The following is a 144179-nucleotide window of genomic DNA, read 5'->3' as shown; positions in this document are numbered from 1 at the left end:
AGTGAACAAGCGAAGGATGAAAAAGCGAACGCGGAGCGCTGCGGGGTTATGAAAGACGCGAGGAGGAAAGCGGAGAGGAAGGTGCAGCGGTACCGCGAGGCGGAAAGCGGAGGAGGGTATGGCGAAGTAGGTATGGCCGGAGTAGCGCGCGTCGTCTGGGAGGTCTGTCGGCGGTGACTGCTGTGACCGGACCGCTCAAAAATATTTCCTTGATCCTGGCCACAATAATCAAGAAAGAGAGAGACAGAAGAAAGGGGAAAGGTTGGGAGGTTAACCAAATGGAAAGATCCGGTTTGCTACCCTATGCTGGGGAGAGATGGGAGGGGGAGGTAAAGTGACAGCAAATTAGAGATAAAGAAAGTAAGGAGCACAGACACACAATCACAATCGGTCGCAGGTGGACAGCATAGTAGCACTTGCAGCACTATAAACATCTGTTCAGGCTACAGCCGCTTGTCCAAGTCTGTTGCCCTTAAAAACTGCAACAGTGCGCTCGTCGCCCTCCACTGCGATGGCTTGTGATGTCGGCATTCTAAAATAAGTTTCTCTGGTAGAGGTCTTTGGTCAAAACGCGCTATCGCGATTGTGAGCAATCGTCTCTGTAAATTGTAGCGAGGACAGTCACAGAGAAGGTGCTGGAGAGTCTCCTCGCTACCAGAGTCATCACACGAGGCGTCGTCGGCCCATCCGATTCGGAATGCAAAAGACTTAGTAAAGGCCACTCCTAGCCATATTCGAAAAAGTAGGGTAGCTTGCGACGGCAAAGTCCAGCTGGGATGCAAAGGCGTAGAGAGGAGTCTAAGTTGTGCAGCCGGTTGCTTTGAAAACTTCCTGCGTTCCACAGGGAGAACGTAATATCACGGGTGAGCATTCGAAGTTTTCCAGTGGCATCTGTCCTTGATAACGGTATCGGCTCCTCTTCGACGCCTTGAAGAGCCGACCGGGCATCATTATCGGCGTGTTCGTTCCCTTTGACGCCGCAGTGACTTCGAAGCCACTGAAATGTCACGTGGTGCCCTTTCTCAGTCAAGGTATGCATTAGTTCTCTAATCTCGAATACCGGTTGTTCGTGTGGTCCACGTCACAGGGATGATAGCAAAGACTGCAGTGCTGCCTTCGAGTCACTGAATATTGACCATCTTTGAGGTTGTTCTTGGCTGACGAGACGAAGTGCAGCGCGAAGAGGTGCAAGTTCTGAAGCTATCGATGTCGCTGGGTGACACGTCTTGAAACTGATGGTGGTGGCTTTCGCTGGGAAAGCCAAGGCTCCAGAGGAACACGGGAGAGTTGCTGATCTATCAGTATAAATATGTACGTGGTCGGCGTACCTCTCGTGCAAAAGGAGCAGAGTTGGTTGTTTAAGAGCAGGTGATGACAGCTCAGATTTTTTTCTGATTCCTGGTACGGGGAATTGCACTGCAGGTCGCTCCAAACACCATGGGGGAATCGAGGGCTTAGTTGCGGGGGTGAAGCCTGATGGAAGGCGAGTGTAATAATCTGAAATAGTATTGCAAAATGATGCCTGCGGCCTTTCTGATGGCAGTGTTGCCAGGCGCGGATCCAGGGGGGATGTCCGGATGTCCTGACACCCCCCCCTCTCATATTGCTGCATCGCACCTCGCTGACAGGGTGACGGCCCTGTCGGAAAAAAATTGTGCTTCCAGCATTGTTCAAAAGTATTTTTCGCAAGTACCAGTGGTAGCAGCCATGTAGAAGTAAAGCGCTAGCTCGCTCATAAGCTTAGCTGTTTTCTGTAGCGGTGTGGTGTCGCGAAGTTGCCGTAGTTTTTTTTTCTCATGTACACCTTGGACCTCCTGGCTCTGGCCATGCCTTACTCGTCCCGTAGGCGTCGGCGAGCAAACGAGGGGACGTCTCTTTTGTCAAGTACGCCCATGTACGCGCAAGCGCCTTCGCGCCTGAATTACTTAGTTCCCCCTCGGGGTGTCTTCGGTTGCCTCTTACCGTTACCTGAAAAAGACGGGTGCGGCGTAGCGCGTTCAGGCCGGAGAAAGAAAGCTAACAAAGCGGAGAGGCGTCGGCAGCAACAATGTGAATACAGACAACATGAACACAGACAGCGAAAGCGGGACCGTGCAAAAGCGCAGAACTTGTGCGTCGCAGGACCATGAGTCCAAGGAAGAACGTCACCGTCTGTAGTCGCTCAAGCCGGCGAAACTTCAGGTGATGAGATGATGAATATGATTTAATGGCATCCCCTCTGAAACGGGACGGTGACAAATAGTCACCTAGCCTTCTTGATTTAATCAAGTATGCTATACATATCTTACAGCGAAGCTGTATATGCCTAGGCAAAACGACCGTGATATGTTGTGCCTTGCGCATGTTCAGTACGGACTTAGGGGACGTTGTTTTCAAGAATGAAATTAAATTGTTAGTCCAGCCACCTTCCTGTCGCTTTGTCTGTGTCTGCTTCTCGACTTTTTCTATTTTCAAGTTTGTTGACATTTTCCTTTTATAACCATGTACCAACGAGCCCAACAATCCACTCTCATGAATTCATTTTCTTGTTCCTTGGGACCTTTCCTAAATCGGTTTCCTTCAACAGTCCGTACGAACGTGTGTGTGCGGACGGCATAGTTTACTACACGATCAAGGCACGGTGCCTTTCCAAGTGCATCAAGAACGGTGTTCCACCCGGTGATGTGATCGCGCTATTCGGAACACCGCCGCCTTCGGAGGGACATGGGAAGAGGAGCCGTAGTGTCGTGCGGTTTGACCGTCGCCGGTGCACACAGAGAACGATCTCATAAAAAATCACAATCATGAAAGACGGCGAAGAACAAATGAATGCAAAAGTTTTACATCACTCATGTACAATATTGCACCTCTCCCGCCCTACGTAGCTGATGCAACACACACGTTTGCCCTGAGATAAAGAAGTTTTTTTTTCCAGAGTGCAGCAGAAGGAGCACTGACGCAGTAATCTTTTTCATTAGAGATACAAAGAGCTTCAAAAATTTACCGGTGTTTCTGAGTGCTAAATCTGCGCAACACACGTGTTTGCTGGAAAGTGTGCTGTGTTGGCCCCTCACCTACCCGAGATCCGCGAATCACGAAAGCGCATACGACTCGGAGCCAGCCGTGGACGGCCTCTCTTCCGAGCAACTCGCCCATCTTACAATTAAGCCCACAACCACACCGGTAGTGTACTCATTCTCAACATGACAGTTCACGTGACACCGAGCAACAGGGGCCACGCACTGACCTGCCCAGAGTGAGTCTTACCACCTCCCAGAAGCCAGGGCGCGAGCTTTCGCCACACGACCAGTCTTGTGGTGATTGCAAGAGGTGCGATGAGAGGCTAAGTACGTGCACACTTTAATCATATTCTTGCTGTAATGTTTCGAGAAAATCGACACTGGTTTGACAGAGACCACTGCATCCTCAGGCACGACGAGAAGCAACCTTGAAGTTCATCTTGAATACCATGGCATCACATGAAAGTACGGGATGCAGCGTTGACATGACAGAGCACAACACACGATGTTGCGTCTTCGTCTTGATGTTCATGTCCCTCAGATTTCTTCAGGTCTCAGGGGGACATTCGCAGATACAGCAAAAGCGCCACTATTTCGTGTCGTTCGGAGGTGGTGCAACTGTCCCATCACCCACAAACATCGAGCGTCGAGCCATTCACGAAAGCCACCACCACGCTGCTGTTCCAGGCGCTAGTCAAGCCGCTGACAGCGTGTACAGGGTGGCATCCGCTCACGAACCAATTGCTTCGCCAGCAGCGGACAGCAGGCCTATCTTCGTAGATAGGCCTGCCGCCTTCATCGAAAACAAGGTGAGGTGAAGGCTGGGTAAATACAATTGGCCACGAGCTCACGCTATAGGCCATGACACCGTCACCGCGGTAGTGTGGATAGGTGCCAGGTGGCGCGCCTAGAAATGAACACGGCGGCACTATGGTGCGGGTGATTTGACCTGACTGTTTGGTAGCTGAATGGGCGGATTGTAGTGTACGGATGATATATTAACTTCCAATGCCATGCTTTTGCATGAAACTCACAGAACATTCCAAGAGTACGAAAAAAAAAATAAACACGCACAACGCAGTTACGTTTTCTTTCTTTTTGTATTAGAGCTCCCGTTTTTGCAGCGAGCGTTGACGTCTACGTCGGGGGGTAACCGAGCGAACGAGCACAGCGAAAGATGAAAAAGCGAACGCGGAGCGCAGCGGGGGATGAAAGAGGCGACGAGGAAAGCGGAGGAGGAGTGTCTGGCGAAAGGGTGAGAAGAAAAGCGTAGTGCGGGGACGATCGCTACGAGATGGCGCCAGAGTCGAGCGCGTCATTTGGAAGGTCTGTCGGCTGCTGCTGCTGCTGTGAATCGCGCCCACGCGTCACTCACGCGCTGGCTCTCGCGATCTCCAGGTTAGAGAGGCATTCGCGCCACACTTCCCTCCGTTTGCAATGTGCCGCACGAGACAGATCGTCCGCGCCAGCCAATATACCGCGAAATGAAAACACTTGTAAGGCTGCTCTCAAATTTCGCATTAGGTGGTATCGTAACCGTGGAACTCTAGCCGTTGAGTTCGCAAGGCGGATCCACTTGGAACAAATTTTCTCGATGACACCAGTTTCGAGATATTAATTCCAGAACTGTGCTGATAAATGGATTGACATTCCAGTTAATTTTGTGCTTCATTGCATAAACAATGTTTTGTTAAGAAAGTAATTGGAACGCCAATGAATTTTTGCGCGAACTTCGGGAAATAATATCTCGAAACTGGTGTCATTCGGAGAACTCGTTCCAAATGGATCCGCCTTGTGAACCCCGCGGCTACAGTTCGTAAATTGCAATGCGAGCCGTAAGGTAATTAGTTAAAAATTTGCTTTGTGAATTTTTGATAATTAGTCAATTGTGCATTTGAATTTTTTTTGTGCGAGTAATGTCCACCTCTTCGATTGGACCAGTTCATGAAATTGTGCTATCTGCCACGGGCAACCTTGAAAATTTTTTCAAAGTGTCCGCTGAAACACCCTGTGCAAGTGCAGTGCGTTCCCGTTGGGTTGCTGTGGGCGTGCTCTGGTCTGAGCAGTAAATGTCCAGCTAGCGTTATCGAATATTTAACGGTGCACTGATTAAACTGAGTAACGCCGACGGTTTTCCCGTCAATCTCGTCTCGTACACCTCCGATGGGTACCACGCCTACAACGAAAATGGCGGCTCTTAGCAGCGCGCCAGCCCGGCAGCGTTCCGAGACTCCTGGTAGCTCGGTGGGCGCGGTCCCTTGTACCCAGCAGGAGTTGCCTTAATCTACGTGCTGCGTTGCGCCAACATGTCGCACCTGCGCAATGCTAAAAGACTGTATCAGTAGTTGAGCGAATAAAGTTTTGCTTTTCAGGCAGAGCGCTTTACTGCCAAACTCCATGTTTAGCTGCAATAATCCAAAGAATAGAATTGTTTGAGCTTGAGTCTACTACATGACGTTAACGCTGTTCAGAACAAGTACAGCTGTTTCGATGTGCATCCCCAACGAATCAGAACCGCAGTATGCCCTCAGGGTAGCTTAGTGATGTTCTACAGTGCCTTTCGTGATACTCTGGTCAAACCCGCATTATTTGCAGTAGTCACACAGAGTTTCATACAGGGTGTGTGTCCTTTATCCCAGTGTTTTGATGAAGCAATAGCAAAATAACGTGCGGAATGGAAAGTGTCCAGAGGCACCGTAGTTAAGGGCACCGTCCAATGAATTCAAGCAGAAACGCGGCCTCGAGGTCAATTCTTCGGTGGTCGAAATTAATCTGAAGCCTCCACTTTAGCGTGCCTCATAATCATTTCGTGCTTTTGGCACACAAACCCTCAGAATCTTAGCTATCCATCTGGCGGTTCAGAGTGGGTATGTAAAACTGGTTTTCAGTCCCTTTGCAAATTGGTTTTCGGCCGACTGCAATAAATATTTACTTTGGCTAAATTTATGAGCAGTATATACCATTGAAACAATCTTGGCAAGGCTGCAGGGTTGGTAGTTTTACGGCTTCATTTTAACAGCGAAGCTGTTTAAGCCGGCCGTTATTTCGTTAGTCGTCCACAAAAATATGTGGGCCAATCCTGGCGGTTGTGCAGGAAGGCTCAAAGCGCAACGGCACATACCCCTGTGAACTAGGGAAGCTGAGGCTGGCTAAATCTAGCTAAGCATGGTTGAGACTACTTAAGCTTAGTCAGTCATCGATATAGCCAATCGATAGCCAATCAATAGCTAGTCGACAATCGATCAATAATCAATAAATACCGAAAAATGCTGTGAATGACTTGGTAGTGCTTAGCCTAGCCAATATACGTGGCCAAGACCTTGCGATATCCGATCAATAGCTAATCGATAATCAATCAATAATAAATAAAATCTGGGAAATGCTGGGGATGGCTTGGTAGTGCTTAGTCTAGCCCAAAAGCCAGGACTAGCTATACTCGCGGACAACTTTCTGTGGCACTGAAGGGAAAGCTACGGAGGCAAAGCGCGCACAAGTGAGAGCACTACTGAAAAGAGTCCCACGTTTTAATCCAGGTTCGTTTAGGCTGGGGAAGAGAAAACAAACAGTTTATTAGCAACAGTTAAATAAGACAGAACACACAACTGAGTGTAAAATTTTACTTATTTTGCGGCCTTTCCCTTCCGCGTGTGGGCAAACGCGAAACCGTCGCACGTGGAAGCTGCGTCGATTCAGCGTCTGTTCCGAGCAGCCAAAAGCACTGTCAAACGCTGCCGCACTACTTGGCGCGGTAACACTTGTGCAGCATCCACGCGCCCGTAGCTTTCCCTTCATTGCCACAGAAAGTTGTCCGCGAGTATAGGTGACCATCAGCTCCGCTGCTTCTTTAGCTTTGCGCCTCCAGTGCAAGCTACGCTAGTTTTTTATTGCGATAGCAATTATACGGACACTCAATGAGGATTTCTGCCGTCGGCGTCGTCGTCGCCGTCACCGTGAGGTTCCATACGACGTCAACGGCGATGAAATCGTCGCCGCGCGCCGAACGCTGTATGTGCGAGTGAAAGGGGTCGAGGGACGCGCGCTTTCACAGGGAGCGAACGCACGGCGGAAAACAAACGCGCGTTCTGCGCCGTGCTCCCTGAAGGGCTGCAGAATTAAGTGTCTCTTTCCTCCTTTACAATCACCATATATAGAGCAAACGCGTCTTCTTCCGTCGCGCGAAAGGCGGTGGGGGAGGGGAGGGAGGGAGCGAGGAGCGAGGGGAGGCAACGTTTAGCTGCGGCATGAAATGCGCATTTATACAAAAACGTTGAGAAGCGAGAAGGTGGTAAAGACTTCCGACGCTGCTGTCACCTTTACTTGGGAGTGCGGAGAGTTGCGAGCATGCGCTACTCTCGATGGAGGAGACACGACCGGCGGCACAGCAAACGAGCACAGCAAACACTGAAACTGAAACTCAAACTAACGGCACGTAAAACTAAAACTATGATTTAACAAAAATCTTCACTCGAACTTAAATAACAAACTCAGATTAAATAGCAGCTACTGAAAAAGGACTATCTCAGTTCCGGAGCCTAGCTCCGCCTTAGAAGTCTCTAGGTCAGTCCTAGCGCGGGTTCATTAGAGTCTAGCCACCCTGCATCCGGCCTGACTGCGTCGCAATCGGAAACGTGGGCTTACAGATCGTTGTCGCGAAGTTCTTGTCGAACCCGCGTCGGGCTCGTCCGCAGCATTGAGGGTGTCGTAGGTGTCGACGCCTCGCGTTGTTTCTTTTGACGGTGGTGAGCTCGTCGGTATCTCGTCCGTGATGTGCCCGTTAGCGATGGCGTTCGCCGTAGCTTAGGCCCACCTGCCTAGGCCTAGCGTCGGGATGCGTCGCAACTTCTTCAAGAGTGCCGACGTGGCGTCCCGAGGAGAATCAAACGTGCCGGTCTGCCGCAGAAGGGGGAGCCTCTCTGGGGTTCCTGGTCCTGCCGTGAGAAGCTGCAGCTCGTCCGGGAGCCTCGCCCGAACTTGCCGAGGTCGACGGCCACACCTTGGACGGCCAGCGTCGCGGACTCAACCAGACCCCCAAGTCTCCCGTCGCCAGAACATAGCTGGAGATGCGACCTTCCTGACCCGGTGCCGCGTTGAAACTCCACGGACAGCGCCGTTCATCCCTCGACTATACCTCGGTTCGTGCGCCTCGCGCGCTCGCGCAGTTCGGAACACCGGGCATCGCGTGCTCCTCTTCTTTTTCGTGCCACAGGCGGCCTCTTACATGTGACAGCTGCTGGACGAGTTTTCCGTTCTGATGTCGTCGAAAACCCCCCGAGCCGCCCCCAGAGGCCCTGGCAACAGTCACCAACGCCGCGCGCGTTCGATGCGAACGCGGGAAAAACGCCGACGGCGTCGACAACAGTTCTGCGCGTTGCTGGTGCTGCTGCATGTCCAAGTTTATACAGCTGATAAAACTAATATCCTTACTCCGTATAGCTCTCTAATAATTTGCTATCGCAATTGATGCTTCGCCTTTCGGGTGAAACTGCAACTTTTTTTTAGCAGTCTTTGAGTAACACCTAAGCGCACGACACTTGCACCTGGTGGTTGTCACTGTGACAGTTCCAAGTCCCGAGTTTACCGCATTTTCTGGGAAGTCATTTCAATGAGCCGCGTATTCTAGGTCATGCGTCACTACCGCCGAGTGTTAATGCCGCTTCTATTTAATGTGATAGCATTATATGCCCTATTACCCGAATATCCGTTCGCGTGACCGAAAAATAGTACCAAAAATGGCCGACACCGCAAATAGTAAAAACACGTCATTAAAATCACATTTCTACGGGAGGTTGCTGTAAACAAAGTGAATTAATGTCTATAAAACGAAAATTTTGTAAATGTCTGTCTGGGTGGGAATCCAACCGGGACCTCAGGGGTGCGAGACGAGCCCGCTTCCCCGATGCCATGGCGGCTCCACGGTTCCGGTTGACTGAAGGCGCGCCTAGTGCGTGCGTCATTGCATACGCGACGGCGAAGCCAATGGGGAGGATGTGGTGTCACTTCATACTGTATATAACGATTGTATAAAATAAAAAAAAATGTCGCAGTTTCGCCCGAAAGGCGAAGCATCAATTACGATAGCAAATTAGTAGAGAGCTATTCGGAGTAACGATAGTAGTTTTATCGGCTGCATAAACTTGGACACATTCGCTTACTAACTCAATGAACAAGCGTGGTGTCAGCGCGCACAAGCACACATGAATAGATCACACTGAATGATCGCAGACAACCACTGTCAAAACGCTGGCAGCAAGTGCAGCCGCCGCAGCGAGCGAAGGTTCGCGCGGTCTATCGCTTCAACGGAAACTGAGCGACGAATGCACAGCGCATACAAAGGTCAGAGCCGTGTGGAGATCGCTTTTAAGAGACGGTGCGGGCGACCGGCGTAGCCGGGCAAAGTACGAGCGCAGTTGTTGGCAGAGTAAAAGCTGCCCCCCCCCCCCACTTCCCTCCCGCGCTGCCTTCCCGCTTTCCTCCTTTCGCGTGGGAGATTGAGTGGCCAGTTCCCCTTGCGCCCGGTTGCAAGATACGCATTTGGTGCCGCAGCACAGCGTCGCCCGGCAGCGACGGAAGTCGCGCTTGCTTTCCGCCTTGCGTTCGCTATCCGTGATAGCGGGCTTCCCCGCGCGCTTTCACTCGCGCATACGGCGCGCGGGGACGATTTTGTCGCTCTTGGGCTTTATACGGAACCTCACGGCGACGGGGATGGCGACGGCAACGCCGGAAATCTGCTTGAAGTGTCCATATAATTGCTATCGTAATAAAAGCTTTAATTTCCAATTGAACGCGCGAAACAAAAAAAAAAAAACATTTCACCAAAGGGACTATAAAGCTTTCGAATTTCCACACGTAAACAGTTGTAAGTGTTTCTGCCTGTTTCTGTATCGGTATAGACCAATGATGGCCGAAGCCATCCTCGTGGATTATCTAAGTCAATGCAAAAAACATTTCTCCCCTGCACGTGGCGCGCAGCCGAACGAACTCACGTCCTCCCGGGAAAACGCTCACTCGATGACCGCCACATGCGCGGGCCGCGACACCCTGACGACGTACGCTAGGAACCAGGGGCTGTCGTAGACACTACACGCCGCACCGAATTTGTTTTCGACAAAGTTTTCTAAAGTACGCATCTGCGTCCCGCAAGTGGTGGTCCTACAATCGGCGCAGCTTGGTCTCTGCGGGGATATCGGCAGCTTGTTCAGCGACCGCTCGCTTCGCGTGCCGACGTTCTTTGGCCGCGCATCGCCTTACCCTTGTTACTCGCCGTCCACGGCGGCGCATAATTCGTCGAACTGTCGCTTCGCCTCCTGCCTCGCCACTTCGGTACGCATCGCATACTTCTATAGTCTCTGCAAAACCTTTGCACTCTTACGCTTCTCTTCCACTTGATACTTTCGAGGTTTCATTGTTGTATACCGCAAGTAGAGGCCTACGTGCAACATAGCGCAGCTAGCGCGACCGAGCTACGTCTTTTTGTGGAGCGCACACCCGTACCGGCGAGTGGAGCAAGGAGAGGAAGCGCCAGGGTAGTGGTGGTGTGCGAGCGGGCGCATCGGCGTTAAACTGACATTTGACGGCTGCGCGTTCGACCTTCGCTCCAACTAGGCAAAGAAATGCCTCGCATTTAGGAATGTGTGTCAACCAAAGTCCACTGAAAGAAAGCAAAGTCGACGGTACGTACATGGTATATGCAGTATATGCAGTATATGGCATATGCAGTACTCAAATTGGGCCATAAAAGCTGATGCAAGTTGCACATTTTTGCATTATTTTCTACATTTTTGTTCCATCGTCATACCTTACTTTTTTTCAGACTATTTCTTTTTGTGTCAGTACATTTTCATTCGCTTTTTTACGCTCATGTTCATCCTTGAAATATTTTAATAATATCGCGTCAGCGTCGACCGCACAGCGTGTCAGCGGCCTTGTAGCGACGAGGGGCACTCCTGATACGAACATTGCAGCAACATTGCAGCAACATTACACGCGATGGTTGTTACCCCTTTTAAAGCGCAGTTCTTAGGCGCCTGTTTCCTACGGCAAGCGTCGGTGTTGTCCCTCGTAACCGAGCGAACGAGCACGGCGGAGGAGGAAAGCGAACGCGGAGCGCAGTGGGAGATGAAAGATGGCGATAGTGAAGAGAGTGCGAGGAGGAAAGCGGAGGAGGAGGAGGGTATGAGGTAAACATGAGAAGAAAAACGTAGCGCTGAGCAAGACGGGCTTTGCAGTGACGATGGTTACGAGATGGCGCCAGAGTAGCGCGCGCGTCGTCCGTATGGAAACAAAGCGCTGCATGAGTGGAGGTCTGTCTGCGGAGGCTGCTGTGAATCGCGCCCACGCGTCACCCACGCGTTGCCTCTCGTGATCTCCCGATTAGCGAGTCATTCGCTCTGTCTGCAATGTGCCGCACGAGATACATTGTCCGCGCCAGCCAATGTATCGCGAAATGAAAATACTTATGGAGCTGCGCTCAAATTTCGGATTAGGGAGTATCGTTATCGTCGGAGAAGTTTTTCTCTTCATTATTCTTACCTGTATTTGGCATTTCGGGATAGCCGGCCCTAAGGATGCCTACTTTCCCATTTTTTACATAAAAAATGTTTAGAACTCCGAGTTATATGTTTACTTACACATTAATTACATGCGAATCATAGAGGGAAAATAAAAGAAGCTTCGTAAGTAGCTTCACGAGACAATCAGCCTTATTACATAGGCAGTCGTCGACAACAAATCCGAATAACCATGCAACATCATAGCGTAAATTGCTGTGTGACAGTAAAATAGCAAAAAATGTGTTCTACCTCACACATGACGACGCCAACGACAACAACGACAAACAAGCAAGCAAACAAGCAAGCAAGCAATCCAACATACATGTACATCGTCACACTTAGTTGTATAAGCAAGCGAACAGGATCAACACGCTCAAGCAAAAGTGCGTGCACTGGTGGTTTACGAAAAACTTTGGGAAGAACGGCCTTCGCACTCACGTTATTACCACCACCATAATAACCTACTTTTTTTTGCTTCTCTGAAGCCGTACTTCGGCTGAAATGTACATTGAAAGGAAAGCTGAGAGAATGCCACGAAATTTTCTCCGCGACTTTTGGAGTATAGGTGAAAAGGTGCGTCTACTTAACACTGCTGCTGGTGATGGATTTCTTTTTATCCTTATTTTTCTGCTTCCTAACCTCGAGAGCTAAGCCTATTTGTCACAGCTAAGTAGAAAAAGAAAAAAAAAAGAAAAACTGCCGTACCTTCGCACGATAGACGAAACATCGATTGCGATAGCAAATTATTAGACGCCTATACGAAGTAAGGATAGCCGTTATATCGGCCGTATAAAATTGTAAACATTTGTTTAATAACTAAGTTAACAAGCATCATGCTGCATGGTGTCACGCGCGCACATAACAACATGAACACGTTTGACTCGATGACCGCGGACGCTGGCGGCCAAAACGCTGGCGTGAGGAAGATCTGCAGCCGCAGCGAGCGAATCGTTGCCTCTCTTCAACACGAACTAAGCGGTGAGAATACAACGCACATGAAGTCATCAGCCCTCGGCTTGCCTAGACTCTGTACCCATCACAGATGGCTTTCAAGATAGGGCCAAATACTTTCATCGATCATGTAAAATATGCGTTATACCAGCGCTGTTGCTGCCGTAAGCCTCTCCTGTAAACCTGTAGTCCGCAAGCGATACTACTTTTACGGACAAGCTAAATTTCGGTTATATTATAATGGCACAACCAAGAGCGGCGCCAAAAACAAAAGGCGACTATTTGCTGTATCGTTGCTTTGCCTGGGTGAACAACTTGTAAAAAAATATTTTTAGGTGTGATCCCTTGATTTTCGCAGCGTAACAATGTGTGTTCATCCAAGTGCACGTTCCGCTTTTGTGCGTTACTACTCCGTGTACTGGGAAAGGATATTACTCTCTGTAGTCTAATTGACAAGGAATCCGGCAGCTGGAAAACAGGTTACCATAAGCTCGAGCTGTCCCGAGCGCAGGCTGCTGCCTCCCTGGGGCCGGTCCGGAAGGATCATCATCTGAAGCCCCTTGATTCGGTCCTGCGGGAAGCGAAATATAGCATTCAGCTTGCTGGTTTGATTAACTGCATAAATAAAAAGGCAATGCTTCATTACATTGCATATGATACAAATCAGAACAAAGCTTATACGCTAATAGTGCCCCCTTCCCTTACGAAACTATAACAACCTACCTTTACTCAACGCTAAGAGTACCTGCCATCGTAGCCCAGTGGATGTGGCGTTACGCTGCGGAGCTTATAGAGGTAGCGGGTTCGTTCCCGGCCGCGATGGCCACATATCGAAGAAAGTGAAATGCAAAAAATGCTCGAGTAGTTTTGATTTAGGTGCATGTTAAGCAACCCCTTATAATAAAAATTAGTCTGGGGTGCCCCACTACGAGGAGCCTCCTAATCAGATCGTGAATCTGGCATGTAAAACCCCAGATTTCTTTTTTTTTGTGAGGTTGGGGGAGGGAGGGTGTCATAGTTGAAACGTACCTTGATGTATATCCACGATGTGACGGGGTAGTAGTTGGAAGGAATCGGCAGCGCGTATGATTGCAGCGTCCTTCTGCGGGGCAGCGGATAAGATGGTGCAGTGTATTTGTTGATATAAATTTGCTTTGTTCGACTCATAAGTGCTACAACGAGTGTTTGTACTGGAATAAGTATTGTCAGTTCTGACTTTATGAGTTAAGCTTAGTGGAAAACGCAATATTCTTTTTAGTGCCATCTTTACAAGATAGCAAGATGGAAATGTCTGACACCTACAAACGTATTGTGCTTAGACTATTGAACTGAATGTTGTCAGTAACAGTTATTTTTTGAATAAAAATTTATTGTTTTTGTACATGTTCCAAAGTCTAGAATCAATATATTTGCTATTAATATATCAATTAAAAGTATTTCAATCGTCACAAGCCAATATTAAAGAGAACGCATTAATACTGAAGGCTTCTTTTAGGTGGGCGCTAACAGCGTACAGTTAGTTTTACTCGCATACAAGGCCCTGTTTAAAAAAATTAAAAATAAATAACCTTGTGCGTAATAGCCCGGACACCCTGCGCATATTGGTGAGACGTCACAGAAATACATCAACAGACTTTCTACAGACTTTCTATCTAATGCATGTTTTGGTCGGGTTGCCACAAAGCCAAAAGTGGCTGGACAGCAGGCGTCATGATAGACACTCACATACGGCGCATGTTCTTCCAGCCGTTGCTGTCCGTGTAAAATTCTGAGCTGTTGAGGTTGCTCTCAAACTGGCTGACTACGTCACAGCCAGATTTCTTAGCCCAGCCCGTACTAGCCATACTGAAAAAGAAACCAAAAATTGCAGTTTAGCTCGAAAGATGAAGCATCGATAGCGATAGCCAAGTATTACACAAGTACACGAAGTAAGCGTCGTAGTTTTATAAGCCGTAAAAATTGCAGTAGACATACGATTACTAACCAAACATGATCTCACGTGCGTCGAGACAAACATGAAAGCATCTCACTCGATGACCGCGAGCACTAGCTCTCACAACGCTGTTGCGATGAGCGGCCCGGCATCTAGAGGCGAATGATACGTCCTGACGCTCGCTTCACGAAGTTTCCGAAGCTTCAGTTACGCGAGCTCCAGCACTAGGTGCGGGAAGACAGCTCGAATGAAGCCACCAGTCATCTCGGCTCGACCTTAGACTTTGCACCCGCCACAGATTACCTCCAAATTACGGCGTGCAGACGTTAATGCGCTCAGTCCGCCGACAGCCATGCGCAACCACGGCCGCACTAGAGGAGAAGACGCACGCTCTCCTTTCCTAGCGCGCGCTCGATCACGTGACCTCCAACAGTGAGCGTGCCGGAAGATGGAGCCCATCAAGCCCCACCATGCATCTGGGCTCACCCTCACACGCCTGCCCTCGCACCTGCAGCGTACGGTAAGCCGGCCGCTCATTCCTATCGCATTTGGATTTCATGCGGAATATCACAGAGACGGCGCCGGCAACACCAAAAATTCACTTGGCGTGTCCGTATAATTGCTATCACAATAAAATATTCATACCTCTAGCAAGACAAAATATGTTACTGCATGAAACATGCTTTGTAGTTGTCACCTATAAATTTAGGATAGAAAGAAATTCATAATGGAATACGCCGAGATCTCTGTTCCGGAATGCGTGAAATAAAAAAGACGGAGAGAAAACAATAAATGAAAGGCGGGAAGGTTAACCCTGAGGTTGTCCGATTGGCTACGCAGTACTGAGGGTAGGTGAAAGATGAGAAGATCGACGGAAGGAGAGAAAGTTGATGTGCACTGCACTGGACTGGGAGGCACTGACGTAATGGAATTCTTAGCGCTGTGTCACAGACGGTCGCTTAGTCCGGTTGGCTTCAGGAATCGCAGCAGCGGATTTTGCGGCCTTCTTCAGCCGCGATGTGTGACACAATGGTCCCGATAGTTTGTTCAATCAGAAAGGTATTCAGACTAGCTCGTTTAGGGCGGTGCGGAGTGCAAGACTCTCATCTTCGAAGGACGGGCATTAACGTAAAAGGCGTGATCTGCAGTTTATTCGCCACAACAGGCGTTGCGGAGCTTTAAATTTTGCTGATTATCACAATCTCCTGTGCGAGATGGTGCCACATAGAACGGTGCGACCACTACCATGCGAGCACTGGCTGTGATCAAGCCCTAGCTTTCAATTTCGTCGGCCCGTATTCAGTACAGATAAGTCACGTTGGAACATTTTCCTCTTTGGTAGGCATCCATCAGCCTGCAACTCGGGGTAGTGACGATTGTGACAACAACCCGATCGTCGCGCCTTTAACTAATCGCTAACGGCATACGTAGATAAGTTTTATGAACATGGGCCGAGTTCCTCTATACAATAATCATTTTTACACACAAAGGGGTGTAAATAGGTCTCTCGTACTGACAGCACCTTTAGGGTGTAAATACAAGCACCATTTTCTGAAAAAGGGACGTATTCTGCCACGATTCACTTCGGCGATACTATCGCCTTGGCTACGCCTTGGCCATCAGGCGCGCGCTGATTGGCTGCTTGAGCAAAATCGGATGAGCTCAACAGGACGTAGTGCTCAACCAGACAATCAGCGCCCGCCTAATGGACAAGGCGGGGCGTGGGCGATAGTGTCACGAAAGTGATCGTCGCAGAATACGTCCCCAATTAACACCGTTCAGGAAGAGTGTTCAGGGGAATTAGGAGAGAAATAAAAAATAAAAAATAAATAAACGAATAAACGTGCTTCCAAGCGCGACGTACTTTACACTTATTATTATTATTATTGTTAGTAGTAGTACGATGTATACTGAATCTGAAGACAAATAGTTCATTCGTCAATATGTTCGCAATCACGAAGTACAGAACACCGCACGTGATATTTGCGGCGCTTGCAAGACATAATAAGCCTTACAGCTTTGTCAAGGGCCCCACGGTCCAGGTGAACTCGATGAAGGGACTGTTTTTCTGCAGCGATATGACTTGCGAAATGTAGTCGTTGAAGATCTGGTGAATCTCTTGCACTACGGGTCCCTGTGAGATGTAGAAGAAGAAAGTTCAGCAAGTGGGCCGCGCAATAAATCTCAAATACCTGCGGTACTGAAGTGCTTGTGACAGACACATATTGTCCCTTAGAAATATTGGGCTCGCAATGGTACAACCTTTACTTTTTGAATATATTTGAACTTGATAATATCGGTGCATCATGTTTATTTTTGCTTGTTCTGCGCAAAACAGCCACATTTCTTTGTGTACATGGTTCAATAGGACAACGCCCAAGGACCTACCTGCCCGACGTCTCCGCAGCGTCGCATTTAAGATGATTCAAAATTTGAAGTCTCCTTACATTAGTTTTGAAGTTCAGCTTTTGTGTAAATGAATATTTAGGCTGCAGGTGAGGAAGCATTTTATGTTTGTTAAAGGCTTCATAGTTTGAAGTCTCGATGAATCGTTTTGAATGTTCCACCTGGGACCTCCAAGTGGACTGTGAGGCTACAATGTTTATTACAACTAATCTCACGACCTACGTGACGCAGTTGCACCTACGAGATTGGGGCGATTTCATTTGCTTTGTGCACTTGGCGCCTTCGAATACTATGAGCTACTGTGTAAACTACGCGGCATTGTCACCACGACGTCCCTGTTGGCATTGACATTGTCGATGTTTTCGACCTTGTCTTCCCCCAACAACCTCATTCGCGGAGCATCCTCTATCGTTTGGGGCATGTTTCAGGCTTACCATCCTCATTGTCACGTACGCCTCCTATGTGCCGCCGACGCTGCTTTCACGATCATGAAAACGAAGATCCACACGCAAACATATCGCCACCTTGTGAAGAACAATTACTATGCGATGCATATAATGTAAGTAACTGACTATATCAAGGGGGCCCTTCACTATAGCCATATCGCTATATTGTCGGATAAGAGCAGCCGATGCAGAACCGGTGTAATAGCGAACCTTTTTATCTGGTTTCATGGTGCCAAAACAGTGATGCCGTGTTCTTCTGGAACATTCTCCAAAAAACACTTGAAAAAGATTTAGATAGTCACACCATACACAATTCGTTTCCTACCTTTTAAAGATCCCTGTGACCCACCATATGACACGTTCGCGGTACTCGGAATACATAGTCTTTGGCACAGCAGAATGTGTGACAGGCACGCCGAACCACCGCGAAGCACTCGGTCTTTTTTTCGGGAATATGCTGCCCACGTTAATAGTGTGTACGCTGCATGATAAGCAGCCCCGGACTGGATGCCTTTATTGGACGCTTACACGTGCTTGCATGACTTTTGAATTGTTTTCAGTCACCTTAAATTCTGCAGCGCTTTGTTTTTCTTGTTTTGCTGAAGATTCTGTTCCCATGTAATAAAGAAAAACAAATGGTTTCATGGCGCCGCGGTAAAGCGTCAGGGTTCAATATTTAGTTCATTATTTAGTTTCATTATTATAGTTCACTGGTTAGCACAGTCGATTCCAGCGGTTTCGAGCACTTAACTGTTGTCGCAACAAAATGCCGTGAGAGAATGGCACTCAACCGGAACTTTCATTGGCCGCAAAGAAAACGCATCTGGGAGCCCAAATTCTGATGGTTTACACTGCCGCCTATCGCACTCCAAATGACACGTTCCATGCAACCAATTGCAGCAATGCCTCGCAGATGCATCGAGGAAGACGGAGTGACACACTGAACTGGAAGAGAGTTACTGGAACTCCTTTAGCGGGGAGTAACTGCATCAACTTACTTTCGAGAGTTACTTCACTGCCATGCGAAACTCCTGCTCGAGAGTTTTTCGTAACCCTTTCTATAGAGTACGCCTATCCTTCTGTACAAACAGAGTCAACGCACCTTGTATAAGAAGTGAACATAACTCTCGAAAACAGTTTAATATTGGAGAGCTTGTTACTCCCGCAAGGGAGGAAGTGCTTGCACTACCTTTCTTTTTTGAACGATGGCGCTACATTTGCATCGTGCGCTAATACTGATCGACGCTGACAGAAACATTACGACAAGTAAATGAGAACCCGATCACTCTGAAAACAAATGAAGTGCTGGGTACGCCTTTAGGAAGAGGTACTCCATAGTTCAAGTGCATGACGGTTTGGACTAGTTGGCCACAGCACTGTAAACAAATATCGTCATCATTGCCTAGTACAAACTTTATTTTCCCCTCCGCGTTCGCTACTTTGCCTTCAGGAAAGCTGCGTCACGCTCATTCGCACTTGCTGCTCGTGTCCTGAAAGTACATGGAGTGCAGCGTGCGCTAATACTGATCGCCGCTGACAGAAACATTACTGACAAGTGAATGAGAACCCGATCACTCTGAAAACAAATGAAGTGCTGGATACGCCTTTAGGAAACGGCAAATATATATATATATATATATATATATATATATATATATATATATATATATATATATATATAATTGTCACGAGCAATGGCAAAGATGGTTACGCTAAATATATGACGAAAAATAAGCAGCAAAGGGTGCATATATGTTTATGTAGCTCAAACGTGCTTGTTTGTCCCCTTTCTACCCCTTTGTTTTGTTTTGGGCTGCCCACAGTCCATAGTCACGCTCTACTTGTTTTCTACTCAACTGAACTTTTTCTAGCCCTCAATGGAGCACGTAGCACGTCCTTGAGTCTCCAAGCGGGATAAGCATGACCTTGATCTTCGAGAATGGTGACCTTGAGTAGGCTTAGCATAACCAAGCCAGCAATGCTTACCTTGACCACGCGGTGGATGACCTGGTCCCCCATCGCCCGAGCCTCACTGTAGGCGCTAAACACATAGTGGCCTGGTGAGCGCACCTGCTCGGGAGAATCGTCACCGTACGCGTAAGCGCCGAACGACTGGTGGAGCTTGACGGACGCCTGGGGCTGCCGCAGTACGATTGTGGACACCAGGCCCGTGCCGGGCTCTATTTCGACGCGGTACCTCTGCATCGACGAGGATCGCGGAAAATGCGGTGAGCTGCGGTGGCGAGAACAACTTTCAATGAAAGGATAAGGAAGGAGTGACACTGCGCTAGAGAGAGTCAAGACGGACAGCCAGCGAATAGAGGGAGAGGGAAAACAATGGTGATAGTGGTGTTGCCGCAGGCGGGGTTAGTTAGCCTGTCATGCTTGGCCGGCAGTTGCTCCACCTATGTATCTCATTGGTTGTTAGCAGGGGTGCGTCTCCAAATGTTGATCAACTCCACGTCTGGATGAAAAATAATCAATAATCGCAGAAGTCCCTTCCTCAGTATTGCAGGTCCTTCAGGGAGCACTAAGTCCGCGTGTGGAAGACTTCTTCGGTAGGTTGTGATTCTGCGTCAGACTGCAAGCATAGCCTGATGACGTACATGATAGGGAGAGTGAGCAGGAGCTTTGTATGAAACGGCAAAGATATATATATATATATATATATATATATATATATATATATATATATATATATATATACAGGGTGTTTCAGCGAACACTTTCAAAAATCCTTAAATGTTGCCTGTGGAAAATAGCACAATTCTAGTTCATGAGCTGGTCTACTCGAAGAGGCCGACATTACTTGCACAAGAAATTGAAATACATAATCGAATAATTAACAAAAATTGTCTCATTAAGTTTTTAACTAATTGCCTGATGGCCCATATTGCAATTTACAAATTGTAGCCGTGGAGTTCGCAAGGCGGATCCACTTGGAACGAATTCTCGGGATGACACCAGTTTCGAGATATTAATTCCCGAACTTTGCGGAGAAATGCATTGGCGTTCCAGTTAATTTTGTGCTTCAATGCATAAAGCGACGTTTTGTTAAGAACTTAACTGGAACGCCACTGCATTTCTCCGCAAAGTTCGGGAATTAATATAATGGGAATATAATGGGAATATAATCGGGAATAAAAAATAATGGAGAATTACGGATTTGGAAAAGAGACAGCTAATATAATGTTATAGGCTCAGTGATGATGATAACGACGGTGGCATGACGACACTTCGTCAGATGTTGCGTAACGCTCCGCGAACAGAGCTAGACAACAGACCTAGACAACGGAGTTACATAACTGCTTTACATAAACCGTGTTGTATAAAGAGTTACGTCAAAAAACAGTCATGTTTATGTGAAAATATGGACGTTGCTTACGCATAGGGTGTCCCAGATAACGTTAGCGAAGCAGTTCAAAAAAAAAAAAAAACAAGATAAAAAAATAATAACGGCGCAAGATACTATTTTAAAACCGATGGTGTTCTGACGAGCGAGCACGTTAGGTCTTATAATTGTATCGTGCACTGTGTTCTTCAATATTTTTCATAGCGTATAGCATTCTTTGGCCTAGGTGCCCGCGATTGAATATTTTCGCCTCCATACCGTTTTTCCTTCCGTTTCATGTCCCAAAGTACCCACAACGCCATCTACGTTTGAATAGGCGAATTCCTGTGAGTACACAAATTTCTGTACGTTTACTAAGTGCCACCGCCAACTACTGGCGGGCTCCCGAACCTCCAATGCGATATTTTGTCTGAAAGCCGCCAGGTAACGACACACATCTACCCAAAGTCTAAACCGTACAATTCCAAACAATAATTACTAGACGGAGCTCTGGCACCAATTTCTAGGGCATATTTGATTTGCCCGCCCGGTTGCAAAGGGCCCAGCCACATTTCATCGTCACCATCAATCATCATCATCATCATCATCATCTACGGAAGCTGCAAGCAGGGTGGTTCAACCAGCCTGGGAATGGTAAACAGATTTGCCTAAACTTTGTCCTTCAAACGACTTTGTAAACTCATCACTTAAAACTAAGTGCCGCGTTATGAATAATCAAATAAACGCCATTGAAATTGTGCGACGGCAGGATTGGAACGCAGGACGTCTCGTGCAGAGGCCGGATATTGAAACCAGTACGCTTGCATCCGCCAGCGGCATAGAACACGCTTGTGAATTCCTCGCGGGCGAGCGAGCGCTTTCTATTTGGCCACCTCGACAGGCTGAACCGCTGCAGTTTAGTAGCGATCATGCGTGTTCACAGGGTGTTGCTGCATTTCTACAAGCATATATTGCTTTGTAGTTTAGGACATTGAAGGCGGATAAAGCGTATTAGTCAAATCCGTACGAACGTCTCACGCCACAAGCTCGAAGATCAGATCAATCGATGTACCTAACCATGATTCCGATGCTGCGACTACTGCCGCGCCCTAAGAAACTGCTCATTGACGCGGAACGGAGACATCAGAATGCGACGAGGAAACGTAAGACAGACGCAGCCCTTACGAATAGGCGCAGTTAGAACGCAGGCGAGAGCTTGCGCGGGCAAGGTATACGCGCGGGAAAACGCAAACAATGAGAGAATTGCATCTGCAACAACAGAGAGAAGTCTCTGAACAGGACGGGTTGTAACGCAGGCGAGTGCGTCTGCGGGCAAATTATGCGAGAGAGAAAACCACTGCAATGTTTCTTTCATTTAACAAGCACGTGATTGATGGTAAAAAAAAACGACTTTGCTGGGGAGATCGTCGCAGTGTGGGTGGTATTCTTTGGAGTTAGCTTATCTCTTAAAGTACGGTAGTCTTGGTTTCAAGGGTAGAGTATAAGCTTTATAAGTAATGATTTCAAAGAATGCTACACGCTGTATGAGAATTCGCCTGTTTATGCCCCAATTTTTTGTTGAACAGCTTGGCTAGAGTTAGCTGGGACACACGGTATATATGTATAAACAAAAGTACTTGTGTGCACTCCTCACTCCCTGGGGGACGGATGACTGTCTCAGATACTAGGCTATACTGCCGATGCTAATACCCGCATAGCGGCGCTGCTCGAGTGCTTGTTATTTTTTTCTTCTTCATTATTCCTGTCTCAGAAGTTGTTGTGGATTTTGGAATAACTAATGACTGCATGCCCATTTTTCTACGTTTCAAGCAACAACGACGACGATGACGACGAACTTCTAAACAGCATCGAACTCAAACGCGCATCTTCAGAACATCGCTGAGTTCTTTCGCAATGCTCGTGCCATTGAGATCCACCAGTTCTACCACTGTCGATCAAGTGTACGATTTAAACTCGAGATTACGGAAAATTTAAGGTACCTGTCAGGTTTCCTTGTTTGGAAAAGAAAGCGCAAGGTTTATCAGAGGGGGAAAGGCCAAACGTACGTGGTAAGTGCCAACCACGCGTTTGTATTCAGGAATGCAACGTTTGTGCCTATGTTGCCATGTCTTTCGAATTATTATGAATCTGTCAATTTTATTTGCTCACCTGTGCTTCAAGCAAGTCAGGCTTGAATGCTGCAAAGGCGACACCATACGGTGTGTGTATTTTTCGTGTGTACTCTCTTCTGCACTCGGAACTGCTTAAATCTTCGGGCTATTTGACTGGCTACAGTGCTTAAGTGTTCTTCCTTTCAGTTTTGCTTACCCCTCGAAGAGTAGTTGCGGGCGCCAATAAAGGCGCCAACCTCTCTTTTAATTTCGTATTCTTAAAGAAAGGGTCATTACGTAAAATTTATTGAGCATTGTGTTATTATGTTAGTGATTTTCGTATACTTCTTTTTCAGGTGATCATTTTTATTTTGGGAACCGATGTAACGGGGGGCTGTTGGCTCGTCAAGCTGGTGGTAGCTGTCATCCGTTGCTCACTTGTCCGTTTCATAAAGTAAACCTAAATAACGTTTCTATTAGATTGATTGCTGCATTGCGCGGTCAAGACAGGCGGAGACACCTTCGGCATACCTCATTCTCGATGTAGTTGTCCTGCTCGTGGATTTCGAGAAAGTTTCTGAGCTTCTTCGTCGTGACCTTTCCGCTCTTCACGTGGTAGATGCTTGCCCCCAAAGGTTGTACGTTAGCCTGGAACACCAACGAGGACTCGGCCATGCCCTGGCGTTCCGGGATCTTGTGGCGGTGTGGAGCTAACGGCACAACCTGCAACGAAGCTTGATTACTACGACGAGCCAAATTCCCGAAAAAAAAAAACACACTAATTGATTGCACATGGACGAACTGATGAAGTTATATGTGCGAGCTTATATGGTCCCAGTACTTTCCTTCTGTGAAAGCTCTTTGCACAGTGCAGCTCAAAAGAAACACAAAATGGCGACAGAAGAAAGGGGTTGTGGGGCTCTAACTGAGGGTCATATATATATAACGTCAAATCACAACAAAACGAAACAGATTAAAGAGCACAAAAAGTACAACCCAGCACTACCATTCATCACAAGCTACTATTGAGAAAGAAACAGTTCTGCAGCAAGGCTTAAGCCTACCTTAAGTCGAAATAGGCGTATTATTAAAAAAAGAAAAAAAAAAGAAACAGGAATTTATTTATCTAATAAAGATATATACAGATGAGCAAATGAGGCAATTATTGCTTATGTTGTTACTCTCTACGGCTTCTACGAATTTCCTCGTCAGTTGACCAGCATTCTTTACCAGCCGTTGTGTGTGTCGACAAAAGAATTACATCCGCAGCCCGCACATCGTGCGGCAATATAAATTGCCATGACAAGTTTGCCAAAGCTTTTTTTTTTTCTTTTTGATTTCGTGGAACCGCTCACCAAACATCATACAAGTACGGCGGCCTGACGAACGCCTAGTCATATGTGACTGTTACCCTGATTACGAACCAGTGTCCGTTCACTGTTCCATTCGCAACAAACACCGTTTGTGCCGCCGCGCTGAGGCTCGTTAAGTCAGAGGTGCGCTGCTCGAAGTCAAAGAGGGGGGCGGGGGGTCGAACAGAAATGGTGTTTTGGCTGCGTGTTCGAATCACGTCCGAGGACACAGCGCTGCGGGAACTGGGAGGAAGCCGAGCTTACAGGACAGACGTCACACCCAAGGAGGTCTAAAATGTTTTTTTCTGAAGAAGAGATGACGTCTCAAAAGTGAAGCCGGACCGCCGCCATCTTACTACAGGCACGAAAAAACGTTAGTGAATAGCGTTGAATATAGGAAGCACTTTCTTCCTACTCCGTGCTATTTAGGGCGGTTATAAGTTAGCCGTACATATATTGTTCGACGTGTTTCTTTCTGTCACTGGTTTGAGAAGGAAGCCTAAACGTAAAATTTTGTGGCAGATTATGGTGTGAATACGCAGCCAAAGGTAACATTGTAGCCAGTAACCATGAGTTTTTATTTTTTCAATAAATCTAACATTCACAATAACTGACCAAATGGAAGTAAGCTGTGAGCAGATATCACCTGTCGCGGACCTCGTTGACGGTAGAACTACAGGCCAACTCTGGCTTCACATGTGGTGGTAAGAAATTGTGGGGGCTGCCACTCCAGCAATATTTTTTAAACCTCCTTGGCCAGACCCCAAGGAAAACCAGATCTATGCTGACTTCGTCAGCAGGTGTCCGGAGCGCCGGGAGGCCCACGATGCTTGAGCCAACGCGGCTCTGCTGCGGCGACAGTGACGATGCCTTCACCATGGTGCGGGCGCCAGTGTCATATAAAGAGGAGAGCCGCTTGGAAGCAAATAGCTTACTAAGCGAAGTTTTCGTTGCTTACTTTCCCGGGTTTTGGCCTGGCTGCCTGGCAGTTGTGGTGGTGATAATAAAAGTTTAATAGACCCAACAAAACATACCACATTTACAGAGGTCAGCAATTCGAGAAAGTGATGTGCCAAGCGACATGACCGGACATATTTGTGAAGACATATGCAAAGTTCACAAGCAAGATCCCGCGAATTAACTGTTCAAATTTGTCGAGTATTAGTTCCGTTCGAATACTATAACGCACAATACAGTTGTAGCCTAAAGGGAGAAATATCGATGCCACTGAAATGCCGTTCCGAGTAATTCTACTGCATCGGCGGCATGCATTCTGTATGTAGCCGCAGTCGTTGCGCTGAGGTACGCTGAGCGTAGGCATGGGGATGGTTCCCCACAGTAACTTCAAGCCGTTACGTCAAAATGTCTCACATTTAGGCTGCTTAACCCTTTCAGACGCCAATGAATTCTGTTGGCTGAAAACTTACTTTCACCGCGTTTGTTGCATATTCAGAATCATAAAACGCATACAGCTGCAGAACACATTAGGAATTTTCAATTCTTTAGTGAGTTTGGTCAAGTTTACAGATAATGGACTCCATGCGAAAACTCACTAAAGGACCATTGTATATGAGAATAACTATTTCATGTCTAGCAGGCTTGCAATAAAAGCACCCATCCAGGCACTTGAAAAATGTGCCTGGTGCAACACACTCTAAAAACAATAAAAGGAGTACACCCACTACATAGAACGACATACTCGCACAGAGCCAGTACACAGAACCGTCTACCTTTCTACTCGTTTTACTAAAACATTTTGAATTCAAACTAGTAATACCATTCCAATCGGAAGTTTCAAGATGTATGCGACAGATTTTAAGCACCACTACTTTCATCGATGCTATTGCTGTTGACGTACTTTCTTAGCGTACACAATTGTGTACACCGCGTCTTAAGTTTAATTAAAAGACGAATTGATTGTCTCCACTTCCAAAATAAAGAAGGGGGTTGACAGATGAAGCTGCACACTGTGGTATAAAAGTTACAAACAGGGATAAGGTGCCCCAGAAAATCTGGCCAACGTTTCGATAGGAGTCAATTTCGATCTTCGTCAATAGGTCCTCCTATCGAAACGTGGGCCAACCTTTCTGAGACACCTTATCCCTATTTATACCCATTACACCACAGCTGTCTTAATGTAGAAACAAGAGTTAACTTTTTAACCAACATTGCGTTTGCGTTTATTTAAAACAAAGTGCCATGCTGTACTGGCACACTTCTGCGCTTCAACGAGCACAACCGTGCAACCGCTGACGGGTACACCTTTGTTACATCGTCATGGCGCGCCACGTAACGGAAATCAGTTTCTAATTTATTAGCTCCTCAGTTAACCGGGTTTCTATTTGTCAACGGCGTCACATGCATGCATCAAATACTGCCAATAAGGTTGTTTTTCTTTTTTTTTGCCAAACGGAGTCCGCGGAAACCTTATACTTCGCTCGGTATAGAAAGTTATTGATTTAGTTATTATTTATTTCACACGTACTTCCGATCCCAACGAGGATTTTAGCAGGAAGGGAACAAACATAAAAAATATATATTGAAAGAAGTGCCAGTATACGTAAATGTCGTGTACTGCTTTTCATTCTAATTTAATAGGAAGCGATACGACAAACAACAAACAAAGGACAAGAAATTGACTGTTTAAAAAAGGAATACGTTGATCAATCTATTATTGGAACTTTACACCAAACGACATGCATATGGTAAATGCAATAGTAAAATATCATCATCATCATCAGCCTATTTTGATGTCCGCCGCAGGACAAACGATCTCCAATTTACCCTTTCTTGCACTAGCTAGTTCCCCCTTCCGCCTGCACATTTGCTAATTTCATCACCCCAACCAACCTTATGCCATATTTGCCTGCGTTTCCCTTCCCTTGGCATCCATTCTGTAACTCTAATGGTCTGCTGGTTATTTGCTCTGTACAATACATGGCTTGCGCACCTAAATTTTTTTTTCTCCTAATGTCAACTAGAATATCGCGTATCCCCGTTTGCTTTCTGATGCACACCGCTTCCTGTTCCTTAACGTTACGCCTAAGATTTTTCGTTCCAATGCTCTTTGCGCGGTCCTTAACTTGTTATTGAGCTTCTTTGTTAAACTCCAAGTTTCTGTTATGTTTCTGTTACATGTTAGCGCAGCCGAATGCAGTGATTGCGCACAAATTTTCTGCTGATGATCGGGGTCCCCTATGAGTAATTTAATCTAGACAATGTACTCCTGTATAGAGTCTAGAGGCTGACTGGCGATCATTAATTCTTGTTACCTTGTCAGGCTATTGAACATTACGTTTTCTTCTCGATAGTAATATTTAACCCCACTCTTACACTTTCACGGTTAAGGTTCTCATTCATTTGTTACAATTCACCCCCAGTGTGGCTGAACAGGACACAATGTCATCTGAAAACCGAAGGTTGAGATACTGACCGTTGATCCTCACTCTCAATGCTTCCCAGTCTAATAGCTTGAATACTTCTTGTAAGCATGCCGTCAACAAAATTGCCTGATCCCTTTCTTGATAAGTATTTTTCTACGTTTCTTGGGGAGAGTTAAGGTGGCTGTGGAATCATTGCATATATTTGCCATAATATTCACGTGTGCCTTCTGTACTTCTTAATTACGCAATGCCTCAATGACTGCTGGTATCTCTACAGAATCAAATGCTTTTTCATAATCTAGGAAAGCCATATAGATAGATTGAATGCATTCCGCAGGTTTCTTAATTACCTGATTGATGACATGGACGTGGTACCTTCTAGAATATCCCTTCCTAAAGCCAGCCTGTTCCGATTGAAGTCAAGTGTTGTCCTGACTTTACTGGAAATTATCATAGCTGAATATTTTATACAACACTGAAAGCAACCTAATGAGCGTATAATTCCTAGTTTTTTAGTCTCTCCCTTCTGATGGATTAGTATAATGCTCGCATTCTTCCAGTTCTCTGGTACACTTGAAGTCATGAGGCATACCGTATGAAGGACCGCAAGTTTTTCAATATCTCCTCTATCGTTCATTAAACCGACTGTTATTCCATCTTCTCCTGCCGCTTTCCTCCGGGACAAGTCTTACAAGGGCCTTCTAGCATCATCGCTAGATATATTGAAAACTATATGAAGCAGCAGTACAGGACTTGATGAACGTGTTATACAAATGTGCACGCGACCAAATACAGTTCATCTCTCTAAAACACGTGCTTAGCTTCTGAGTATTGACAAGAAATTATGTAATATATTTTATCTAGTTATACATTTTGGGAGACTATTCAATTATTAATTCATCTAGAGCAGTCAGTTTAAAGTCTGTATAAAGCTGTCAGTTTAGAATAGGTATTCCTCTAGAGTTCCTGGCGTGAGTGTCCAGTGTCTAGGGTTGAAATAAAAAAAAATTCGTATCTCAATCGGACACGTCACAATTGAAACACCCCTGCTACGCTCATAAAATTTGAATACACATATAGTAACTGCACTGCACAGTAGCAGAGTTAAAGGAATGTAAGAATTGCGTCATGACTATCCAATGTGAACCCGCTATTTTCGAAGGGTGCGTTCTAATTCTCCGCAGCATCGTATACCATTTATATAGATAACTAAGAGGACAGCTTCGAGCCCAAGCAACGTAACGGATCTAGAAGACATCTCTGAGACTTGACGCCACCTGGCGTTGACAAGCAAACGGCTGAAAAAAAATACTACCCCTGTAATTTAACGCTTAGCGTACTACGTGAACATATGAAAAACGCTACGTGCCTTGCTTAGCTCATAAGAAAGCGTGACAATGTTTACTTCTGCGCAAGCGCCTTTCCCGTCGTTTTTTCAAGCATTTTTTTCTCAGCCGCCATCTTGTTTGGACAGAATAGTCTCCCGCATTGTTTTTGACTTCCATGCTGTCTTTGCGAAGTTCTCTTTTTTGCCGGCTTCCTTAGATTTGAAACTGTACTTAAGGCGGCGGCTGACCGCTTATAGCTGTCTATTTAGCCGTCTACCGCGAGTATTGGAACCCATCGGGAATGCTACTTTTGCGGTCGCTCCACTGAATTGGCACAGACTACGTTACCTGCGACTCGACCTTGGTGCCTCCTGGTCCGGTGACGCTCAGGACGACTGAATCGCCGGTGGATAGTGGCAGGCGTACGTACGGCGAGACCCGAGCACTTGCCGGGTTGTAGATGACCACGCCGAACTGGGGAGCCTGAGGGCAGCAACTTCGTCAGAGCTCTTTTACTCCGTACACAATGTTTAAATAACTGTGCACGGTGTTTTGAAGGCTTCTTCTCTTCTCCAAAGACAATTCCCGGCGCACACGTATGCTCACACTTTCGTCATCACGTACACGCTCATGCTCACTCAAATTCACCGGCACGCACTGACGCTCCAACTGTGGAGTGAGGAGTATGAGCCGGTGCACTCGCGAGCGAGTATGCCGAGCTGTGCTGCGTGTCTAAATGCTACAGAATCATACGCGATCGGTACGGGACTGGCAAGTGGTCTATTGGCTCCCGGTCAAGCGGTGCTAAGGCTAACCACCATACGTTGGAACGTTCCTCCAGTTGACTCGCCGATATTCTATTTTCTTGGATTGTAATAACGCTACTGGGCTAGGTACTCGCATGCTCAACTTCGCGAGGAAGCAAGGCTCATTAAATCGGCAGTGCGCTCTCTCAGTTTTGCAAGCGCAGAAAGCGGCGAACGCTCGATTTTCGCGGATGATTTGTGGCCGACCCTAACTAGCGATTCAATATCCCATCTACTCATTTTTCTGGAGAAAATAACCTTTTAGTTATTGTAAACGCCTGCACTAAAAAAATAAAAGACAAAAAGAAGACTAATTACTTCGGTATCATGGACGTATGCTGCCAGTGAGAAAACTTGAGTCAGCCTTTTGCCGTTACCATCAACAATATGTGCAACTGAAGAAGAGCTATAAAGACGCGCCCAATTAGAGGCGACGCAATGTCGCCTACAACATCAATATACGTAGAGATATTTCAGAGTTCCTTTCAGTGACTAAAGATCTATAGTAGTTTCCAAGCCTCATAATAATAGTTTGAAGAGTTCTGGTTAGACTTTGCGATTCCTGGGCGCGTATTTCCGAAATGATTTAACGCGTTAGAACTGTTCCTATAGGAGCAGACGTCAGCAAATCGCGATGTCCGACATATTACTGAAGGTTGCCGGCCAACGAGAAGCGGCTCTTATGAATGAGAAGCTTTGCGAACGTGGTTCTAGATTCATGAATCGAATAAGTTTTCAACAAAAGCCGCTAAACATCGTGTCACTTACCTTGTTATTAGCCGTGGTGTGCTTACAGTCACTCTGGTTTAGCAGGTGGCAGAACCCCAACCGCTTGGCAAGTTCGTCGGTCCTTAGAATGCCCGGATCCAACAGCGACACCAGGGTCGTGCTAACCAATCGCTGCGGAGGACGCAGGTCGAAAATTGCACGTTACGTCTACGTTATCAATAACCTCGTTCGGCGCTCGAATTTGATCGAACCTAGTATAAAACCCTACGGACTTGCCGATGACATTTTTTTCCTATTTTTTAATAGACATGACTTTAAAAGGGGGTGTTGACATCGGAAGGTGGTGACGGCTACTTCGTCTCACATGAGGGCAAAATAGAAGTACGAAACACGTCAGAGAAGAAGCAGAAACGCAAAAGAAACGCGTCATCAACTAACAGACGCGTAACATATGCTTGAAGCATTCAAGATGCTGCAGTAGAGATATAGCACATCGAATCAAATATAAGAAAATGTCATCCTGCAATGAATATTCAGCTCCGTTTTGTAGACACGGAGAAATGAATCCGCTTTATGTGGTCCATAGGAGCTGTGTTTTTTCTTTTTTTTTTTGAAATTGCAATGCATGTAGATTGTTGATGCAAATAGGAGATACGTGTGCATATATAGTGCGTTGCAGTGCGTGTCTTCTTGCGCACTTGTCGAGGACACTGATCAAACCTGAGCGACCGGGCAGCAGGTGTTTATCTCGTAGTACGTTACATTATCACTTGTAATCTTCTACTTTCCCTGTGGGGTGCCCTTCCCTTTTACCCCGGTGTGGGGTAGCAGGCCAGCGACACGCCCCTTCAGCCATCCTCTCCGCATTGCCTTTCATCAAACCTCCTTTCTCTGTCTCTCTGTTTCATATGGGACATATTAGTGGCGTATTTTAGGCATATGTTGCGGAATAGACGCGTATATTTGGCGCCGGGAGGTAGCCGCACTAAACGCGTAGCAATGTCGTCAGATACCAAATCGAACAAAGTTTGAGTGGTACTATTGAGGAAGCTCATCGCGTCGCGTAACATAGGAGCGCTGACAGTGGAAGACTCCGCGACATCAATCAATTCAAATTCAATGTTTAGTCCACGTCTCAGGAGTGTTCGGAACACAGACAGAATCTCGTACAAGGTATGGGGTTGTGCACCCCTTATCGAAACTTTACAATTTCCTATATATAATTAAACATCAATGAAACAGTAACATGACGGTATGGACAAGTGTTGATAAATAAAACGTTAGACATAACTTTACATAAACAATGATCTAGAATTAACTGAAATGCAAAGCATTATTCAGCGGTTCACACACATCTTGAAAGAAACACAAGGCACACAGCTCGATGTACCTGTCACTTAACGCAACAAGCAAGGAGATCGTCTTGCCTCGCATGACTCGATGCCATCTGATAAGATGTCGGTGTAATTCTTGGCGACATCATCCATGGACGTGCCCCTAGAGTGGAAATGATGCAGGAAATGCGGTTGGCGTGAGCATACAATGTTGCTCGGGTGTCAGGGCGCTCACGTGAGCGACAATACGAGCCTTCATACTGGCGACTCACGTGATTGCGTCGTGGTGTAGCAGCGTGGCGACGGCCTCGCCTGCAAGAACAATGGCAGAGTTGCTGTAGCGAAGTCGTCACGCATACAGTTACGCATAGGGGATGTCAGGGTAGCTCCGGTAGCACTACAGAAACAGCTGCAACGTTCTGAGGTAGGGGGTTCCCAAGCTGAGATTCGCGGAATTCGGGGGTTTCCGCGAAAGGCATTTTAGGGTCCCGCGAGCGGCTTCGGCAAAACGAATTCGACTCCATCCCTCCTTCGGTGGATTTTTGCATTACAGTTTGAATTTAACAATTAGAACTACCACATCCGCCCTTCGGATGTACAATTGATTCATCGCAACAATGACCGCGAGGCCGTGGATAAGCACAGCGGTGAGAAAAAGAACCAGGTGAAGGTTTCCACGGCCCTCTGGGAAAGAAAATGGGGTTTCCCAAGGCTAGAAAGTTTGGGAACCCCCGCGTGGTCTAAGGCAACTCATCGCGTACTTTTCATGTGTAGCCTGCGTTTGTATGAATGCAACGGTATAGCGTATCGAATTTCTTACGGCATCACAGTAATGCTATGGGACAACATTTACCTACGGTGCATCCTCCTTTGTCCGGAGCAAGCCTGAACCTGTTTTCGCCGACTTTGTTTCGACGGCGAGTGGAGGAGAACACAACGCGGCAGCAGTAGTCTTATTTTCTCTCTATCCCTCGATGCGATACGCTAGCACAACGTGAGTCGATTAACCCGTATCGATATACCCTCCTTGCGCATTAATCGATTCGCCTTTCCGATTACCGCGTTTACATTATAGCGTTCACGCAAACGCGGCTTCTGGTCGGCTTTAACTTTTCAACTAGCCGGACGTTGTAGCCCGTCGAAAAACAACGCGACAACGCGAAGGTGGTCGAGTGTCCCTGATTAGTAAGTTCTCATCATGCCTCCTATATAATGGTTTCCGAAGCCGATTACCGGCGCTTCTATTGCCTCTCACTGCGTGCGCCTGCGCTCGTTCAGTCTTGCTTGTAAGTACAAAGAACGTGACAAACACAGCTTTGTTAAATACAAGGAATCGCTATTGTTCCACCTCCACATACAATCATGTTGTGCACGGATATCGTTTTACCATGGCGGTTACAATTTTTTATTTATTTTTTATTTATTTATGAAATACTGCGTGCCTTGGAAGAGCCAAGCAGGAGGGGTAATTTACATACACAATAAAGCAGTAAATGTAGAGTCGGTGTACAACACAAAAATATCGCGACAAGCACGTTAGAAAAGTCTAATGCTGCGTTATACGAAGAATACAACGAAATATTTTTTATGCAACACAGCTTCAGTAGCGCAACAGTATAAGTCATTATTAACAAAAAAAGAACATCTGCAATAACAATAACAGGTTCATTAAGCAACAGGCTCAACAACAAGTTAGTTAAAGACGAAGAATTCAGCCAATTTAATTACATATATGTTCAATCGAGTTAATGCTGGACAGTTGTCCAATAGGAAGACTGCTCCACTGTGTTATTGTGCGAGGGAATGAAGATTATCTCAAAACGTTAGTTCTGGCACTGTAAGGTGTATGACGATGCCTTGTTCTGCGGGCCGTAAGTGGGTGCATGTAAGGCTGGGAAGAAAGAAGAGACAATTTGCCTTTAATAAGTAAAAAGCGAAATTTAAGTAATTCCATTTGTCTTCCTTAATTGCAACGTCTGAATATTATGTTCAATAATTTCAATGCACGGCCGCTATGGGGAGCTTTTCTATTGAAGAGCTTCTCGGGAATTCTTAGCGTGTAAGTAACCACAGGCGTCTTCTAATATTAAGCATTTCTCACGCTCGGTACCGTCGCAGCATTTGTGGAGGTGGGCTTGTGCTTTAGTCAACTTACTGGTACCGGCGCCCATCAGTTATAGGGGAGTTACGTGGCTCTTCGATCACCGGTGAAAGGTGAAGACAGCAGAACATTGATATGCATCGCAAACATGAAGCATTCAATTTCACCTTGCGACTATAATGGCGTGTTTGTCATTCTATCTTCCTTTAGAACTAGATTTCCCTTGGGCAATTTTGGTATGAAACTGTGTAACGGCTTTTGTTATCAGTGAAGCAACTCTCTGCATGTGCTTGCGCAAATGTGTCGACGCGTGATAACGATGCAGTAGAACGTGTTAATTTACGATCTCGTGAATGCTCCGCTTACCCAGGTGTCTGACTCGAGCACTTGTGTCACCGCTTCCAAGAACGGACAGTTGCTTGCTGGCCTGTTGACCACAGGAAAATGTCGGTCTTTCATCGAAAACCACGACGAGCACGTTTACAATGCAAGGTTAGGACAGCGGTAAGACACACGAAGTAATTATAATCTTGCATTTGTACAACTGCCAGTTTTAAACTACTTTGCAAAAAAAAAAAAATCAAACCTGGGGTTTTATGCGAAAAACAGCAATATTGTTACGCGAAGGACGAGTCAATTAAACGACAAACTATTTCCAGATTATATTTACAGGAGCGGTTGCAGCGCTGACCGATTGGATTCACAGCGCGTGCCCATTTCGTTCTACCTCCGCTTTGCTCGAGTGATGGCCTCGTTCAAACGGCGAAATACAACACGTGTGTAGCAATGTGATTATGAGGCACGCCGTATAGTAGCGGGCTCCGGATTAATTTTGACCACTCTGTTTTTCATCGACGTGCACCTAAATCTAAGCGAACGAGCACGCTTGCATTTCGCCCCCGTAGAAATGCGGCCCCCGTGGCTGGGTATCGAACCCACGACCTCGTGCTTAGCAGCACAACGCGATAGCCACTAAGCCACACCGGCGGGTTTTGTGAACGTACAACTGACTTATCGCATTTATGCGAATATAGGTCGACCCTTCATGTTGAATCCGTCGAGAAATATTAAAAATAATAATTCGAATATTGGCCGATCCATGTCCTTTTTTAGAAAAACGAAAAACGTGGAACTAATAAATAAATGTATTTATCCTAACCTCGGCAACAAAATCTCACTAGTCAATTCCACAAGCTGCATCCTCGTTGGAACTGCCAGAGAAGTCATCCCCATCGGATGCTTCCCAGGCGTTCTCGACAGTCGAAACCACAGAGTCATCGATGCCGTCGAGTGCGTTGGATATGCAGCATTTCTTAAAACCCGTCTCGATAATCTCCAGAGTGACGTCACGGCGTGCGATACGACGAAGGGGAGGATAAAGCATTTGTTAAATGCAATGAAGACGTCATGAGTGACTACAGCTTCTGCTTCTCCTTGCTTCTTCGTCGCGCAAGGAACGCCGTTAGCTCGGCACTATTACCAGCTTTGTTGGTGAATATAGGTAGATAGGTCATTAGGAGTAGCAACTACGAAAAACAAAGTAACCTATATACTAATATATATGGTATGTCAAATAAACTTGCAACCTTTCGGTTAGTTTCGAGCCAGAATTAAGAAAGCGCCGTGCAGTGAGGAAGGTGGTACTGCCTAAAAGCAATGAGGGTTTCTCTTTTTGTTCCCCACGGAATAAAGCGTTACAAAATAAAAGAAGACGCCAGAGAGAGTAATAGTGATTAACCGGGGAATAATGAAGGACGCGCAATTTTCGATGCCATTTTACATCAGTTCACTAAATACTACTAATCTATACTATTTTGTGGAACTTAAGTACCAAAGCTAAAATGTGGGCAGTCGTAGACGCTTTCGTGGAGTAATACGACATCAATTTTGACCACTTGTACGTTGCTCAACATGCAGGTAAATAGTTCACGAATGATTTTGCATTCCCCTGCCATTCCAAGATGTTTCCTTCGTGATTCATGGGTTTTTTCAGCTTGTCGGTTAATTCGACTTCGTTCTGTCGTCGTCTCCTTCTCTCAGCTTTCTCCTCACATATTTTTAATATATAAAGATGCGTCGCTGGCCGCGTACGAGGCATTGGATAAGTAGGTCCATTTGGAGTTGCGCATAAAAAGGAAGAAAGAAGATGTGCAGAAACAAGGCAAATGTGAACATCGTTTTCACTCTTTAAAAGATTAAAAAAAAACACTTAACCTTTCACTCGGCCACGCAACGCTTGAAACAGCGAAGCTGGCGATCGTAGCCCAGCCTTTTCCAGAAGTGCGCGCGAACTTTTCATCTTCTTGCTCATGATGATGATAATTTCTTTTCACGCGTCTCGGACTTACGGCCGTCACTGCGCGTTGCATAGTGCATTGCAATAGCGACACCGCGTTGCAATGCCGACACCGCGTTCCAGCAGACCCGCTCCGTGAATGCGTCTCTCTCTCTCTCTCTCTCGCTTTCATAGCGCGCAAATCCTCTTCACCTCGCAGAGCACGAGCGTGCGAACGCGCCAGCTATAGACGAAGGGGACGACGCGCGAACGCAATTATATGGTTCGCATAAATGCATGTCCTCCAAGCGTGGCTGTATAACCTAGTGGTTACGACACTCGCCTTGCGACTGTGGGTATGTGGGTTCGAACCCCGCCTCGGCGGAAAAGTTCGTTTTCTTTTGTTTCTTGATACGAAACACGAATTACGGCTGGCTTAAAAAGCTTCGCTGTTAAAACTGATAGCCTATATGAAGCATTGGGTACGCGAGAATACCAGGAAAATTGCATCAATCTACAAAAATTCATATACAGTACCAATGAAATAACTACAATGAGGTCACAAGAAATACAGTGCGTCTTAGTCTACCGTCTTTTACACTGTATCTCTGTATTTTTTTGTGGGGTGAAATGCTAAATGGGGTACCAACATGGCCAAGCTTGCACGATTTCAAATGACAAAGGGAATACGTGAAAGAAAGAGAAGAAAAATAATAAAAGCGATAAAATAGAAGCAATGGTGTATCGACGGCTGCTTCCACCACGCTGGCTCCATATGGCTATGTAGTCAAGCTGCTGAGCATAAGTGTACGTTATGGAACCCGAAATAGTTAGAAATTGAGCCGAAGCCTGTCACTGGCGTTGCTATCAGAAGTGACTGCTCTGGTCCTGATCAGAATCCGCAGAGCAGGACTAATGTTTGGGCCATCTCAAAGTCAGTTGCCAAGTGTATCCCGCAGTATTGGACAAATACTTGCCAGCCGCAAAGCCTGCTTCTCGGAGAGACCGAAATGGCTATCATTGTAGTGCTCTGATAGAACTAAGTGCACTGACACATTGATTAGATGCTCCGGCACCCTGCTGCAGATTTCCGGATAACCAATCTGATTGAGAAACTTTGACTGGTACCTCTCGGTTCATTGCGTACTTGCCTGTAGGAAGCCATTCGCGTATCGCACCAACATTTTCTGGCTCGGCCTCGTGGTGTAGAACCCCGTCCAGGTGCGACCCGGCATGTCCGTGTATGGTAGAAGATCTCCCGAGTAGCGAGGCCATGTCCTAGACTTCGCGCGCAGCGCCTTCGCAAAGAGACGCACGTGCCGGCACAAAAGGTGACGAATGCTGGCTCGCATGTTAAAGAGACGCTAAAGATATATGCGGACACTCAGATGCCTTTTGTTTGGATTAAAAAACATCTTTAATCAGTCAAACAAACAATCAATTAATCGATAAATCAATCAATCAATCAATCAATCAACCAATCAATCTCAAGTTAAATCTGTAATGGCCAGCCTATCTACTATAGGCATGACAGGTGATTTTGATACGTCAAAATTCTGATGTAGGCACGGCAAACACCACGCACAGCTTAGTGGTATTGATATGCTGGAGCAAGTTTTCATTTGATGACAGTTTACTAGACCACTTAAAATTCATTAAAAACTATACTAACTAATAACTGAAATACCATTTCACAATTTTGCTTCACAGATGCAGTCTCCGCAGCGAGAACACAAATAAAGCTGAAGTTTGTGTAAAAAATAATGGCGAAAGATGGATGGCGACGACTTCCTAAATTTCCACACAAGCTCGCCGGGACGTCACGGATTTTTACAGCGTCTGCTCTGGTCTATTTAATCACGCCGGTTGCCGACGCCCGATTTTTTGCAACACGGGTCCCTTAACGCTATCGCGTTAAAACCATGCTGCCGTAATCATCGCCGTCCACCATCAGCACGCGTCACATTCACCGTCGCGGATCTCTATAACTCGGCTCACGAGCTACGATCTATAGTAGAACACGCTCTCGCTCTTGGCCGGGCTGAACCATCTGCTTTATCCTTCTGAGAGCCGAACACAACTTAGGAACATAAACACTTTTCAAGGTGGTTTTTATTGTCTACTGTTACGTTATGAACTTCAGAAACAATCTTTGAAATTTAAATACCACGGTTATATGCCAAAAGCTGCGTCTCCATGTCTCCATTATCTCCTCATCCGTGCTATGGTAAAAACTGCATTTCATTGCTTAAACGCACATGTGAAGATGGAGCTGCTTATAGTAAGTACACTGCCATTTTGCTGTCGCGTCCGGTAATTTCACGCAATCTCAGTGATTTCGAAACACACCTCAAGCTTGCTTTCGGCTATCTGGGACAACACAGAGGTATAGCTCAATTTGGTGTCAAACTTTGCGAAAGAGGATGAGAACAATATGAGTAAATCACTTACTTACATTTACAAATGCATCATACCTCATACCCAGAAGGAATATTTTGCGTAATCACTTCCGAGTGAATTCCGAAAAAAAAAAAAAAGGTTGAAGGCAATGTGCAATGTATAAAGTATAAGGAGTCTTAGGAGGTTATGACATCGTCCTACTTGGACCGAAATTTTCATTGCCAAGCCCGGCGTGACGAAAGCAGTGACGTCACCGCGTCTTACTCACGATCGTCCCCATTAGATTATATGCCAGTCGAGCAAGGTAGTATGACGTCACAGATCGTAGTGTCGCAGCACCGGCCTCGTGCTGTCTAGGAGGCGTTGGCTGAACGCCGCAGCCACCGTTCTACTGATCGCTTCGGCCTTGCCGAATAAATGCGAAAACCACGGCTCGCCAATGTCGGCCACCGTGACGTCATCCTTACAGAAACGAATAAAGCGACCGGCCAACCTCAATGTAACAGGCGGGCGTCGAGTGAACCACGTAGACGGGTGTTCGCTGCTGCATCGCCTGCGAGATCCGGTTAGCTGTAGTGATGAACGCGTCCTGTTTCTGGAATCGGCAGTCACCGCGGGTAAAGGCCAGGTCCCCCCCGGACATCATGGCGACCGTGTCGTTCGTGTACATTTCCGTCTGCGCGTGCGCATCGAAGCCATACATAAAAAAAATAAGGTGAGCGCTCACGAAATAATAAACCAGGACGTGTAATGCGAAGGTGGTCGCTTGCAAGCATGGAGGATAAAAAAATAACAGCAGTGAGCAGCGTGACGCGCTGTAATTGAAGCCAGAGAGAGGCGAAACCCAATACGTGATCATGTATCGGTTTAGGTTTTGAATGTATCCCACCGCTGGTCTCGGCTATCTCAGAGGGCGCTCTTCCGAAAAGTGCGACAGCAATTCGCACGTGCAAAGAATGGGTGAGTGCAGACATTACCAGCAGCGACTAAAGTTGCAAGAAAAAAAAAAATTGGCGCGAACAAATGTGCACAGAGCCCATAGCAAAGCATGTGATTATGAGTGTATCGATAAGGCTTACCAAGACCCAAACGCGCACGGGCCCGAGTCTGTCGAGCGCAGGCTCGCGTGTAGGGCGCCGGATTTTGTAGAAACAAGGAGATAAAAAGCGAAGGGAGCGCCTTGACGGAGAATTGGTTTGCAGAGGTCGGCTGTCGGTGACGTAATGCTCACGCTTATATCTTTTTTCCTTCCTGCATGCTTGCAAGTACCATATGTGCTCTGTGTTTATCATGCTTAAATTATTGTTTTTTTGTTTATTGATATGGTATAAGGAGACAGCGCAAAAATGCGGCGCCGGCTTCTCCTAGGCTCTTGAATATGGTTAATATTGTTTCTTTTCTTTCACATATTCAACTTCTTTCCCACAGTGGAGAAGCAGGCTAGCGACACGTCGCTTAAGGGTACGTTTTCCCTTGTTCCTCAGCGCGCACAAGCAAAAGAAACTAAAAAAGAGAAAAAAGAAGAAAAAAAGAAAGGAACATAACAAGCAGCGCACCCGTACTTTTTTCCTTGCTTTTGTACTCTCGATGTTGTGCGCGCTGAATTCTACGACAAAATGAATCCATGCCAACTCGCCCAACTTTACGTTCTACTACCTCTCGCCTCTTTTTCTCATTCAAGTTCATTCGTCTCTCTCTCTCTCAGGTTCGATCCGCTCGATACGTGCAATACAGCCTTAAACGTGAAGGTCAGACAAGTATTATAAGGCTTCGCAATGACGCGCATGCGCAGTGGCACTTCTGGCGTGGTTGCGCACCTGTCGTTCGGCGTACGTGAGGAGGAGGTTCGGTATTCTGGTGTCCTGGAATTCGTAGCTTTCCTGCAGTGGGAAAGGGGAAAGGAAATGAAATCCCGAAAGCATGTCCTCACGAAAATTATTCGAAGATGTTATGGAAAGCTTACTGATGATTCGTGAAACGAAATATTCAATGTGTCGCAGTCAGTGGGCACATGACATAGTGAACCTTTAGGGGACTTTGCCGACCGCTTTTGTTCGGGAACGGCGTTCGCTGGCGTGCTGGGTATCAATTACAGTCGAACCCGGAGATATGAAACCCGCATATAACGAATTATTGTGTATAACGAACAGCAGTAAGGTCCCCTCGAAAATTTTTAATTAAATGTTTTATTTGATATATAGAATTACCTATATGGCGAAGTTGTTGGTGATCCCCTTCAGATTTGATATATCCGGGTTCGTCTTTGTTACTAAAGAAACTGCCAAGAGCATTACCCGCGCCGGAGTCCCGAATTTTTATGCTTAAAACCGTAATTCACCATCGTCATCATCAGCCTATTTTTATCTCAACTGCCCGGGACGAACCTTCAGTGACCTCCAATTACCCCTGTCTTGCACTGGTTGATTCCAACTTGCGCCTGCAAAGTTCCTAATTTCATCAGCTCACGTAATTTTCTGCCGTCCTCGACTGCGCTTTCCCTTCCCCTGGCAACCATTCTGTAACTCTAAAGGTCCACCGGTTATCCGCCCTACGCATTACATGGCCTGCCCAGCTCTGTTTTTTTTTCCCTAATGCTGAGTGGAATATCGGCTACTCCTGTTTGGTCCCTGATCTACCCCTATCTTCCTGTCTATTAACGTTACGCCAACATTTTTCGTTCCATCGCTCTTTGCGTGTTCTCAAGCTTCTTTGTTAACCGCCAAGTTATGTCCCGTATGTTACTGTCGGTAGAATGCAATGACTGTACAATTTTCGACGACAGCGGTAAGCTCCCGGGCAAGATTTGGTAATGCCTGCCGTATGCACTCCAACCTCTTTTGATTCTTCTGTAAATTTCCTTCTCCTGACCAGGGTCCCCTGTGAATAATTGACCTCTAGAGGCAAGCGTGCTCCTGCACAGATTCTAGAGGCTGACTGCCAATCATGAATTCTTATTTCCTTGTCAGGCACACTGTCGCTTTGAATTCATTATTTGAGCACCTGAATAATTATTTATTGAAATTATATCAGTAGTCGAAGTAAAGGAAAATGGTCTGACTTGTTCCAAGCGACGGCAAACAACATTACCTTGGTTCTGTCCAGCTACGAAGTATTAGCATTTCATTTTCTCATTTTGCCACAACTTACGTGGGGCACCAAATATAGTCAAACAAGCAAGTTTGAGAAGTAACATCTGTCTATAATGAGTCTGCAGCCTTTCCATTCACTGCATCAATTTGTACCTATATAGGAGGCAGGAGTCCGGCGAAAAACAAACTATACTAGCACACATCCGCCATTCACCATCAACAGACGTCTTGAAATCTTCACATTCGTACCTGGGCCTTTACTTGCTCGGTCACTTCCGAGGCAAGCTTCTTTATTGTACGAATATGTGTTCGATTTATTTCAGGATGCAAGCTAAGCTAACGCAACCTAATTCAAGGCAAAATGATACGAAATTTTCGTTTCTTCTGCGTACTTTCTCTCAGTCTCAAGTATGTGACAGTGATTGAGCACGCTACGTCTCCTTTGTATTATGTTACTTGTCATGCGTTTCCATTAACCTTATATACGTGAATTAAATTTGCCGGATACACCTGAACACCACTACTACTATCATACCCTACTCTGAACCCCCCCCCCCCCCCCCCCGCCTTTTTTTTTCTCACTCTTGTTTTGCAGCTTTCGATTTTCCCGCAATCTACTTATTGAACCTTTCCGCCAGAACAGTAGCAGATATATTTTCCAAACAGTAACCTCTTCATGCAGTCTCTATTGTTACATCGTACATCTTTCGGCCCCCTCGTTCTTACCGCTAATAATCGACGGGTTATTGTCACTGAGTTGCACATAGAGCTATCAAAGAGTATTCTATTGTTCAGTAATTGATAACGCGTTCCTTCTTAATTTGTTGTTCCCATAAATGCTAAGCTTGTACACTCCGTCTGCGCTATGTGTCAGCCACGTTCGTTCAAACCGTTCGCGAGTGCGTGCTAAGCTCGTCAGGTCATGCAGTTAACTCGTGCAGATACGTCGAACGCTTACTTCTGAATACATGCAGTACTCCGAACCGAAGGAGATGTGGCCCGGATTCACGTACGTGTTCTCGGGCACCCACGCGAAGATGTGACCGCCGTCTCCACCTGCGCAAATGCGGGCGCCCCCCTCCAGTTACTCAATTCACGGAGAGGCCCGCTCTATTAGTGTGGAGCAGTACAACAACATCAAACCGGTTTTGCGGAAAAACCGGTTATCCTGTTATTAGATTCACCGGTTATTCGGATTCAAAAACCGGATAACCGGAGTGATCGGTTATTCGGTTGCTTATTCGGTTAATAGTATCCGGATATTCCGATATTCGGATAGCCGGATACTTGTTCTTCTGTACTTGTACCAAGATTACTTCTCTTCCTGTCTTGTATTCTTATATTGGTAGTTACTTTTGCGATCGCTCGTGCAAACCCAATATCTGCTCTGGTTAACCTGCTTACATTTTCTTTTTTTTTAAATACCGAATATTCGTGTCCGAATATTCAGATATCTTGAATATCACTTTCACGAAATTCTGATAACCGGTTTTCGAGACCAGATTCACGTCCCTCCGGTTAAACCGGATAGCCGGTTTGACAGATACTTGCAAGCAATAGTGTGGAGCCCTTAGTTTTTTCAGAAGGACCACAGACAAGGCGCAGTAAGCATTTTTCAACCCTTCAGGGTGCTGGTTTGTCCAATGGCTATATCACACTTACCTTTCTGGCTGCAAAAAAATTTTGAAACGAAGCATATCTCGTTGCCAACCGTGCCGGAGTTTCGTGATCGTAGCTGATTGGGTGCTACTGCTGTCCTGACCAAGGAAGTTGACAACCTCCGTGGTCCTGACAAATAGCTTATGGTTAAGAAAAATTGGAGGACGCTTATGCTTCGCCTTTAAGAGTGGAACGCGATAGCATTCAAAGATCCCTGGCTGATTATCAGGCTTTTTTTTCTCGTATATTCAAATTACAATCCGACGCTATCACGTCTGTAGGTTGTGGTAAAGTCGTGCTTTATAATTTTCTGACGGATTTTACTTTGAGAAATTCACTTTTTCTTCACTAACGCCTTTTGCCACGTGACAGGCCTGTCCGGTTCGGGAGGATGTGGTTCGGCATGATTATTTCTGCCAACGATGCCGGCGCTTACGCCGACGCCGGATTTTCTGCGACACCTGGCCCTTAACGCTATCGCGTTAAAGCTAAATTACGTGGCCGATGGTGGGATAGAATATTGATTCCTCAGCCCAGCAGCCCGATGTTATAGCAATTAGGCGATAATTCTCGTTATTTATTGCCTAATAGGCCAAAATCGCACGAACGCCTCTTTCGTGCGAACGTCAACTATAAACTATGTTTCATACATCGGATACGACGCTGTGGAAGCTAGGCAAGAATTTCGGTCACAAAAGCTTTGATCTCTCCGCGCGTCCATCAATGCTTCGCGGAGCGTTCCGTTTATGCTTGGTTGCACCACAGTGGCGTTTGCTCGGGCTATCATGCACGGGAGGCTGCCGCGAAGGGCTAAAAATAAAAACGAAGAAAAAAACAACAAAAACAAGAACAAAAAGCAAACTGATTTAAAACAACGTGTTAGCAGCTGTATAAGTACATGGTTTCTTTGTCTCTAAAGATGAAATGATTTTATGTTCTTCAGGATTCAGCCTATATAAGGAACGTTTCACAGAAATCGGTCAGAAAAAAAAAAAAAACACCGGACTATTCCTAAGTGTGAATGCACTCACTGCAAGAGGTATTGCTAGCCTCCGCAGTGTTGCATCTGGTGTGTGAAACAGAGCATAGCTCTTTGAAATGATCGTCGCGTGCTGTGGCGCTCGAGAGCACATGCGCGCACGCCAGTTTCCTGTATGCCAATGTCGCAGGAATGAAATGGGCAGATTTATAGTATTTAATTAACCGCTTCACGATAGATTCACGACAGGGAGCTCAACGTATACAAATGCGATGAGAGAAGCAGTAGTTGAAAGCTATGCAAGTCGAACCTAGGTGTAGCGAAACGGGATATTAAAAAAAACTAATGAACATAACGAAGTAGGTGAAATTTCTGTTCGAATACTTATAGAAATTAATAGTTCAGTGCTCGCAATAGAGGATATAACGAAGTCATTCTGGCTGCACTTTAACTTCGCTATAATGAGGCTTTACTGACCGCCTGGTGGGCGCTTAAATATGGGAGACGAGTGTTTTACACTGATAGCTGTGAAAGTTGATTTCATGAAGTTTTTCAGCGGTCTGCTTTAGTGTTGCCGTAAATTAAGTCGCAAAAAAAAGTTATTCGTCCTCCTCATCGATTCGATGGGACCACTTGAAGGGACCCTAAAGGAAAATATTAGGTCCAGCTAGATTGGAAGATTAGGATAGTGCTACAACGAATTCGTCATTCGTAGTGAGAACGAATCTTTTGTGAGCGAGAAAAATTATGAAAAGCGGAAAATCGAAGTGGCGCCTCCTTTTGTGGACTGTGGTAACTCTCATGTGACGTCATCACTGGTTCATTTACGTAGAGCGGTGATGGGGGAAGGTCGCGTGGAGATGACGTAAGCTTGTACGCTTTTTTTGCGCGCGATTCAAATTTAGGAGCAGCGGAACCTTCGGGGGATATTTTCTACACAACTAACTTATGTATTGGCCCAGAGCAAACAATCATAGACTTCTAGACAAATAATTTACTGATTTAGCTTATGGTAATTATTTTCTTTAGTGTCCCTTTAAGGTCAAGGAGGTCAGTCATGGGAGAAACCAGCATTCTTTACGGCGTAATTTGTTTTTATCCGAATGACTAATTTTGCGACTGATAAGCTAATATAATAACAGCGTAGCTAAGTGGGCAGACCTTCACGTACAGGGTGTCCCAGCTAACGTTAGCCGAGCTGTTCAAAGGAAAAAAAAAGAATATTTAAAAAAACACGTTGCATGATACGATCACAAGATTTACGGTGTTTAGTTGTCAGATAACTGACGAGCAATCATCGTCGTTTTATATTTGTATCTGGCGCCCTGTTTTTTAAGTCCTTTCTTTTTTTTTCGTCCAACAGCTTGGTTAAAGTTAGCTGGGACACTCTGCATATGTAGCTATGACAGTTCTCGCTACTTACGCATTTCCAACGACTATCATGAAATCTCTTGAATTTATAAAAGAACCGATGGTTGCGAGAAGCAGTGAAAACAGCGTATAAATTTTGAATGGCGCTGAAAAATGCATTATCGACAGATTTCTCACAGATAACTAGCGTCACAACAGATTACTCAATACTGAGGTGATAAGAGCTAGCTTATTTTACGAGAAAAATAACGAAAGGAGTTACGCGTAATCGGGTATCGTTATGTCGGAGGACACACATGTGCTCAATTGGAGTCAGGCTAAATTAAGGCAGTGCGTACATTATCCCCACCACTAACGATCCTTTCGTGCTTCGGGGTTGAAAGCGTTACATTACTGGCGAATAATAATTAATCTATAAAGGGAAAACAATGCTTTTGTGCATTTACTCAGTAAGTCGTCCGCAATCGGGAAGGGGAAGACGAAAGGCGCCCAATGGGGGTGCAGTCACGTGTTCATGTATGGAAACACCCATGCCACGGCGCTTTAAATGGTCTATAAAAAGCAAACAAAAAATCTATCGAAAAGAAGTCTCAGAGATGTTTAAATTGCAGCGGCGTTTACATGAGTGCGACAAGTGGCGAATCGCACCGCGATTATAGCACATCGCTTCAGTGTAAACGGGATAATGTCGCATTGTTGCGACAGTACAGGGTAGTAGTTCGATGCGGGTTAAGTCGTCTCGTGCGGTGCCCTCAAACGCTGGCGCATCGCATTGTGGAAGAGAGACGGCTATCCCCGTGCGCTCTCCTCCGCTCCCCGGTGGAATGCAAATTGCCGGAAACAAGGTTCCCAGCTTGTTTCAGACGAAGGGCAATGGGCTACATGTAAACGCTGTCGCATCGTGATATACCGCGATTCGCTAAAGAATGTCACACGCAATGTCGAATTCACGTGAACGCGAATTATGTGTGCATGAGGGTTGATGCCCCGATGCGTTATGGCACATGCTGTACTGCGAGTAGACTTTCCCTGTCGCTGGGGATCAGCCTGCCAGACGAACTCGAGGGAGTGAGACTGGCTCCACTTGTCCTTGAGGGTGAACGTTATCCGGCCGATCATGAGGCTGCTGAAGCCCATCTGAAACGACGCATACAACGACAGCATCTCATTTTGCAACTCTGGCCTTGTCTATACATGGTTAAAGATATTACAGTAGGTAGTCCACAGTTTGGGAAAAAAATTATAGAGGGACCTCCTATGATTAAATTCACAGGTTAATGATATAAAGGCAACGAGCAATAGTAATAGTGCCGACATGTGAACAATATACAAAGTAATAAGGTGAGTCGATTATATCAAGCCAAACAATTAGGTACCTGCAATAATGTTAATACTAAATAGTTAATAAAGCAAAAGCATGCGAACAGGCAGATTAACAACAAAAAGTAACATGAATAATCAACTTGACATGTAATGCAAAGCTGCTTATTTTGTTTTAAGTCGATCATGTTAGCTGGATCGAACATATCTCGGCTAATGTCTTGGACTAAAAGTTATAAGCAACAGCTTGACGAGAACGAGGAATCTGGTAGAATACAGAGCGTGACATGCGTGATTTTATAGATAAATGCATTCAACGTAGTCCTCATGTGCGTGCAAGGTCAGCATTATCAAATGGTCTTGAAATGAACAAACAAAGATAAAATTTTCTGAATACAGAGTAGGTGTGTGTGCACATAGCAATTAAGTAAGCACTCCAATCTTAATTACGGCCCATGACACAGTCGTCCTACAATACTCATTGTATCATTGTTAGCTCGTATGAGTGTCCGAAAATCTCTGTCATCTCTTCTCTAAAGTGTTCCACGCGTGCGTTGGAACGCGTATTTATGTATGCTTATCCAGCAATGAACCGAGAGTTGCAGTAGAGCACTCGTGTTTGCAAATGCTGTGTTACGTCGTCGTTTCGAAGTGCGCTGCCTTATTTCATCGTGACTAACTAGGCCACCAGTGGGTCTTAGACAATAGCTTTATTGATAACCAATTTCCGGTGTAGTCTCTCAAGAAATAACGAGGCTAGGCAATAGGTGCAAGTGATCCCCCTCGTTGCTGTTGTTAAAAAAAAGAAAAGAAAAACTAGTTTATATTCCACATGTTGGGAAGCTTGCATTCACAGATCAAAAGATTCCCCCTTAATTTTATATTTGCTTGTGTCTTTGCTCAGTTGTCTTCGTTTCGTGTGTTCCTTCTTGCCGACTTGTTAATGCGAGACGTCAGCTGACGAGCCACGTGTATAAATATCCGTTTGATTATCCATAAAGGTATAGCCGGAATAGGTTATCGCCTGCACTCGTCTTCTTGCGTGTTTTTCGCCTTTCGTTATACGCGTTGGTCGTAGTAACGCTTCCTTTTAATATTTCGCTGTACTGCGTCGTACGCAGTTGCGAGCAGCGCGGAGTGTGTATACACCAACCCTGGCGAAGAGCGACGCCTGCGAGACGGAGTGTCCGAACGGGTCGGCCTGCCAGGCGACGCTGGGCGTGCCGCACTGGGGGCCGAACGTGTCGTTCAGGAAGCGCAGGCCCAGCGTCATCTGGTCGATGATGGTCGTGTAGTGGGGCACCGCCTCGTCGTTCTGCACCCAGCCGCCGCCCACGAACTGGAGCCGCCCTGGTGAGAGACATTTCAAAGCAAGCGACCAAGGCGCAGTTTCAAACTAAAGAGGAGGAAGGAAGGGGGTCTAAAACTGGCGCGAACGTTAACTGAAGGTAATGGCTGGCTACCCTGCACGTGAGATAGGGGTAAGGGAAGAGAAAAGGCAAGAGATAAGAGGTGCGCCCACAACGTAAAGCACGGATATACATCTTGAACGGTGTATGGAACGGGCCTCCATGCTTACATTGTAATTCATTCCCATATTATTGCACCTGGCAGATTACACGTGGTGGAATTAAAAGAAAGACCAACTGTAGCAGGCAGTCGTTCTCAAAGTCTGATGTGTAGGCTCGTAGGCCTTAGGAACTTGGCCTCTATATATAGGCCTCTACGCGGCGTTACTCTGATAGCACTGGTCCAGGAAATTCCTGTTCCGATAGTGGTAGATTGTCCAGTCTATCAAGAACAGCGCATATCACTTGTCTCTGGGCCGTATAGCGCTGGGTAGACACAAAGAAAGGTGGGTTACGCAGTGGGGCTGTCGGCAGTTCCCGACGAGAAAGGCATGAGAATATGGTAAATACGTCGCCGAGCCATACACGGTAACTATGTGGTCTGTTCACGCAGCATCAAAACACAAAAACCATGGCTGCAGTCACTAGAGAGGTTTATGCTGTTCGTGAACGCGCTATAGTTTACGGAATACCGGAGACGTCACCGGCAGCAGTCCTGGTAGGGCCGCCTTGTCACGCTTCCTTCAACCAGAACCCGTTAGAAACGCCTTTGTCTCGTCCTATTATTCTCATAGAAGGGCAATGATAAAAGAGTAAAAATGAATTCGCTGACAGTATTGATGGCGACACCTTTCCACGAACAAATATGGAAACATGGTCGTTGCAATTATACTTCTCTGCATTTCCTTCTAAGATCGGGCAATGTTCACGTCGGTGTAAGAAGCGTCGGTGTAAAAAGAGGCGCGAAGCGCCGCAGACGGCGCTTCAAACCTCTCTTTGTCGAGCGTTCCACTATTTCGTAAACTGTGATGAGTTTACTGACACGTCATAGCTCTCTGATGATGCGCATACAACGTGGGAATATTAGGTGGTGCAGGTTCCAATGCAATTAAACACAACGAGGAGTTTTAGAAGTATGGCACGCAACACTATAGGGTACGCTAGGGTATTGACCATGCGTTTAAAATAAAGCGATGAAGCTAAAAACAACACAAAAGAGGTGCAGAGGAGGTTGGGTACTCAAAACGACATTCTAAAACTCCCTAATACTGTCAAGCTGGCACGAGAGCCATCAAATGGTGTCGCTAAACGTCAAGTTCCCACTGGCTGTGTCTTTGTTTATGGAATTTTAAGAGAATGACGTACCTGACTCCACCATGTCTCGCACCATTTTTCTCACTTCGTCCGGCTGCTCGTTCCACCAGCGAGAGAAGAAGACGCTCTCCGCCGCCACGAAGCGCCGCGCGGGGTTCTGGTCCAGCGCTTTGATCGTGGTGTTGTAGATGTTCCTCACGACTGCGACACAGGCCCGGTCACTCGCCCACATTCCGCAAAGATGTCTTCGCTTCGTTGTAACTGACACGATATATATTCTTTTTAACTTGCGGGGATCCGTTGTTCCATATAATGCGCAGTTACATTCCGCGATTTTCAAAATAAACTCCCGGGAACACTTACGGAACTTGGAAGGGAAGAAATGTTCATTTCGGGTGTGCAGTCAGATTCGTTAGGAACCGTATAAAAATGGGAAAAAGAACATCAGAAAAAAAAAACAAGTACTCGCTTGATCTAGACCGCTGTGTCGTCAAACACTTCGAAATAACCTGTAACGCGCACTTCGAATGGCGTGAGGAGCAATAAAAAATTAGCAGCATCACACGCCGCCCGTTGGCATGATTTTTACAAATTTATCCCTGTGTTTACGCGATGAAGGAAAGATGAAAAGAACAAGATGATAGATAACGAAGACGAACAGCTTGTTTTGGGAAGTGCTGAGTAATGCAGCGCAGGACTGTGCACCCGTAATCATCAAAGAAATTATGTGTTCATCATCATAATAATCACCAGTCTATTTTTATCTCCACTGCAGGACGAAGGCCTCTCCCCTCCAATCTCCAGTAACCCCTGTTTTGCGCTAGCTCATTTCAATTTCTACCTGCAAATTTACTAACTTCATCACCCCACCTAGTTTTCTACCGTCCTCGACTGGGCTTCCCTTCTCTTGGTATTCATTCTGTAACTCTAATCGTCCACAGGTTATCCATCCTACACATTACATGGCCTGCCCAGCTCCACTTTTTTCTCTTAACGTCAATTAGAATATCGGCTACCCCCGTGTGCTCTCTGATCCACACCGCTCACTTGCTGCCTCCTAACGTTAGGCCTACAATTTTTCGTTCCATCGCTCTTTGTGCGTTCCTTAACTTGTTCTCGAGCTTCTTTGTTAACCTCCAAATTTCTGCCCCATATGTTAGCACCGGTAGAATGCAATGATTGTACACTTTTCTTTTCAACCGCAGTGGTAAGCTCCAGTCAGGATTTGGCAATGCCTGCCGTATGCACTCCAACCCAATTTTATTCTTCTGTAAATTTTCTTCTCATGATCAGAGTCGGCTGTGAGTATATGACCCAGATAAACGTACTGTTTTGCAAACTCTAGACGCTGACTGGCGATTCTGAATTCTTGTTCCCTTGCCAGGCTATTGAACATTATCTTTGTGTTCTGCATACTAATCTTCAACCCCACTCTTATACTTTCTTGGTTAAGGTCCTGAATCATTTGTTGTAATTCGTCCCCATTGTTGTTGAACAGGACAATGTCATATGCAAACCAAAGGCTGCTGAGATATTCGCCGTTTATCCTCACTTCTAAGGCTTCCCAGTCTAATAGCTTGAATACTTCTTGTTAAAACAGTGTAACGCCTTATCACTCTTGCATAATAGAGCGTATAGGTTGGACCGGTTAGTTGAAGTTGAAGCTGAACCTTTCTCTCATACAGTGCAAATAGAGTGAGGGGACACAGGGCAAGAAGCTTGCTTGGTGCAACTTGAAGGCCACTTCCATGCCCAGCAATCAGAAAACAACATATTATATAGAGCGACCAGATTCACATAAGAAATAAACATTTGTTATAACTCCTGATGCTCTTCGTATTGGGCGCAAGCACATAACGGGCATTTAGCACTTGGTGAAAATGACACTGCCATTATGGGAGAAATAAAACACGTAAAAGACGCCATTGAACCCTTGGGCATGTGAAATACATCACACAGTAATTATTCAGGGTTCATTACACAAGTGTAAAAAACAGTAGTTGTATAGCATTTGCCGGAGGTTATTTGAATCCCCCCAAAAGAAATATTGTGTGGCAGAATATTACGGCAGAGTGGTAGGGTGAAACTGAATGGTTGTTTTTGTAGTTTCGTAGTGTAAAGCTAGTCACACAAAATCACACAATATCAAACTGTGAGTGCTTTTTTACGGAATTCCTTCTTCTTCCATAGAGTGAGTAGTAAAAAGGAACAATATGGTTCTGTGCCGGCTTACCATTAGTGTATATATCATTCACCCTCTGCAGCCACCCGACGTCCATGTGGCTGTGGCTAAGAATGTGCATGTTGATGTGCCCCGGCTTTGGCTGAGGGCAGCCCTGCAAGCAAAACGTAACCCGAAAATGCTTGCGCTGTTGAACCAACGTTATAGAATATAGGAAGGTTGCGAACGTTGTCTCGATGGAAACGTGCACGGGATAATTTCTAATAAGTCCTCCGCTTTGTTTAGAATCTCGGGACACAAGGAACAGACAATATTGTACAATGTGAAGGGAAGTTAGGCGGAGAAAAACGCGAAGAGAATAATGAACGCACGGTGGACTAACAGACGCTACTATGAACAATAATGGTTTGTTCCTTCAACCGAGCCGAACATAACCTTTGACACACGACGCCGTGAATTTTATGAGACGTGAAGCTTGCCGCGGGAAACTTTCTTCTAATAAATGCGGGCATGACTTCATAGGCGCATTGTTAAAGCACATATGCCACTCTTAACTTAGTATGACAATAATTAAAGTCTAGAAGTGGCTTATTGGCCAGTGATTCATGATACCAACAAGTAAGGTGACCAGTAAACACAAATCTCACATCAGTGAATCTAATGGTTCCAGCTGCTATCATTACAACTAAGATTGTAAGTCGACAAAGGCGATCGCGTATTATTGACGAAACGTCATACCACGCATTCTGTGAGCACTCAAAGGGACAATATAAAAGCACAATAAGTTCATCGACTTCCCTCAAAATTCTTGTACATTCGATTCCTCTAAGCGCTAGGACAACTCACTATTTCAGGGGTAATTTGCCTAGATAAACGTACTTTGTGTAAATGCAATGGGATAGACTGCCAAAATAGAAAGCCCTCTTAGTTGTTAGATATAGATGTATACTTCTGGTGATCTCTAGTCTACATTCAAACAGAATGATACAGAGTGGTTGCTTTTATTCTAAGCAATTGTTAAAGGCTTCAATTATTTAATTCTCATTATTTATTGCTCTCTCATATAATGTCTTTTTTTATTTTCTTAGCTACGATGTCGGGATGATGACATTTCAGTAGCCACTATTGCCGTGCCGTCGGAGTAAATAGACAACGAACATCTGCCTGTTCTTAAGTTTTAATTATTGACTGAAAAGGTACTAAACTTCATAATAAAAGACGCCGCAACGACAGGCCGTGTAAGTTACGCTGGAAAGACGCGTGAATGGCTCGCTTGGTCGGAAATATTTGGAGCATAATTGGAAGTATTAGTGTTCACCTCCACGGGAAATCCGGAGAATATGTGCTTGTTAGAAGTGAAAAGTGAAAGAGCCCTGAAATCGATGCTCTATTTAAGTAGTTCGGTGCACCACTGTGGAAGCTACAGGATTCTTCGACCAATCAGGAGGGCGAACACATCCGAAAGGTGTCCTAACGCGCCCTGTCGTCTGCTAGCAGCGAGCGCCGCAGCACGTGCGGCGGCAGCATCTACGAAGCACATTGAAACTGCGTAGCGAGATCAGATGTTGCGATATCAGTGGTAGAAAATTCGCTCCATAACCGCTCTGACACCAAAAAAGCCATGGGTCTTCAAGATATTTTGAGATACAGTGGCGAAGAAGGGTTGCAGAGACAGCGGAAGCAAAGAATCCAGAAGAGCACTCGGCAAGTGTCTCACTAGGGAGCCTACATGCAACGGCGTTGTATGTAGGCTCCCTATGTCGCACGGGATGACAGCGCCATCTCTTGATCCCTCTTGTAAATTCCGCTTGTACACGCTGCGCTCGCTGACACTCTTAAGTGCAGTCGTTTACTTAATGAGATTTCGCGCACGTTTACCGCACGCCTTTGGCACTGTTCCAAGCATGTTTAACGCCAACTTATTCGTTTCTTTCGCGTCAAAGAGCAGCTTGAAACGATACCACACAAGTGTATCTGTGGACGCCATTATTGCAAAGGACGAGGCCCAGGAGGACGTCCTCCGCGGTGTTGTGACTCTGCCCACTACACGTATGAATTTACCCACTGTCAAATAATTTGTTTGTACTGTTCAAATTGAAATTATTATCTAGGCAGCAGCCTTGCATTATTGTTCTTGCTATTTGCATGATTTCATTCGAACAAATGGAGAACTCTACCTTCAATATTACAAAGCCTCAATAAATAATTTAATAAAAAACAAAGCAGTATCGCACAATAAACCACACCTGCGAGTCGCACAAAAGCACAGAAGTAAATACCTGCCGACAAGACCACTTGTCATGGCTATTTAGTAAAGCAACCGGTTCTGAACTGTGACACTCCATCTGGCTGCTCTAGAATCAGTGCGATCGCAGGTCTCGTAGCCTTGGCTATGCTGCGAAGAACAACTAAAACAACGTATATTGTGGTACGTGTACTCTCCACTTCTAATGTAGAAGAGAGGAAGTATCCCCTTTTGCCACAAATTATGATGGACTGTCGATAAATATGTCGATATGCATAGTTTTACTCCGCTGAGCTGCCGACTGAGTTGAAAGATAGTCAGTGTGGTAGATGATGCCTTGTGCACTTTCGAGCGAGTATTCGTTATCAGAATGATTAAATATCTTCTTATTTCCTCGTAATCATGCATACGGCGTTTTTTTTTTTCATGGGACAAGTTTATTCGACATCCGCGCCCTGCGAAACTGGATGTCTAGCGAAGCTGTTGAAGACCACCACTTCAACTGATGAGAGGGGTATGCAATGCTTTATTGCTTTAGAGTGATGGCAGTGACAATCGCTTTCTGGTCGCTGTGGTACATCGTGATGGGTTCCGCAACCACTTTCGCTACATTCGTGACCAAGACCTAATCCAAACACGATGTGTACCGCGTCGTTGGTTGATAGGGGTCGTTGTAGCATGCGATTCCAAAGTTGTCCCTGACAAACGACAGGAACCAGTCCTTCTTTTCGGGTTTCGGAATGCCAACACTAATGTCCCCTTAAGGCCGCATTAAAGTCGAAGCCTTTTGCGCAAGAACAGTCGGGTCCTTCCTGGCTTGGCGCTTGCGCTGAGTCTCTTGGGAACGAAGTTCATCAGTTTGGCAGCACTCCGCCACTTGTATTATTTCCGTTTCTTTTCCGTTTGCCTCTCCCCGTATTCACTTTGCTCCTCGGGAGTCCTAACTATGCGTGGCCTACCCATAGCAGTTCTGCTACAACGATGAAATCAGTTGGTAGGCGGGTTCTTTTACATATGAAAGGCTAGTGACGTCACTCCCCACGTCGCAAGCTGCCGTCGCCGCGACAGTATGTGGCCCGGAAGCACGTAGCGCCGAGCGCTACGTGCTTCGCACAGTTACCAGGAGCTCCTTATCATCAATTGTGTGAATTAGATGTGTGGAGTGCAAAGTCAGTGATGACAACGAGCCACAATTAACAGGAGTATATTTTTACAGAACAGAAGGCCTAGTTGACGGCCATTCGCCTCGGCGGATAAAATCTACAAGCAGCCTTGCACGGGCAGCTCGTGACGTGAGCCACGCGGCAGCTTCGCTTTTTAGGCAATGACCTATCTGTCCCTAGCCAGCCTCGTTTGTCCTCATCCTCTTCGACGTCGATGGTGCTACAGATGCTTGTTTTGTGATTGTGCTTTATTGAAACAAATGTTGTGCTGTACGTTGTATGCGTGATACCAAAGAGTGTATGCACTTTTCGCCTCAATCGCTGAAGGTCTTTTTCTTCTTTTTTTTTCCGTGAGGACGACGCTGCGAAACATCCCGACCAACTGGAGGGTAACAGCTTCGCTGTAAAAGTTTTTAAAACGACTCAAAGCACACGCACGAGTGGAAAATTGACTGCAGGCTTTAACTAACATTAACCAACGAAACACGGCACTTCGAACGTCCCGTTAAACAGGGTAGTGCCTTCTGCGAAGTGATCGCCTGCAGTAGCACCGCACTAAATCTTCTCTCAACTGTACCGGTGCGCCACTGATTACGCAGAAAGTTCAGTTGTTAAAAATTAGTTCTAATGTTGTGAATTGTTTTATTGCATCTATTTGATGGTTCCCAACTTTTTAGGTGTCGCCAGGTGTCTTACATGAGAGAAGCAGAGCTTAGCGTTTCCATAACTTTAATATGGTCTGTCCGTGCTCCTTCAACAACTTTTGCATTGGACACAACGTTTAGTGGTTATGCCTTCCGTGTAAGTATCCAAGCCTTGCCAGAGTTCAAACGTTTCGCATTGAACATCAGGATCCCGCTTAAGTGCAATCTGAGAAGTCCCGTTGCTAAAAAGAAGTCCCGAGCAAACCACTTTGTGAACTTTAGGCTGACTTGAAGCTTGACCTTTTGGGAGTAAGCTGGCGAGATTGAAGGTTGCTGAGCCGCTCAAAGTGAGGACTTGCTTAGGCGTACAATTACTAATGCGCAGTTTTTTCTCAAAAAAGTTACCGGTAGGTCAGCTATTATATCCTCAACCTGCTGCAGTGGTAAGGAGGCTGGGGAGTTGCGCTACTTAGCACGAAATCGCGGGTTCGATTCCCCACCTCGGGTGCCGCATTCCGATCGATGCGGAATGCAAAAACGCTCTTCTAGCTTACTAAGGGTGCACGTTAAAGAACCCCGGAATTTAACCGGAACCCCTCCACTACCTGGCGCCCCTTATAACCTGCTGTGCAGTCCCCGAACGTTGAGGCTTATAGTTTGCTTAGTGCTTACCCTTAGTTCGCACTGGTTGGCTCCTCGGGCACTCCAAGGACCTCGCCATATCATCAGCAGCAAGACAAACGGCCACAAAAGCCAGCACGGCCGCCAACGGCACACCAGGCCCACCGCATCCATCCCTTCGCTCGGAACGAAGAAAGCCGATAGGACTCGGCGGGCGCACTTCGCACTTCTTTGATACGTTCATACGATACCGCGATCAGTGTTCTGCATTGCGCTGCCTGTACGCGCTATTCACCGGAGGGCCTATGCGAGAACAAGAGCAAAAAGAGAGGCGTCTGAAAGAGAAGAGGCGAAGGGCACCAGCTCACGTTGGTTTCAGCCAGTGTCGAAGTTCCTTTGCTTCTTGTCGCTGGTATCGTATCCCTTAAGTGACGTGGACATGGAGGAACGGGACATATTACAAACAGTACACGTAGCGTGAACAGGAATTCAATTCTGAGGTTTTGCTGGGCCACAGCCACGATTTGATTATAAGGCACGCCGTAGGGGGGGACTCCGGATTAATTTTGACCACCTGGGTATCTGTAACGTGCGCCCAATGCGTGGGACCCGGGCATTTTTGCATTTCCCCCCATTGAAATGCGGCCGCCGCGGCCGCCGCGGCCGGGATTCGATCCCGCGACCTGGTGCTTAGCAGCGCAACGCCACAACTACTAAGCCACCACGGCGGGTGGACGAGAAGAAACGCAGATGTGACAGCACATACTTGGCGGCAACTCAAACTTTATTTCGAAGCTCGTGGCCATTTTTAACAGCAAAGCTGTTCTAGCTAACCGTAAAAAGTGGCGCCTGCTGTCGCAAAATCTCGCCGAGCTTTGACATCACTGCGTTGCCTAGCAACCACCTCGCGGAGCGGCGTGTGACTCGTCTCCTCTCCGTGCCGTGCACATGTTGCCTTGGCATGGGACGTTAAGGAGAGGGAATAATTGCATGCGTGCGGCGCGCTCAATGCTCGGGAAAGGGAAAGAGAGAATGAGAGCGAGATAGAGATAAACAAATTGTAGCAGCACCAAAGAGGCAACGCGCAGAGCTGCTGCCGACGCCGCTAGCGTTGCCTAGCCGCGCATGCGCCCAAGCTGTAGCGATGACGTCACCTCGCGTTGCCTAGTAACCGCCGGCGCAGGTGCGCGCTCGCTTCGCCCGACACAAACACGGCTCCTGCCTTCCTGCCTGTGTTTGCGGCATGCCAGGTACGTTGGCGCTCGTAGGCGCCGATGCGTCCAGCGCTAGTCACACGAAATTTCGCGAAAGGGATGGTATCTCCGAAAATGATCGCCCGGGAATACCTTCCCTACAAGCGTAGTGAAGTTAAACCAAGTTAAGACCTAGCAACAACCAAGTTAATACCTCGCGGAAGCGGCCAGTAAGACTTGAGAATTGTCCCTTTCGCTGTGCCTAAGCTTTGCACGATCGAGTGCCAACTTGCCCGACCGAGTGCAAACTTGCAAACTTGCCTATAGTGCTAACAAGCGCTCTCAGTAAGCTATTTGAAACAATGATCAATCGCCGGCTATTGTACTTCCTTTAAACAAATAAATTGTTACACGCATATCAGCGGGGTTTTAGAGACTACAGTCGACCATTTCGTAAAGATTCAGGCACAGATTCATGACGCTCTCATTCACAAAAAATTTTTTGTCTTCGTGTTCCTCGAGATGAAAAAGGCGTATGATACTACCTGGCGATCTGAAATTTCCCGAGAGCTCTCAGAAATGGGCATTCGAGGCAGCATGCTTAATGCAATAGAAAGTTACTTATCGCACCATACCTTCAATTTTAGTGTTGGCAGTGCGCTACCCAGGCCATTTATCTAATAAATTGGGGTACCACAAGATGGAGTGCTTAGTTGTTCTCTTTTTATTGTCAACATAAATTCCTTGCGCTCATTCATTCCACGAAGTATGCGCTATTATATTTTTGTTGATGATGTGCAGATAGCTTTCAAATCTTGTGGTCTCGCTGTCGGCGTGCGACACGTTCAACTTGGCCTGAATAATGTGTCAAAGTGGGTGAATGAGAATAGATTTTTGCAAAATCCTCTTAAAAGCTTCTGCGTCATTTTTTCAAGGAGTAAGGTCGGGTCCCAGATTCTGATATTGAGCTTCACGGCATCATACTATACCAAAAAGTAATGCTTATTCCACACTTAAAATATATTAAGAACAAGTTCCTAAGAACAATGAATGCTCTAAAAGATTTATCGCACACAACGTGGTGTAGCGACAGGAAGTGCCTCATGAATCTGTACAAAAGTTTCAAACGTACACTTTTGGCTATGGAGCCTTAGTGTATCATTCTGCCAGTCCAAGTGCCTTGAAGATGCTTTGCCGTGTTCGCCATCTAGGTACCTGCATGGTGACCGGTGCATTCAGGCACTGTAGAGATTATCCACGTGGAATCGAATGAATGGTCATTCCATCTTCAAAGGTCGTACTCTAGTGTCATGTATTTTCTCAAAATACACGCCAACAATTAACAATTAACATCGCAATTATTCAACCATAAACGATATGACCAGTGCCACCCTGTTTCATAACCGACCTGCAGTGAGGAACATTAGTGACGAAGTGAGTGTCCCACTCCTTGAATATCACTTAATGGCTTCAACGAGTCATTACCAGCCTGGCAGGGCCAATTCATATATTGGGACATGTCTTTTGTAGAAGTTACAAGGCATGCCTCGACCCACACATCCAAATGCACTTCGTGGAACTTCAAGCAAGATACTCGTGCCCAGAATTCGACACGGATGCATCTAAGTCACTTGCCTGTGTTTTTTATGCAGCGGTGGGCCCATCGTTCTCGGAATTGATTGCTCTGCACGGAAAGAAGTATTTTTACGGCTGAGTCCTATGTACTCTCTGTTGTGAAGTAGATGAACGACATCCAGCTTGGGAAGGCAGTTATGTATAGTGACTCTTTAAGCGTCGTCAAACCTCTATAGTCGCTACAGAAAATGAGAGTCCTGTAATTACTGAGCTTTACTCGGCTCTGTACAAAGCTTACACTCCCCAACATGTCATAATATGCTGGGTTCCTGGGTACATAGGCATTGAAGGCATTGCCGACAAAATGGTTACATCTATAGGATCAAACGCTAACAAATCCTCCATCGCTAATCCTGCCATAGATCTGAAACCGCTCTTATGCAAAATACGGAGGTGCTATTGGCAACTCTTGTGCGACGCGAACTCCTCCAACAAGCTCGACTTAATAAAGCCACATTTAGGAAGTTGGCGGCCTATAAGAAAAACGCGACGAACTCAGGTGACTTTCTGCCGACTTCAAATAGGCCACACGTATGACACACACTCTTATCCGTTAACAAAAGGTGATCCTCCTGTCTGTGGGAAATGTGGCGAAACGCTAAATGAATCCGAGTCTTGCTTGAATGTCGCGAAGTAGAAGATCAAAGAAAAAAATGCTTTCCCCTTGTATACCGACAGCGTGTTCCATTACACCCACAATTGTTTCTCGACAACGACCCGCTCTTTGACATGAAATCTGTAATAGATTATTTCAATGATGTTCGTGTGCTAGATGTTAAACACCCGAGCGAGCCGTAGCACTGCCTCCCTCAGGGGCCTACGTTGAGGCACACGCCTCCAAGCCATTGTGTTCAAGGGCCCTGGTGAAGCAGTAGTGTTGCTTGAAAGTTATTACTAATTGACTATTTTAAGTTTATACGTCATCTATATCCATAGGACACCTAAGTGTAGTCATTGTGATAGTTTTATTGCAAGTATATATTTTACGAACTTACATAGCGATCAATTTTAGGCCTCTATAAAGCCACGTTGCATCTACTAACCGCTACTCATCAATTCACCGACCACTCAATACCACTTCTTGGCACTCTTTGGCCACACCTCATGGCAGTGATCACATACCAACGTATATCTGCGTGAAGTGGTTCGCACCTACTTCGTCTCATGTGCGGTGCACAGACTGGCCCACCTTTAAGACATTTGTGGAGAATTCCTGTGCGGATCTCGAGTCACCAACCCAAATAGAAGGCTTGATCACGTCCGCCCTCGGTGAGGCCACGCGGAACTTATGTGCACCGACGCCGGGGTCTCCTATCGACGTGGAATTCGAGAGGTTACGCGCAGTCCGACGGCGCGCTGAAAGGAAATACAGAAGGACGAAATCTACGTACGATCTCGCCCTTTGTCGCCGAGCTCAACGACAAATAAAGCGCCATCTCGAGAAATTAGGAAGGAAGCGCTGGAGGAAGTTCTGTTCATCACTGGATCCTCGCAAGCCGCTGTCACGTATTTGGCATGTAGCTAGGAGCCTGCGTTCTCCCCCACAAGAAAGGTAGCCTTTCAGTGCTCTGGCCCTTTACCAGCGTCGCACTGATGTAGAGGTAGCGGACGATTTCTGCAAGATGATTGTGGGCACAACTCTGCCAGCCTCAATTCAATTCGAGGTTTTTGCGCCACCTTCCCCCAGTGACCACTACGACTTGCTCTTTACGATGCCTGAATTAGAGGCTGCTCTTGCGTCGTGTCGTCATTCATCTGCCCCTGGTCCTGACGGGATTTCATATTCGTCTCTCTCTCACCTTGGCAGGGCTGGTCGCACTGCGCTGCTCAATTATTACAATGACACATGGGTCACCGGTATTGTTCCGGAGCAGTGGAAGATCAGCCGCCTGGTTGCTCTCTTGAAGCCAGGAAAGACTCCTTATGAGCTTACCTCATACCGGCCAGTTGCATTAGCCAGCTGTGTTGGAAAAGTTATGGAACGAATGGTCCTGGCGAGACTCGAATGGTTTCTGGAGAGAAATGATCTTTATCCGAACATGATGACCGGCTTTCGGCGAGGTCGTTCTTCGATTGACAGCGTCATTGACCTCGTTACGACAGTGGACCATGAAAAACATCGACGCCGACTTGTCGCCGCTGTTTTCTTAGACATCAAAGGGGCCTACGACAACATCCTTCATGAAGCCATTCTAGATGCCCTAGATGACTTGGGAATTGGCGGCCGGCTTTATCTGTGGATTGTGAGCTATCTCAGCGGCCGTTTCGTTTACATGTCCACGCCTGACGGAGAGACTAATCGTCATCAGGTATGCCGTGGAGTTCCTCAGGGAGGAGTCCTCAGCCCAACATTATTTAATGTGGCCCTGATTGGCCTGGTGAGCGAACTTCCAGCTCACATCCACATCAGTGCATATGCAGATGACATCTGCATCTGGGCTTCTGGTACAACACGCCCACAACTACGTGCGAGATTACAACGTGCTGTGTCATCTACTTCACGATACATACGGCGTCAGGGTTTGCTCTTAGCTGCTGAGAAATGTGCTGTGGTTGCATTCACGCGAAAATCCGTCTGCCGCTATCCGATCTCCATTAACGGTGTTATAATACCTTATGTCTCCCACCACAGATTCTTGGGCATTATCATTGACCGTGGTTTGTCGTGGTCGAGGCATGTGAATATGTTGAAGCAAAAACTTAATCTGTTTTGCCATGTTCTTCGCTTCGTAGCAGGCATGAAATGGGGCCCCACGGAAGGCTCCCTACTACGACTTTATCAGTCTCTATTTATAGGCTACATTCGATACAGCCTCCCGATACTCTCAAATTTGAGTATTTCCTGCTTACGGACATTAGAGAGCGTTCAAGCGCAGGCACTCAAAATATGCCTCGGCTTGCCACGGCGTGCCTCCAACAAAGGCACAATTGAGGAAGCCCGCGTATGCCCATTATCGGTATACCTGTCCCACGAACCACTTCGAGTATATCTACGCTTACTTACACGACATCATTGCCATCCATTGACGTCGGTTCTACATGAGCGGTCGGACAGCAGTTTCACAAGTGCACTCCGCAGCCATCTACCCCACATAACATCAGGCTATGCCCTTCCATATGACCCCGTCAAATCACCGTGGGTGATGACTCAACCTTCGGTATGCGTGAACGTCCCCGGCATACTAAAGAAATCAATGGTTCCCGTTAGCGGACTACAACAACTTACTTTGGCATACATCTGGTCAGAATACCAGACCTATGTTCATGTTTACACAGACGGGTCCGCGTCATCAACGGCATCGACAGCAGCTGTGGTGATACCAGCCCAGCAGATGACTCGAGGTTTCATTCTAGATCATAATTCGACTTCAACCGCTGCAGAGCTTGTGGCTATACGGGAAGCGATTCGCCACATCTGCGGGGAAAGACCTCAAGAGTGGTGCATTTTCACGGACTCAAAACCCGCGCTGCAAATTTTGAGATGCTTCCTGCGCCACACCGCATATCAGGTTCTGGCACTGCAGATCGCCGAGCTACTTTCATGCGCTCAAGAAAAACACCACCGCATAGTGTTCCAATGGATCCCAGGACACTGTGGGCTCAATGGTAATGAGATGGCCGATGCTGAAGCAAAGCGCGCCCTCAGCAATGGCCTGCGAACTGTAGTGCCGTTCTCTAGACCAGACATCACATGCCTTCTGTCGAAATTAATGAGGAGTGCGACGAAAACATACTGGGCCCAGCCAGACGCTCGTCACGTTCGCCTTAAAAGGCTGGATCCCGATATGCAATTTCCTGTTCTGCGTGGAATTCCACGCCCTCATACATGCTTGATACACAGACTGCGACTAGGCGTCACTTTCACGCGCAAATATTTGCACATCATTGGACGGACAGACTCCCCGGAATGTTCAGTGTGTGGTGTTATAGAGACTATAGACCATGTGCTCGTGGTGTGCCCTGAGTATGCACGCGAAAGACTCACACTGGCAGCCACCTTGAGACATTTATATAATAGACCACTGTCGGAGGACCTATTGCTAGGCGCAGGGCCACAGAGTTGTCAGACAACAGAGGCAATGCGTGCTTTTTCACGCTTCTTAGGCGACACGGGCCTGGACTCACGCTTGTGATAATCATCTGTGCAATGTGTCCTTTCACGTAGTTCCTCCCATTATCATCCCCCATTGTGACCCTCTTTCTTCCCCTCCTCCCCTTCCCTTACGTAGAGTAGCAGGCCAGATGCTCCATATTCCGGCCGACCTCTCTACTTTTTCACATCAATAAACTACTTCTTCTTCTTGGCCACACCTAGTCCTTGCGCCACCAAATACACTACATCATCATCATCATGACAAGTTTCGCATGTTTCAAGGCTAGTTTAGTGTTCAAAACTAATAGAAATTTGCGAGACCCGGCGTTTACGACACTGATAAGAAATCTGGCCAAAGTTTATCTTATGCGGGCGGCCTCGGCCGCACGTCAGCAGACGATAATCGGCGATAGTACGATATTTGTACTTCCTAAAGTACGCAGCTCTTATTGAAATTAGAAACGCAGATTTTCCCTTACTTCTACCTGTTTATTAAACTGCTTCTATAAATATATACAGCTACAGTAACAAGAAGCGCCATGATCCAAACACCCTTCTTGATTGAAGTCAACTATTGGCCAATAGCAGCCGCGTATGGGAATCCGTGGATTGTGTTTTTTTACCAAGCGCGAGGGGTGGTTCAGGATGCCTTTACAGAAGAAAAATTTTAGAGCCCTTCCACTACTGTGAAGATGGAAGCCAGCGAAGCTGTGACTATGGTGGGTCGGCTATAGTGAATATTGCTTTAGTGAATTTATATATTATCATTATTGACTATATTGAGTGTCCCCCGCAGGGGCGTCTGCGTCAGCAGGCGTTTGGTGTGTTGCGACACCACGGACCTGAGCACATGGGGGTTGGACCCTCCCGCGCTTAACCGTGCGTGGCTTAGCCGTGTCCGGGGAAAAGGGGATCCTGGGGGTTGAGCCAATGCTGAGTGCTTGGACCTTTATAGCCCCTCAGCGGAGGCAACACACCTCTTTGGCCTCTGCTTCGCGTAGACGGCACCCCCGGACTGAACCACCCGGGGGAAATCGGTAGTTGCCTTTTCCTATCCTCCTCTTCAATCTTCGTCTTTTTCTCTCACTTTGAATCTTTCCTGTCTCCTTCTCACTTCTGAATTTCTGATTTTCCAGGCAGCTAGGGTTAACCTTGTGTGAGATAGCCAACCTTGGTTATATCATATTTGGTTATAGTGGTTGTGTACAGCTGGCGTTGGCAGGTCTTGTTCATAACAACCCTGTCGGGTCCCCTTGTTGGTCTCCGCGGTGGGCGGCTGGCACTGCTGCCGAAATCAATTTAATTTGTATGGCATCAAACTGCCTGATCGCCCTCTCATAAAAAGAGGGCGCACCGATGAATCCTTGAACTTCTTCGCAAAGACCACCGAAATTTTCCCACGTTTCCACGTGATTCACTGTGAAAACACTGACACGAAAGCGACAAACATTTCACCCTTCTTGGTTTCAAAATGTCTCACGGAGGTCATTGGAAGTGGCTACAAAGCCACCAAGATGGCATGTGGTGACCTTCTGATTGAAGTAAAAGACAAAATGCAGTACGAGAAACTTACAAACCTGGTGGCTTTTGGCTATAAAACCATATCTGTTAGTGCACACCGAACAATGAACACCGTCAAGGGTGTGGTTTCAGACGGCGACCTCATGGATTTGACTGATGAAGAACTCCTGAATGGATGGAAAGAAGAAAACGTTATAAATGTACAATGCATAAAAATCAGGCGCGACAACAAACAACTACCAACCAAACACATAGTACTTACTTTTGGCTCTAGCACACTCCCGGATGCAATAGAAACAGGCTACCTTAAACTGCGTGTAAGACCTTACATTCCCAATCCTCGACGCTGCTACAAGTGTCAGAGGTTTGGCCATGCCTCTCAAAGCTACCGAGGGCGACAAACTTGTACGAAATGCGCTACAAAAGATCACTCTGCTGACGAATGTACTGCTGAGGCCCATTGCGCGAACTGCGATGGCGACCACCCTGCATATTCCAGATCTTGTGCAACGTGGAAGAAAGAAAAAGAGATAATTACAATCAAAGTCAAAGAGAATATCAGTTTCCGGGAAGCACGACAGCGTCTGTCACCTTCATTTTCAATGAAAACTTCTTTTGCCGAAGTGGTGCAACAGGCGGCAGCATCACGACGGACCCCCGGCGGTCGCCCAAAGCACGCGCAGCGTACTGAGGCGACTGCCACCCGCCCCCATGGTGGGAGCAGCTAAGGCTGCCCTGCCCTTCTCGATATCGGCCACACCAGAGGCCTCCACCAGCGCTGGTAGCAGCCATCACAGCTCAGAGGCTAAGGAGGATCCATCGGCTTCCGGGCTTCCGGGCTGGTGAGGCCACAGCCTTCGTCCCTCGAGGCGAAGGCTACACGACGTACACATCACTCGTTAGAGCGAGTGTCCAGCGCTTCGCAAGAGGCTGTGGACACTACTCCAAGCAAGGTGGTGCAGCCCACACCTAAAGAACGGCCAAATTCATTGGACCGCTCTAGAAAAGACAAAACCAAAATTACAGGACCGCAAACGGCTCTGTAATCTAAGGCAACACTTCCTTTTTTGTACACACCACACCAATTTACTTTTATTATGGATACACAAGTCATACAATGGAACGTCAGAGGCCTTATAAGGAACCTCGACGATATCCAAGAACTTCTTAACCAACACAATCCAAAAGTGCTGTGTGTACAGGAAACGCACTTAATATCAAAACATACAAACTTTCTCCGACAGTGTGTTACGTTTCGTAAAGATCGCGATGATGCTATCGCATCATCAGGCGGTGTTGCCTTTGTAATTCACAAAAGCATAGTATGTCAACCTTTGCAGCTACAAACGCCCCTTGAAGCAGTGGCAGTTCGACTTGTCCTTCTGAACAAACTCATCACCATTTGCTCGCTCTACATACCCCCCCCCCCCCCCCCATTACTACTTACACAAATATGAATTTCAGTCCTTTATAGACGAATTGCCAGAACCTTATCTTGTTCTTGGCGGTTTCAATGCGCACAGCAGTCTGTGGGGCGACTCTCGTATCGATGCGTGAGGTCGTCTTGTTGAACAATTTCTTTTTTCCTCTGGTGCGTGTCTCCTGAATAAGAAGGAACCTACATTTTACTGTATCGCAAATAGAACCTTTTCTTCTATTGATCTTAGCATAGCTTCCCCGTCTCTATTTTCTGAGCTTGAATGGGAAGTTATAAAAAACCCTTACGGGAGCGACCATTTCCCAGTACTGCTGAGAGCAACAAGACAGCACGAATCTCTACCACATGCTCCCCGGTGGAAGGTCGATGCAGCGGATTGGGAGAAATTCCAGACACTTACCAGTACGATCTTGTGGACTGCCATGTCCTCGCTCGGAATTGATGGTGCCGTCTAGTATTTTTCTAACTTTATAATTGATGCAGCTTCCAAGTGTATCCCCCAAACAAGTGGACTATTTCTAGCAAACGCCGTGTTCCGTGGTAGAATGAATAATGCCGGAACGCGCGTAGGCAGCAGAACAAAGCGTGGAGGCAGCTTCGCGATTCCCCTACTGCTGAAAACCTTGTCAATTTCAAGAAAATTAAGTCCCAAGGTAGGAGAACAAGCAGACAAGCCAGGAGAGACAGCTGGCAAAAATTCTTATCAAGCATTGATTCGTACACGGATGAGGCCAAGGTTTGGAACAGAGTCAATAGAGTAAGAGGACGACAAACACATCCGCCTCCCCTGGTACACACGCAGGGAGACAGCCTGGAGGACCAAGGGAACCATCTGGGTGCACATTTTGAAGATGTGTCCAGTTCATCACACTATTCTCCAGCATTTAAAAGATACAAATCAGCAATAGAAAAACAAAAACTAGACCGAAAGAGCACCGGAAACGAGCCATATAACCTACCTTTCTCCCTAGCAGAGCTGCATGCATCACTCACGTGTTGCATGCAGCTCTGCAACCAATCTGCCCCAGGCTCTGACCGCATACTAAACGAAATGTTGAAGAACCTGCCCTCTGAAGCGAAGAAAACCCTCCTCTGTCTCTATAACTCTATCTGGACCTCCGGCGAGATCCCCTCTGCCTGGAAAGCGGCCATAGTGATCCCTATCCTGAAGCAGGGCAAGGATCCATCGTCCGTATCGAGTTACCGGCCCATAGCTCTAACAAGCTGCCTCTGCAAAGCTTTCGAGAAAATGATAAACCGCCGTCTGATACATTTCCTAGAACCAAAAAAGCTGCTTGACCCATACCAGTGCGGTTTTCGCGAGGGTCGATCCACCACTGACCATTTGATACGTATTGAGGCACAGATACGTGAAGCTTTTGTTCACAAACAATTCTTTTTATCTGTGTTCCTAGACATGGAAAAGGCCTACGACACCACATGGCGGTTTGGAATATTGAGAGACCTCTCCCACATTGGTATACGTGGTAATATGTTAAATGTCATTGAAAGTTACCTGCAGAATCGCACATTCCGTGTTCGGGTTGGCAGTGCATTATCACGACCTTTTGGGCAGGAAAATGGAGTGCCACAGGGTGGGGTGCTCAGTTGCACTCTCTTCATTATAAAAATGAATTCCTTGCGTCTATGCATCCCACGCAACATGTTTTATTCAACGTATGTCGAGGATGTACAGATTGGATTTAAATCGTGCAACCTTGCAATCTGTGAGCGGCAGGTTCAACTTGGTCTGAACAAGGTGGCTAAATGGGCAGACGAGAATGGGTTCTTCCTAAATCTACAAAAGAGCACCTGCGTCCTTTTTTCTAGAAAGAGAGGACTGTACCCCGACCCCGACATTGACCTGCAAGGACAGCGTCTACCTGTAAAAACGGAACATAAATTCTTCGGCATAATTCTTGACACAAAGCTAACATTCATACCACACCTAAAACACGTAAAAAACAAGTGCATGAAAACAATTAATATTTTAATTGTGTTGTCACACACTACATGGGATAGTGACAAAAAGTGTCTGTTAAATTTGTATAAAAGCCTCATACGAACACGACCAGACTACGGGGCCATAATTTATCAGTCATCCACCCCAACCGCGTTGAAGATGGTGGATCCCGTCCACCATCTAGGTATTCACTTGTCTACAGGTGCATTTAGGACAAGCCCCGTAGAAAGCCTTTACGTCGAATCCAATGAGTGGTCACTCCACTTGCAGAGGACCTACACAGCTTTCATGTATTTCCTTAGAGTGAATGCTAACAGTCAACATCCTACATATTCCACCGTAAATGATTTGTCCAGCTACCACAGTAAGAGAGCCCTTCTCATTGCGTGTGAGAAGTCTGGCCGAGGAAATGGATGTCCCACTCTTTGAACATTGTCCAATAACACCCACTATAGAGGTCTCACCATAGCAGTGGCAGATTGTAGACTCTGATTTGTCTTTTTTACATGTTACAAAGCACGCCCCCGTTACACACATTCGAATGCACTTCCTTGAACTGCAGCATAAATACTCCTGTCCGGAATTTTACACCAATGCATGAAAGTCTCATGCTGGCGTCTCTTATGCAGCGGTTGGTCCATCATTTTCAGATGCCGACGCCCTGCACCCCCAAACGAGCATTTTCACAGCAGAGGCTTATGCAATACTGTCGGCTCTTAAATACATCAAAGAATCGAAAATACCAAAAGCAATCATCTACACAGACTCGCTGAGCGTAGTAAAAGCATTAAAATCTCTGAAAAGGCACAAAAATCCTGTAATAGTATCGCTTTATTCGCTTGTATGTAATATTTATGCGCCCGGGCAGCATGTTGTGGTGTGCTGGGTGCCAGGACACCGAGACATCGAGGGAAATGTACTGGCAGACCAGCTTGCCACATCCATAGAAGCAAAAGCTGGCAACACATCTATGACCATCCCTGTTCCCAATATGAAGCCATATCTATGTAAGAGACTTAGAGTCCACTGGCAACGTTTGTGGGACGCCCAGACTCATAACAAACTCCATTTAATCAAGCCTCGCTTAGCGAACTGGCCATCGACCACGAAATCTAGAAGAAATGATGTCCTATTCTGTAGGCTCAGAATAGGACACACTTACGGCACGCACAATTACCTGTTGTCTGGAGGTGAACTCCCGACATGTACTAGATGTGGGGAGGCACTTACAGTACTTCACATCCTAGTAGAGTGTCCACTAATAGAACCTGAAAGAAAAAAGCACTTTGTTCAAGCCTATAGAGAGAATATACCCCTTCACCCAGCGATGTTTTTACATAATGACCCGGTATTTCAGCACGATTCAGTTTTAGCCGACATCAACATTTTGAAAGTTTTTCGCCCGAGAGATTCGTAGCGGCATCCTCTTCCAGAGGACGCTGCTGCGACAACATGTTTGAAGTGCACTCTCCTCCAGGCCCTCGCTTCTAAGGGTCTCTGTGAGGAAGTATTGCCTTGTATCGCTTAAAACTTTTTATACTATATTACATTCATTGCGCCCCTATCACGTCATTGTCATGATCTTATTATTTTTGTCTTTTACGCACCTTTCAGTGCGCAGGATTTTAGGCCCCTTTACAGCCACCCTACACCTACCCACTGTCATTGATCCCACCACTGCTCACTTAGTACACCACGTCTTGGCGCAATTTGGCCATAGCTGGCCCTTGCGCCACAAAACAATATATACCATCATATATTGAGTGTCTTCGGCAGGTTCGTCAAAGAGCAAGCACACCAGCGTCTTGTTCTCGCCCGGCGTGATGGCCAAGTAGTGCGTTTGCGGCGCCAAGTCCGCCCCATCGTTATAGACTAGCATATGAGCCACAGCGTTCATAGCCGCGGCACACTGCACGGCATTGTCAGGATCCTGACGTCAGGATCCTGGAAGATGTGGTTAAACGAGTGCCCGTCCCATAGCGAGTCGAAAGTGCAACTGCTGAAAGCAGCGCGATTTCTACGTCACGCGACAAAGGGGCAAAACGATTGGTGGGACGTGCCGCCGCCGAGTATCGCGACGCTTGGTCGCGAGAGGTATAATAATGGGCCATTCATCATCCGTTTTGACACCTGTGCTAAGGCACAACTGGCTGGAAACCACCACGCACATGGAGCCGAAATTGCTGTACACGCCGGTTGGTCTACTACACGGACGCGATTTCCGGGAACCTAGCCCTTAACAGCTTCACTGTAAAAACATTTGCTGCGACACTCCACGTACAGTTGCGAACGCAGTGAAAGGATGGCAAGCAGGTGCGGAGCAGACGACGCGGCACGGATGAACCCATCTTGAGGGGCACTCATCCTTCCCATTGGCTAAGGAGCCCTGCAGCTTCCCCAGTGCGGCAAGGAACTGCTAAGATTGGGGTATAGCGGCACATTTCGTCGTCGTAATTAATGAAATCATGGAGTTTTACATGCCGAAATCACCATCTGATTATGAGGCACGCCGTAGTGGGGGACTCCTCGTTCAGTGGCGCTTACACGTTCTATCAGGGACGTCACTAAAGTTATCCCATTGTCGTCATGACGTTGTTGTTACACCACCTGGTCGTTCCATCAACATCAATCCTTCGATATTCTATCGAAATCGTGCGGTCGTCATTCAATTGAGATTCTGCCGGTGCTGTGCCGTCATCATCGTCATACACTTGTCGTCATCGAATTGTCCTCTTGTCGTCGTGGTCACGCGGTCGTCGTTATCCTCCCGAGACCCAAAACACAAGTATGGGGCGTAATCACTTTTCAAGGTGGCTTTTATTGTGTACTATCATGTTATGAACTTACACGGTTGGATGCCAGACGCTGCGTCTCCATGTGTCCACAATCTCCACAATCTCCTAATCTTCGTTATGGTAAAAACTGCATTTCATTGCTTTAACGCAGAGATGAAGATGGAAATACATGTAGTACATTGCCATGTTGCTGCTGCATCCGGTATTTTCACGCTATCTCGGTGATTTAGAAACAAACCTCAAACTTACTTTCGGCCGTCTGGGACGACACAGAGGTCTAGATCAATTTAGCGTTAAATTTCTTGCAAGCGGACGACAAGGATATGCGTAAACTACTTCTTTACGGTTACACATGCACCGTACTTCATATTCGGAAAAATAGTTTGCGTAATCACTTCCGAGTGAATTTCTAAACATAGTTGAAGGCAATGAGCAATGTATTGTACAAGGGGTCATAGGAGGTTATACCTCCATCATTATTTAAGAATCCTCATCTCATTTACGTCATTACTTCTTCGTCATTCAATCGTCCTGAAATCGTCGACGTCATACAGTCGTCATGATATCGCGATTCTCATTGGCGAGCGTGACATGCGAGTGCCTTAGCAAAGTGGGACCATACCGGGATATGTTTCATATAGCTGAAGGAAAGTGAGTCTTAGAATAACCACGACAGATGTTATACAAACGTGATTTCAGGATTATGGTCTGTTGCTACATTGCTCACACGCTAATCGCGCTACCATCAAGAGTCATCGTGAGATGAGTTCTGCTGGGATTTTTCTTCCTTTTTATCTTTCTTGCCCCCGTTTCTTTTCCTAGCGTGTAGGGTAGCCAACCGGGAGCAACCATGGTTAACTTCCCTGGCGTGCTTTCTCCTAAACCGTTTAAAAATTACAAATAAAAGTTAAACCGTATCCTTTGTTTATAGCCTAGTCTGTCATAGCTAAAGTGTTCCCGTTGAACGCTAGCGCCCAATTATCTCTGTGATAAGCAATAATTGAAGCTGCAACTTTCATGTCTGAAGTTTCTTTATTCGGCTACTAGCTGCGCCAGGAAAGAAGCAATCTCTCCTGGGGCGAGCCTCACGACAGTGTCACCTGTCTGTGACATCGTGCTTGTCTGAGGCGTTGGCATGTTCAGATCGGGAACGTGCCTTTGAGCGTAATCTGCGCCCGATGTGGGCCAGCTGTGACGAGTGGGGCCCGGCAGATACTGGTTGGCACCGAGGGTGACTGGCTTGACGTCTTCCAGCCGGTGACCTGCGAGCAGACGCTGCAGCGCACGGAAAGGTTAACTGGATGATCTATCTATCTATCTATCTATCTATCTATCTATCTATCTATCTATCTATCTATCTATCTATCTATCTATCTATCTATCTATCTATCTATCTATCTATCTATCAAGAATGTATGAAGTATGTATGAAGTATCTATCTATCTATCTATCTATCTATCTATCTATCTATCTATCTAGCTATCTATCTATCTATCTATCTATCTATCTATATATCTATCTATATATCTATCTATCTATCTATCTATCTATCTATCTATCTATCTATCTATCTATCTATCTATCTATCTATCTATCTATCTATCTATCTATCTATCTATCTATCTATCTATCTATCTATCTATCTATCTATCTATCTATCTATCTATCTATCTATCTATCCTATCTATCTATCTATCTATCTATCTATCTATCTATCTATCTATCTATCTATCTATCTATTTCTGCATGTGTGTATGTGTGCGTGTGTTTGAGCATGCGTGTTGTCAGTCGTTTCTTTTGGAACGTAATCCTCCAGAATGTAATTCAATGCATCTTGTCTTTATGTCATCATCATCATCAGCCTATTTTATGCCCACTGCGATCTCCAATTACCCCTGTCTTGCGCTAGCGTATTCCAACTTGCGCCTGCAAATCTCGCAACTTCATCATCCCATCTGGTTTTCTGCCGACCTCGACTGCGCTTCCCTTCTCTTGGTATCCATTCTGTAACCCTCCCTAATGGTTCACCGGTTATCCATCCTACGCATTACATGGCCTGCCCAGCTCCATTTCTTCCGCTTAATGCCAACTAGAATATCGGCTATCCCCGTTTGTTCTCTGATACACACCGCTCTCTTCCTGTCTCTTAACGTTAGTCCTAAGATTTTATTGCGATAGCAATTATATGGACACTTCAACCGGATTTCTGCCGTCGGCGTCACCGTCGCCGTGAGGTTCCGTATAGATAAAATCTTCGCCGGGCGCCGTATGCCCGAGCGGAAGCGTGCGGGGACGCGCGCTATCACGGAGAGCGAACGCACTCAATCTCCCACGGGCAAGCAAGGAAACGGGAAGCCAGCGCCGGAGGGAGCGGGGGGGGGGGGGGGGGGGGCGCACTCCTACTCTGCCAACAACCGCGCTCATCGCTCGCTCGCACCGTCTCTTATCTCCACACGGCTCTGACCTTTGTATGCGCTGTGCAGTCGCCGCTCAGTTTCCGTTGAAGCGATAGACCGCACGTACCTCGCCCGCTGCGGCGTATGCGCTTGCTGCCAGCGTTTTGACAGTCGTTGTCTGCAGTCATTCAGTGTGATCTATTCATGTTTGTTTGTGCGCGCTCACACCACGCTTGTTCATTCAGTTAGTAATAGTCGGGCCACATTTTCCAACGCACGCTACACATGCAAATGCTGCCCAGATCGGCAGTGCTGCGCTACAGGTGTGTCCCTTCGCACGCGCTCCCCACGGGAAGCGCTTCTCATCAACACCACCGTTCCACACGCGCCTTCTCGTGGTCATCGAGTCTCTCTTCATGTCGGTATACTTACGCCGCAGCACACCTGCTTACTTAATCAGCTCATGTTTACTACAATTCATATTGCTACCAAAGCCGCTCACCTTACTTCGTATGACATTGCTGTGTTGCTATCGCATTCATTGCTTCGCCCTTAGGGCGAAACTGTGACAACCTTTCGTTCCATCGCTCTTTGTGCGGTGATTAACTTGTTCTCGAGCTTCTTTGTTAACCTCCAAGTTTCTGCCCCATATGTTAGCACCGGTAGAATGCAATGATTGTACACTTTTCTTTTCAACGACAGTGGTAAGCTCCCAGTCAGGATTTGGTAATGCCTGCCGTATGCACTCCAACCCAATTTTATTCTTCTGTAAATTTCTTTCTCGTGATCAGGGTCCCCTGTGAGTAATTGACCTAGATAAACATACTCCTTTACAGACTCTAGAGGCTGACTGGCGATCCTGAATTCTTGTTCCCTTGCCAGGCTATTGAACATTATCTTTGTCTTCTGCATATTCATCTTCAACCCAATTCTTACACTTTCTCGATGAAGGTCCTCAATCATTTGTTGTAATTCGTCGCCATTGTTGCTGAATAGGACAATGTCAACTGCAAACCGAAGGTTGCTGAGATTATCGCCGTTGATCCTTACTCCTAAGCCTTCCCAGTCTAAGAGCTTGAATACTTCTTCTAAGCATGCAGTGAATAGCATTGGAGAAATTGTGTCTCCTTGCCTGACCCCTTTCTTGATAGGTAACTTTCTACTTTTCTTGTGGAGTTGTGGAGGACCAAGGTATACTGTGGAATCCTTGTAGATGTTTGCTAAGATATTCACGTATGCCTCCTGTACTCCTTGATTACGCAATGCCTCTATGACTGCTGGTATCTCTACTGAATCAAATGCCTTTTCATAATCTATGAAAGCCATGTAGAGAGGTTGATTGTACTCCGCAGATTTCTCGATTACCTGATTTATGACAGGGATATGATCCATCGTAGAATATCTCTTCCTGAAGCCAGCCTGTTCTCTTGGTTGGCTGAAGTCAAGTGTTGCCCTGATTCTATTGGAAATTACCTTGGTGAATATTTTATACAATACTGAACGCACGCGAATGGGTCTATAATTCTTCAAATCTTTAACGTCTCCCTTCTTATGGATTAGTGTAATGTTGGCATTCTTCCAGCTCTCTAGTACACTTGAAGTTGTGAGGCATTTCGTATAAAGGGCCGCAAGCTTTTGAAACATGATATTTCCTTCGTCTTTGATTAAATCTACTGTTATTCCATATTCTCCAGCAGCTTTCCCCCTGAACATGTCTTTCACGGCCATTCTAACTTCATCGCTAGTTATAGAAGGAGCCTCTGTATCCGGTTCATCACTAATTCGAATGAAAGTAGTTTGGCTGTTTTGGGCACTGTACAGGTCAATATAAAATTCTTCCGCTGCTTTTAATATGTCATCGAAATTGCTGATGATATAACCATGCTTATCTTTCAGTGAATACATCTTGCCTTGTCCTATGCCAAGCTTTCTTCTTACTGATTTAATGCTGCGTCCATATTTTACAGCGTCCTCAATCTTCCCCACGTTATAATTTAGAATATTCCTTACTTTCTTCTTGTTGATCAGTTTTGACAGTTCAGCGAATTCTATCTGATCTCTTGTGTGGGACATTTTCATGTTTTGTCGTTTCTTTATTAGGTACTTCGTTTCTTGGGAGAGCTTACCTACTGGTTGCCTTGGTGCCTTACCTCCCACTCCAGTTGCTGCTTCTGAGATCAACCTAGTTATGGTTTCATTAATTACCTTTAGGTTGTCTTTATCTTGCTGTTCTAAAGCTGCATATTTGGTTGCGAGCACCAGCCTGAATTGGTCTGCTTTTTACCCTTACTGCCTCTAGGTTGGCCTGTTTCCTCTTGACTAATTTTACTCTTTCTCTCTTCAAATTGAGAGAAATCCTAGACCTCACTAACCTATGGTCACTGCACTTTACCTTACCTAACACTTCTACATCCTGCACTATGCTTGGATCAGCAGAGAGTACGAAATCTATTTCATTCCTTGTTTCTCCATTAGGGCTTTTCCAGGTCCACTTCCTGTTGCTGCGCTTCCTGAAGAAGGTATTAATTATTCGGAGCTTATTCCTTTCCGCGAATTCTACTAACATCTCTCCTCTTGCATTCCTAGAAACGATGCCGTAGTTGCCAATTCTTTGCTCACCAGCCTGCTTTTCCCCCACTTTTGCATTGAAGTCGCCCATGACTACAGTAAACTGAGTTTGCACCTTTCTCATTGCTAATTCAACATCTTCATAAAACTGTTTTATTTCTTGATCATTGTGACGAGAGGTTGGGGCGTAGGCTTGCACTACCTTCCCTTTGTACTACCTTCACTTTGATGGTTTACGGACATTGAAACGCACGGGAGTGTCCATGTTCCCACATATGTCAAGATCAGAGGACCGTCGTCGTCGAAATCAAGTGATACCATCCGAAGAGTGGACTGGCCCAAATTCCAGGCTGTTATTGAAGACCAATGTCAAGGTAATTTATTACGTAATTTGGAAGACATAATCAAAACCACAGTGCAAGACAGTACACATACTCTAATGTGCTCTTCGAAATTCACTGAATTTGACGTAGAATTAGAGCGACTTCGAGCTATACGGCGACCTGCCGAACGTAGATACCGACGCACGAAGTCAATGGACGATCTACGGACCGCTAGACGCCTACAAAAGAAGATCCAGCGCCAGTTAGATAAGCTAGAGTCACAACGCTGGACTGCTTTCTGTGAATCGTTAGACCCTCGCAAGCCCCTATTGTACTTATGGAGGACGGTGAGAGGGCTCAGGACGCCACCCGTACAGCGGTCTCCATTCAAGGCTCTGGCCCTCTTCCAACAACGACCAGATATTGATGTCGCAGAAGACTTCTGTGCCAGATTATCCGGGCAACGCACAGCTTCCAACAGCTTATGACGTTTCATCAGCTTCCCGCCACCACGTGACCCCCGCATGGATCTTCCATTTTCAATCCATGAACTCAAGGCGAAGCTAGCTTTGTGCAGACACACGTCGTCACCCGCACCTGACGGAATTTCTTACAGAGCTCTGTGTCATCTGGGTGAGAGGGCGAGGAGTGTTCTCCTTGAAATCTATAATGAATCCTGGCGAGCTGGCACACTTCCCACAAGCTGGAGGACTAGTCGCATAGTTCCGCTACCAAAGCCGACGGAAAGTCTCCGTTGGAGCTTTCATCGTATCGCCCGATTGCATTAGCGAGCTGCGTGGGAAAAGTGATGGACCGGATGATCCTCGGACGCCTGGAGTGGTACTTGGAATACCACAACGTCTACCCAGTTGCCATGGCAGAATTCCGACGCGGCCGCTCGTCGATTGATAATGTCGTCGACCTGGTTACCTATGTTAAGCACCAAAAAGGGTGTAAACGTCTGTGCGCTTCTTTGTTCCTCGACGTCAAAGAAGCGTACGACAACGTTACACATCAATCTATCCTCGCCGCTCTCGAAGAGATAGGCCTCGGTGGTCGGATGTTGCGATGGATTCATAGCTATCTCTCTATGCGATCTTTCTCTGTGAGCACCGAGGAAGGCCACACTTCGCATTACACCTACTGTTGTGTCCCCCAAGGTGGTGTACTGAGCCCTACGTTGTTTAACCTTACGCCGATTGGTCTCCTTCATCACCTTCCAAACACAGTTAAATTATCAATGTACGCGGATGACATATGCGTTTGGGCGTCCGGAGTGACAGGCCTACAGCTGCGCGCCAGGCTCCAAAAAGTTGCCACTCAGACTGCGCACTATATCCGAAATCAAGGCCTGGAGATTTCATCCGACAAATGTGCACTTGTGGCATTTACGCATAAGCCTATGACGCACTACAGCATGTTAATCAATGGGCAGATGATACCATTTGTACGGTCATACAATTCCTGGGTGGCATAATTGACAGAGACGTCTCATGGAGCCCCCATGTATTCAGGCATCTGTCACCTTTTGAACTTCTTCGCTGGAAAGACCTGGGGAATGTCGACAAGCGCTATGCTTCGATTATATAGAGTACTTTTTCTCGGCTTCTTGCGGTACAGCTTGCCAGCATTGACTAACGCAAGTACAACAAGCCTACGTACTATACAAAGTGTGCAGGCCCAGGCGCTCCGGATTTGCCTAGGTCTTCCTCGAAGTGCGTCAACGGCGGCAACTATTGCAATCGCCAGAGACCACCTCATAAAGACCCACATCACAGTTGAAGCAATAAGAATGCACGTAAGGCACCTTGCACGGACTCCTTGCCACCATCTAGCCTCTCTACCTGCGGAGATACCACACGCCTCGTTCTGCCGAATGGTATCCGCGCATCATGCGGCTATACCATCTTGCTTCACACCTGCCGCGAGACCTTCCACTCCTCCTTGGTGCCTCGTTCAGCCAACGATCAACCTGACAGTACCTGGCGTCCGGAAAAAAGTAGATATGTCATCGCCGGCTCTTAAACAGCTTACCTTACTCCTATTATATAAAAAGTGCCGGAATTACACCCACATATACACCGACGGTTCCGTCTTGCAGAACAACTCTACAGCCGCTGTCGTTATTCCAGAAAAAGCCACCACAATCAAAATGAAAACATCTCACTTGACGACGTCGACGGCAGTAGAACTCGCAGCGCTTCGAGTCACACTACTTTTTATTAATGAAGAACCAGCACACAAATGGTCCGTTTTCTGCGACTAGAAGACGGCACTGCAGAGTTTACTGTCAGCCTTACGGCGCGGTCCACAGGAACAACTGGTTTTCGAAATCACAGAGGCCATACACCACCTGACTGAGAAAGGACACGAAATAATTTTTCAGTGGCTGCCAAGTCACTGTGGAATTATTGACAATGAACGTGCCGATCAAGCTGCTCGTTCAGCTCATGAACAAGACAACCGCCTATCGATCCCGCTGTCTAGGACAGATGCTGCAAGGATGCTCCGCCTACTTGCACGCCAATGCACTTCATCAGACTGGAACAAACCACATTTTATGCACGCCCGATTATACACCTCGGATCCAACCTCAAGCCTTCGACTTCCAACAATACTTCCCCGAAGAGATGTGACCCTTCTGTGTAGGCTGTGGTTGGGCGTCGCGTTCACCAATGCCTACGCGTTCCGCATAGGGATGGCCGACAGTGCAGCATGTCACAATTGTGGAGACGCGGAAATGATTCGTCATGTTATTTGTCAGTGCCCACAATACAGTGTGCAGAGACAATCGCTCTCCGTCGTGCTGAACCAGTTGGACGACTAGCCGTTTTTGGAAGAAAGAATTCTGCAACATCGACGCGACTCAACATCGCATCCCAAGGCCGTGCAAGCGCTCCTGCGGTCCCTGAAGTCCACTGGCCTGTGTGAACGTCTCTGATTGGAACGCCTCCTTTGTTACCTATGCCTGTGTCTTTTTTGAGTGTGTTTTTTTCGCTCTCTCTCTCTTTGCACTCTCTCCAACCCCTTTATTCCCCACCCCAGTGTAGGGTAACAAACCGGAAACTGACTTCTGGTTAACCTCCCTGCCTTTGCTCTCTCGCTTGCTCTCTCTCTTGTACCTCCTATTCAGCTTTATTACGACGACTGCTACCCTCTCATTAATGCTGTAGAATTCATCAATGTTGCCCGCTATGTTGTTATGGACTAGAAATCCTACCCCGAATTCTCTCTTATCTGGAAGACCTCTGTAGCAGAGGACGCGGCCGTTAGTCAGCACTGTGTAAGCCTCACCAGTTCTTCTAACCTCAATAAGGCCAATAATATCCCAGGCAATGCCTGATAATTCGTCAAATAGTCCTGCTAAGCTAGCCTCACTCGATAGGGTGCGCGTGTTGAACGTTGCCAGGTTCAGTTTCCATTGGCGGCCTGTCCGGACCCAGAGATTCTTAGCACCCTCTGCCGCGTAGCAGGTCTGACCGCCGCCTTGGTCAGGTGCTCCGCAGCCACTGGGGGACTGAGGGCCATGGGTTAATTGTCGGAGTCATGAGGGAGGTAGCGGCCGAATACTGCACCAGGGAGGCCAATTCCTGTTCTGCTGAGGGAGTGACTTTGATAGAGCTTAGTGGGCCTTCCTAGTTTGGTTGTACCTGAACTAGTATAGCCCCACTAGCTCTCGGCAATAATTTTTTTTTCTTGCCGGTGTCAGGCACCACTCCATGCCTGAAAATGTAGTGGACTGTAGTCTTTATGTAGTGTTTTCGAATTACTATCGACCGTGAATCACCATCTGACTTCGTATGCGCGCATACAAATAAGACTGATGCTTTTTTTTTGGTGTTGCTTACTGTCCACGTAAGAAGCAGCAATTGAAGTGGGAGGTAGGGCACCAAGGCAACCAGTAGGTAAGCTCTCCCAAGAAACAAAGGACCTAATAAAGAAACGACAGAACATGAAAATGTCCAACTCAAGAGATCAGATAGAATTCGCTGAACTGTCAAAACTAATCAACAAGAAAAAAGTAAGGGATATTTGAAATTATAACGTGGGAAAGATTGAGGACGCTGTAAAATATGGACGCAGCATTAAATCAGTAAGAAGAAAGCTTGGCATAGGACAAGGCAAGATGTATGCACTGAAAGATAAGCATGGTAATATCATCAGCAATTTCGATGACATAGTAAAAGCAGCGGAAGAATTCTATACTGACCTGTACAGTGCCCAAAACAGCCAAGCTACTTTCACTCAAAATAGTGATGAACCGGATACAGAGGCTCCTTCTATAACTAGCGCTGAAGTTAGAAGGGCCTTGAAAGACATGACCAGGGGAAAAGCTGCTGGAGAAGATGGAATAACAGTAGATTTAATCAAAGATGGAGGAGATATCATGCTTGAAAAGCTTGGGGCCCTTTATACGCAATGCCTCACAACTTCACGTGTACCAGAGAGCTGGAAGAACGCCAATATTATACTAATCCATAAGAAGGGAGACGTTAAGGAAATGAAGAATTATAGACCCATTAGCTTGCTTTCAGTATTGTATAAAATATTCACCAAGATAATTTCCAATAGAATCAGGGCAACACTTGACTTCAGCCAACCAAGAGAACAGGCTGGCTTCAGGAAGAGATATTCTACGATGGATCATATCCATGTCATAAATCAGGTAATCGAGAAATCTGCGGAGTACAATCAACCTCTCTACATGGCTTTCATTGATTATGAAAAGGCATTTGATTCAGTAGAGATACTAGCAGTCCTAGAGGCATTGCGTAATCAAGGAGTACAGGAGGCATACGTGAATATCTTAGCAAACATCTACAAGGATTCCACAGCTACCTTGGTCCTCCACAAAAAAAGTAGAAAGTTACCTATCAAGAAAGGGGTCAGGCAAGGAGACACAATCTCTCCAATGCTATTCACTGCATGCTTAGAAGTATTCAAGCTCTTAGACTAGGAAGGCTTAGGAGTGAGGATCAACGGCGAATATCTCAGCAACCTTCGGTTTGCAGATGACATTGTCCTATTCAGCAACAATGGCGACGAATTACAACAAATGATTGAGGACCTTAATCGAGAAAGTGTAAGAATTGGGTTGAAGATGAATATGCAGAAGACAAAGATAATGTTCAATAGCCTGGCAAGGGAACAAGAATTCAGGATCGCGAGTCAGCCTCTAGAGTCTGTAAAGGAGTATGTTTATCTAGGTCAATTACTCACAGGGGACCCTGATCACGAGAAAGAAATTTAAAGAAGAATAAAATTGCGTTGGAGTGCATACGGCAGGCATTACCAAATCCTGACTGGGAGCTTACCACTGTCGTTGAAAAGAAAAGTGTACAATCATTGCATTCTACCGGTGCTAACATATGGGGCAGAAACTTCGAGGTTAACAAAGAAGCTCGAGAACAAGTTAAGGACCGCACAAAGAGCGATGGAACGAAACATCTTAGGACTAACGTTAAGGGACAGGAAGAGAGCGATGTGGATCAGAGAACAAACCGGGATAGCCGATATTCTAGTTGACATTAAGCGGAAGAAATGGAGCTGGGCAGGTCATGTAATGCGTAGGATGGATAACCGGTGGACCATTAGGGTCACAGAATGGATACCAAGAGAAGGGAAGCGCAGTCGAGGTCGTCAGAAAACCAGATGGGATGATGAAGTTAGGAAATTTGCAGGCGCAAGTTGGAATACGCTAGCGCAAGACAGGGGTAATTGGAGATCGCAGGGAGAGGCCTTCGTCCTGCAGTGGACATAAAATATAGGCTGATGATGATGATGATGACTGTCCACGTCTGACAAGTAGTACATGTAATGATGTGCTTTATCGCGATATGCAATGCTATTCTAGCCATTACGCAGATAATTAATGTTCTGATTACGAGCACCGTACCTGCTGTGGTGGCTTAACGGCAATGTTGTCGCGCTGCTAAACGCGAGGTCGCGGGATGAAATCCCGGCAATGGCGGTCACATTTCGATGGGGGCAAAAGGCAAAAACCCCGTCTCCCGCAATATTGGGGTACGGGAAAGATCCCCAGGTGGCCAAAATTATCCCTCACAATCCCTCACAATCAGATAGTGGTTTCGGCACGTACAAAACCCCACAATTCGGTTCCATTACGTGCACCGTGAATGGATGTTTTCCCAATCGCGCTCCGACTATGGTGTATGGTAGCAAGCTGTGTTGAGTGTCCCAGCTAACGTTAGCAAAGCTGTCCGAAAGAATGAAAATATTTTAAAATAGACAGCGCAGGCTGCGGTTTTACGACCTGCGCTGTTCGGTCATCATGCGCCTGATGACTGAATACCGTAGGTCCTAAAATCGTATGTTCCACAATCTTTCTCTTTCAACAGCTTGGGTAACCTTAACTGGGATGTACACTTTATCTTGGATTTGGTATGATTTATTCTAAAGATTGACTTTTTCTGCGTTTATTATTTCTTTTTTTTCCATTGCTTAGTCACTGAGATTTAGTTTTGATGTTTGGGATCGCCCTTCCTTCTGTCGCCCATTTTCCCAGGATCTTCCACGACCAACGACAAGATGCCTCTAGGACGGAAGCACAGACATCCAAAATTAGCAGGAACTACAAAGCTTGCGCAAGCTAATGCTGTCGTTTAAATGTACGCACCGTAATGTTGACTTCCACAGCTTCGTCGGTGACCGCAAGGTGCTCGAGACGAAGCAACACTTGGGACCCCGAGATCCTTTCCAGGGTTAACACGTGCACAGTTCTGGGTAGCGGTGACTTCAGTATAGAAAACTGGAATGAAAAGAAATTCTGGCAGAACCCATCTCACGGCTACTGTCGATGGTAATGCGATTAGCGTTCAAGCAAGGCCGCCACACACCGGCATGTCACCGTCGAAACGAGTCACTTATAAGCCGTGTACTAGAGCCGGGCTTCTCTATCGCTCTTGATGATGATGATGATGATGATGATGATGATTTATTGGCATCCCCTTTGAAACGGGGTGGCGACAAATAGTCACCTAGCCTGCTTGATTTAATCAAGTATACTACACATGTTCTTTATCTAGCATTTTTGTATACCTTTTTCAAAAATTTAGCTTGTACCACTGCCTATGATTTTAAGAGATCAGGTTGTATCCATCTTTTCCCTGCTTTTTTTCCACCAGTACTCTAATCGTCTCTTGCTGATCTCTACGGCTGATCTGTTTATGTTTCCTTCCACTTTAAACCCAAGCGCTTCTGGGAGTTGCACGTTACCTACGGTTCTCGCTGGGTGGATCCCGTCGCATTCCATTAGGATGTGCTGAGTGGTCTCTGGATCTTTACTGCAGCATACACATGTCTCATCTATTCCTTCCACTTTAAACCCAAGCGCTTCTGGGAGTTGCACGTTACCTACGGTTCTCGCTGGGTGGATCCCGTCGCATTCCATTAGGATGTGCTGAGTGGTCTCTGGATCTTTACTGCAGCATACACATGTCTCATCTAGTTCCGAATATTTGTTCCGATATGTTTTCGTCCTTAGGCAACCGGCTCGAGCCTCAAATAGCAAGGCACTGCCCTTTGTGTTGTCGTACAGATTTTCCCTTCTAATTTCTTTCTTCTCATTCTTGTAAATCTCCATTGTCCTTTTCGTTTCCATTCTTTGCATCAAATTCACGGTCTCTATTTCTCTCACTTTCTTTATGATGACCCCTGGTTATCTATTTACAGTTTCGATTATCCTGTACTTGGTTGCCAACTTCCTTGACCTCTTCCTCCATTCTGTGTCCACGCTTTTCATGTAGAGATACTTGTGCACTTTAGCCGCCCATTTATTTTCATCCATGTTCCTGAGCCTTTCTTCAAAACTAATTTTGCTTTGTGCTTCTCTGACTTCAAAAGAGGCCCAACTCATGTCTCCATGCACTGCCTCATTTGTCGTATTACCGTGGGCTCCCAAAGCCAACCAGCCTACTGATCTTTGGTTAACTTCCAAACCCGCCAATATATCCGATTTTAAGCATATAATGGCATTTGCGAATGTTAGCGCTGGCACCATTACTCCTTTCCAGATTCCATGCGCCACCTCATACTTATTGTGGCCCCACAGTGCTCTGTGTTTCATTAATGCTGCATTCCGCTTCCCCTTTATTTTCAGATTATCTTGGTGATTGCTTGAGTAATTCTTTCCTTCGTTTATGTGTACGCCGAGGTACTTATATTGCTTCACTATGGGTATTACTTGCTGTTGAATTGACACCACGAAGTTACTCGTGTGTTCATTAAAGATCATAATCCCTGATTTCTCTGTGCTAAACTTAAGGCCTAGATTTGTCGCTGCGTTCCCACAGATATTCGCAAGTACCTGTAAATCTTTTTTATTGTCCGCTAGTGCTTCCTTCTGGGCAGCCTGCGCCATCTAGGTGCACGCCCTTGAAGTCTTCGCGAAGTTCCGCTTGTTTTTTGTGGCCTTCGAGATTCGTGACGCACTAGTGCGCACTAACGCTGAGAAACATTGCCTCGCTGCCGGCGAGAACTTGTGACGCAGCGCTAAAGCGTCAGGCTGCTGTACTTGAGGAACGTAGTTGAACACTGCCCAGCACAGAAGAAATTTTAAAGGAATTATTTTCATTCATCAACAGTTTAATAAGGCTAGGATGGATAGATAGACCCAAAAAGGCGCAGGCTGCAGATGCGGCGATGAAGGAAAGAACGTTTATTTGACATTTTAACTCTAAAAAAAAAAAAAAGCTCTGTGACACAATATTGCCTCTAGAATGAAAAATATATAACATTATTTAAATACGGACAAAGACGAAGTGGAGGTTTATCCGCGACGTCCTGGCTGCTTTTATGCTTTGGTCACACATAGCAAATATCTCTATATTTATCCTTTTAGGCAACATTATATTGGAAAGTTCGTCAGTTCTTATAGCCAAGCGGTCTCTTACTAAACCGACGAGCCTGTATTTTGATGCTAACTCATTGCGTCGCGCACGACCGCAGAAAGTGTTCGATGTGTCTTGTCTCGTTCCGCTGTTCTTGAGAACCTACAAAACAGGAAAGGTGCTCCACATGCTTGCCTTCAACACCGGGGATCTCCAGAAGGGTCCATTGCCTTCAACGAAGCTTCGCGCCTTCTTTCGTTTCCATAAGAGACTCTGATGTGTGGGATTCGTGGTAAACACTCGTGACACGGACTGAGACGCTTATGAGCAGAACAATTGCCGGTGCCTATCGCCAGGTTAAACCTGCCTGTAGACCTGTAGCTACAAGCCTCCTGCTCCTCTTGCTCTCTTCCTACAACCATCATCACCACCACCACCACGACAAAAACGACATCAGCATTGCGTTGCGCTTGTTTGGTTTGCCATGATGCGATGCTAGGGATATAGTGAACACGAGCACTGAGCGAAGGGGACACAATACGGCGCTGAACTGGCAACGGTAAATTTATTGTGATACGCTTCTGAATTAATATTGACAACCGTATCAAAGCAGAGGGTGAAAATACAAGAAACAAAACATGCAAGGCCATACACATAGGTATGTGCTTTTCAAGGCATGATAGTTGACTTTTGTTAGCCTTTCTTAGCGAGCGCTAGCAAACACCGTTCTTTTTTCTTTTTTTTCGAGAGGCTCACAGAAGGGTTGGTTACCCACCTGTTACCCAGTCTGTGTTTTTTTTTAAACTTATTTCACTGTTTACATTCACGTACTGCAGCCCCCTTGGGACTATTGCAGGAGTGGGGAAAACATCGCATATGTGCACACAAAAATTGGTTAATGGTAATGAACGAACTTCTCCAGGCAAAGCAATACAATATTCTATACGGTCGAGCACCTCTACAACGAAATGATCTGTTTAACGAAGGAATAATTTTGTCCCGGTTCTATTATCAGCTGTGGGGTGTGCGACCATTACAAAGAAGTGACCTGTATAACGAACGATTTCGGAGGTGCCAAACACTTTGTTATATTGGCGTTCGACTGTTGAAAGAAAGACTGTTTGCACATGTCGGTTAGAGGCTGAAACATTGAAAGCTTTAGGCTTTGAGTACTACGAGTACGTGAAGGTTCAACGAACACAATATATTTATCTAAGTGGGTACAACCTGAAGAGTTCATTTCAATGATATGGCGTGTAGACAAATGTGCTAGGTTCATACTAGAAAGGTTAGAAGGTGAACAGTCCCTGTGCTAACTACGACAAATAAAACGTGTTTCTTGTGTACAGACTCAATCTTGTTGATAGTTATTCTTGTGGGCTGATATGATCTCCCTCGCTTAGTCTATTGGTGCTGTTGCCAGTGTCGGGTGGTGCCGCCTTCATTTCATGTCCCTGTCCGTTAGCGCTGGTCTCGCAACACTCTTTGATTGACCGCCCGGGTACATGCAAACAGCAACATCCTCATGTATGACGAAAAAGTGACCGACATTTTTCTAAGGCTAAAGCCTCCCTTTGTTCGCCTAAACACGTTCATATAAGCAAGATACAATATCGCGTGGGGGCTTATTGTTAGGTTGATTTTTATGCTCAATAGCGCAGTCATCACGTACATCTAAAATACACTTCACGGACGTTCTTGGTCATCGGTTACGATATAACGGCTTCGTACAAAGTGGTATCATTTTTTGGAAAGCCCGTATGGAAACATAGATAAATTATGTGTCGCCGCATCCATCTAGCTTCAAGTTGGAGCACAAGATATTTTTTTTTTGCTCTTAGCGCTTCTAGTACAACATTGAAAATAATAAAACCGATGTCCACAAGGATGGACACAGGGAAGAGAGGTCGGCTCGAGGCAGACTCCTCTTTGGCCACACAGTGGCGCCAGGGGACATCACTGACGTTATCGCTCTAGTTTTCACGTGAAGCTCAATAAATAAATAAATAAATAAATAAATAAATAAATAAATAAATAAATAAATAAATAAATAAATTAAATAAATATTTGTTTTGTGTGTGTACCGAAATAGTCAGAACAATGTGCGTGAAAATACAAGAACGCGCCAATTGTCTGTCACCTGCGACGGGCCAAACAAATTTGGTGACAATTAACCAGGCTAAGACAGTGACGTCTTTCGAGAACACGGTCGAGCCACGGGATAACGTTAAAGAGACACTCAACTCTTTGGGCATTCGCATGTGAAGCCTTCACAGTGAGTCACCATTAGCCCGATACAATTCCCTTCAACCACAACTATGCCCGGGCTTCGAATCGTCATTTGTGTGCATTATTCTACCTGCATACTCACCGTGTCCTTCTTGGGAACCCACTCACCAGGAGATACCACGATCACTGGCCTGTATACGAGCTGCAGCGCCTGCAGCCGCATCAGCTGCCGAGCTTCGGACGAAGAACCCAGGAAAAGCCGGTGCGTTCCTCTGGCGACCACGCCCTCACCATCGACGCCATCTTCCTGAAGAGTCTCGGGCATTCCCAGATCATCGTTTGTGGAGTGACGTCTGTGTATCTGTCACGGCATTCGCATTATGTAAATGCTGGCTATGCATTAAGCCCCCCCCCCCAAACACACACACAAACACACACAACATCCACCCAACAAAAACGAGGCAAACAATGAAACGAACGAACGAATGAAAGAGACGAGAGAGTGAGCGAGCGAACGAAAGGCTTGTTACATTTTTCCTAAATTGGTTATGTTTGGCCTACCCTATTGGCAGTAATGGGCAGCTGGGTATGCTAGGATCGGTAAGCATGGGACAAAGTGACGTAATGATCAGAACTGGGTTATTTCGAAGCGTTGCGCTGACGCGCCACTCCTACAAACGGAGAATGTGGCAGAATCACTTTCGGCGGCATTTTTTTTTAATACAAAGTTTTAGCTTGTCCGGTATTCCGGTGAACTCAGCCGCACTGGGCAGTTTACTGAATGGGCGCAAAGCGCAAACGTGAGCGGCTTTACAGGTGGGGCCACCTCGTGGCGCAGAGTTGAACGAGACAAACACTGAGCTAATATTTTCTCAACCAAGTGTATTCTACTTCGCTGCAGGGGTTACTTTTCGGCAAACGTGAATCGTGACGCTTTTAGGCTGCTGCTGCTGCTGCAAAAAAAAAAAAAAATAACCCTGCAGCGAAAAAGATTGCACTTGGCTACTGCAATTATTAGCTCTGTGTGTCTGTATGGTTGAGCTCTGCTCCAACAGGTGGCTCCGGCCGCTCACGTTTACGCCTCCGCCCATTCGGTAAAACGCCCAGTCCATTGGCGTTTAACGGAATATCGGACCGGCTAAAACTTTCTAATTCGTGAGCACTAGGAGTGTCAAGCGAATGTGTAAACTTTGGGGAAACGGTCACATGATATATATATATATATATATATATATATATATATATATATATATATATATATATATATATATTGCAACTGGCTTTGGTCTACTCAATACCACAGTCATTGTCCCTTCGCTCCTCTAAGAGGCAGAACGTGCGAATTTGCAGTGTGCTGAACGCGGTTTAAAACATTGATCCGATACCTCAAAAAGGCGCTACGTAATGCTAAGGCAGTTCTCGGGCATTTAACGCTAAATCGCCATCAATGTCTTTTTTTTTGGGGGGGGGGGGAGGGGGAAGGGGTTTGGAGGTAGGCTTTAATACCATCAGTTCCAAGTGGCCGTGCCTCATGCTGGTTCCCCCCTGGGTTCTGTCGGGAAGGATCATCATCTGCAGGTCCTTCGCTCGGTCCTGCGAAAAGATGCATCTGATTTTGTCATGGAGAGTTCGAATCGTGAGAGTTGTAGACTCTCTGACTAACCTCAATGTAGATCCATGATACGACTGGGTGGTAGTTACCCGGGATGGGCAGGTTGCCATCTTGAAATGTCAGCCTGCGAGCAAGGAGAGCAAAGGCCGCGCACATTAATTGCCCTCAAGAAGGCAGCCATCTTTGAAGGAATGACGTGACGGCACCCTCACTCGACCCCTTCCCCTTTAGGAGAAGGCGTTTTCGCCTATAAGGTATAATGAGATCATATTATTAGGAAGCACTGTCTCATAAGTGCTACAAAACGAAATAAAAAAATAATCGTGTATACATATCCATTACGCCCAACCAAATAACATTTTACAACAAACAGTAGCATCTCTCTGCCACCGAAACATTGAGGTAGAAAGAAATTGAAAAGGCGGCTAAGCATCGAACAATTAACTGATAAAACGAAGTGATGAGCGTGACGTTAAAGCGATTCTGACAGCAAATTGCTTTTTTTTTCGTTTTTATAGCTTTATTGGATCTCCGTCGATCCAGTAATTGCGCTATGGAGTGTTATATCCCTGAGAGTGCAACAAATGTTAAATTAACTTACAACCTAATACGACTATTTCAAAACAGGCACTGGCAAGCGCAGCGCAGCTACGGACATAGTCAAAAAGAAAAAAAAAAGCTCTCATTGCATCATTGAGCGGTCTCGTAGTATCAGATATCACTGACGTGTATAAACGCATTATGACCGTGCTGCCAAAAGCTGAGTCCGTTGAGCCCTCGACGGCACAAAACGGGAAAGCGGGTTCCCCTGCTTTTCCAAGCGAAGCCAATTTGGAAGCGTACAGCGACACGGTCATTGTATTACCTTGAACCACCACACATGCCACATGATCGCCATTTGCGCTTTCGGTGGCGTAATGTTACTTTTCACGTCCGGAGGCCACGCTGCGCTTGACGCGCGTATTGATCAGCTTGTATAAAAGGTGCGTTATAATCGATTAATTGTGGCGCTCTCAAAGAACTGAGCCTTCGTGCCGTAATTATGGAGTCGACAACTACCTAAACAGCGCGAAAAATTGCGGGTCACATTTTTGCGCCGATAGTGCTTTAAGACATCGGAGGGGATTAGTCAACTCAAACGAGGATAGCATATATTCTAATACAGATTCTAAGCTCGGTAGTGGAGTTGGTGCAGGTTTGGCAGTGCGTAATCCAGACTACCTGCCGGAGCCGCTGAATGGGTGTTGAAGTGAGGAAATGGATTCGAGTGTGGCAGAGAGTCCAGTGGAGCGAGAAGGTTCCGATACACTCAGTCGAAAGACGGAGTCCACTCACTAATGGAGAAAAATAATTGGTGTATAAAACATGGCGACCGAGACGTGTCTCCGGCTCCATAATCTCCTCCATGCTCATGCAGTCCGCTAATGCACAGCCTTCGCGATCTGTTTCGGTTACTCAGAAGCGACCGCTCTTGGCGCGTGGATTTCGACAACACCTATTGCAGATCGCTGTAACACCCATCAATCATACAGTGGACCTGGCTACATAGCTTTCTACTAACGTAACAGATGGAACTGTTGTACTGCGATCATACAGATACCATGGGAATGATGGTTAGTACACGGATTTCTATTATTCGGGCTTGCGGCTTCAGGCGTTCCCACAACTTTATGTACTAAGCTTTACCTGACTCAACTGGCCTACATTTCGAAGCAATCATGTTTTGTGAACACAGAAGGAACTGAGACAGCGATGATGTGATTAAACGCGTGTTTTCAGAATGTGCTACTAATCTTATTTTATGTGCATCATGTTGTGAAAGGTCATTGCTGGGCTGTCTGTCAAATGCTGCGACTGTTTGTAGGGGGACGGGGGCCCTGTCAGGCATTTTGTCCTTCCTCTTCCCCTAAAATGTACCTGTACGACGGTTACACTTTGAATAATTCAAACTTCTCTTCATTTCACTTCACTGCCACAAGAGCGTGTTTACAAAGGAAAGGGTCGCTTTTGTGTTTTGTTTTCTTCAATAGTGGGCTCAGGCTCCGCCGTTGCGGCAGCACTCGGACACTCGCGTTCCCATGTGTATGCCAGCTAAGTTCGTCCGGGAACCCGAGATTCCGTAGCGGCAATCTAAATCCGACGACGTTCGCGAAAAAAGTGTAGGCATTCATCAAGGCCCCATTCTTTCGCCTACGCTCTCGAATCAAATAATGCCAGGACTGGCTGCCTGTCGGCGACAGATTCATGGTGACTGATTAACCACATATATGTATAACGTGGACATTGCGGACGGAAAGTGGCGACCCTCATTTGACGACCCAAGGAGTTACTAGGGCAGTGCAGAGGGTGCTTGATACGTTGCACAGACTGTCTGCGAGAGGAAGGCATGCAGTTGCCCCGGAGAAGACAAAGTACATCCTTCCTGGCTGGCACGCCACACGAAAAGGAATAAAGTGTGGCTGGAAACCTGAAAGAGCGCTAGAAGGATAGGTCAACATTCTACATCGCAACTCACGAGAGAGGAGGGGCAGCTACCTAACTCAAACGACTGGAATCTAGGTAGAAGCAGCTTCTGCACCTCATGAGAATACATCGCATAAACGTGAAGGAGCGAGCACACGTACGGTTCACGCTTTGACGTCTGCTTGTGCTTACTTCAAGGTCTTGTTACGGTGCTGTGTGCTTTTACCTCACCAAATGACAATTGAGCAAGCTCACAAAAAAAAAAAAAAAAAAAACACTGGGAGTTTTCTCGTGGGAAAAATGGGTCTATCCGAGCATGCACAAGTCGAAGATCTGCGTCATAGCCTCGGCCTTCTTTACTCGGACACCTCATATCGGAATGCCAAGAGGAATCATCGCCGCCATTACACGCGGTCGGAACTTCAATCTGGACCGAGTCATCTTGAGTTATACGTAGAGCGCTCATTGGACAAAGTGAAAGTGCTCCCTGCTGTCGCTCCTTGGAAAGACGTGCAGGTTAGCGCCATAAAACCGGTCCATGAACGGGCTGATGACACGACGCTTGTATAGAGCCAATCTTGCAGAACAGGTTGGCCTTGCAGGAAAATGCCACATTCACAGACGCGGCCTTAAATTCCGGCACCTCGCGAGCGGCGTTGGCAGCTGTTAGATGTGGGAAGCAATGGAGGCCATCCTGTTAGCCATAAAGCCTGACGGAAGAGGTGAGAAATAGTCCGAAAGACACCAGACGCAAGGAGTTCACTATATTCAACGTCTCCTATAGTACCCGGATAGCACATGAACACATGGCATCAGGGCCTCATGTGCATCCTTTCGCCACGATTACAGCATGGTGGTGCGGGTGCACTATAGGGCCCAGGGCACTCGGGTAGCACGGGCAACGGTGTGGCCTACAGTTCTGTGAGCGAGTTGTCACTTTCCCGCTCATCCCTCCTGGACCCGGTAGCTCTCGCTACTGTGAACCTGGACCCGAAGCAGGAGTGCGAGCGACTCAAACAGCGAGCGACAAGGGAGCTGAAGGCGAAAATGCCACACAGTGCCCTCACTTTGCCCAAGGGGATTCCTAGAGCGATGAAAGTGTTGGGGCACAAGGCCAGGAGGTTTAAGCCCTCACTGAAGGCTCTTGGCCAGGTGGTGTGCGCACGCCGATTCTAAAGTCGCGATCTCACCCTCAAAGGCAACGTCTCGACAATGAGGAGGAGGAGGACACAGCACAATGAAACTTATCGTCAGTGATTTGCAGCACGACGATCAGACGAAGTTTCGGAGGAAAATGAATGACGCGATAGCCATGGAAGGACGGCCCATTTTGAGAGCATGAATACGAAGGTACGAAAATATTCTTCCGATATTCCCCCTTCAACATTATGTTGGGTCCCGAAAAGTGTAAAAATGCAATGTAATATAAAAAGACTACAATAAACTTCAAACTTCAGTCGCATTAAAAATGGCGCAGATCGCACGCACTGTCGGAATCGGTCTAAGAGAACTTGTGGTGAGCCGGCCGGACGAAACGTCACATATTGCCAAGAGACGTGCAGCGGACTGCGATTATAGTTCCCTATTTCCAGAGTAGAGGCATGGCAAGGAAGAAAAGACAATAAAAAAGAAAGAAACGAAATATGGGTGATGACGCTACCTTCAAATCGTCGAACTAGCAGCTCGCGACGTCGTACATTTTTGCGTACACTCATCGGCTGTAATTATTTGCTTTGAAAAAGGAAAATTGTGTACACTAGACAAAAGTAAGCAAAGTTTCATGGTTTGGAAGACTGTGGACTTTTCTGCCATAATGATGACGTTCAGAAACTTAGCAGTGTTATTTACGGGACATTCACATCACGAGTAGCCCAACTTTAGAGCAAAATTCAACGAGGCAAAGCAGCACAGATCATTTCATGCTTCAGTAATGTACTTTCCATCTCGAACAGAATTTTAAGCAAGGCATGATAATAATGTAAGTCGAAGCGTAGTAATTGATGAGTCTATTAATTCCTCAACCATTCCGGCGAACTTTGCTAATTTCTGGCCTTTTCGCACTTCCTCGCCCTACCAAGCCTATTTTAAAATAAATTTTTCCGGTTGCGTTCACGAAATTGAGGACTGCAGAACGAACAAGTGACATCCATAGGCTGTGAATAACATGAGCTTTATCGCGGAACTTCTGGTTCGTGTGCTTTTTCTCACGGGTATGTATGTATGTGTGTGTGTGTGTGTGTGTGTGTGTGTGTGTTTGTGTGTGTGTGTGTGTGTGTGCGTGCGTGCGTGCGTGCGTGCGTGTCTACATGCATGCATGCTGAGGACTATGCATTTACAATCTTTAATACACTCTATAGAAATTGTCCTCTTGGATATTGCTGACAAGTCCTACATCAGCTTGCCTAACTTTACGGAATGTGCCGGTGGGCTTCATTGAGAATGCGGCGTGCGATGTAGTGCATGCACATCAGACTGAATTTCTGCGCTACCAGGTTCGTGCCCTCAAAAAGACTCCGCCGCAGTTCCAAGTACTCACGTCCTGTGCATGTTCCTCCAGCCATTGTTATCCGTGTAGAAGCCATCGCTCTGCAGGTCACTCTCGAACTTGCTGATGACATCGCAGCCCGTAACCTTGTCGCGTCCCATGTCCCGCATTCTGAGAAGCAAAGCGCAGTTTTACACTTGGTTCAGGAACATTGTCAGAACCAGTGAAACCATCAAGTAGACAGAAAGACGCACTAAAATTTCGCACCACAAATTCTACCTTATATTACCCTTTCTTATACCTTCCGGCTCTTAAGCCCAAAAATCGCGTATCCTTCGGGACAGATATCCCTCAATGCCTCCGTGTGTCTCTTCCGATCCTCGTAATCATCCTCCGCTGGTGCAAGTCTCTGGGTGTTCTCCCAATTTTGGCCAGCGTTGGAGACAATCTACTTTGACAGCTAAGACAGCTTCGAGCCCGAGTAATGGGACGCGTCTAGAATCGGCTAGATGATGTTTCTACGATGTGACGCCACCTGGCGTCCACAAGAAAAAGCTAAGAAAAGCTTATTATGTTGCCCTATTTTATTACTTTGCGTGGGCGAACCCATGGAAAATCCAACAACGTTTACTTTAAACGCACAACAAAGGGTGACTGTTCTGAGGCACCTTATCCCTGTTTATAACCTTTATACCACAATATGCTGCTCCATCTGTCAGCGCCCTTCTTGGTTTTAGGTTTGCCTGTAGGCAAACGACCTTCCCGTTTAGTTTACAACTCCGCTGTCCAAACAGGACGGCGGCTGAACAGCAATGTCGCCTGCACCGTTTTCGACTTCGATGGTGTCTTCGCGAAGCTGTCTCCTTTGCCGGCTTCGTCGGAAGCGGAAAGAGACTCAAGATGGCCGCTGTCAGCTTAACTGTCTGTTTAGCCACCTACGACGAGTATTGGAACACAGACTTTATCAGGAGACGACGGTTCATGGAGGGAGGTTACGACTACCGTCAGATGGGCGCGAGTTCCGACACCTCAACAGTCCCTGACCTGACCAAAGTCTGTTGCTCCAGCGTCCCCAGCGGATATTCACCATATTTTGTGCTTTTAACAGACAGTTGTACGTGTTGTCTCATGGGCGACTGCTTTGCTAAGTCACTACTAAAATTTCGCCGTCAGCAGGACCTCCAAGCCTTTATTTAAATACACACCTATGCCGCATCGAGGGCAAGCTTATGAAATAAAATGGCGGACCTGTAGAGGCCAGTGAACGTCTATCAGACAAGTCGAGAGTTGGAGGAACGTCGGATTTTTGCTTTGTTTGTTTATTTGCATAAATAAATGCCTACTAATCCCTGCAGTGACTCAGAAATATAAGCGTCTCAGCAATCAATGCCTGAGCGTCCATCTGGCCCAAAAAAGACAAATACATAAAAGACTACATGATAGTGCAATCGAAATTCATTAAGCAGAATAGGAATCGAGTACCTGGATATTGAATAAGTACAATAACAAATAAAAAAGCTCTAGTAGTCTACTAGCAATCAGACCCATTTGTACGGCATAGTTTAGTTAACTAAATTTTGGGGTTTTATGTGCCAAAACACGATCTGATGAAGAGTCAAGCCATAACGGGGGACTCCTGCTTAGTTCTGGCCACCTGATGCTCTATATCATACAGTCAATGCCCGGTACACAGGCGTTTTTGCATTTCGCCCGCCCCCCGCCCCCTACGAAATGCGGCAGCCGCGACTGGGATTCGACCCCACGACCTTGTGCTTAGAAGCGCTGCGCCATAGCTGATAAGCCACCATGGCGGGTGCCAGGATAGTTTAGCAAGGATGCTCCTAGCGCACCGTGACTTAAGCAGGGGCGCCAGGAATTATTCTTTTACGTGGAATTTTAAGAACACGTTCCGTCTTACAGCTGCGTCAAGGGTCCCACGGTCCAGGTGAACTCGATGAATGGGCTGTCTTTATGCAGGGTTATCACTTGTGAGATGTAACCAGTGAAGCTCTGGTGGATTTCTTGCACCAAGTGTCCCTAGCGAAGAAAAAAGAAAATAACTATCTGAGAAAAAAAAATGTCATGTAAGTGGTCCCAGCGACTTTACCGTTCTCTCTACCAAATGTGCGTGAATGCGACCATCTTTCTGACAAATAAACTTTCACGAATTAGTTTCTGGCCTACAACCCTGCTCACCATAATAGCCAATAACCAGTTTGCCAATTTCGCATTTCGTTCCGTTTTCAGAGGTTTAGCCCTCCCAGTTTTTGGCAGGCAGACTTGCTTTTAACGCAACAAAGGTCTCGGACGAGCGCATCTTTGAAGTCGTACAGAGGAACGAGAAGGTGACAATGAAAACTCTTCGCGCGTAACGATTCTGGCCGGTTCCTGAGCTCATCTACGCTAACAGCAGATATAAATAAAGCTGTCGTAATGAGCATCAATCATTATTCTCACTACCGAAAGAACGCCGGTTCTAGAAGTTATCCCTGTGACGCATCATCTGACTAGACCTTATACCGTCAAATATCCTAGTTCATCACTTCATATAATCCTATGCTATACTCTACTTTGTTTCTTTAATAATAGACCGCCGGTTATTTCATGTGTTCTGTTATATGTATGTGTGTGTCTGTGTGTGTAATGCGTGTGAGAAGAAGATATGCGACACTTCATGTGTCGCATATCTCATCTGGAGTACTATGCCAGAAATACGGCACGGAAAACATCTGCAGTACTCATTATTGAATGTTTATTTCTCTCTCCTCTCCATTTCTCTGTGTTATACAGCAAAGAAGGAAATGATAGTACTAAGATGAACAACAACAGCAACAAGTCTACATTAGCGCAACTGACATCATAATTTTAAGGAAAAGCAATAGGTACGACTACTTAATTAGAAATGGTTAACGAAGAGAATAAAACACATTGGTCATAATTTAGGTATCCTGCTCGGTCAAAGCAAGGAAAATCAATAAGGATTGGGGTTAACAGAAAAAGAGGGTTGTTAGTAACAGGAGTGATCATTTTTAAGTTATCCATAACTTTTGAAATCACCTGTTGCAAATAACATAATTCTAGTCCTTGAGGTGGACTATTCAGAGAGGTGGACGTTACTTGCACGAGAAATGGAAACACATATTCAACGAATTAAAAAAATCACTAATTAACTTCTTCAGTACTTTACGACCCATATTGCAATTTACGAATCGTAGCCAGTGAGCTTGCAGCCGTATCCGCTTGGAAAGAATTTGCAGAATGGCACCACTTTGGAGACATGCGCCATCGAGCTCGTCGTAAAAATGCAGTTTTGCTTCACTTGCTTTTTTAACAAAACGCCCGTTTATGCAATGAAGCACGAAAGTAACTGGAACGCCCACGTATTTCGGCCCGCACTTTGGGAAATTATATGTCGAAACTGGCGTCATTATGGGGGTTCACTTCAAGCGAATACGTATTGCAAACTCACAGGCTGCATTTCGTAAATTGCACTATTTGCCATCCCGTAAATAAATATAGAGTTAATTCGCGAATTTCCGTTAATTAATTGAGTATATGTTTCGATTTCTCGTGCTAATAATGTACGCCTCTTCGAATAATCCATGTCAGGCACAAGAATTATGCTATCTGCCACAGGCGATATTTAAAAATACGGAAAACTAAAAGAAATGATCGCCCCTCTGGCGATAGAGCTTGTGACGGCTATGCGGTTTAGGTTTACTTTCTGTCTCTAATCCATTTCTGTAATTTAGCTGTAAAATAATTATCAATCAATCAATCAATTAGACATGTATTTGCAGTGCCCAGGAACAACCATGAGGTCTATGCGCTGACACACGCATACATACAAAAAAAAAGCGGCAGGGGAGTAGGCATGAATACTTTCGTTGTATGCAAAGGGACACCAAACGAAACGAAACGCGGTCACTTACCTTCACAACACTAATTTTGGGAGTTCCGATCTCCCGAGCGTCGCTGTATCCGCTGAACGTGTAGTGGCCAGGACGGTGCCCCTTGCCCGCCAGTCCTTCTGGATCCGTCAGGTAGGCGGCGAATGCCTGCCGGAGGTGCACCGCCGAACCTGGCCCTTTCAACACGACGGCAGAGACGAGACCCGTCTGTGGGTTCAACTCGACTCGGTAGCGCTGCGAAAGGTCCGCAGTGGATGCGACTGAGTTAGGTTAGGTTAGGGTAACAATGAATCTGCTTACAATGGTAATATATGTACTAAAAAGTTTATTTTCGTTCATTCTTCGAACGGAGATTGATTGCTTTTAAAGTGTAGGTGAAAAGATTCTTCTTTTTATATTTAATTTCGCACCTATACCTATAACCGTGGTTTTCACTGCGCAGCGTCACAAAGCGAAAACTATTTCCTCGTTTGTGGGCCGCTTTCGCCTACAAAAAAGTACTCGGGACTTGCCAGAGTGTGCCTTTTGTTTGTTTAGAACGAAATGTAGTTTTTGTTTATCGATAAACGATAAGCCAGACTACAGCGGATGCAGCCAAAACATTTGACGTCACGGCTATATGGTACAGAGACCTCAGCGTGGCATGACCACTGGTTATTAAGGCGAAAGCCTTGTATTTCTCATCGTTCAGTCTACCTTAAACGTCCTTGAGCGACAGCAGTGTCGTCTAACTGAAATCGTACCGATGACGACTCGGTGTAGTAATTTACTGCCTACACCGCCACCGCATCGTGTCTTACCTATATACAAACGCTCGCGCAACACTTTTCACGGTGCGCGGGTCCCCGTCGTCACCGTGTTAATTGATCGGAAAAAACAAGCCATAATAAGTAACAACGCATTTGAAGGAGAATGTCAATTAATTTAATTAATGACTCTCGAGCGGGCAGGCTTTCGCCTTCAGCCTCATTGGCGTATGCTGAAGTGACTGTCAATTATTTTGTTCTTGCGGTGTGTCTTGCTTAATATACCTCCTTTCATGAAGACAATGACCGCTTTGTTATTGCAGGATGGCATGAAAGGAAAAAAAATTGGCATCCATCCGACTCTACCAAGAAAGAAAGAGAGAATAAGCGATGAGAGGCAGATAGGCAAACCAGAGTAACTGCCCGGTTGGCTACTCTCCTTGGGGGAAAGGGGGAGGCAAGGGAAACGGGAAACGCTAGAAAAGATTAGAAAATAACAGAAAATATGACGATAACCTCTCCCCACAAGCACGAGCCGTGCAACTGAAAACGAATACAGTTTTTATTGTGTCCTGATGCTTTTGAAAAAGAAAAAAGAAACACGCTATAGTGCTATTAGAGCAACTCGCTCTGTCATCAGTTCGAACAAGGCTACAAGACACCCATATACGAGTTTATCGCAAGTCGTAGGGATGTCCTTTATAGGTGTCTGCTGCAGTCGGGCTAACGACAATATTCCCTTTCACAAACCTTCTTCCATTTAGCGGGCTTCTGCAGAATAGCATACACAAGCGTAGTTTACTATATAGGTTAACTTAATGTTCCGCTTTATTGTCCGTTCAAGTACCTTTAAACGGGGGAGGGGGGGGGGGGTTGAGGTACGAAATAGACCTACGTATCTAGCCGACCAAGGCTTTGCGCTTGGTCTTTGTTAACAGCAATTATATTCGTGGTTCCGGGGAGTGGAGGCATGTTAGAAAGACCAAAAGCTGACAAAAAAAAAAAAAAAACAGATAAGCCACTTCCGCGCTTGTGAAATCTGATAAGACAGCGGAGCTCTGCAGGCATGGGTGTAAAGCGTAGTGGGTATGACGCTCGATCGCCTTCGGACCGTGAGTACTCGGGTTCAAATCCCGCCTCTCTCTCTCTTTCTTTCTCTCTCGCTCTCATTCTCTCTTTCTCTCGTCCATAGCAAGTTGTTTTGCAATCGTCGGTACGATGCAATCATATGGTTCCCATAAATGCATGTTCTGCACGCGTAATGCGGAACCAATTGTAGCTTCGAAGTCACATTTCATTCAGACGATTTTACAACTGAAAGACTTTTATGATCAGAGAGACTTCCAACCAGACTGGTATCTATTGTGGATGCAGTGTATCCTTTTAGAGAATTGTTTACTGTAATAAATGTATTGTGAAGTGTTTGTTTTGTGCTTGTAGACGCGGCTATGAATATTTTGGCCGCTATGAAAATACCTTAAGGATGTCCGTTTTATATTCGTATTATATACCACGAAAAGAAAGTGGGTGTATAGCCTAGTGGTTATGAAGGTCGCCTTCTGACCTTGGGTACCCGGGATCTAATCCCGCCCCACCAAGAAAGTTTATTTTGTTTTGTTTATTTCTCTCGCTCTCAGTCTCTCTCTCTCTCTGCACCGCCTCTCCTCATTTCACACTCTCTGCACTTCGCTCGAAACTGCGAACACCATCGCTCCGTAGGGATCAACCTCGACCTTCAGCTCCGCTGTTAAAATAAAAGAAAGGTGGGTGATGACGCCACCTTCACTAACAGCTCATGACATCGTCAGGTTTTTTATCATCTATTCGGAGCTAAATAACAGCTTCGCATTAAGAAAAAAAGGCGTGTGCACGGTACTCGAAAATAAGCACAGTTTCAACGTTAACAACGTTTGCACACTTTTCCCGTTTGAACATACCCTAGGTGCCCAGAATCTTGGCAGCATTCGTTGTGTCGCACTGTCGTTACCGGTAGCACAATCTGAGCGCTAAATTCCATAAGGCAATGCACGGAAAATACTTTCCGGCGAGCCTACTATCATTCTTATATAAACAAAAAGAAAAGGCAAGCAGAGTGATGGGAACCATCTACCAGTCTAGGTTGGTTATGTGGATATCCTTAGTGCATGTATAGATTTATTGTCTGGCGTTTTCTTTAACCAGGAAGCGTTTTATCGATTTTCGAAGCATAACGCATGACGGTGCATAATGGTGCATGACGTCGTAACGGCTTCCACCACACGCTTTGCTGTGCACTCTCCTTTTCACGCTCCTTGACCACACTATATAGGCCTCTTATAACTATTTTTATTCTTGCGAGCGCATATTATATATAGTCACGAGTATACCTTAAAATACGAGAGACGGCATAACCTTTTATGAGCTCTATAACATCAAATCAATCAAAACAGGTATTGTATGGCTTCGTCGATCAACTCTGAGAACCACAGAAGTACGCCTGTAAAGATATTCTAGTAGTAAGCCTTTGAAAGTGATCACTCGTATCCCTTTTACATTTAAGCTGACGAAACTTAAGTTCAAATACGAAGATCTATTTATTCTGTTCACGTTATTTCACAGCACTAATGATCGCTTGAAACGTTAATATAATGCACACATATTTTGCGCTTGTGTGTCTTGTGGATAGTGTACGCCAACGGGGGTTATCGTTTACTTCGTTTTCGATGAAGCTGCTCTGGACGTCGGGCTTGAGGAAGTACGACTCGGATGTCGGCGTTTCGACCGGTGCTTCGTACTGAACGCTGTAGAGGCTGGCACCCAGGGGTTCGACGTTTGCCCGGAACACCAGCGACGTTCTGGCTTGGCTCTTACTCTCCGGGATCCCATGGCCGTGCGAGGCAAGCGGCAAGACCTGCGAGTGGATTCGACGATGCCCACTCACAGACGCACGTTGACAAACCCGGGTTTGGTGCAGAGCTGCACGTGTGCTGATAATGCTCGATTGACGTGGGACGCCACTTGGCAAGAATAGAAAAAAAAATTTACGAGACCCCTAAAAATAATCAAGTCGAACCCGAATATATCTGAAGGTTATCACAAGAAACGTTCTATATATAGGTAATTCGACACGTAAAATAACAATTCTGTAAAAAAATTTCTAGGGAATTAAACTGCTGTTCGTTATATACAATAATTCGTTATATGTGGGTTAGATGTATCCGGGATCGATTTCTATAATGAAGCTTTCTTAGCCGGACTTTCCTGGCCGTGGCTGCTGGGTGCTGCTGCTGTCTTGTCGAATAGGCCTAAATCGCATGTGCACTTATACCGTGCCAGCGTCGACTAGATCTTTGGGGTGATCGTCGGGTGAGTCAGATTGCGTAGCATGGGCGCGGGATAAACATGGCGCGCCAGTTTATTTTACATACATCATAGAGGCAGGAATGGAATGGGCAAATTTAGAGGATTTCATTGTGTGCTTCACGAAAGGGGCTTCGCTTCACATAAACACCAATATGTTCGCTTGATCTGCGTGATTTCTTTTGCAGTTCGTGGACTATACGTACACAGAATCCCCGCGGATCGTTTTATATTCGTCTAGACTCGTCGTCTTGCTTGTGCAATGTGTATAGCTGGTGTTTAGACGATAACAAGCTAACTTACTGAGGTGCACTTGTGTTTTATATGTTCTATTAAGTGCCGAACGGCTTATTTGTAGATTCTAGACATGTAAGCAAAATTATAACAGCCTAAGGCTCTATAGAAACAGTCAGTTTGTTTGAAAAAGTTTCTGCTCCGAAGATATATAGGTGTAACGGTTATAACTCATTTGAACTGTGATGCAACAAAACTACATACACCGACCAAAATAAAAGCTAAAAAATAATAAAAACTGAGTAAAAGACGTTTCCGCTTCGCTACGGAAGCCTTGTTCACAATGGGGTGAAGGAAAATTCGTTTCAGCTTATGTACTCTTGAGCACGTGACGCAAACAGCGCGTGTACGACGGGGGGAGAGTTCCCTCACTTCGATTGAGCGTGTGACGTGTTTTTTGTATCTCCAACGACTCTAGATAGAGACGTGATTTCAAGTTCCTTTCTTGGCCGATAATTCTTGACTTTTCCCAGTCAATCTTGTGGCCTGTTGAATCCGTATGTTCGGCAAGGGCATTCGAAACTGCTCGTTTCTTTTCGACATCGTTCTGATGCTGCCGCAGTCTCTGTTTGAAGTTGCCCGATTCACCGATGTATGCGTAGTCGCAGTCTGCGCAGGGTACCTTGTAGACCACGTCAGGAAACGATTCTCTCGGAAGCTTGTCCTTACCACCCACGAGTGCGTGCCTCAGCTTACACACAGGCACGTGTGCAACCTCAACGTCATAAGTGCGCAGCACACGAGGCAAGGCCTCGCTTATCCCAGGAACGTAGGGTATGGCAGCACGTTTTCTTGGTCGGGGATTAGCCGGTCGGACGGAATCAGATAGGCGGTGTTCCACAGCATTCAAAAACGACGTGGGATAACCGCTTGCCGAGAGATCGCCACGCACGCGGTCCAAGTCTATGAAACGGCCTTCTGCTTCGGTGCAAATGCGGTTCGCACGGTTGAGCAGGGAGGCAACAACCGACCTTTTGTGAGCGTCCAGATGAACGGAATGAAAGTTTAGGTAGCGGCCAGTGTGAGTTTCCTTTCGGTATACGCTAAACGAAAGCGCTCCATCGCATCTGCTGACAAGCACGTCCAAAAATGGGAGACTATTGTGGACCTCCGTTTCTACTGTGAATTGGCGTGATAATCGTTTTCTGGCGTGGTCTACAAGATACCCTGCGCAGATTGCGACTACGCATACATCGGTGAATCGGGCAGCTTCAAACAGAGACTGCGGCAGCATCAGAACGATGTCGAAAAGAAACGAACAGTTTCGGAATGCCCTTGCCGAACATACGGATGCAACAGGCCACAAGATTGACTGGGAAAAGTCAAGAATTATCGGCCAAGAAAGAAACTTGAAATCACGTCTCTATCTAGAGTCGTTGGAGATACAAAAAACGCGTCACAACAAGTGAGGGAACCCTCCCCCCGTCGTACACGCGCTGTTTGCGTCACGTGCTCAAGAGTACATAAGCTGAAACGAATCTTCCTTCACCCCATTGTGAACAAGGCTTCCGTAGCGAAGCCGAAACGTCTTTGACTCAGTTTTTATTATTTTTTAGCTTTTATTTTGGTCGGTGTCTGTCGTTTTGTTGCTTCATGTTTCATCCCGACCAGACGGGCTTCCGTCGAACCCTCGATTTCATCATTCGAACTGTCTTCACAATTTTTGTACATTGAACAAGATGATGTTGCTCGAAAGAGCTTCAAGGCGAAGAGAAACGGCGTGGATACAGTCTCTATTGCAGACTTGAATTTACATAAATTCAAGAGCACTCATTACCGTTCCTATAAAATGTTTGTATGGAATACAAATACGATATCTCAGTCTTCCAGCATAATAGACGTTTCACTGATGGAGTTGTAAAGACAATTTTTTCGGCGCAATGATATGCATTCACTCGCACACAAAAGGTTGACTTCTGGGATAGATACAGGGTGTTTCAGCGAACACTTTAAAAATCTTTAAAGGTTAATTGCCTGTAGCAGACCCCACAATTCCAGTTAATGAGCTGGTCTACTCGAACAGGCGGACATCACTTGCACAAAACATTGAAATGAATAATCGACTAATTAATAAAAAGTCCCTAATTAAGTTCTAACTAATTTGCTTATGGATCCGTATTTCCTGCACAGGAAGGCTAGTGCTCCTATTGAAAAGTGTGCTGTGCGGTTAAAGGCTTTGTAAGCAGCGAATCGGATGAAGAAAGTGATGCGACTGTGGAACCGATGCCACTGCCCCCTCTGAGCTCGTTAACAGCGGTGGAGTACATCGCTTCACTTAAGCATCTGGTCTGCAGCAAAGCTGAGCTCTTCGCTGCTTTGAACAATCTCGATACCGCGACAGCTGGTTCAGCATTGACGAAGTAAAGCAAGCTTACCGACTTCTTTGGAAAGCAATGAACGTTACTGCCATTTCGTTAGGATATTTTTGATTACCCACTTATTCGCCTGGCTACAACGAACCCGCTTCAACGAACGCATTCTTCAGCGTAATGGTCGTTGTAAGTGGGCTAGACGCGACCTTATATATAGTCACAAGGGCAAGTTTCTAAGTAGGAAAAACCACATTAACGAGCGTTTTCGGATGGCAGTATATAGACCTCATATAGTCCCAAGGACTAGCTTCGATTAATTCTAAGTAAGCAAAACCATGCTAACGGCTGTATTCAGGGTGCAGTTAATAGATCTTATATAGCTGTAAGGACAATTTAAAATAAAAACAAGCAGTCTGGAAGCATTCTACAGAACATCTACACATCGCCTAATTAACGTTTACGAGGGTGTATCGAAACATTTACCGGCAGAACACGTTGCACAGAGTGATTGAATGCTGGTATTCTAGCCGCTATTCGTAGTTCCTTGCGTACCTGGGAATCGGTTCTCGCACCGTCGGGCCCAGACACGGTTATGCCGGACCGGTCGCTGGTCCCTAGTGGCAGTCGCACGTATGGCGACACCACCACGCTGGCGGGGTTGTAGACGATGACGGTGAACTGTGACAGCAAGACAGACGCTTCATTGGGAATTCCGCTTCGAGTGTCACGAAGCCAGTCATGAAGTCACGATGAATTCCGCGGCGAGCTCACGAAGTCATGGTGCATAGAACTACTGAGGTTGTAATGCGGTCGTAATGATTCGCGTTAACAAGGAACACATCACATGAATGGATCTGTCCAGTTGAGAGGATGGCGTCCAACTGCCAGCCTACTACGTACGCAGCACGTTTATTTATTCATTTATTCGGATGCTTACATTGGCCCAGTGGGCATTAAAGTAGGGGGGGGGGGGGTTGTTAACTGTTTATGCATAAGATGGTGTGCAGTGAAACAACAAAGAGTGCAAAGCAATAGCTATACAGGAATCATTATGACATGAATTTGCCGACTAAAATGAAAAATACACATGAAATACGCATGAATTTGTACAAACGAGAGGTAACTACGACTTAAAGTTGATTACGAAGGGCTATGGAAATTTCGTCGCTACCGGCAACTTCAATGACGTCACAGGGAATTCGATTTCAGTCGCTTATGGTGTGGGGAAAAAAGAATTCTTGAAAGTAAGCATACGAGGTAGACGTCCTTATTTGGTGCTGTGCGATAGAAGTACACATCACTTAAAAATGACATACGAGAAAAAGTTTGACGTGACGCAAGCGTTGGCCAGCCAAGGGAATTCTTTATCGCAGTGAGACTGCTTCGAGAAGTGTAGTTGTTTTTAAGAAAACGTACAACACTGTTCTTTGTCGCCCCAAGAGTGCTTATACGTATGGGTGCCATACGATGGATGCCAGCTTCACAGTGTGCCATGGAGTGAAATCAATCCTCATAGTAATTAACAGTTCACTTCCAGCCGCGGGGCCATTGGGTACTGCATATGAATGCATATGAAACAGCAAAACAAACTGAAATACAACGCTTTGCGCCTAGGCTGGTACAGGATCAATTCGCCCGCATTACAACTGCTATAGTTATATGCACCATCACTTGTCTGAAAGAAGTTTTTCACACCTGGGTTTACTTGGATAGCAATATATTTCAATCAAGGAAGAAAATAATGCGGCACTGTTGAAGAACGAGGAAGATATACGAATCAAAATTTGGAGGACGCTTAAGCTTCGCCTTTAAGTGTGGAATGCGATATCATTCAAAGATCCCTGAATGCTTGACAGGCTTCCCGGCAACTGCAGCGTTCTTTTTTCCCCACCTTCGCCTCTGCACGCCGCTACCGTTTTACGCTGCCGAGGAGGCGAGCGCCATCTGGATAGTGTTTACGCAAGTAACCTGCCCGGGCGCGCCGCTGTTGGCATGGTCGAAATGCTGGAAAAGGGGTTTGTGTTTGAGTTTCCTCGTAACAAAAATATGTTCTCTCGCATATTAAAATTACAATCCGACGTTATCAATGTCTATAGGTTATAGTTAAGTCGTACTTTACGATTTGTTTGACAGATTTTACTTTGAGAAATACACTTTTGTTCACTAACGCCTCTGCACCACGCGGAGGGCCTACGGGGTCGGGGTGGTTCGGGGTAATTTTCTCCGCCACAGACGCCGGCGCTTACGCCGACGCCGGATTTTCTGCGACACGGGCCCCTTAACGCTATCGCGTTAAAACGTCATTGAATTCAACTGCTGAGCTAATTGAAAAGACGCTAAGGTAATTTATTGCCGTTAACTTAAGTGGCAGCTACAGCAGAAGGATTTCCTTTTTTCGTGCACTTTCGCACAGCGACGTGGAACCACTATATGCTTCTTTATTTTCTTGTTTAATATGACTATCCCTGCTGTAGAGCACTGTTTCGTTTGGTCGTTATATCTGACTATGCGGAAGGCAATGTACTTGTGTTTGTGCTACTGCTGCTTCATTTACAGCAACCAACGCTGTAAGCAACCCGCTGGTGGAAGCGAACTGCTTAATAAGTGTATTCACTTCACTCCATGGCAACCTGTGAAGTTGACACTATATGATTGCCAACCCTTTTGAATACCATCATAAACAAACGAATTCAGACAGGACCAAGCGCTGGCGTATTACCACCTTTTTCTTTCGTAATAATATTTGGCGCCTGTTGTATAGTTATACGAACTCTTACCAAGTTGCCTAGTTTAGAGTTCTATTCTCTGAACTTCCCGTTGCGCTGTACAAAATATAGTCTATGTTTCCCCGAATAACCTGCAATGTTGTAACTATCGCATAATGCCCTCTGGCCGTGACGAACGTTTTTTTTTGTTTGTTTTTTACAGGGAATCATACACAGAATGCATCCGATCAACGATTGTGACTCAGACACTGCAAAATATGAATTTGGCTCACCGAGAATGTATCCTGTGACGTACCACAAGTACACTCGAAGTCTCTCGACAGGTGAGTCGTCGCGAAAAGCATATATATATATATAGATAAATCTATGCCCAAGCAAAGGTTGTCTCTGAGTAACAGAAACAGATATCGAAAGCTATGCTTTTGCAAGCAGCATGCAGTGGTAGTGCTTGCGGAACCGGAAACACGTCGTGACCAACATGGTTTATATACCACCTATAGCGACTCGCACCTCCCTCTGTGTTTCGGTGTGCTGACACTCGCTCATGTTTAAGCGATGGCAGAAGTGCAGCTGGTGCTCGTTAGCGCCGGCATCGGACGCACCCAGGTTCAGCAGCGATGCCAGGCTTGCGCTGATCACCCCCTGCGGGAAGGCAGACAGCATGCTCGTCGGTAGGTCTGAGACACTATGTTCCGTAAAACATGCTTATTGGCGTAATAAGACAGAGACTAAAGAAGGAACACAGGACCTTTAGTCTCTGTCTTGTTACGCTAGTAATCATGTCTTATTATGGAAATCATTACCAACTAGCCCAACTTTATGCCTTAACTATGTGCCACCTGTTTGAATTGCAGTCAACCAGCTGATACGAAAGAGGAAAAGCACTCAGTAATGCGGAAAGTTGGGAGTGTAGGTGATTAATTATCATACCTTGTTGGTGAAGCAGCACACTGACCAGGACAAGGTGGAGCGACACAAGAATACACAAGAAGAAATAGGTAGATATAGGTGCATGGTGAAGCATATGCAAAATAATTCGTCAAGTGCAGATCGTCCGTTGTATACTGTTTAGCCATATCCTGTGGAAAAGTATACATCGACCAAACAGGTCGGTGTGGGAACGCAAGACTTTTGGAGCACAAAAGGTGATCACCGGGGGGAAACATTCATTCCAACATTAAAGGGAATTATTCACAGCATGGGTGCTTACCGCATTTCGATGACACTACAGTTCCTTCGCATGATAAGGTTCAGCTGACCAGGAAAATAGTGGACGCGTTTAACATTTACAATAGAAACGATGGTTGTACCAGTCCACCATATGTACTTCTCAGCCATCGGGCGAGGTCGTCGCCTTTTTCGACGGACGCTAGAATAAATTTGTAAAGATAATTTGGTTGGTGGTCCAACGATTAGAATTTTCTTGTTCGATTGCGTAGTATCTGGAGAGCAACAATGATAGATAGGACATGCCGAACCACCCCGAGCAACGAAGAACATCTTCTAAGAAGGAAGAATATAAATACGCGGGATATACGAACATTCGACTCAGTTTCTATGCTGGTTTCACGTGTTTGATTGGTGTTTACGTTTGCCTGATCATTGTCTTATGGTGTGTTTAGTACAAGTGCTATGGTTTTTCAACCTTCTAATGAAGAAAACGAAAAAAAACGAAAAAAAAATAGTGTGGCTGAGGGGTAATATCCTGGACGGCCTATCGCAGCGCCATGCGAGTTTTTAAAAATTTTCTTGCAAAGTATTTTGGGATTCTTCCACCGACGAGACAGGCGGGACAATAAACCGACAAGGGTAGTGAGGCCATAACCGATATCGCTATAAATCGCATGGGCTTCTGTTGTGGCACAGTGATTTTTCACAAACTCCCTCCACCATGCGAAATTCCGTGGAAAGAAGTTGATATTAAATTATGGGGCTTTTACGTGCCAAAACCACGATCTGATTATGAGGCACGCCGTAGTGGGGGACTCCGGAAATTTGGACCACCTGGGCTTCTTTAACGCGCACCTAAATCTAAGTGCACGGGTGTTTTCGCATTTCACCCCCATAAAGCAGTTGATATCAGGCACCCGTTCGTTGTCCATTACGTGTCAGTGCATTCATTTAGTCATTGTTTATTTTATGATATAGGGGTGAAACACTTTCGAATTACAGGGGATGAAACTAAAGGTAAGCAAAATACAACGAAATATCTAAATTGCAGAGAAATTTGAATATACGAAAGGAGTGGGAATTGACGAAAGGCGAACGAAATACTAGCATTTGGTGAAGGAATTGAAGGCAGCTCAAGTAAGAGCAAACTAATTTCAATGAGAGACCAATAAAGAGGAACTCTTAACAGAGAGACACTAAACAGAGAGACACTAAACAGAGAGACAATAAACTAGTGTATATGTAAAAAAAGAAGAAAAGATATCATGGGGGACGGGGTTAGGAGCCCGTCCGGTTTTTGTATACAATGAAGTTTTTTCTACTACTACTTAACCGCAGCAACGTCCAATGGGAAACATCGACTACGTCACACTGATGTCCACCAAGAAAAGCTTGCCTGGAAAGCTTTTGCGATCAGGTAGCATGACGGCTTTGTATACTAAGTTGTTACGCATTCTCAAAATGCGAGCAGGAGCAGGCAACAAAAGATTTACGATTTATTGGTCAAGACCTATGCTGTGGAAATACGGCCGAGAGCGATGGACACCCCACCTGGTGTAGCGATGCATGAGCGCATACTTCACGCATGAGCTAGTGAGAGGTGAAGCGTGCTATCATGATTCGGCGTATAATGCAAGAAAATAGTCAGCTTGCCTCACATTGCTCTATGCCGGCGTTCATCCTGTTGGTGTAGTCAAGGTCCGCTGCGTACGAGCACGTTCCCCTGCAAAATAAAGACGTCGGAGTGAGAGGAAGCGTTTTGTTAGTTAAAGTGACGTACAATCGAGGAATAAAGCTTGTAGAGCGGAGATACCTAAAAAGCAGTTTTGGACGAAGTAAAAAAGCCTTAAAGCGTACCGATGTCCCCGGTGCCATTGTAGTCGGTTGTAATACAATTCCTCAAAATTGATTTTCTTCGCCGTTTCCGTCTTGGGATGGTGTGCGAAGCAGTCGCAAACTAAGAACGAAGTGAAAACAGTTAAGTGATACCTACTCGCATCGTTTCACTGATTGTGATATATGAAGCCACCGAATGTTGCCGCGAAGTTCCTTATCGCGCTGTAGGCTGAGAAAACGTTACATTACGAAAGGCTTTGTATAATTACACGTGTGTTCATCATACGATGGATCTCAATTTCAAGATATGCGGGTTCCTCTGGAGTCCATAGAATCCATTAGATCTGTGACTCGTGAACGTTTGTTCCCAACTATGGCGAAATCATGACAGCAAGGTCGGTGGAGACTCACGTGACTCCATCGTGGTGCTGCACTGTCGCCACGGCTTCACCTGCGTACATGCGTGTGCAGTACTGACGTGTTATCAATGCTTGTTATAAAAAAAAGCACTATGCGTTTTGTATACACAGTAAACCCTCAACGTTATTAGAAAAGATTGGAAGGTTTTCTATAATGATTGTAGCATATAAATAAGAAATAAAGCAAGAAAGAAAGAAAGAAAGAAAGGAAGAAAGAAAGAAAGAAAGAAAGAGAACAAAACACAATACACATTATAACAGTCGCTTTCAGCGCTGTACATTGAATGCAGATAGGGCATCCAACACATCAAGGACCACACTTCAAAGCAGTTCGTAAAGCGGCCTGTCAAAACAAACGCGGAACACTCTTGATGGTGCCTATAGCAATGACAATGAAAAATGGTATTCACGAACTGAATACTTCACAGTTCCTGTCCTCGCACTTATGATAGGAAATAAAATGCCATGACGTCAATACCCCAGATAAACGCTGTATATATGCTAGATAAGTTCGATAGGAAATGCAATGATAAAACAATAACACTAGCTTACAATATCCCATAAATAAGAAAACGTAGTAAGAGAAGCCATGTTTGTGAAAGAGCCCGACATAAAGCTACGCGGAGTACAGGCAAACAAAAACATTTGTGATAGCCCGTTCGAGCGGTAATGCGCATTCTGGGGTTGTACGTTGTTTCAGATGGCACTATATCAACCGTTACACTTACGCAACCTAGAATTCACCAGTGATCCTCACTCTGCGAATATAGTGATTATTTAAGAGGATCTGGCCCGTATTGTACTCTGTTTCACACATAGCAGGCAACACAACGAAGCCTAGGGAGACTTCTCTCACTACTCGCATTAGTACAAAAAAAGTGCGTCAAATATCCAAGAGACATAGAAATGGCGGTCATGTAATTCGCTGTAACGCTGTCTCAAATTTTCATGTGGAGAAATTTGACGGAATTATTGAGTGGATGGTGTCGCAGATGTGACACTGTTTACCATTGAACGAGCGGAGTCACACATTTATGCCGCTTGCGGCTTCAGCGCACCACTTGCGCTCGCGGCCGAAACATATATAGTCCGTAACATCCCCCCCCCCCCCCTCACACGTACTGCACGGTCAGTATACACAATACATTATTTGCCGTAAACGCTAGTCCAAGGCTGACAACTGTTACATACGAGGGAATCACTCCGTATAGAGTCTTGCAGAGCAACAACTGCACTGCGAAACGCGTGCAAGAGAAACCAATTGGCGTACTACTTACATAGCTTCCGCGGCGTTGCATGCCTAGTCTGAAAGGACGAGAGAAGAAAGGGAACCGACGGGCTTCATTTTGTTAATCATGACCACATAAAGCCAACAGACAATGAAGCCAAGGAAAGCACTGTCTGTTGGCTTGATGTAGTATGAAATGAAGTATACAGGGTGTTCCAGCTAACTCGTGCCATGTTTGAAGAAAAATGCGCTTGTGCTTTAGAAGAACTTAGTAGTGTTCATGGTCCTCTTGAGCAGACAGACAGACGGAAAACTTTATTAAGGCGAGAGCGTTAAGGGCTCCGTGTCGCAGAAAATTCGGCGTCGCTGCCGGCGTGGGCGTGCATGGGCTCGCCGGAGTCGTTGGCAGAAATAATCATCCCGAACGACCCACACCGCGCAGGCCCTCCGCGTGGCGCAAGGCGTTAGGGAACAAAATTGAATGCCTCAAAGTAAAATCCGTCAGAAAATTTGTAAAGTACGACTTTCCCACAACATACAGACGCGATTGCGTCGGATTGTAATTTGAAAGTACGAGAAGAGAGCCTGATAAGCAGCCAGGGATCTTTGAATGCTATCGCGTTCCACTCTTAAAGGCGAAGCTTAAGCGTCCTATAAATTTTTTCATATCCGGCTTGTTTGTGGACTGGGCTCCCGCGTAGGTGTCGGCCAAGAGGTCTTGCCTCCAGACGGCTTCCTCCGCCCGCTGGATTGCCCTGAGTTGCTCGTCCAGGGTTGAGCTGAGCAGCGCGGCCCGCCAACGCGCGTGGAGGCTGTTGGTGGAGGCTGCGTTCTTATTACTGTGTATTAATCCCTGGCATTGCCATAGTATGTGTTCTAAGGTAGCTATCGCATCACAGTGTTTGCTTTTATCGGTAGTGTATATTGCTGGACATATAAGATGTAGTAGTGCCGGATTCTTATATGACTTGGTTTGTCACTGTCGCCATTGCGACCTATTGTCACTCTTCATTGTCATTGTCATTGTATTGTCACTCTGTCATTGTGACCTATTGTCACTGTCGCAGACTGCGACCTATTGAGTTTTGGGTGAGGTGGTGGGTAAACGCACCTCTGCAGTTTATAATGTTTAGTAATATAACTGAATCTAGTCATTCTGTCCTCCCACTCCTACCCATCGGGGTACTCTGACGAGAGATCAACATCAATCGTAGCTCGGAAAGTGAGCCCTCGAGCTACGTTGTGTGCTGCCTCGTTAGGGTTGTCCTCTCCCGTGGGGTCGGGGGCGTGGGCTGGAATCCATAGAATGTGGACGCATTTATCGTCATGGGTTCTTTTTCCTGTTTTGAGAACTTCATACAATTAATACCCCCCCCCCCCTCACCTAAAAAAGAACGACGAAAAAAAAAAAAAAAAAAAAAAAACAGGATAACAGCAAGTTGCCAAGTATCCGAATTAAACTGTGTGCGAATGATGCCTCCAAATTTTATGTTTTTTTGGATAAGCCCCGGAAATAGACCTATTCACAGGCTTAGCGGTGGCATGTCTTCTGGAACTGTGGCTCATCGGCACGCGCAATGTGTATTCTTCTACATAATTATCACATCACTGAGATGATAATCATGACAGGCTCAGGTAGCTCTGAATCTCTGTCTTCAAAATTTATATTGAATGTGTTCTAATCTCGCGTACAACTTTCTATGACAATGAAGCTAAAGCTACAGTGCTTCTGCACATACGTTACTGCACCAAGCACTCCGACCGAGTTTGACAGTACCTTAAGCCCCTCCCCTTTCTTAAAAAGGAAAATAAAAGTTTATCCATTCATTCATTCACTAGATTTTTTTGGAGGCGACACTGAATCAGTGTAGCATCCAGGTGCGAAAGTTTTGCGTTTGCCAAAATAAGGAAGAAAAAGGCGAAAATATAAGTCAAATTTAACACGAAGTCGTGTGCCTTAAGGATGGATGGATGGATGGATGGATGGATGTAAAACTTTAATGAACGTCCTGAGGTACGCGACTCAGCGCGCAGCGGGCCGCTCCCACATTGGGACAGTCAGGCCATGCCCGACCTCGTGTGCCTTATGCATTTTTTTTTAAATGTAAGCGTTGCACTTGAAGGCACACGAAAAAGAAACGCCTTTTCATAACAACTGCTTTCATAAATGTGTTGTCGTTCATTTCGCGGCAATAAGTTGGTTAATAAAAGAGAAAATGAAGGTGAAAGTTACGTATATATATATATATATATATATATATATATATATATATATATATAAACACATTGTTAAGTTTCCTTCCTAAACTGCAGCGCAGATACGTCAGTGATGAGTCGCGGATTTCAAAAAAAAAATATGGGGTTTTACGTGCCAAAACCAGTTCTGATTATGAGGCACGCCGTAGTGGAGGACTCCGGAAATTTGGACCACCTGGGGTTCTTGCGGATTTCAGAGTACTCTTTCGTGATTAGGCCATTGCGGTCAGGTTTCAACGCGAGTTTCTCAGCCGGAAAGTTCATGATAAACATGCTTGGTTGGGTGATGCTCAACGACGATACGCCCATTCTCATCGTGGGGGCAATATTCGCTACAAATGACCCACCATAACCACAGCTTCGCTGGCTTCCATATTCACAGTAGTGCCATTTTTTTTCTGGCATGCGAAGTATCTTCTCGTAGTATGAGTGACTGTTTAGATATTCCAGAAGAGCAACTTGCTAATACAGCTCAGTTTTTCCCATTAGTGTCCCTTTATTAACATGTCTGTTCTCAGCTCCGCCAGCCCTATGTAACGCAAATGAGACCTTGGCAATGCCTTCAGGAGCGCGGTTAATTTGGCGCCCTTAGCCTTTCAAGCATTCCCCTCCCAAAGAAAGTACAGCTGTATTTTCTTCAGTTGTGCTTTGCAGATGCAGTCCTCTTAAGCATGGGATGTTTACAATATGACTAGTGCTGCCATGGATATGTGTGTGCACATTCCATTAGTGTATACCTGTTCATAATGATGTTCATGTGTCATTTACACACATCTTAGGCAAGCAGTGGATACGCTTTAGTGGTGCTTAAGATGACAGAGTGAGCCCAAGAGGCATGTGCTTACCTAACTGCCTTGCTCTTTCGGAGGCGTCCTGTAGGCCATAGAGAGAAAGCTGCTTGCAGGCCTGTGGAACGAAATTCAGTGTTCGATGGAACATAAAGTGGGAAGGTTGAGGCGTTTCTCTTCTTCTTCTTTTTTTTTTTTTTGCTTGAATAACAATAGGTAACTGTTCCAGCAGCTGAGTTCGTATTTCTGAATACGCACCATCTCAGAGAGCTCTCAGGCTCTTTCGAGCAGGTTGATTTAACAGCAAGTCTTAGATAAAAGTACACATATTTTTTACGGAACAACAAGAACATCGAAAGAATATTGGCAGCAGTTGCAACACTACTTAAGTTGCACTGAACAAAAGAGCGCAGAGTTTTAAAAGGAATCTCTTTTGCATGTCTACTTGGCTGGGATTAGGCTTGTGGGGATCGCCGAGTTGCATTGACATTTGATGGACAGTGTAAATCAGCAGCTCCCAGTATACGCAGTCGGTGCTACGTTTAGCGCGATGCTACACTGATCAATTGATGGTGTGCGCATCTCTGAGCAAGCTTGGCAACGGCTTTCTAAGCCAACGCGGAGAAGGATCCTGTAGGTAGGGCGGGCCGGGGGGGAGGGGGGGGGAGGAGGATGTTATCGGTTATCATGGCCAGTGTACGTGCGTGAGGCGAGCGCACCACTGAAGCCAAGGCTAATTCGGGAGTGGACAGTGAAAATTCCAGGAAGAGCGGACAAGTGTGTTGAGAAGTATTGAATCCGTATTTTGTGCGCGCAGTCATTTCCAGATTGAATTGTTTATTTATCGTATAATTTTTTATTTGCGTAACTCGCTGCTGCCGCTTCCTGGTAAGAGCTACCACGGTTCCTGGAAGGAAGTGAAGGCGCTTGAGGCTGTATCGCTAGATTGAAAGATGACAGTGAATATCTCTGTCTGCGTAGGCGCGGCGTGCTCTTGGTGCCTTCCTTACTTTCACAGGTGCTTTAGAAAATGCGTTTCGAATATTTTAAAAGTCAGGAAGATGTGAGCATGGGGCGATTACTCCAGTATTGCTTTTACCGACCCCATGCTACGTAGACAGGAAGTAGCAAGTAGACAAATAACTACGAAACTTGGGCTAATTAACACACCCCCATCTCCAAGCCTCCTGCTTAGCTGTGATGATAGAGCGACCGCCCCGGAAAGGCGTTAGCCCCTGTTTCGATCTCCTGACAAGAACAATTTTTCTTCAACTGCGCAGCTTTGTTTTCAGAGCAACTTGTACGGATTACCTTTGTAGCTCCGTGCTACAGTCTGGTAGATGGCAATTTATGATATTTTTATAGAGAGTTGCTGCATGGAGTCTACGTTCTCTGAACTTGATAAAACTCACTGAAGAATTGAACATTCTGAATTGAGTCCACGACTGTACGCTTTTTCATATTTCTGACGGTGCAAAAAAGTGTACTGAAAGAAAACTTTCAGTGAGTAGAATTATTGGGCACCTGAAGGGCATGCTAGAGAATAGAAGACCTCTCGCTTACTTGGAGGAATCCATTTGCGTATCGTATCATCATCTTAAGGTTCGGCCGCGTGGTGTAAAATCCCGTCCACGTACGGCCCGGCTCATCCGAGTACGGCAGCAAATCGTCCGAGAAGCGAGGCCAGGTCTTCGAAGCCTCATGAAGTGCCTGTAAGAAAAAAAATCAGTTTTGGCATACATTGTCGCAACTTACAGTGTAATTACAGTCTAAATTACAGTGTAATACATGACCCTCCCATATAAGAATCAGCTAGCGCAAGACAGGGGCAATTAGAGATCGCAGAGAGAGGCCTTCGTCCTGCTGTCGACGTAAAAATAGGCTGATGATGATGATGACACGACCCTCTTGCTGATGGCAACTATTTATTCGAATCATTTGGCATCGTTCGACAGCTATTTTTGAAACCACAAAAGAAGACTCACTTTCCCTGAGATAAGCCCAGTGCCCAGATAAGCCCATGAGCACTACCTTCGCTCATGGGCACTACCATGGGCACTGGTAGTGCCCATGGTAGTGCCCATGTCGGGAAGAATGCTAAGCACCTCCGATTAAGCACACACATATGGCACACAAATTTCTACGAGATAGTGAATATAGTCTTATTCGTTAAAAAAGTGGGCTGAGATTAGAAGTTTTCATGCGTCACCTACACAGCAAGATTAAGGAAACTGAAGGTATTTATAACTAGTTACGATCGTATGAAGGCATAAGAGAACGAAATGAAGGATAATCATCAGAGAAATTACCATTTTTTTGCATTTATTTGGCAAATTTTGGCTGAGGTTACGTTAGGGATAAACTTTACACTCCTAATTCGCTTCTCGCGTGGCCGAAAGCACACGCGGCCCGCGCGCCGTATGTTGGATTGGAGATCACGTGCTGTTAGGGGCAGGGCGAAAGGCAGGCATTCACAGGCGAGCAGAGATGGCTGTTGATTTGATGCGCACTGTCCTCCCGTGCGCTTTTAGTGTTGGAGGTGGCGTAATCTGAGTTTTCGGGGTGCGGCACAGTACAAATGGTGAGGTGAGTGGCAGCACGAAATGTTTACGAGACAAAAAAAAAATAAAAAAAAAATAAAGCAGCAGCAATAACATCAGCGCTGTGCCGCCGCGTGATCGTGCTGTTGTAGCAATGAACGAGGTAAATCCCAGAAGGAATTGCCGAATTCCGCTGATTCTTTCGTTATTTTGGCAGGCACGGGGCAGCATATAGTATCGTATATAATATCACAACTTATAAGTGTCAGTTCTGGACAGCAAAACGTTTCACTTACCTGTACGTAGCACGCCGGCGTCGAGTGGACCACGTGGACTGGTGGATTCTGTTCTGCAGCTATTGGAATCGCCTTCTCCATGACGTAATCCAGCCTAGCGAATTGTCCTTCAGCATGGCTGTAGCACATGTCACATCCAGCCATCACCGCCACTGTGTCGTTGGTGTATACTTTGGCCTGCATCCATGCGTTCCGGAAAGCTATGTTAACGCAGGGTGCGCATTTACAGTGCATGCGTTGGTGGGAAGAATTCTTCGGAATAAGAATGTAAGGCCTTGGGCCCAGAACGAAAGAGGGAGAAAAGGGAAGGAATGACAAGGAGATCAAGCCGACGCATGTACGGTTCGCTAATCGTACGCAGAGGAGAGGATGTTATGGTAGGAACAGTAAGAAAAGCGATTAACGAAAACAGTACACTGAGGGTGCCGCTTTGTCCGTAGGTGCACGTCGATACCGCAGTGGCTCAGTGAGGTCTGTCGACCTTCATGAACACTACCGTACCCCCGGTAAGATGACCTTGGTCACAGTGAGAGGTTTTGAGTCCACGCAGTTGACCTCACGCATTCTGGCAAAGCGTACTTCTACACATGTATTTTTGTGTTGACACCGAGTCATGTCGTGAGTTCACCGCAATGCCGGCTAGGCGGAGATCCCCCCCGCGTAAAGGTAGTGAAGAGCTGTGTCTTCTAGTTCCTAAATTTAAATATACGGGTCGCCAAGGTGTATAAAATTCATATTAAACATTTTCTTGAGATCGGTGCAATGTGTTAAGCAAAGTGCACATTCAAAATAGCGAAATATGCCAATTGTGTCAATTGTTAAGCGTCATCGTCCTGTGACTTGATCTGACGGGTTAGTTTCTAGCAAAGCTACCGCAGAATCCGTGGCCACGATGGTGGACTACACCGCGAGCCCATTTTAAATCCGGCCTTTTGAAGCGCTGCGTTAATTCGTCATCAAGCGAAAGCGGCGGTATTGGTGTATAAACAGAAATAGGTTACCTGTACCTCCACGTCAAAAGTTAGCATCATTAAACAGCATTGCGCTGGCCTTATTACCTCTACTCGCACTCCTGAAACCCACTCGTTGCGAATGACACGCTTTTGCGTCTATAGGGGAGCCCGGCTCGTCCATAGAGTAGAAGCGAACAGCGGCTTTTCCCACTCCTAATTTCGTTCCACAGAAGTGCCACTTAGTAAGTGGAACACTTTAACAAATATGTACCACTAAGTGGAACCTATGGCCACAAAGAGAATATTGAGAGTGATATACATGTAACGATGTGAAGAGCCGATGATTAAGGATATTCGTTTTAGATGGGTAGCACTTAACGAAATGAATATTTTTCCTAGCGGGCATTGCACTCACTCAATCGCACCTATGAGGAACGCGATGCAGTGTGAAGCGAAGTTTTTTTTCGCGCGATGAACAAATAGAAAAAATGGTAACATAGAGAATAGTAATTTGTTGAAGTGCAACATTCTTTAGCGTTGCAAGGCCGTATAGAATCTATATTTTTATGATTATTATTTGCAAGTAAAGATTGTGGCAAAGCCTGAGCGTTCTTTAGTTGCTTTGACCATGATCTGCACTCACCTGCGATTGCGCGTACTCCACGAGAAACTTCGGACTGCGCTCCTCCTGTGTGACATTAAAAAAAAAAACAGAGGACACATTTAATTTGCTTATTCGTCAATTTTGGTGGAGATGCCGCCAAGTAGCACGCCTGTGTGTGGGACGGAAGGGGGAGGGGAATAGCGCGCAGGTCTGACAACAAATGCAGGCAGAAGAAATTAAGTCAAGCTGACTGTATGTAATACAAAAACGTCCCAGTTTCGACCTAAAGGCGAAGCATCGATTGCGATAGCAAATTAGTGGACACCTATATGAACTAAGGATAGTAGTTTTATCGGCCGCATAAACTTCTAAACATAGGCATACTAACTCAATGAACAAGCATGGTATCACGCGCGCACAAGCACACATGAACATATCTCGCTCCATGACCGCGGAAACTCGCTGTCAAAACGCTGGACTGAGAAAGCGCGGCAGCGAGCGAACTGACCTTCGTGCTGCCTCTCACGTCAACGCGAACTAAGCCGCGAAAACACAGGGCATGGCGAACTGTGTCCCTGACGCAGATGGCTTTCAAGATACAGCGGCCCGCCCGGGCCGCAAGGCTCTATGGGAAGGATATGGAGAGGGGGGGCACGTTCGACTCCGGATGGCCACGGTGGCCACGCGCGCCCCCACGGGCCGCTATATCTTGAAAGCCATCTGCGTCGGGGACATATTCCGCCGTGCACTGTGTATTCGCGGCCGTCCGGAGTAGAAAGCGCCCCCCTCCTCCCGGAGCGTTACGAGCGCCCGAAGACGGCGCGCTTCCTTCCCGCTTCCCTCCCTTGCGTTCATGAAATTGAGCCGCGATCGCCGGCTGACCCTCGCACGCTTTCACTCGCACATGCAGCATATGGCGCGCGGTGACGATTTTATCGCCGTTGGACTTTATACGGAACCTTACGGTAACGGCAGAAATGCTCCTGGAGTGTTCATCTAATCGATATCGCATTAGAACGAAAACGAACAAATCCAACTAACAAGAATTTGCACAAGATATTGTTATAAGTGCCACAGTCACCGAATGAATAAAATATAACCTAGTGCGATGCGGTGCTTAGAATTTGACATACAGCGCGAGAAAATGGGAAGCCTAAAACAACTCCGCTGACATTTAAATTCTCTTAAAGGGGCCCTGAAACACTTCTTGAACATGCTGAGAAAACGTTGCCGATCTGTAGTAGAGGCTGTTGTGAATATGGGAGCCCAATATTACTGCACTGGATGCAGCAGGGAATTTACAATGTCGTGTTAAAACCAGCGAAACATCGCTTGCTCTCGATTCCGCTTTGCCCTCATGAAGTGTTATCAGAAGCAGCTGGACCCACCGACGCTATTCGCTGATTTCGTGATCGTGAGAGCGTTCTCAGTAATACGTGATTGCTAACTTTGAGTCAAATAAATGAAATATATGTATGTCTGCCATCTCAAAAAAGACAAACATATAATTTCATTGTTGCACTGAGCATACTCTACTGAAAAAACTCCGTATTCCCCGTAACTCCTATATCCAATAACATCATATGACATATAGAAAAAACAGACTTTTGTATGGGATCCTATATGTTTCATATCGGATTATAGGATATCGGAGTTATGGGGCATATGGACTTTTCAATAGGGTAAGTGCGTCAGCTGCGCGTGGCCTCCGCGATGACAGCGGAGAATCGTGTATGATAGTTTACCGCGGCCTCTACAGGGTGCCGCGACGAGCCCTTTCACCGTCACGACACTGAACTTTCGGCCGGGTTTTTGCATCTTGGCTACTCCGCTGTGTAACTTCCGGCGCGCAAGCGTGTACTAAACGAGAAAGAACGGCGGGTGTTGGTGCGATAACTACACTTTTTGTTGAAGAATTCGAAAATTTTTGCGGCGTCAGATTCGTGAGGCGAAGTCCCTTAATAGTGAAGTCATTCTATGATTAGTTAGAAAAGTGTTTCAGAGCCCCTTCAATTTGTCTGCATCTAGTTTATAGAATAGACAACTCTCGCGTATAATGGAGGGGAAGAAGTCGCAGTTTCGCCCGAAAGGCGAAGCATCGATTGCATTAGCAAATTAGTGGACAGCTACAGGAAGTAAGGATAGTAGTTCTCTCGGCCATGTAAACTAGTAAACATAGGCATACTAAACTAAATTACCAAGCATGGTTTCACGCGCGCGCATGCAAACATGAACACGTCTCACTCGATGACCGCGGAAACTCGCAGTCAGAACGCTGGAGTGAGAAAGCGCGCTGGCAGCAGCGAGCTAATTGATCTACGTGCTGCGTCTCGCATCTATGAGAGCGAAACCGCGGAACCAGCGCACGGCGGACTGTGTCCGCGACGCCGATGGCATTCGAGATGCAGCGAACAGCCGCCCGGAGTCGAACGGCCCCCTGCCCTCCGTACCCTCCCCTCCGGAGCATTGCGCGCGATGGCGTGCTTCCGGACGACGGCGCGCTTCCTTCCCGCTTGCCTCCCTTGTGTGCGTGAGATTGAGCCGGCGATCGCACGCGTTCACTTACCCACACAGCGTACGGCGCGTGGCGACGATTTTATCGCCCTTGGCGTTTATACAGCGCCTTACGGTGACGGTGACGGCAGAAATGCGCCTGGGGTGACCACATATTGCTATCGCAAAAAAAAAAAAAAAAAAAAAAAAACAAGGCGGGAGCCCGACGTCAAACAGCGAGCCTTTGCAGTGCAAGCTCCTCCCTGCTTCTCCCTTGTTTGCCAAGCACCTCAAGAACATTGTAAAGCAGTACCAACGGGAAGTGTTTTTCGCGCGTATTTTCTTCGATGCAGCGTCGACGGAATGTCCATTTCAGTCCATATTCTGGGACATCGTTGCTCATACCCAATCATTGTTACAGTTGTAAGTGGGCAGAAAATTGTTCCAAATAATGGTTACGAACATGTCGAACAGTGTTCAGAAAAATAGTGACTATTTCACTGGAACATACATGTACTTTCGAATATTGGTTATATGAGAATATGATAATAAAAAAAATTCAAGTTTGTGGATCATTGTCCACCACCTTTTGCTATCTTATGTGGAACGTAGTTCCAATTATGTCAGTGGAAAACCTTTGGAAAAAAATTGCGCTTATAGGTAAAACCTAAGAGAAATCAGGTTAAAGGTATACGAGCAGCATTTACTGTGTATTCTAGCAGCAACAACATCATCTCTCTCATTGGTGTGCACTTGACAACATGCAAAAGAACGCAGGTCTCCTCACCTCTTCTCTGGTGCAGTCTCTGGGTGGCCAGGCGTAGCACAGGCCCCGTGGTGCTTCATAATAGTGCTCGGGTACCCAGGTTAGAATGTGGCCACCGTCGCCCCCTGGAGCAGAGAACGCCGCTCAAGGTAAAATTATTTCGAATAAATTCTGGGCTCTTACGGGACAGGACAACGAAGCTGATTATGAGGCACGCCCCGGTGGGACACTCCGGAATACGTAACGCTACTTCGAATACGCTACTTCGCCTGCGCCGTTGCCGTCGCTAGAGAATGCGCCCCGCGGAAGACCCACCTTCCCTTGTTCACGCTTTTTTTTTTAGAACAATGAGCTACGCAACCGGTGAAAATGCTTCGTCTGCCGCTGCTGCTGAACGAGCTGCCCGAGTAGAGGCTCACGCGCCGCCGAGAGAACCCTGTCGTTCTGAATCAAATTCTTTGCCACAATATATTGCCAATTAAAAACACCTCAAATCGTCGGTAAAATTTTTGAAGTGTAAGGTTTCTTTGGTGATCTTCCCTGCCCTATCACGCGAAACGTGTAATGTCTTGTGTCTGCACAAAATGCGTAATTTACAAAGTTAAGACATTTAATTGTTGTGATAGTGTAAATGTTGATGTTTGCTAGCTTTTTTAAGCAATAAGGAGTAATTTAAAGCAGGAAAAGAAAATACAAAATACAAGGGAATATCCCTAGAGATACATAGGGCTCCTTGGAAAATTTATGCAGAAGCTTATAGTAAGGGTGGGCCAATTGAAATGTGGGGGTTGGTAAACTTGAAATTTGGGTGAGGCCGAACTTCATATTTGTGGGTAGGCCAATGTGAAATTTGGACATGGGCCACATATAATTTTGTGGGTGGGCCAAGGGGCAATCTAGTGGCATGCCAACTGAAAGTGGGGGTGGACCAACTTAAATTAGGGCATGGGCCAACTGGAAATTTCAGGTTGGCCAACCTAAATTTCGGCGTGGGCCAACTGAAATTAGGGGCTGGGTGGGCCAACTTGAAATTTCGGGGGGCTGAACTTAAATTTGGGGGTGGGGTCAACTTATATTTGAGGTTTCACCGACTTGATATGTGGGGTAGGCCAAGTTAAATTTGGTGGTAGGCCAAGTTGGGGATGGGCCCACTTGATGTTTAGGTGTGCGCCTACTTGGGATATTGGGGTGGCCCAATGTCCAATTGAACGCTGCTGAGCATTCTTAAAGTTATGGGCAGGTATAACGTAAAACTATTCCAATCTGTTTTTATTCCAAATCGGCCATTAGCCCTCTGTGATAGGTCAAAACGGCTCCAGCGCTGCCGATATGGGCGGCCGTCACACCCATATGGGCAGACCTGGAGCTGTTTTGACCTATCACGGAGAGCTAATGGCATATTCGGTATAAAAAACAGATTGGAAGAGTTTTACCTTATGCCGGCCATGAACAGCTCGCGGGAAGCGAGCGCGTTGAGACGTTTGGCGCGTTTTCATTGGGCCTTACCGATGCGCAATCAGAACGCAGGCGAGAGAGCTTGTGTGGACAAGGAACGCGCGCATAACAAAGGCTTGCGAGAGGAACATCGAGGGAAATGGCATTGCGGCGATTCACTCTCCCCTCGCGCATCGCGTCACATGGTAATGTGGCAGCTGGTGTTCCCTTTCCACCGCTCTTCCCCTTCCCCTTTTCCTATTTTATCCCCCTTTCCCCGCCCCTCAGATGCTGAGCTGTGCTCCCTATAAGGGCTGCAGAAACGTGCATCTTTTCTCTTTTCCTCAACCTCTACTACCGCTCTGCTGTGTCTAGGCGCGCTCGTGGCAGGCGTTCCGGCTCAATTGGTACAATTGCATCGAAGGGGTCGGATTCGGCGAGAAAATCTGACAATGGTCTACTAAAGCCTAAGCACTCTTTGTCACCGGAAAGGTCATGGGTAGGCGTGCATAAGCCAGGAAAGGCAAGTAAGCAAAACTAAGCCAAAAAGGAAGTCGCAGCCGAGACAAGCAATACTTACGCTTTAGTAGACAATTCTCAGAATTCCTGTAGCTTTTTTTCGTACTTTCGTACTTTCGTACTTTCCATGAAGGCTCTTTTATATCACCACTATCGAGGAGCCTCCGTGCAATATTTCACATTTGAATAACTACGCTATGTTTACCATCATCACATTGTTTGTTGTTGTTTTTTTTTTCTTTCCCACCCTCCTCCTCTAGAGTAGAAGCGTTCTTTACTCTTATCTGTCATTTTGTCATACTTTTCGCACGCCACGCCATACCGCTTTGATGATCTCCTCCAGGGGTCTTTGTCCTCGATCCCCTTCCTATGCAGAGTTGCATGTCCTTATAAGCCACAAAATTCTCTGTATTTCAATAAGGAGTTTCGCTCTTTCTCTCATCCTCTGACTCTCTCTACGCTATGTTAAACTAGGTTTTCTACACGGCCCAAAATGTCACTGTAGTTGGCTTTTTATCGCCACTATGCCAGGTGCTTTTCGTTTAGCTGCGCCGAAGTTTTAAAAATTATCTGTGGCACATACCACAATTCTAACCGTTGAGCTAAATTAATCGATGAGGCGACCATTATTTATACGAGAAATGAAGGTGCTATACCTAATATTTACATATTTAAACAAATTACCTTTTTAATTCGTTACAGCACATGTTTAGGTTTACGATTTGTCGCTGGTGAGGTCTCAAGGCACATTCACTTGGAACGAATTCTCAGAACCGCACCAGTTTCGAGATAATACTGATAATACTTTTGAAGGGGTCCGACGAAATGCGTTGGCGTGCCAATAACGTTTACGCTTCAATACATAAGACTGCGTTTTCTTATAAAAAGTGAAACAACAGCGAATTTTATTCGCAAGTTTGACGGCGCATATCTCGAAACCGCTGCCATCCTCTGAATTTGTTTCAAGTTGATATGCCTTGTAAGCTCACTAGCTACAATTCGTTGATTGAAATATGTGCCGTAAAGTCAGTATTTAAAAAGTTAATTAGGTGTCTTTATGTTAACTATTTAATTAGGAGTTTGATTTCTAGTACAAGTAAGGGCCGTCTCATCGAGTAATTTACCTCAAGGGTTAGAATTGCGCATCTACTACAGGCAATTTTTTGTTAAAAATGTGGTGCAGCTAGAGGAGTGTGCTGGACTGGGCTGGTTGGTACAGTATTAGGACGGGAGCAAACAGCGCTTGAACGGGACGAAGTGAAGACGTGTTTCTTCCTCATTTCGTCCCGTCCAAGCGCTGTTTGTTCCCGTTCTGTTGGCGTAGGTCCTAAAGAAACCGCCTATATGGACAAAATCAGACACTTTCCCTGTTGACGGCTGTCGGCCTCCCAGACAAACTCCATGGAACGTGCCGCCTGCAACTTTTTCTTGGTGTCCCACGATATGCGGCCGATCATGGCGCTGCTGAAGCCCATCTGCCAAGAGACGAGCACACAGTGAGACTGGAGAGTGATCAGTTTCAGTAAATATGAGCGAATATTTCAAGAAAGGTGTTCCCTATGTGAGACGGTGTGGGTGTTCCAGCAGGTACAGACGCGGAACCCCCTACCTGCTGGAACCCGCACACTGGATCATCATGCACCAAGTGGTCCAGCAAACCACCCTATGTGAGAAGCGCAAGCATTGGATGGAGCCAGGTGCCTTAAGGGGCATTTGGAAATTGCTTGGAGACGCCTTCGTTTTTAAAAAGTACCATAAATAAGGATGGTGATGATGATAATGATGTGAGAAGGCAACGTGGAGTGCTAATCGTGATTCACAGTAGTGGTGCATCACGATTGCCTTTTCAGGGTTGATTTTGTTTTCGCATTCGAGAACTTCCGCTTTTATATATGACTTTAGCAAGCTACATCTATTATATAGCTTGTAGAAGCAACCATTTCGACAAGCGATCCCTTGCAACGCACGCCCCCAAGATTTAACCAATTCGCATTTTCCGGATAAGTGTGAAGCAGACGTATTTACTCTGGGCGAAGCCGGGGGTGGCTAGGGGGAAGGGGGGGCAGAGGGGCGAACTTCTTGCTACTTTGAAGCTTTCTTTACCGTTGAAGTTTCTTACGTAGCTTCGTGCAAGAATTGGGTGGACGAGAATATTCACGCGCGTACACTGGGAGTGAAAGAAGTGGTGGTCTTGTGATGGTCTTGTGAGGTGTTGGTCTTGTGAAAGAAGGTAAAAAAGTCAGGAGAGCTAATAACAAAACGATGAAGGGGAGAAATGAATATAGAAATGACTGCTGCGGGAAAGGAAAGAAAAATACTGAGAGTGAAACTCGCCGCAAATGTTTGCATTCACTCTTTGCGCGAGTGTAGGTAACTGCTTGTCTCGGTGTACACTTATTTTTAAAGGTTCTGCTTTCACCGCATTTTCACTTCCTCTCTGTTTCTATTCCCCTGCTTCTTTCCTCCAGCTTAGGGTATAGCCAACCACATGCTTTCCTGGATAACATCCCTGCCTTGTCTCTCTTTTTCCTGTTCCTGTTGAAAGATGTCACACCCCTCCTTTCTGTTGGCGGCAATGTGCAGGTCATGCACGAAGTTAGCCTGTGGCAATACAGTCCCTGTAATTAGGTCAATTTATGTAGACAACAATTATATCAGGTGCCGGGGGAAAGCAGCTATCTAAACAAATGCAGCACAGACTTACTTAGAAAATTTATATGGTCGATATACATAGGTAAGTTTACATTGAGGGGCAAGATCGAAAGGTTGAAAGCAACTTGTTTCCAGCTATATACCGCAATTCCGCTTTTCCATAAACGGGAACATTGTATCGTACAATCGAGCAGAAGATTGTAATATTTGGGAAGTGAAGGACCAAACAAACAACAAGAAAACATAATTTTTAAAATAAAGAAGAGCATTTAAGATTCCTGAATCCTCTTCTGAACCCGAAAAAAAAAATTCCTGCCCAAGGGATCTCATGATGAGTGGCGACGTTAAAGCTATTACCATTTGAGCATTGTAGCAATAAACCGTATTGCTGAACACACCTTTATTTATAATTTGCAGCAGTCATTTTCGACATTACTATTGCGTCGGTGATATGCGACATAAACTGTCTACGGTATCGGCCCACTTCGCTAGGAAACTCGCTTGCCTGGATCGGCCATGACCATGACTGCGTGACGACGATTGTACGATGACGACACAGTGACGTCATTGGAACGACGACGGGGCTGCGCCAGGACCAATATATGACGATTCTAAAATGATGACCAGTGCATAACGATGACAGCTTACCGAAAACTGCATGAGCACGATGGGATGACGACTACTGCACGACGACCATGGCGTGATTACGACTGTACCACGACGATGGCGTGATGGCGACACTATGATGTTGACATTATGGGGACGATGGCGGAACAACTGCATGACGCGAATCGGATGACGAAGCTAGAGATGGAACAATCGTGAGTCGTCACGATGACGGTATGACAACTAAAGCATGATGACGACTAAATGACGACGACGGCAAGACGAGGGTTGGATGACGTAGCTGGAGTGATGACGATGCGATGACCACAATGTAACTACCAGCCCATACCTTATGGCCCAAGTTGTTGGACAACTTGGGTCATCGGGTCAGCGTAAGAGGCTTGACGACCACGGCATGAAAAGAGACGGATGACGAAGCTGGTTTGACGGCGATGCAATGACCACGAGGGCACCACGATCACGAGTACATTCCTAGTGGCCCAAAATAGTAGGAAACTTGGCCAACGGGGTTGGTGTGAGAGGTTAGATAAATCGATACACTCAAAGTGCTTGAAATAGGCAAAGTATGCTGATCGCATACTAAGGCCATGGTCTTATAGAATAATACGAAGGTGCAGCTGGCAGTTTGCTTGGTTCCCAGAAAGACAGCCTTACACTTAAAAAAATATTCGACTTGTTCCAAGGATAGAATCAGGGACCGAACCAGCGACACTTGCCCAACTGAAGCAGCCGCTGGCAGTCGGAGGTGCGTGGCCTAATAAATTGACAGCGCAGTGCGCTGAAATATAGCGTAAATCTAAGTTTCTACAGCGCCGAAACTTTCTTTCCAAGCAGATTACATGTAAAAACTCTCTGAATTTAAGCTCTAATGATGTAGGTATCCTTTTCTATCCCTTTCAGGAATTACTTCCCATTTTCAATAATTCATTTCTGCCTTGCGAACTTCCATTGAAGCTATGTGGTGTAGCGCGAAGCAGGACGAGGGACACAGAAAAATGTGCCCCTCGTCCTGCTTCGCGCTACACCACATAACCTCGTGGAAAAGCAACTAACCCAAACCTTTCACCCTTCTAACTTCCATTGAAAATGTTTAGTTATCTCTATATCTGATAGCCGTGATGACACTTTCATGCGTTTGGTGCGGCAGCGAGTTGGTCGAAGCGCCCAACCCTGGCGAAAAGGGCCGCCTGCGCGATGCTGTGCCCAAAAGGGTCGGCCTGCCAGGCTACGCTGGGCACGCCGCAGTCGGGTCCGAACGTGTCGTTGAGGAAGCGCAGTCCCAGCGTCATCTGGTCGATGATGGCCGTGTAGTGGGTCACCGCCTCGTCGTTTTGGACCCATCCGCCGCCAACGAACTGGAGTCGTCCTGTGATAGAACGTCATAGGCATAACGAGCGTGTCTGTGAGAGAGAGAGAGAGAAAGGAAAGGCAGTGTGGCTCAGCCGAATTGCGCCACGTTTACCGCCCTACACATAGGCTGGTAATCGATAGAAAGAGTGAGAGTGGGGAAATTAAAGCTCGACCATTACAGGTCCTCAACGTTGCAAACATGGCGCACAATAAGCGGCGACACACGTACATGATACTGTTCAGCATTTAGACAGGAAGGCTACCAGCTTTTTACGGCGAAAGCACTTTATGCCTCATGAAGCGGGAAATCCGGCGTCCGTCGTCCGGCGTTATCGTCTGATGGTACCAAAACTCCGGTGGCCAAGTGTTGACGTCACACTGCGGCTCGCACTGCGAAATGCCATGCTTAACAGCCACGGTGTCGGACTGAACGGCGTGGCCACACGCAAGGAAACAGACCTGGCTCACTCCCAAAATTGGAATAAGGTGGATTTAAGTAGATTAAGGTGGATTGAAGTGGCATAAGGTGGATTAAGGTGAATTAAGGTTGGTACGAATTAGAGCACAGTGGATTAAGGTGAAGTTTTAATTTAAGGTGATAACTCAGACAAGTCCTCATGCTTTGGCATTCAAATCACGTAAGGATACTGAAGTGACTGTCCACGTTTTGTAGTAGCTAAGAAGAATTTGGCTGCTGAAACTTGTTAAAACACAGGGCAAAAGCGAGGCAAGACAAGTTACGCCACGTGTCTTCTCTTCCTTTTGTCTCGTCTCTTCAGTTCACTTTCCAAACACGCCTTAGCCATGAACCGAATAGGTTCGGTTGATTGCTATTGTTATGGTAGCTTCGTACCACTAGCAGTGCACAAATAAAGTGATCCATGTCGTCCAAATGTATTTTACTGTGTAAGCTGTGGATTGAGTAGACAGAGTGAGAAATAAAGAAACGGAAAGGCAGGAAGGCTAATGTTGCAGTTGGTTTGCTACCATACACTGGGGTAGGGAGAAGCGAGCATAAAAGGAAAGGGAGGAGGAAAGGGAGAACAAGTGACGCGCGCCACACATAACATCGTTCACCGCGCAATCCGAGGCGGTCTCAGAGGTCAGTCGTCTTTAAAATGTGCTACATCAGCGCGTATGATGGTGGAGAACATGGTCCCAGTATTTTTTCTTATGTGAAAACTGTTGTACACTGGGCTTAAAGTGGCACGTATTGTGAGGTTGACTTACAGTGGAACGGAATAAATACCGCATTGTGGCAAAGTTTTTGTCGTAAGTTTCGAACACGAGGATTCTTTCAGAGCAGATATTTCAAGCAATGCGCCGATCTAAGCGAACGTCGAATTTTAAACTTATGATCGCAATTTTGATATACGAAAACAATTATTTAACCGTGGAGTGCTACGGTCTGACTGTATTCATAACATGAGAATGGCGAGCAATTGTTTAGAGCTTGTCCGCGTCCGAGTGTTAATTACCATTCAAATGTTTACGCTTTCGAGACGCGTGCTCTAAATATGAGTAATTTGCGTGCTGAGAAAGGCTTGGTATGGGAGGGGAAACTACAAGGGCATTTAAGTTCTCCGCAGGCATCTATATTAAACTCGTGAGACAAGATTACACAACAGAAGCACTACCTTTGGCCGTTTGCACAAATATACAGTTTGCTACGTAACTTTATGCGAAGTAAACTTATCGTACTTCTATGTTTCAGCGTAGTGAGAGAGGAGAGAGCACTTAAATTTATTATGTCGTACTGAAACAACTTTTCATTGCTTACTCTTTGTTACCAAACCTATATTTCAAGTGAAATAACTTTCTTTTATTATTTATGACTTTTGGCAAATCTTCCCGAATAAAGAAAAAAATGTGGTTGATCCCTCTTATATAGGAATCGGTATAGAACACGAAAGTGAAACGTGTCTTCACAGAAGTAGTGTAATGTTTATTGCACATTGATATATAATGTCTATTGGTGTTTTGTGGCTAAAGCGCCCTTAGGCGTTGATGCACCCACGCTGACGCCTGGTGGCACGTCTCCTCCATCACGACTACCAACGTCGATGACCATGAGCAACCGTCGTGCATATGGAAGCTGCACTACGCTGCACACGCTAGCACAACGCGAAAGACGAAGCACGTAACTGACACACTAATACAACGCGCAAGACAAAGCACGTAACTGAATCGTCACCGAGTCAAATCAGCGCGTACAGCGCGTCGTAATTGCAGCCTCCGCGATCAACTTCAGAAACATTTTCAGAGCTAATTGCGGAGGCCACGCTCCGCTGTGCTGAGTACGGTGAACGCCACCTAGGTGGCGTTGGTAGTGCTTCTTGATGCCAGCGTCCCTTCGAATGCTGGCATCGAGGCGACGTAGTGCTGAGACCACCGAAGCGTTCACTGTCGGTGCGCGTTAGTGTCATAATGCAGTACTTCTCTTTTCTGCTCGTAGGCGGCGGCACCGCCCCGAGCAAGAGCGCGGGTACACGGAGGAGTGTTAGATATGTAAGGCGCGTCTGTGTAGCTCTCTGCAAATGCGTTTGTGGCGCAATGGGTTAAACGCTCGGCGATCTATCGTCGCGGACCGAGAGGTCGTGGGTTCGATTTCCAAATTTTGCATGTTTGTGGAACTTTTTCTTCTGGTTTCTTTCTTTGTATTATGTTCTATGACGTATTTCCGTGACGGAAATACGTCACGGAAATCCGTGACGGAAATACGTCAGTGAAGTCTTGGTGGACCCCGGCATAAAACACTTTCGTGTTAAAAAAAAGAGAAAGCTCAGCCGACTAAGTTGCATAGCGTGAAGAGGTAGACATCACTTTGCAAGATAAGTTGCGTAATTCCGATAACTAATAAAAAAATTGAAGATTTTATGATTCACTTTAGGATGACACGTTGAGGCTGCGGAATTGAACCAGACAGTAATAAAAGCGAACTCCACTTATCAGAAATCCGAGATGAGCGGCAATTTGGAGATGTCCGTCCCCGAAATGCGCTCACGAAATGGAGTGGCATTGCACTTATCTTTATTTCTGCACTCAATTCGAGAATATTTGTGAAAATATTGTTGCAATTAAAATATCATCTCGAGGACAAATATCTGGAAACTGCCGCCTGTCTATGGACTCCCGCTAAATGGTTATCATTGCATTACCGACTGAGTTCGATTTTTTTCAGTGGCAGTAAGGGCACGTAAATAAATAAATAAATAAATAAATAAATAAATAAATAAATAAATAAATAAATAAATAAATAAATAAATAAATAAATAAATAAATAAATAAATGCCACGGCGGCCCCATTTCGATGGGGGTGAAATGCAGAAAACATCTTCGTACTTAGATTTAGGTGCCCGTTGAAGAACCCCACGTGGTCCAAATTATGGCCTCACCTCATAACCACCACCTCATAACCAGGTGGTGGTTTTGGCAAGTGAAACACTACATTTTTTATAAATAAATAAATAAATAAATAAATAAATAAATAAATAAATAAATAAATAAATAAATAAATAAATAAATAAATAAATAAATAAATAAATAAATAAATAAATAAATAAATAGTTTACGAGCGGAAATGTGCTGATCACCTAAGTAAACACTGCGCTTAATTTGTAAAGCAATTTAACGAACGCCAAGCGATCAGTCTGAAAAGGTGGAAGTGCTCCTTCCGACCCAGGTGTTTTTCAACAGTCTGTTTGGCAAAATAAAAAAAAGAATAATCGGGCAGTAGAAATTAATAAAGGCCGAGGCGAACAACGTACCTGACTGCACCATACTTCGAACCTGTGTTTGCACTTCGGCTGACTGCTCGTTCCACCAGCGTGAAAAGAACACGTTCTCTGCTGACACGTACCGTCGGCTGGGCTTGTTCCACAGCGCTGCCGTAGTGCCTGTGTAGATCGTTTGCACTGCGGAGTGGTTTGGGGCAGAAAGAGGACAGATGTATTATTTTCCTTCGAATGCGTTAAGGACGGCGTGGAAGCACAATGCATATGCAAGGTGCGACAAAAGATCACAAAGGTATGTGGAGGCCTACGCGTCGTTCCACAGCCCCAAATCTGAGACAACGAAAAGGAGATTTAGCGGTGATCCAAGTAGAAGAAGACATTTTCATACAGATGTGAGTATTCGCTTATTGTTCAGCTTTGTGGAGCTCTTTCGCGGCTGAGGCATATACTTCGCGGAATTAAATGTGTATGATCTGAAGTGAAGGCGCGAAAACGACGACGGACGAAGAGAGAGCACACACACACACACAGGGCGCCACTTCCAACAATGTTCCAACAGCGCAATACGTGGCAGAAGTGTTTAGCTGCCTTTCTGTTAGTAAGGCTCAAGCTTCTTACAGTAGACGACCCTTACCTCGTAAAGGATTCTACACAAGTAGTTGACTACCTGTCGAGGCAGCCAGTGATGGAATTAGAGGCCTTTTCCGTAGATCTGAAGCATCTATATTATAGCATGCCAAAAGCAGAATTGCTTCAGTGCGTCCAGAAAGGCATTGGCAGTTATGGCTCCCTGGCATTTCTAAATGAAGCGGGTATTCCGGAAGACAAATTCCTGGCCATGCTCGAACTTTACCTGGCTTCCACCTATATTGAATGGGACAGTCGTTTGTACCTGCAAAAGAGCGGCGTTTGCATAGGTTCCTGTTTAGCTCCGATCCTGAGCGACTTATTCTTAGCTCGCGCTGGCAGAACTATGTCTAGCAGTCTAGAGGGTAGCGGTGTAGTCAAAGTTTTTAGATTCGTTGACGACTTCCTAATTTTCGTAGATAAGAATTTCATTGACGCCGACTTGATCGTTAGTCAAACATTGACAACTTTCAGGCAGACTTTATCTCCCATAGAAGTGACCCACGAACTTTCGGTAGATTCCTCCATCAGGTTTTTAGATCTTAGATTGTTTTTAGCAAGTAACCACGTCTGTTGGCAGTATGAACCTCGGGCTAGTAAACCTCTGTTACCTTTTAGTTCCTCTCACTCAAAGCTAGTTAAACGAAGCATTGCTAACATGTGCCTGCTGAATGTTTTTAAGAAGTCCTGTTCACATCGAGCTGCGGCAAGTTTTCTCAAGCAGATCGACCGACTGGAAGAGGCAGGCTACCCGCAGCCTGTTCTAATTTCCGTAGCGGAAACAATCCTGAGGAAGTCCCGAACACGCCAACTGGACCAGGAGCCACCTCGCGAAAAAGAAAAGGTAGCCGTCATACCTTACATACACCGCATGTCGCACAATTTGAAAAAAAGATTGCCAAGCGAGCTAACGTAAATGTCGTGTTTTCTGCCCCGTGTAAGCTTTCCAAGCTCTGTAGAATGACTAACCCTTTTTTTCCGCAAGGCACCGGCCTGTGTCACAAAACATGAAAACAAGTACGTAGATTGTCAGGCAGGAGTAGTTTACGAAATTCCTTTAGATTGCGGTAGAAAGTACGTGGGCCAAACCGAGCAGTGCCTGAATGACAGGCTGAGGCGGCACAATAACAAAGTCAACATTGGGAGAGAGGGCCACCTGGCAATTCATTGTAGAGACTGCAAATGTAAGCCAGACTTCTACGCCCGCGCTGTGGTTGCCAAAAGCCGTGACAAATGGGTTCGTTTAATAATTGAGGCCAAAAGGATCATTGAGGCAGGTGATAAGTGCGCAAGTGTTGCCTCAATATCTCTATCACGCAAAGAACTACTTTACCTGAACGCGAATGCGCACTGAGAAACTGTGATTGTGCTCCCTGTATAAATTAGTGGCGTTCTTTTCTGATTAAACATTGTTGGAAGTGGCGCCCTGTGTGTGTGTGTGTGTGCTCTCTCTTCGTCCGTCGTCGTTTTCGCGCCTTCACTTCAGATCATGCTTAACCAACACGCCCAACTATCCATCCTAACGACGTAAATGCGTATTTCACTGCGGAATAGCCACGTGACGATCTTGTCGTACGTCACGGCCACATGAGACTAGTATCGCTACTCAGCGGTGAGTCTTATAAAGCGGGGCGTTCTACGCTGCTCCGATCACAGGGTGTCCGCGCGGTCATCGCCAAATGCAGTTATCTCGCAATCTACTATACGCGAGAAGTCGTTTATTGCGGAGTGACATGAGATATTAACACGAAGGAAGGCGAGATTTTCGAGTGGCCCGTTTCAAAACAACGAGGCAGATTTTAGAAGCGTGACCTAAGGATGTGTTTTCCAATGACAAGAGTGCGGTATGACTTGCTTGCTACATTTGTGACAGATAAAGGTGTCAAGCACCGGGGAACACACCGCTTTAGAACAGGTCACTTTAGAACACGCCACTAGATTGCATATGCAACATGGGCCTCAGGTTATTTTTCCTTTTCTCTCCATGATTTGTGGATTTCCTTAGTTAGTGTTCTGCGTTTGCTAGAGACGTTTGACAGTGTTCGGTAACCTTATGATCTTTTTGGCTATTATTTTTCCTGCCTATGATTTTGGGATAGCCGGCCCTATCTTGCTAGGGTTGTGGCTTGGGCTAGTTGGTCCCCGGTGCGAAAGGAGGGGAACAGTGTGAACTTTTTTGAACAAACACGCAGTTCGTCCTTATCTGTTCGGCTCTGTCTCTGGCCAAGCATCCCATATTTTACATTTAATCAAGAACAAGCCAAAGATAGATAAAGGTAGCAGGCTGCTTTACCTTCAGAGACTCGAAAAGTGGTGCAAGTCCTGTTTCAAACCAGTTTTCTTTAACTTATTTACTAAAATTAGATGCAAATGAACAAAATAAGGGAAAATTGCTAACGCACGCAAGATGCACACCAAGGCTCACCTGTGCCGTACATGGTGTCCAATATCCAATACCATCCAGCGTCGTTGTGGCTGTGACTAAGCACGTGCACGTTGATGTAGCCCGGCTTCTGCTCGGGGCAGCCCTGCGTGTCGAAATGTAAAGTGTTAAAGTTCACACACACACGCACACGCACACGCACACACACACACACACACACAGGACAAAAAAAAAAAAAAGAAACGGACGCACTCATCCGACAACAATTTGTTTTAGAGATACTAACGCCTCCATATTCTTCCGAAAAACGAAGAACATTGACTGGGTTCATGGGGTATTCGTCTAAGGTTTTCGGGGTATTCGTTAAAACAGAACCCCCGTTCTGTTTTAACGTAGGACGCGAGAATCCGACATAAAATCTCGTTATGGAGTCCTTGAACTGCACACGTGTAGCACAGTGCTTTTTACTTTTTCTATACTTTATTATTTTTTTATTTCGAACGGCAAAACTAGGCTTGTCCGGGAGAGTTGGGAACACATCTTAGACCGGGATAATTTAGGAATGTAATTCCTGCTCTTTCTTTTCAGGGCGTAGCTAGTGGTACTAACGGCGCTCTTCCTAAGTGATCACTAATACCGGCCGGTCAACTACAGGATATTAAACGAAAGAAACACCTTCTAGCGAAATGAATAGTCTAAATATACCGGCCCAGTGCTATGCGGTCATAAGCTTCACGTGTACGGAGCCGCTGGCCCAACCATTTCATAAGATGCTTGTCTTGCACGCAGTCACAGCCACAGTGGTTTCTTCATAAAAATAACTACAACATGTCGTTTGTGTAGTAGTGGCGAAAAAAAAAGAAAGTAAGAAGAAAACGAGATGGGAGGGAAGGCATGGTCAACGGAAGTGTGACTACACCCTGGTGTTCACCGTGTCTTCCTTGCCGTCTTGGCGTTTTTTTCTGTGGTACCATTACCGAAGAAATGAACCCACATCAACTAGTCCCCTATTTCGTATATCATATTTGCTCGAGACTGGGCGGAATTTCGTCCGCCTTCTCTCCTCTTGTGATTTCATTTGCGAGCATCACCGCCCTGCTGCTACTACTACTACTATACTACTAGTGTTGCTGCTACTAATGCTGCTACTATACTAGTGCTACTACTACTAGTACTACTACTACTGCTGGTACTAGTTATTCTACTCCGACGACTACTACAACTTCTACTACTTTTGTAGTTTGCTAGTACTTTGGTGTTTGCTAGTACTGCTACTATTCCTGCAAGAAGTTGTTGTTTTTTTTCATTCCCTTCCATTTTCGTTTACTTTATCAGTTCGGCATTGCAAAAAGCTGCGTGTACCAGAATGCAAAAAAAAAAGAGAGAAAAATCTGCACGTTAAAAAACCCCAATTGGTTAGCATAAATTCAAAGTCCACCCCCTTACGGCGTCCTTCATGACCCAGTGTGTAGCTTCGGTACACGAAACCTCACAATTCAACTCGCGCGTCATTAGGTCCAGACAAGTTGCGCGTATATAGGCATGCACGCTCACCTTGAGTTCGCATCGGTTGGCCGCTAAAACAGCTGGGTAAAAAACGGTAAGTAGAAGCAGCAGCCGCCCCCGAAATATCAGCGGCGTCCACGGCGCGTGCATCCCGTCCTTTCTGGAGCAGCGACAGGCAACAGTGTGCTCTGCGGCGCAATTTCCTTGCGCGTGCCTGCAACACCGTGCGCAATGCGTCGGCCTGTACGAAGTTGCCTGTGTAGGCAGCTACAGAAAGAGGCGAAGACGAGGAGACACGTATGCTTGCTTCCCGCTTTCCACTTGTTATACGGTTACAGTGGCGTCCGGTTTCGAGTGAATGCGTTGCTCGCACATCCTGTGGCGAATATTTGCTCCGGCATATTGTTATCCTTAGGCATCCAGCAAGGGCCTCAAATGGCAAGGAACTGACCTTTGGATTATTATACAAATTTTCCCATCTGATGTCGCCGTATTTGTAAATCTCTGAACACAGCGCATGTCATGTCTACCTTTTCTTTGTCGTCGTATTTTTGAGCGCTGTTTTAAATTCACAGTGTATATTTCTATATTCTTTTTGGCCTTTCCATCCTTTGTGTCAGATACACCGTCTCCGTTTCTGTCACTTTTTTTTCGAAGCGGAACCTTTCTTAGCGAACCTCGCCGGGTTTCATGGCCGTAACGGCGGCCTGACTGTTCCCTTATAGGAACCAATCACAGCGGTGTACGCGCGCTGCTGGGTTCCTTGCAACACCATCAGTAGGCGCTCGCCTGGGCTCTTCCGCGGCAGCGCCGGCCCCGGCCTTGCGGTGGAAAGAAAAAAATTGACAGTCTCGCCATAAGGGCGACGCAATGAATGCGATAGCAACATGTTAGAATATTACACGAAGTGTAAGACTCGTAGCTTTTGTGGCAGTATGAATTGAAGTAAACGCTTGAATTCATCGGACTATTACATTTATGTTTATTAATCAAATCCAACCACTTTCTTAGGAACTTTACCACCAATTTTCCGTATCGGGAATGTTTCAAACCTCTTTCTTGCGCCGATCCCGGAGGTTGTACACAGCCGCACCAAGAACCAGTCGTCGTGTGTGCCACGTATCTTATCTGTCCTTCGTCTAATTACATGATTTTCTGGTTTGAGCTCAGTTATTGTATCGCACTTTTAATATTCCAGTCTAAGAAGACTTAACATAAAAATGCATGTGCTATCGGTGTCTTGTGTCATGACCTTTGTTTGTGGGCTGTCCTAATTAAAATTCCGAGGAATAAACTTGTCAAGAGTGTAAGACAAGGTATGAACAACTTCAGTGATACTATGATGGGGGGGGGGGGGGGGGCAATATAACCCGCATTTACCGCATGTCATGTAGCAGGGTGGGGCATATACATATGCCTAAACATAATTTTTCTCTAACGGACGACGCAGCCGACGCCGACACCGGATTTTCGGTAACACGGGGCCATTAACGCCATCGCGTTAAAATTTGGTACATTTTGGCGTCTGCGGGAACTGAACCCCGGCCTCTGGGGGTGCGAGACCAGCACGCTTTCCCGCCGCCACGGTGGCTCCACGGTTATGGATGACTAAAGGTGTTGCCTAGTGCGTGCGTGATTGCATATGTCACGTCGCCATGGATGCTCGCGCCAGCAAGCACTATTGGCATGCAGAGAAGCATTGACGGAACACGCAGAGTGATAAATTTTGGTGGCCGCACTTGCGTAGTTTGGCTGACTAAATGTTTCACCAAAGGCACTATAATTGAGTAGTGCAGCGCGCACCACTCAGCTATATTGAAAACCAACTATCCCAAGCCATCACCCTTCTAAGAGACTATAATGCTTTCGCTTTCTCTCATGCATACCGTCTTAAGTGTCTATGCGGAATTTTTTTAGACCGCCGCTCTTAGGCGCCCGTTTCTGCGGCGCGCGTCGGCGTCCTCGGCATATTCTTGCGAACGAACGCAGCGAAAGATGAAAGCGAACGCGGAGCGCAGCATGAGATGATGGACAGTGATAGCGGAGAGGGCGTCAGCAAGAAAGCGGAGGAGGAGTGTTCGGCGAAAGCGTGAAACGAGAAGAGCGCAGTGCAGCGCAAGACAGGCTCTGCGGTGACGATGATTACGAGATGGCGCTAGAGTAGCGCGCGTCGTCTTTTCCCCGATGACGCGAATGATATAATATATGGAAACAAAGTGCTGCATGAGCGGAGGTCTGTCTGTGAATCCCGCCGACGCGTCACCCACGTACTGCCTCTCGCGATTTCCCGATTAGCGAGGCAGTCGCGCCACACTTCGCTCCGTTTGCAACGTGCCTCACGACACAGATTGACCGCGCGAGCCAATATATCGCGAAATGAAAACACGTTAGTAGTAGTATTAGAAACTTTAACTTTGGGGTATTAAAGCAAGGGTGGGTGGGTCCCCTTGTCCAGGGCTCCACTGGCCTGTGCGGCTCGTTGGGCTTGATCGAGCAGAACAACTTTGCTCTGCCGATCTTTGCTCCTAAGCCAGACCTCCCACTACCTTTGAAGTGGGTTTGTCCCTAATAAGGGTGAGTTAATTTCGGGAGTTAATTTATGTGGGCGAGAGATGGCCGCTCCCAATACAACGAACATGTGTCCGGGCATTGCGTTGGGTGGACTTTATTGAGTATTCATAGATTCGGGTATGTGTTTGTTGGTAGCCGGCGCCAATTCCTAGCCTGCCCTAGTTCGAGTTTGGGGTGTGGCTGGCTGAATTTCTGCCTTTCTTTTCTTTGTGCTTCAAGGATGTCGCGTGGGGTGATCGGAGGTTCTTCGAGGGTCTCTATCGGCGCTCGGGTAGTAATTTCGCGAGCTATGCCGTGTGCCCTCTCGTTACCTTCTAGCCCCGCGTGTGCAGGACACCAGGTGATCGCGTCATATTGTTGCGCGTGTGCTACTACGACCTCCGCGCATTTTTCGATACAGTTCCTGTCATGTATTGATGGTGTAGCGCCCACCGACGCTGCTATGCGGGGATGCTAAGGTCGGCGCTCTCGGCCGGCTCTTTGGGGACCGGCTGCTGATGACGAGGAGAACCAAGTTGGGCGGCGCGTGCTAGCAGCGCAAGCAGGGCACACGCTAGTTCGTTCTGAACACCTGCTGAGCTGCTCCTCTTGTTCTGGCGCTCCGCTGCGACCCCTCGGTTGCCAACAGTGGTGATTCCGGCATACGAGATGACCGACCCCAGCAGCCTCCCACTCTCAGGTCCCCTTCCGCCTGACGCCACCTCGCGCCTATGGGACGTCGCAGCTCTACAGCTCCGCCTGCCCACCTTCTGGCGCAACCCGCAGGTTTGGTTCGCCCAGGTCGAAGCCATCTTCGATCTGCACCACATCATCTCTGAGATTTCGCTGTTTCGCCACTTACTTTGCAACCTGTCTTCTGAGGTGGCTCAAGAAGTGACGGACGTTATCGCTGCACCATTGAGTGATGCTTCGTACGAGCAACTGAAGCAGAGCATTTTTGAACGCACCACGGCCTCTGAGAGCACGCGCCTCCAGCACCTGCTCACCTCCGAGGACCTTGGAGATCGCCGCCCTTCCCAGCTGCTCAACAGCATGCGACAGCTCCTGGGCACAAACAACGTCGACTCGAACGGTGCGCTGTTGAGGGAGCTCTTCCTGCAGCGCTTGCCGCAGTCCACCCGCCTTGTCTTGGCCACTACAGAGAACTTGACTCTCGACCGCCTCGCCCAGCTCACTGATCGAGTCCACGACGCGACTTCATCTTCACTCGCCGCCCTCTCTTCAACGCCACAGTTCTCAATAATGGCTCGCTTAGAGTCCCAGATCGACCAGCTCGCCGTTTCCATCGACGCCCTTCGGACGTCCTCCCATGACCAGCGCGGCTTCCCATCATGTGCCAGCCGCCGTCCCTCTTCTCCGACCAGTCCCCGCTGGCGCAGTCCTCGACGCTCGCCTATCTGCTGGTACCATCGTACTTTCCAGCACCGCGCCCGCCAGTGCAAGTCCCCATGCGAATGGTCGGGAAACGCACCGCGAGATCACTGACTGCGGCATGTGACCTCGCCTTACAACCCGGCCGCCTTTTCATAGTCATGGATCGCATTTCCGGCCTGCGGTTCCTTGTAGACACGGGTGCCGAGGTCAGTGTACTGCCGTCCACCAAGAATGGCTACGCTTCTAAGCCACCTGGACCTACGCTCCGCGCGGCAAACTCTACCTCCATCGCCACGTATGGTCTGCGGTCCGTCACTCTCGACCTTGGCATGCGGCGCAAGTTACGGTGGGTCTTCATCGTGGCCGACGTCCATCAGCCTATCCTTGGCTCCGACTTCCTGACCCATTTCGATCTCGACGTCAGCATGCGCCACCATCGCCTGATTGACAGCAAGACGCGCCTCTCCATCCCTGGCGTTCTGTCTGCTGTCGCTCCCACTGGCATCCGCACGCTGATCCCACCATGCCCGTACGCTCCAATCCTCGAAGACTTCCCTGGGGTGACGAGGCCCTGCAATTTAAATCAGCCACCCAAGCACAGCGGAACCCACCACATTGTCACGCGTGGTCCACCCGCCGCAGCCCGTCCGCGCCGCCTCTTCGGTGAGCGTCTGGCCATTGCTAAACGGGAATTCGAGCACGTGCTCCAGCTAGGTATTATTCGCCCTTCGTCAAGCAGTTGGGCCTCCCCACTCCAACTGGTGCCCAAGAAAGAACCGGGCGACTGGCATCCGCGCGGCGACTACAGGGCGCTCAACGCTCACACGGTCCACGATAGCTATCCCCTTCCACACATCCAAGATTTCACAGGCCACTTGGAAGGATGCAATATCTTTAGTAAAGTGGACCTTGTCAAGACCTATCACCAAATCCCCGTTGAACCTGCCGATATCCCGAAGATAGCCATTACTACACTCTTCGGCCTGTTTGAGTATGTGCGCATGTTCTTTGGGCTACGCAATGCAGCTCAAACGTTCCAATGATTCATTGCCGAGGTAACGCGCAGCCTCCTGGCTGTGTTTGCCGACATCGAGGACATCCTCGTCGGGAGTCCCAACCCACAAGATCATGAGCGTCACCTCCGGGAACTCTTTCAACGCCTTCAATAATTTGGCCTGGTTGTCAACCCCCAGAAATGCGTATTTGGATCTTCCGAGCTCAAGTTCCAGGGCCGCCACATCTCGGTGCTGGGAATTCGTCCGTTGCCCTCTCACGTCCAGACCGTGACAGACTTCCCAGCACCCACTACCCTACGGCAGCTGCCTGAGTTCCTCTGCCTGTAGTGAATTTCTCCTGACGTTTTATTTCGCACTGCGCTGAACTTCTACACCCACTGACTGACCGTTCTTCGCACGGCCAAGGGCTCCTCATCCGCGATTTCCGGGTCTCCCGAAGCTGAAGCTGCTTTCGGGGCTGCTAAACAAGCCGTTTCCGATGCGGTACATCTCATCCACCCGAGGACTAACGTGCCAACTCGCATCATGGTGGATGCTTCCAGTGCGGCCATCGGCGCTGTTCTCCAGCAGAAAATCGACTCCGCGTGGCGGCCACTGGGCTTCTTCTCTCGGAAGCTCCAACCTGCCGAGACTCGCTACAGAGTTTTTGATGGCGAGCTGCTCGCCATCTACACCACCATCCAGCACTTATAACAATTCTTGGAGGGCCAGCCATTTTAAGTTCTAACGGATCACAAGCCTCTGGTGTAGGTCTTCCGTACAAACTCTTCCTGGTACGTCGCACGTGAACTTCATCAACTGGCATATAGTTCACAACGGATATCCGGCACATCAAAGACACCGACAACGAGGCAGGTGATGCACTTTCACGCATCAACTCCCTCCGCACTTCTACATCGACTGTGGATTGGGAAGGTCTAGCTCGTGCGCAGATGGAAGACCCTGAGTTGCAAGCGCTGCGTGACCATCTCCGTTCCCTCCCTCTACAACTCGTTTCTCACCCGTTTGTGCCTGCTCACTCTGGTGCAACATGTCAGTGGCTACACCTCGCCTCTTCACTTCGGCTGCCTTCCGTCGTGCGGTGTTCCAATCACTTCACGACATCTGCCATACCAGCATCCGAGCCAAGCAGGGCATCGTTACACTGCGGTACGTCTGGCCAAGTATTAATGCCGATGTTCGCCATTGGGCCCGCTCGTGCCTCGCATGCCAGACCACCAAAGCGACCCACCACACAAAGACTCCCACGCAGTATTTCTGCCACCTGGTTGCGCTTTGACCATGTCCATCTTGATTTGGTTCGACCACTTCCTCCCTCTCACGACTGCCGATACATTCTAACAATGATTGACCGCTTCACTCGTTGGCCCGAAGTCGTGCCCATTGCGGACGTCACTGCAAAAAACAGTTGCGAAATCCTTCGTTTCAGCATGGGTTTCCCGCTTCGGCTGCCCCAGCATAGTGAGAACTGATCGCGGCCGGCAATTTGACTGTACACTATTCACTTCCCTCAACCGCCTGCTTGGTATTAAGCACTGCCGTACCACTGCATATCATCCCTGTGCCAACGGCATGGTTGAGTGGTTCCATCGCCAGCTCAAGGCTTCCCTCACTGCCCGCCTGGATTGAGAGCACTGGGTCGACCACCTTCCTATGGTGCTTCTCGGCCTACGCGCCTTCCTTCATCGCGACCTTGGCTGTTCAGTGGCCCAAATCGTCTACGGTGCACCCCTGCGGCTTACTGGAGACTTGTTCGTTCGTTCGGCCTCCTAGCCT

At 46.4% G+C, this 144179-nt stretch overlaps 4 protein-coding genes across 4 annotated transcripts in view; all 4 read right to left on the bottom strand.

Annotated features, from left to right (window-relative positions):
• The window catches only part of LOC119431552 (lysosomal alpha-mannosidase), a 53388-nt gene extending 9801 nt beyond the window's left edge, over positions 1 to 43587 (bottom strand). Inside the window, exons 1-13 of the mRNA XM_049657911.1 lie at positions 43536 to 43587; positions 42482 to 42579; positions 40252 to 40314; positions 38928 to 39110; positions 37186 to 37332; positions 30364 to 30495; positions 29138 to 29272; positions 23258 to 23449; positions 19271 to 19483; positions 16448 to 16566; positions 14225 to 14344; positions 13529 to 13601; positions 12984 to 13070 (exon numbers count right to left, since the gene is read on the bottom strand). Of these exons, the coding sequence (XP_049513868.1) occupies positions 12984 to 13070; positions 13529 to 13601; positions 14225 to 14344; positions 16448 to 16566; positions 19271 to 19483; positions 23258 to 23449; positions 29138 to 29272; positions 30364 to 30495; positions 37186 to 37332; positions 38928 to 39110; positions 40252 to 40314; positions 42482 to 42579; positions 43536 to 43587 (1614 nt within the window). The remainder of the gene's footprint in view (positions 1 to 12983; positions 13071 to 13528; positions 13602 to 14224; positions 14345 to 16447; positions 16567 to 19270; positions 19484 to 23257; positions 23450 to 29137; positions 29273 to 30363; positions 30496 to 37185; positions 37333 to 38927; positions 39111 to 40251; positions 40315 to 42481; positions 42580 to 43535) is intronic.
• Positions 43588 to 72036: 28449 nt separating this feature from the next.
• On the bottom strand, positions 72037 to 87710 carry LOC125940727 (lysosomal alpha-mannosidase-like). Its single transcript, XM_049657203.1, has 3 exons — positions 87516 to 87710; positions 82933 to 83064; positions 72037 to 72283 (listed from the first exon to the last, which is right to left on the bottom strand). The coding sequence occupies exons 1-3, from the start codon at positions 87696 to 87698 to the stop codon at positions 72041 to 72043; spliced, it is 558 nt and encodes a 185-aa protein (XP_049513160.1). The 5' UTR covers positions 87699 to 87710; the 3' UTR covers positions 72037 to 72040.
• Positions 87711 to 88260: 550 nt separating this feature from the next.
• LOC119431550 (lysosomal alpha-mannosidase-like) lies at positions 88261 to 122822 on the bottom strand. The gene is made up of 16 exons (XM_037699030.2): positions 122632 to 122822; positions 119391 to 119435; positions 117795 to 117971; positions 116522 to 116668; positions 115016 to 115076; positions 110679 to 110718; positions 110085 to 110154; positions 107772 to 107903; positions 105088 to 105213; positions 101283 to 101480; positions 97866 to 98078; positions 95852 to 95970; positions 93985 to 94104; positions 89037 to 89109; positions 88880 to 88966; positions 88261 to 88326 (listed from the first exon to the last, which is right to left on the bottom strand). Exons 3-16 carry the CDS (start codon positions 117936 to 117938, stop codon positions 88261 to 88263), a joined length of 1596 nt encoding a protein of 531 aa, XP_037554958.2. The 5' UTR covers positions 117939 to 117971; positions 119391 to 119435; positions 122632 to 122822.
• A 3081-nt stretch (positions 122823 to 125903) lies between these two features.
• LOC119431549 (lysosomal alpha-mannosidase-like) lies at positions 125904 to 137622 on the bottom strand. The gene is made up of 5 exons (XM_049657910.1): positions 137491 to 137622; positions 135979 to 136081; positions 132960 to 133106; positions 129012 to 129208; positions 125904 to 126038 (listed from the first exon to the last, which is right to left on the bottom strand). The coding sequence occupies exons 1-5, from the start codon at positions 137590 to 137592 to the stop codon at positions 125904 to 125906; spliced, it is 684 nt and encodes a 227-aa protein (XP_049513867.1). The 5' UTR covers positions 137593 to 137622.
• Between the last annotated feature and the right edge of the window lie 6557 nt (positions 137623 to 144179).

Source organism: Dermacentor silvarum, chromosome 10 (assembly GCF_013339745.2).
Source record: "Dermacentor silvarum isolate Dsil-2018 chromosome 10, BIME_Dsil_1.4, whole genome shotgun sequence".
In the NCBI taxonomy this organism is placed as follows: Eukaryota; Metazoa; Arthropoda; class Arachnida; order Ixodida; family Ixodidae; genus Dermacentor; species Dermacentor silvarum.
Note: the sequence above shows the minus strand (reverse complement) of the source record. Positions and strands in the feature narration are given on the sequence as shown.

Coding starts and splice junctions, on each gene's coding strand:
- LOC125940727 (XM_049657203.1), bottom strand. CDS start 87,698: ATGCCCGAGACTCTTCAGGAAGATGGCGTCGATGGTGAGGGCGTGGTC. Junction 83,065..87,515: donor GGGTTCCCAAGAAGGACACG/GTGAGTATGCAG, acceptor TTTTCATTCCAG/TTTTCTATACTGAAGTCACC. Junction 72,284..82,932: donor CTGTGGAAGTCAACATTACG/GTGCGTACATTT, acceptor CGTGCGCTGCAG/CGTCTGCTCGCAGGTCACCG.
- LOC119431550 (XM_037699030.2), bottom strand. CDS start 117,938: ATGGCTGGATGTGACATGTGCTACAGCCATGCTGAAGGACAATTCGCT. Junction 115,077..116,521: donor ACGCAAATGGATTCCTCCAA/GTAAGCGAGAGG, acceptor TTCGTTCCACAG/GCCTGCAAGCAGCTTTCTCT. Junction 98,079..101,282: donor GCAGCTTCATCGAAAACGAA/GTAAACGATAAC, acceptor GACCTTTCGCAG/CGCTACCGAGTCGAGTTGAA.
- LOC119431549 (XM_049657910.1), bottom strand. CDS start 137,592: ATGCACGCGCCGTGGACGCCGCTGATATTTCGGGGGCGGCTGCTGCTT. Junction 136,082..137,490: donor CCAACCGATGCGAACTCAAG/GTGAGCGTGCAT, acceptor TTCGACACGCAG/GGCTGCCCCGAGCAGAAGCC. Junction 129,209..132,959: donor TCGAAGTATGGTGCAGTCAG/GTACGTTGTTCG, acceptor GTTCTATCACAG/GACGACTCCAGTTCGTTGGC.